At 33.1% G+C, this 113,299-nt stretch overlaps 5 protein-coding genes across 13 annotated transcripts; 1 reads left to right on the top strand and 4 right to left on the bottom strand.

Annotated features, from left to right (window-relative positions):
* Window positions 1-9,711: 9,711 nt before the first annotated feature.
* On the top strand, window positions 9,712-11,495 carry LOC109174643 (protein PYRICULARIA ORYZAE RESISTANCE 21-like). 2 transcript variants are annotated; one of them, XM_019323913.1, is made up of 4 exons: window positions 9,712-9,992; window positions 10,188-10,269; window positions 10,466-10,632; window positions 10,693-11,495. In XM_019323913.1, exons 1-4 carry the CDS (start codon window positions 9,972-9,974, stop codon window positions 11,182-11,184), a joined length of 762 nt encoding a protein of 253 aa, XP_019179458.1. In that variant the 5' UTR covers window positions 9,712-9,971; the 3' UTR covers window positions 11,185-11,495. The 2 variants fall into 2 exon arrangements, with proteins under 2 accessions (XP_019179458.1, XP_019179457.1); XM_019323912.1 differs by having other exon boundaries at window positions 10,466-11,495.
* Window positions 11,496-23,522: 12,027 nt separating this feature from the next.
* Window positions 23,523-25,345, bottom strand: LOC109174644 (zinc finger CCHC domain-containing protein 10). 3 transcript variants are annotated; one of them, XM_019323915.1, is made up of 2 exons: window positions 25,093-25,345; window positions 23,523-24,538 (listed from the first exon to the last, which is right to left on the bottom strand). In XM_019323915.1, exon 2 carries the CDS (start codon window positions 24,524-24,526, stop codon window positions 23,738-23,740), a length of 789 nt encoding a protein of 262 aa, XP_019179460.1. In that variant the 5' UTR covers window positions 24,527-24,538; window positions 25,093-25,345; the 3' UTR covers window positions 23,523-23,737. The 3 variants fall into 3 exon arrangements, with proteins under 3 accessions (XP_019179460.1, XP_019179459.1, XP_019179461.1); XM_019323914.1 differs by having other exon boundaries at window positions 23,523-24,530; XM_019323916.1 differs by having other exon boundaries at window positions 23,523-24,533; window positions 25,149-25,345.
* An 11,207-nt stretch (window positions 25,346-36,552) lies between these two features.
* LOC109174513 (probable pectinesterase 29) lies at window positions 36,553-42,217 on the bottom strand. 4 transcript variants are annotated; one of them, XM_019323744.1, is made up of 5 exons: window positions 41,905-42,217; window positions 41,274-41,433; window positions 40,970-41,155; window positions 39,442-39,692; window positions 36,553-36,881 (listed from the first exon to the last, which is right to left on the bottom strand). In XM_019323744.1, the coding sequence occupies exons 1-5, from the start codon at window positions 42,096-42,098 to the stop codon at window positions 36,722-36,724; spliced, it is 951 nt and encodes a 316-aa protein (XP_019179289.1). In that variant the 5' UTR covers window positions 42,099-42,217; the 3' UTR covers window positions 36,553-36,721. The 4 variants fall into 4 exon arrangements, with proteins under 4 accessions (XP_019179289.1, XP_019179288.1, XP_019179290.1 ...); XM_019323743.1 differs by having other exon boundaries at window positions 36,554-36,881; window positions 40,970-41,182; XM_019323745.1 differs by having other exon boundaries at window positions 36,809-36,874; window positions 40,970-41,182.
* A 10,459-nt stretch (window positions 42,218-52,676) lies between these two features.
* Window positions 52,677-53,546, bottom strand: LOC109174485. Its single transcript, XM_019323719.1, has one exon. It carries the CDS (start codon window positions 53,544-53,546, stop codon window positions 52,677-52,679), a length of 870 nt encoding a protein of 289 aa, XP_019179264.1.
* A 5,560-nt stretch (window positions 53,547-59,106) lies between these two features.
* LOC109174350 (two-pore potassium channel 1-like) lies at window positions 59,107-62,526 on the bottom strand. Of its 3 annotated transcripts, XM_019323593.1 has the most exons (4): window positions 62,439-62,526; window positions 62,227-62,344; window positions 59,456-60,376; window positions 59,107-59,358 (listed from the first exon to the last, which is right to left on the bottom strand). In XM_019323593.1, exons 3-4 carry the CDS (start codon window positions 60,352-60,354, stop codon window positions 59,223-59,225), a joined length of 1,035 nt encoding a protein of 344 aa, XP_019179138.1. In that variant the 5' UTR covers window positions 60,355-60,376; window positions 62,227-62,344; window positions 62,439-62,526; the 3' UTR covers window positions 59,107-59,222. The 3 variants fall into 3 exon arrangements, with proteins under 3 accessions (XP_019179138.1, XP_019179137.1, XP_019179136.1); XM_019323592.1 differs by lacking the exon at window positions 62,227-62,344 and having other exon boundaries at window positions 62,439-62,513; XM_019323591.1 differs by lacking the exons at window positions 62,227-62,344; window positions 62,439-62,526 and having other exon boundaries at window positions 59,456-60,489.
* Between the last annotated feature and the right edge of the window lie 50,773 nt (window positions 62,527-113,299).

Below are 113,299 nucleotides of genomic sequence, written 5' to 3'. Positions count from 1 at the left end.
TAAAAAAAAAAAAAAACAGCAAGCTACATTACCAGCAAGAATCCAACCTCATTGCAAAAAAAAAACCCATTACGAAATAAACACAAACTGAACCCCATTACGCACAAACCCATACTAATTAAAGCTACAACATGTTTACACTGTACTGCATTCATCGTCTAACCCCTACGCACATAGCATACTTGAAAAAACAACTTGAACTATTTTACCGGCAAAAATCTAACCTCAGCATAATAAAAAAATCCCAATACGAAACAAAACACACACAGACTAGTTACAACACCATTAGCATGACCACCAACCCCCTACCCCCCACAAAAAAATACACTAATCACAGACTATGTACGCACAAACCCATAGTAAATAAAGCTACAACAAAGGGTATACTATACTGCATTCACCTCTAACCCCCTACGCACATAGAGAAATTGGAAAAAAAACAATTTACACAGTAATACCAACAAATACCCAAACAATATTTCCAGTACATTACAAATACTATAATGCATTAACCTCCTACCCCTACGCACCTAGCATACTTGTAAAAAAAAACAAAAAACAAAAAAAACAAAAACAGCAAGCTACATTACCATGGTGGTTGTATTTTGCTTTCTGTATATCACTTTAAGCACATGATTATGAATGAAGAATTCAAAGCCATCTAGCCACTACATTATGGACACTACAACACATCTTTACATCAATGCCTCCATACACACACAGACCCCAAACCTCAAACGCACACACTAAAGCAGAAGACACAAAGGTGATCATCACTACAAATCTCACACCACACACAGTAAACAACACAAACCTAAATTCCCACCCCCACCCAACATCAGTACACATACCAGAAAAACCCAGACAACCCCACACCCATAACCCGAAAAATAAATAAGTAAATCATAACCCCTAACAAAACAAAATTGAAAAATCACCCCCCCCCCCCCCCCCCCCCCGCCCAGAAAAGCAGCTAACCCCCGTGCCAAAACCAAACAACACCCTCGCCGGAAAACCCTGCCACACCAAAAAGAATTTGATAAAAAAAATTACCTTGCACCCCATCAGAGGACGAAAGCTCTCATCGGAGGAGTGAGAGACATAGACGCGATCGGAGAACAGGGATTCAAGAATAAAAAATCAGAGGCCAAAGGCTCTCATCAGAGGAGTGAGAGATGTGGACGCAACCAGAGAATAGGGATTTGAGAATCAAAAAAACTTTGCACCTTCCAATTAAAAGTAGGACATAAATAAGGTAACATAATAAATATAATGTCAAAAGTCTAGAACACCCTTGTCTATTTACAAACGCAGCTCACACGCATTAAAAATCCAAAGCAATTTGAAGCGTTGAAATTTAAAAATAAACGAACCAGATCTGATCTCACGAGCTCATCTGCCAAGAGGGTGTGCACCGGATCCAAAATCTATATATATATATATATATATATATATATATATATATATATATATATATATATATATATATATATATATATATATATATATATATATATATACACACACACACACAAATTAGTTCTTAATATTCAACTTGGTATTATTATATTGATTTTTCCATTTTATATTTGATCATCATATAATTCTTTCTTCTTTTTTTTTTTTTTTTTAACTCATATTGAATCACTCAATTCACAAGTAACCGTTGAATTTCTTTCTTAAAAAAAAAAAATCTTTGTTTTAGACTGCCAGATTAATAGTACGTTTAGTTTATAGAATATGGTAGAAATATAATGTGTGTTTAGTTCGCACATGGAAATTGGAATAAGAATGGGTATCAAATACTTGGTAATGGTAATGAGTTTTGGACTTTGGCGAAAGTATTTTGAATGTTTAGTAATAAGGTGGAATGAGAATGATTAGGCTAAGGATGAAACCCTTATTTGGGAATGAGTTTTTTCATTAATTGGGTATTCTAAATCAATAGTAGTGTTTTAAAAACCAGCCAACCAAATAATAACAATCACTTTCATACTCATACCTGAGTGCTAAACCTGCCAACCAAACACACCCATAACATTTTTTAAAATAAATTTAATTTATTCTTTGCTTTGACTTTCATGAATATCACTTTAAGAATGAGTTATTTCTTTTTATTGGGAATAACTATTACAAGGTTTGGTTGAAAGTAATTTAAATTTCCTTCCCACTTAATTCTCATTTGTTTTTAAATGCCACAAAATTCTCTTGTCTGGTTAAAAGGAATTGTAATTCCATGAAATTGCAATTCCCCCATTTTCATGGAATTAAAATCCCATGTCCCCCCCTCCCCTCCCCCCCCCCCCCCCCCCCCCCCCCCCGAGATTTTAATTCCTGGGATTTTAGAAAGAAAAAAAGATAATGATGAGTCAAAATTACCCCTTCATTTTTTAACCTAAAATTAATGCCTCACAATAATAATGGACATTTTGGACTTTATACTACTTATTCCCTTTCAATTCCCATGTATACCAAATATTGGAATTGAAATTCCCAGTAATTCTATTCTTGTAAACCAAACACTAGAATTTGAATTCCCACATTATTCCGAGTAATTCATCTGACATGGAATTGCAATTCCTTTCCCACATAATTCATTCTCTCCAACCAAACACCCTGTTATGGTAGACATTATAATATTAGCTATTCTTGAGTTATTCTATGTGTTAAGAATAACTTCTTCTTCTTTTAATATATATATGTATATATAAAACATTTATAGGCATGTATGCTTTTATACACACACACACAAATGATAATGCGAGAATAGTTGCTCATGTGAAATTATATAAGAATGAATTAAATCTTGTCTGTAAATCTAAAATATGTAGTGATGGAGAATTAGCTAGGCTTAGGAAAAAAAAAAAAAAGGCAGTGACATTTATATAAATAAGTAGATATTTAAATGAATAAACTAGGTGTATTTACCAAAAACAATGCGTGTTAGCTAGGTTTCTTGATTAAAAAATAATAATAGAAATTAGAAAAAGAGCATATTTAGTCTTCTCGATAATCCATGCATATTTATGCCAAAATGGTGTTGGTTTGGATTGAAACAACGTGAGATTTCAATTTTCACAAAATAATGAAGATTTATCTCAAACTGATACATGAAAAATTGATGCATATTTACAGAAATGCTATTTTTTGAAACAATGTTGTTTTCATCAAAAGTAAATGTTTTTCTCCCAAATAATATAATGATGTATAAGTTTTGTGATTGATGAACCTGAATAAGTCGTGCTTTTCATAGGGAACTTCTTTTCACATTTTCTCTACCCCGCATGCACACCTTAATATAAATATAGAGTTAATGCACCAGAGGTAACTTGTCTTTCATGATAATTCTAAATTTAATCACAGTCTATCGTTTTTGTCATTTAACATTCTAAATTATTATTTTTTGGACACTTTTAGTCCTTCTCATGACTTTTCATATTTTTAGTAAGGCCATTTTTGTCTCTTCATATTTTTCTTTTATTATTTTTCTAATTTTGACCGGTTTAATTGGTTTATGACTTTACTAAAAACCGGTTGAAAAATATGATTACTAAAAATCAAAGGTTACCTAGTTTTAAACCAATGAAACCGGTTGAAACCGAAGAAATTACAAAAAAATATGAAAAGACAAAAATATCCTTTCTAAAAATAGAAACAATAATGAGAAAAAGTAAAAATGTCCAAAAAATTAATAATGTGGGAAGTTAAATGGTGAAAATAATAATATGAGACTAAATTTAAAATTATCACAAAAAACAAAGGATCTATGTTGAAATTAACTTTATAAATATGTACAAAGAAACACTGGTGTATAATTTCTAAAAGATATTCTTCAATTTAACCAAATAAGGAAATAAATTCGGAGCAAAAATTGATGATGTATTTCATTTCTTGTGGAATGGGATTCGTATTGCCTTAAATTTTAACTCCATTAACCAAACATGTTGTAAAGATTAATTAATATTATATTTTGATTTTTGTAAAGAAACATAATATTAAATTGCTAAATTCAATAAATTCGTAGCTATCAAAACTATCTTTTGAATGCAAAATTAAAAATAATAAAATATACTCTAATTATTTATTGTGTAGAAAATTAAAAAGAAATAAATTATTTAATTAATACATTAGAATATTTATGTGTCTCGTAAAAGAAAAAAAGATAAAAAATTTCTTGAACAAAGAGAAGGGAAAAAGATTCACTATGCCTAATATCTTGTTCCAATTAACTTTAACATAACAACAACTACTTCCAAAACATTAACTGTTGTTTTGGTTTGATGTCTTTGATTTCATTATATATTTTGGGTACGTACCCAAGTTTCTAGAACATAGTTAGCTTAAATTGAACCTAACATTGGTTGATGTGTCTAGAAGTCTAACAAGGTCAAAAATGGATGACGAATAAATGTATATATAAGATGGATAATGTTCTATTTATTGTGCATGCCAACTAATAAACCAAAAAAAATAATAATAATAAAAAGAGAAGAAAAAACCTTAATTAGTGGTACAAATAGAAAACAACATTTAACTGTCACACGTAACTCAATTAGTTTTTGAGTGGTATATTATGAATAAGGATACAAGATAGAGTCTTGACAATTGCAATATGAAGGATCACTTTTTTATAGGGGTGACTCTTTATAGGCACTAGACACGATAATTCACTCCTTTATAATTATTATGTTGGGTCGAGATGTGACAACCTTTGGAATTAAGAATTTTATTTTATCTTTTTTTTTTTGGACAAGAAAACAACTTTTAGAGGTTACTAAGCTTTCCACCGACAGAATTCGATTAGTGCTAATGTCACATTCACATCCTTTTCCACTTGTCTTTATAAAGACTAATATCAAAGAGCAAGGATGTTGATATCACTACGAATATACACAAGGACATGGAAAATTAATTATGAATCCTCCATAATCTTGTGAAATTATATATTTTAATTTGATACAATTTGCATTTGCTCTCACACACAAGCATATACTTGCGTGTGTATATATATATATATATATATATATATATATATATATATATATATATATACACGCAACCAAATGACTGATGTCTTCCTTATAAATAATTGTTTATACTGTTATATTTTGAAATAATATATTTTTACCTATTGAATGAAATGGTCTCACAATGATATTAAGATGAAAAATAGATTTACCGCGATATATAAATGCTATACATTGGTATTGAATGACAAGAGATGTCACATCATTATAAAAATATCAACATTGGATAACTTTTTTTCTTTTTGCAAAATATAACACTTTTTATATTATTATATTGTTTTTATTAAGAAACTCTTTATTTTTAATTAACAGAATCTATCAAATTTTCAAAACCAATTTATACATATATAATAATACTATATACTTTCATATATATATATATATATATATATATATATATATATATATATATATATATATATATAATAATAATAATAATAATAATAATAATAAAGCAATAGAGTTTGACCAATGATACGGGTGCAATTGCCTTCAGAAAATTAACTTCCAAATATAAAATATAAAAATTAAGTATTAAAACTTAATATAGGATTTGACCAATGAAATTGTTATAAGATTTGAATCAATTATAGAGTGAATAAAAATACATATATTGTACATTTAATTTAGTGCTTATAGATATATAGAACAAATATTATGAATATAGTTTATGATAATGTTATTAAATATTATGTACTAATTGACACTTAATATAAAACCACGTCATTTTGGACTAGGGTCCACCATGCAAGGTGGACTCTAGTCCACGATATAATTTTCCATGAAAACATGGTAGGATACCTGCATGGGTAGCTCAACTGGTCATAGAGGTGAAAAGATGAAAGAATAACCAGGGATCGAGTCTCACCCGTGGCAGTGTGGGAGCTACCTCTCAAAGTGACGGGGGCTCTTTGTGCGCAGTAAACAAAGGTCTAGCCTCTATGGTTCATGTTTAGTTGAGTTACCATGATTTACATCCAAACATGATAGGATGAAAGAAAAACAAAATTTACCATTTTACTAGATCCTAATATAGTCTGCAATTTATATTGTGCACCTGGGCGCGCATTGCATTGTGCGCCCTGATGCAAAACGACGTCGTTTTACATAATTGTATAAATAAATACACATAATTGTATAAACCAACACATATAACTGTATAAAAAATACACATAATTGTATAAACAAATACACATAATGACATAAACAAATACACATAATCGATCACGCCAACTACCTTCTGCGACTCCTAAAATGACGTTGTTTTGGGAGGCGCGAGGCGCACAGTGCTGCACGCGCCGTGGTGCAGGGTATAATGACGGAATATAGTCTACCACTTTAGGTTCATAGCGACTATATAACACGATAAAATCCATATATAAAAAAAATAGTTGGCGATAAAATGCTGTGTAATCCGTGGTCTAAATTCTAAAGGCATCAAATGACAGTACATACGATGACGAAGAAACAAAGTCCCAAACCAACGGCGGACAACCTCTCTCCAAAGCGGTTTTTTTTATAATTGAGATATTGATTGCATCACACGTATCTCCAATCACGTATACGCCCTTAACATCTAGTCTAAATTAACTAAACAAAATCCAAGTACATTGTCGCTTACCCCTTTTAATACGTGACTCATTAATACTTTGTGTAAAAGTTACATTATGTAGTATTTGTTATTTTTTAATGTTACTGACTCTGTTACAATATAGTATCTGTTCATAAATTATTTTTTCAATCTAATGAAGCACAAGAGTCAGTATTGCCCCCATTACGGTTCAAACCCACGATCTTCCATATGAAAGTCCAATCTTAGTGTCATTAGACCACAAGGTCTTGGCTACATTAGGTAACTCAACTTAAACTAAACTAATTATAAACCTCCAAAGCCCATACCTAAGAGTCGTTGGGGAAGAGAAATCACAAGTCACCTTGTATATTCTCAGATTTCAATCCTTGCATGTACACTCTATGCACCAAAGAAATCAACAAACCTTTCAAACTGGATGAAATTAAGAGGGCTATGTTCGATATGGCCTTGTATAAAGCTCCAGGTTCGGAATGGTTTCATGTCGGTTTTTACCAAAGATTGTGGAACTAAGTGTGTAAGACGGTGATCCCTTGATTATTTCAGAACAGGGACCATGCATGTTGGAAGGGCTCAATGACATGTTCGTTACTCTCATTCCAAAAGTCGACAAGCTAGATAAGATATTGTTTTTCAAGCCTATCAACTTATGCAACATCGGGTATAATAAGGTGATTACGAAGGCCATGACCAATAGGATCAAGCCACTGATTGGTAAAAAGGTGACGGGATTGACAGGGCGACTCACAATTTACATTCTCCACTAGCTCTTGGGCAGGGGTTTTTGGGTAATAGGATTAGTATGGCGCAAATTGGAAAACCTAATGTATCATTAAAAAAAAAAAAAAAAAAGGAGAAAAGTAACACATTCACGTAATAGTTGAAGATGCTAGATACATGTCTTAGTGCCCCTAAGAACCAGTTCTTAAAGACAATCTTGGACCCACAAAATGATTAGGACCTGACCCTGCCATAGGCCAAGTGATTATTATGGGTGGCATTGTCACCCGTCACGCAGACTAGGATGCCTACACGCCCACTTCGAATGCAAAGGTCGGATCTCGATACCATGCTCCAAGTAAGGTCAGACGCCTTGCTGAGAGGGTTCCTTAGGCCAACCACTACACTCCGAGTGGTGCTTCCCTTATGTCTCTAGTGTGATTTGATTTTTTTGAAACAACAAAGATCGGATGCAGGTACTTCATCTCTCCTAGTAGTTTCATACCAAGAACCAATTTCGCAAACCCCTTTATGTGCGAATGTAGGAGACGAATTCGCCAAACTAGACGATTATGTGTTGGATTTATTCTTTACACTAAATCGAACTGCCCACCAATATGGTGAGGAGGTTTTATATTCACTCTTGAAGGAGAAGATCTTGAAGATATGTCTCTTATTATGGTCTTCATTGAAAATGAAAGAAAACTTAGAAAGTTTTCCTTTCTCCACAGATTTGACCATTGTGGTGTTTTGGGCATACCTCTCTCTACATAGATTCGATTGAGTTGATTAAGATGTCATTGGAGAGCTAACTTACGTGGCTACATCTTTCTAGAAGAAACCATTCTCAGATTCGTCACCTCGTATATTCCCAGATTCCCATCCTTGCATGTACACCCTGAGCACAAGGGTCTTCATTTCCTTTAATATGCTAAGGTCTCCCAATGACCATTTAGATTTCTAGTAGGACTCAAAACTCCACATTATCATTGGAGCAAGACTTTAAGGTAATCGATTCAATAAAGCAAGCTAATCCCCTAGGACACTATTCTATTTTAATTTTTACTTTATACTAACCTAACATTTTGATTCATAAGAAAATAATAGTTTTTATCCATTTCTTTTAAAAAAAAAAATCAAGACACATTTTGAAAGTTTTACTTCTTGAGAGTATAACCTATCAGACACCTCTCGTCTCCTAAGTACCATTTGGGTAGCGACCATTCTACGTTTTAATTCATTAGTTCCGGAATTAATTTTGAATTAATTCTAATTTTGAATATTAATTCTCGGGTTAATGGTCAGCTGTTACATGGGTTACAATGACTGGTTTATTATCAGTTTAATGCCATGAATTGAATGCTATTTAATCCTTCAACATAAGTTGTTCAGCAGCAGATTTTACGCACAACAAAAATTAGATTTTTCTCTCTCGAAACTCTGCTCCTCCTCCTTTCTTAACTTCCTGTGTTCTTCCCACGCTCTAGTTCGCCGGGTTCTAAGTTTGAGTGCTCAAAACTTAGAATTGTAGTACGTTTTATCATGGGAAACCTATGCCGCAATGCTCCTATCACCTTTAGGAGGCAGCAAATAAGGTTTTAAGGAAATAGTGCAACTTAACTCGTACTAAAAACCTACCCAAAAAATTCATCCGTCCCTGTGGTTGTTTTATCCCAAAAATTCTCAGTTTTTTCAGGAAAAATAATAATCCTTTTTTTTTGTAGGATTATTATTATATTTTCACATATTTCCGTTAACAAATACTTCGTACTAAACTTAATATTATGAAAAAATTGAATTAAAAATAACTGCAGTCAAGTCTCGTCTACCAAATCAAGCAAACAAAATGAGACGGAGGGAGTAGCTAGTACATACTTTAATTTGGTGCACATATGTTGCATACTTGCATTAGCGTACTAAGTTGATGAGGTATAGCTTTCAAATAATATACTTGAATTTAAATGCAAAAAAAAAAAAAAAAGAAAAAAAATAGAATAAGTATACTTATATTCGCCAAGCACATTGTGCTCAATTGGCACCTCTGTGGCTCTCATTGAGGGAAGGTCATGTGATTGACCCCAACTGTGAATCTCGGTGATAAGGTTTTGACTCTTTAAGCTACTTTTCTAGAAAGTATATTGAACAGATACTACACTGTAATAGAGTCGATAATACTAAAAAAAAAAGAAAGTATACTTATATTGATGAAAAAGAAAGTATACTTATATTGATGAAAAAGAAAGTATATGTATATATCTATGATTTGGTTGAAAAATTGGGATTTATGGAAAAAAAACGGATGGTGAGGTGTAAACATCAAGCCAGCACATGAAATGGAGAGTATAGAGTGAGCAATATTGACCCCTTTGCCTTTTCCTCTTCGTCTTGGATCACTCCCAAAACATTGATGATCTCATGAATTTCAACACCCATTCCTCGACGTGTCGCCATATCATTGGCTACATTTAGACTATATTTCTTCTCTCTAACTCAACTTCCATCTCTCATTTCATATTAAATCCAACCTCTTAGCTTCTTCCCTTCAATTCCCTCCTCCCTTGTGATGATCTCTCTTCACAATCACTCAATCTTTAGTGGCCAGTGGCTGTGATTACTTCCGATCACCATCAGCCATGGGAGAGGAAGCTCAGAAGGTACATATATCATCCTCTTCCTTGTTTTTTTAATCTAATTTAATTTATTTGCTTGAATTGGAGAAGAGATTATGATGATCATAAACCTTGATCGATTTTCCAGATTGTTCTTCGTGAGCATAAAATTCAATTCGTGCCTCTAATGTATAGTAGTAACTAAATCAGTTTGAATTGTTTAATTTGCAATGGCAACAGACGACGCTTATGATCCTAAACGTTGATCTTCAATGCTCCAGCTGCTACAAGAAGGTGAAGAAAGTAATTTGCAAGTTTCCGCGTGAGTAATTGTATTTCCATCTTCCAATCAATCCTTTTCTCTCTTAATTTGCTTTATTTCTACGCATTCTGCCTCTTTTTTTTTTTTTTTTTAATTCTGAAAATTATTGAGATTATAAATTCTGAAAATTATTTTCTTTTATATAATAAAACGTTTTTAACTTATTATTATTATTATTAATATGGAGAAAATACAGAAATTAAAGACCGGAAATTTGATGAGAAGGCAAATAAGGTGTTCATTACTGTGGTGTGTTGTAGCCCTGAGAAAATTCGTGACAAATTGTGCTGTAAGGGATGCGGGGTAATCAAGAGTATTGAGATTGTTGAGCCTCCAACGCCCAGAGCTCCAGAAAAGCCCAAGCCACCTCCTGAAAAGCCCAAAGAGCCTGAGAAGCCCAAGCCGCCACCCGAAAAGCCCAAAGAGCCTGAAAAACCCAAGCCGCCTCCTGAAAAGCCTAAGGAACCCGAAAAGCCCAAGCCGCCTCCAGAAAAGCCCAAGGAACCCGAGAAGCCCAAAGAGAAACCCGCTCCACCTCCTGAAAAGCCCAAACCGCCAGCTCCGGCTCCGGCTCCGGCACCGGCACCGGCTCCTAAACCCATAGTACCAGCACCGCTACCACAACCGCCAAAGATCCCGGAACCCGAACCCGTGTTTGTGGTGCCATGTAACCCATGTTACCCAGCGCAGCCACCCTTTGGGTTTTGTTGCGGGTCATGTGCCCAAGGGATACCCGGTGGACCATGTTATGGTTGGTACGGAAGACCGCCGCCACCGCCACCTCCGCCGCCGCGGCCATGTTATGAGCCCTTTTTCGGGTGTCGATGTGGGCAGTCCAGAGGCTATTATGGATGCAGATGTGAGTGTAATAACTACTACTGTGAATTAGACAATAGTTCTTGCTCAATCATGTAATCGCACCGCTCCACCCGGCCCGTCATTATCACATAATATCGTGGTTTACGAAGCATGATCGTGGCTTTTGATGGGACATCTTGCCTAATTGCACAATTATCTAAAGCTAAGCTAGCTTTGGAATTATATGGGTGTTCTTTTCCCAAAACTTGAAAATAATTAATACTCCGTAGTATATATACTATACAGTACCTCTGTTATTGAATCTGTTAAATAGAATAAGGTTAGCGGCCGGAATTATGGTTGCTAGACTATTTGTTGTACCAAATATACAGTTGACAGAATACTGATTTTCACTTGCTTCTTTTTTATTTTATTTTATGTCAGTTTGTTGTATTTCATTTCAGTTTTGAATGAATCAGGTTATTCTGCTTGGTTATTTAAAAATAAAATTATATCTCTTTTTAAATTTTTTATAATAAATAATTTTTTTTTAAAATAAATACATTATAGACATCAAATTTTAAATTAATTAAATATATATGTATTATTTTTTGTTATAACTACCAATTTATTTATAATTTAATAATAAGAGTAATAAAGTGAGGTATATATTTTTCATCCACAACACTGAAGTCATTAATTCTTTTAATAGATTTGTATGTAGATATAGATTTGTAAATTATAATAGGTTTAAACTTACGTTAAAAATAATGTATTTTTAGTAACATAATCACCTAATCATGTAGCTTTTCTACGTTATCATCATCACATCCCGTTCTCCATCAGTCCATCTCATCATACATTGTACCACATAATAAAAACTATTCTTCATAACTGTTTGGTACATGTAATAATTTGATTTAAAATTTTTTAATTAACAACTAATATTCTAGGTGGAAAGAATTTGGTTTTGATAAAACTTGTATATTTTACAAAGTATATATATTCCTTTCTAAGTTGAATACAAAGTATATATATTCCTTTCTAAGTTGAATCTTTTAAAAATTTAAGTGCATATGACTTTACAAATATTCACTTGATATTTTGTTAAAAATGATTCTTCGAAAGTATTTAGTATTTATAAGAAATTACTTTACGGAATTTATATATATAACCCACACAAAATTTAACTCCTTGTTTTAAGATTTTATATATATATATATATATATATATATATATATATATATATATATATAAGATTTTCCCTAATAATATATATTATATATTAGGGCCTTAATTAAGTGGTGCAAGTTGACTAGGCTTATTAAGTGGTTTGGTTGGACTTAATAACTAGTAGTTGTTAGTCAACCAAACCCTGTGCCTAATATAACCTGGATTGATGGGATACAGGATTATGGATTAGATAGCACATTCAGTTACGGTACTCAGACCGCTCAGTAGATACCGATACACCATCTAGGGTTCTGAGTCAGGTCTGAGACAAAACATAGCTGACGGTCTACCGTTAAGAGGCAACACAACAGAAACATCAATTATGGCTGGAGATCAACACGGCTACGCTTCCGCTATCATACGAGGTTAGGTTTCTCGTATACTATGGTACATATAGTTAGACTATTGTATATCTAACATTTGGTATCAGAGCCTTTATAATCTCTGCCTGGTTAATTGTTTTGCCTAAAACAACATTAATTTGTTTTATATACATTGAGTTCTTGGTATATATTTTGTGTATTAATTCTTCGAAATATGCATATATCTATTTGGTTTTATAATTTGTGTATATTCGAAAGAATTAACATGGACTGCTGAAATTGAATTTTCATCCTTAAGCAAAATTTTGATTTGTTTTTCAAAATTAATGGATCTAAATTACCTACTGCCTATAAGCTATTGCCGGTTTATTTTTTCCGGCAACTCAACTGCGACGGCGGAGGCGCGATTCGGGCTTCAGGCGGCGTCACGACGGAGGACGACGGCGAACGTTGGCTCTGCGAAAGGAGAAACGGCGAAGGTGGGCTGGGTTCCCGGCCTGCTGCCGTAATCTCCCCTTCAGGCGACGCTCGATCCGGCCGTCGCTGCCCCTCGTCGCTTCAGACCTTCAGTGGCGTTGGTTATGGCTGATGACAGTAGACCGACGGTGACGAACGCACGGCGCGAAGGAACGTCGAGCGCTGCAGATCGTCGCCTGGCCGGTTGCGTCGCGGCAGTCGGATGGAGGAGGCGTTGGCGTTGTGACGAGACTTGGTGGCGGAGGCGGAGCTGGAATTGCCCGGTGACGTCACTGCTGCCTTCATCTCTTTCAGGCGACGCCGGCGACTATTTTTGCTGCTGTTCGTCGGAGCTACGGTCTCCTCGGCTGCTAGGGTTCATGGCTGGTTAACATGAAGATGAAGAAGATGATGGATTATAGAATATGGGCCGGGTCTGGCCCATTTGGCCAGACCTGGATTATATTTTTTAAAAAATATAATGGAGCCTATTTTAGTATTTCGGGCTTCTTCAGCTTTCACCATCATATTTAGACTTCTTCTAGTTAATTTTTCAGTTTAATTCTTCCTTAATTAATTATTAAATTATGATTCAATTTGGAGCAAATATTAAGTTTTAATTTGCTATTTGAATTTTAATTTAAAGTTAAGATGCAAATTAAATTGCCTCGAGTGTTGCAATTTATTTAAGATATATGAGTTAATAATATATTAATATGCAAATCCAAGCATGTTACGTATATATATAAATTATCATTATAATTATACATTCGTAAAAGCATGCATTAAGGTTGGATTTAGCATATTGTTAACTCATAAATTCATTTTTAAATATCATTCAATTTTGGATCCGTAGGTCAATTTTAGGCATTATGACCTACTAAAGCAGCTTGTTTGGTTTCCTCTTAATTTTGAGAACATTTTAATTTTATGTGTCTCTGGGACTTTAGAACCTATTTTGAACAAGCTATTTGGGACCTATCTTGGGTCATATTAAAGTATGTACCCCACCATTTTGATTGATATTTTAATAATAATTATAGCCCCTTATAACATGTTTATTAAGTTTTATTTATTACTAACTACCATTTTTGGTATTCATCGTTTGTAATAATATTAAGTTTTGGGTCTACTTCAGTGTTAGACCATTTTTCATCCATGTTATAATTCACTTGGGCCATTGAGGTTTATGAGCCTAATTTAAGTGATTAAATGCTATAATTATTGTCTTAGCCTGTTTAGAGACATTAAGGATTTAATTGTTATTTTGGCATTAAGAACTGTAAATATTGTTTAAGTTGATTAAATTTTTTAATCTCTTAATAGTTTTTCAGGGCCTTAATAATAATATTAAGTCTTTAATTTTATGGCAAAAACAATATAGTTGGTATATTGTTTGCACAATGGTAATTTTGTTATTACCTTAACTTCAGTCTCCCTTAGTATCATAATAGTCATGATTAATTATTATGTGGTAAATTGAGATTAGTATTTGGCATCCCTTAATTACAGTTTTGCCTTTATTGTAATTATTATTAATTAGCATTATTAATTACTGTTATTAAGTTTAGGGGCTAATCTCATTTTATTACTTTTCATAATAATTATCATTTAATGGTAATCTGCTATATTTGGTGCATTGGTATGATTACCACTTCATTTTACATGACTATTAATGTTGGTAATTAAGTCCTACCAATAAATTTTTTAACGTACCATTGGACGCTGCGTCGACACCGATAGTGAAGATTGGGAGAATTCTGGAGTTTTTTCTTCTCTTGTGGATCGTCGTCGTTGTTAGCGCAATGGGCATATGCGGTTTGCATCATTAAGGTTAGCCATTAATTATCTTTTACGGTTATTTTTGATAATTAGTGCTACGGTTATAGTTAAACCGCTAATTTGGACTAGTCACATATTTTATCTTTAGAAAAAGAAAAACATTTAAAGGTGCATTACCATACTTTACTTTGTAGTTATTTTTAATGTTAATAGTGATTATAATGTTACTTATTGCTATTAATAATTAGTTAATTAATGATGACATTAATATTGTTATGGTATTCAGTAATGCACCTTGAACTGTTTCCAAATAAATTTATGTGACAATACTCCAGTTCAGAAAATAATTTTCTGGACATTAATATTTTCTGGACTTCAAATTTTATTAAGTTTTCAAAATTTTATCCGAAAATATTTATAAGTGTTAGCGGTTTTGACCATTATTTTTCCATATTTAGTCTCCTACTTAATGTGATAATATTATTATGGCTATTTATTGCTATTTTGGTTATTTGCAATTTTGCCATTAATAATAATAATATTATCAACTGGGTTATGGAGAGTGATTTTGAATCAATTTAGTAATCTTGGAAAAACATATTTTCTAGGCAATTGACTTTTGCCATTAATTCCATAATTCATTTAGTTCTTGGAATTATGATTTTAGTTCTGATTGCCCATGTTTGGTTAAGTATGAATATTTGGTATAAATTCATATTCTTTAGTTGGTTCATACTTTTTAGATTGTGTTATGCATTCGATCACTTTAAGTGCATAATATTAAGTTTAATTATGCAATTAGGGTTTGTGAGATTTTAATTTACAAATGCTACCATATCCTTTTGGTTTGATATTGTTTGAATTTGTAAATTCAGTTATTTTTCATAAATTTGATCTTTATGCATTAAAACATTTTCCTATGGGCTTACAGTTTAAAAAAAAAATAAAAATTTAAAGTATATATTCAGTACATTATTATTCAAAATGTTGGGTCTCTTTTGGTTTGGACTCATCGGTGTTTGAATATTAAGTTTATACTTTAAAATCTCATATTGTAAATTGCTTTAAGTTATGCAATTTATTTGGAATATATGAGTTTAATGTTTAATTTTATGCATATTCGTCCTAAGCATATTATTATGTTTTAAATTATGCAATTTTATTATGCCTTTAGCAATGCATACTTTGAGATGGAATTATATTAGTTCCTATTTAAGTTGGACTTGTGCATAAACTTTAGTTGCGGTAGTGCCTGAATTTAAGCACGTTTAGTCCGCTATTTTTAGTTCACCATTTAAGCTTTAATCATAGGTGAACCCTACAGTTTTTTGGTGTATACCCTACAGTTTTTTGGTGTATACCCTACAGTTTTTTGGTGTATACCCTACAGTTTTAGGTTCATACCCCCAAACAGTTATACATTAAGTATATATGAATCGGTGAGACATACTAGTTTTAATGGCCATGACTTAAGAACATCTTGTGCCACTAGTCTCTTTAAATTGATACTCTATTTAAGGAATTGGTTTTCAGTGAGACTTAGTCTCTAACCACCTTTCCTTGGAGTATATTTAGATTTTCCCATCACAATCTGGTATAATCTGTTTGTCAAAATTTTAAGTATTCCTTGCCAATGTGATTTGATTTCGGTTCATTAAAGAATAGTCAAAGCATCTTTAATTTACTGAAGTCTCTTAAGTTTTCAATCTTGGTTAATTAAGGAATAGCTACAGCATATTCAGCTACCTAAGATTATTAAGTTTTAATCACATAAAGTTTAGGCAAGGAATTGATAATTGTCTAGTGATCTTATAATTTTAATTTGGTTTTGGAGTAGCCACAGCATCCTTAATCTGTTAAAATTATATATTAAGAGGTTTATTTTGATCACATAAAGTTTTGGATATATCTTTTGTGATTAATTGTATGTAATATGATGAAATTTAGCCCACAGGCAATTTCGTTATATTTGTATGATTAATCAGGATTAAATACTGGACTACGGTCGTAATTTAGCCCACAGGCAATTATGTATCGGAATGTAGTTTAGTAGTTTTATCAGTGATGATAGAAATAAATTTATTTATTTGCTTTATGGTTATTTGTAAATAATTTCCAATTCTATCATGAAGTTTAATTTTATGATGTAAACTTTAGATCATATTTCTTAATTTGCCCACAGGGATTAAGAAAATGAGCATGATCTCTTAAGTTTTTTATCATAATGATAGCAATGAATCTTATTGACTAAAACTTTAGCCTACAGGCAAGTTTTATGTCATTTGATTCTTCAACTCATTTGATAATGGTTTCATCATAAATAAATTTTTCAGTTGGATCTAATTGAGTAAAACTTTAGCGCACAGGCAAGTTTTATGTCACTAGATTCTTCTGGCTCTTTAGTAATTGTGAAAAATATTATCATAAGGGCTTCTTAATTGGGTTTAATAGAATTAAAAATTTAGCCCACAGGCAAAATTTATGTCAATAAATCCCTTAACCCATTAGATAATAATTTTATCACAATTCTTAGAATTTATAAATTTAGTTCAATTATAATTCTAAGTTTCATGATTTGCATTGACAAAACATGTTTTTTCAGTCACTTCCCAAAATTTAGTCACTTCTATTAATTAATCCACGAATCTTTCTCGGTTCTTCGGACTAACTGTAGTAAGTTATGTGATTTGACATACCTCTTGGATTCCAATAATGTTAAAATGTATCTTTTGAGCCAATTCTAACTTGGTTTTGAAAGATGTATGTTGTTTTCTTTTAGTATGTCCAACTATGGTGGGGAATTATATCTTCATTATTTAGTTGGACTTTAATTGGAACCAAAAATTGATTATTTAGTATGCCCAACTAATGGTGGGGAATTGTGTCTTCATTTGTTAGTTGGTCAATAAATCAATTATGAGTTTGTATGTTATTAAGTTCATTTTATTAATTTCGCTGAAGAATGTTTTAATCAGTGGGAGTGATCATTTAGCAAAAGATCATTAAGATACTCCACTAAAGTTTTTGGATTTAACTATTGTATTCATACATTCCAAATTGGATTGTATGTTAAACAATAAGTCCAAAATATTACACAAGTATTAATCTTGTATTCGTTCATATAAATTCATAAGTTCAAATTATTGAACATTTGGTCGTGCAACATATTTATGAAAATGTTGTAACCAAGGAATTTATTAGAACAAAAACATTTAATTTGTGGTGCACTGTCATTTAATAAATTCTTCAGTGATTAATAGAGTCTTTAGTTTCTTCAAAATTGATCCTGGGTCATTTCGGTTGTAAGGCTCAAAACAATTTTGTGGGACATAAAAGTAAGACTCATTATGTTCAGTTCATTTAAAATGGACATTGAAGTTATTTGGGAAGTTATGGTGTATGATTAAGATTCCAAATTTATGGACTTAGACCTTTGGTTTATTGTCTAAGTTATTGGAATGCTTCTGTGACTTGACTATCTTTTGGCTATTTTTGATGAGTGGGAGTGACAGACGTGTCAACTCCAAGCTCTTAGCTGTTAGAGATAGTACTTAAAGTTAACTTATAAAGAAGTCATGGAATACAGTTAGCATTATGCTAACATTAAGAGATCTTTACTTAAGACATGCTTATAAAGTTTTAGAGATCATACAGTGTACTCTTTTGTACAATTTGGATGCGTTTTCTCCTTCAGTTGTGCACATAATGTATTTTGAGAAACATCCCTTAAGGTACCGAGAATAAACATAGGGTTTGTTCATTAAGGACCTAAGTTGGAGAATTAAAATGCATGTGACCATAATGGATACTACTATGATTAAATAGATGACATATCACTATGATTCGTGTGTTTTGTTCTTTGATGAAGGTTGTGCTAGTACTTGCACCAAGTGGGAGAATGTAAGATTTTCCCTAATAATATATATTATATATTATATATTAGGGCCTTAATTAAGTGGTGCAAGTTGACTAGGCTTATTAAGTGGTCTGGTTGGACTTAATAACTAGTAGTTGTTAGTCAACCAAACTCTGTGCCTAATATAACCTGGATTGATGGGATACAGGATTATGGATTAGATAGCACATTCAGTTACGGTACTCAGACCGCTCAGTAGATAGACCGCTCAGTAGATACCGATACACCATCTAGGGTTCTGAGTCAGGTCTGAGACAAAACATGGCTGACGGTCTATCGTTAAGAGGCAACACAACAGAAACATCAACTATGGCTGGAGATCAACACGGCTACGCTTCCGCTATCATACGAGGTTAGGTTTCTCGTATACTATGGTACATATAGTTAGACTATTGTATATCTAACAATATATACACAAACTTATAAATTAGTTAATGGGAAATAAGGGAAAATTCTTTTTTCCTTCCTACTCTAATGGTTAAATTTTGAATATGATCCATTACTCATCACGAGTGAATTTTTTATATCAAAACTTGATCTGCACGAACTAATTATAGGAGTGAATGCGTACGAGAGTGACATGATTTGGTATTCTACTAGTAAAAAAATTTTTAAAAAAAAAATCTGTTAAAAATAATTTCAATTCTATTCTTTATGAGAATGGTATGTCCATGTCATATGAATCGTGATTTACGAGTTAAAATTAATTTCAATTCCATTTGTTATGAGATTAATATGTACATGTATGAATCGTGATTAATAAGAATTCTCACTCCATGTTTTACCCTTTTTTGGTGTGTTTTTAAAAAAACCTACATTAAACATATCATGAATAATAGTGAGTGGTTCAAGAACTAAGAAGTATATATAATTTTAAAGTAATCCTAATCATTACCTCTAAAAGAATTTCCTCTTGAATTGATATGACATTGTTTGATTGATTACTTTATTATTATTATTATTTTTTTTAATTAAAGTTAGTGAGAACAATCAATTCACGACACTCAGTAATTATAAGGCATGTCATGAAGTGGTGATGAATGCTACTAAGCTTACCTAAGAATCCAGGATTTTACATAAGGAAGCGACTAATCTTGACCATTGCGGATTTAGATGGGTAGGGTGGTCTCCATCGGAAGAAGGTTGGCTTAAATTGAACACGGACGGAGCTAAGAAAACTGGTACCGGTTGGACTAGTGCAGGTGCTGTGATTCAGGATCATCGAGGTGAGTGGACAATTGGTTTCACTGTTAACATTGGGATCACTACTAGCATCAGCTCGTTGAGATGTGGGGTTTGAGAGAAGGCCTGAAATTGGTTACTGGGAGAGGTTGGGATAAGGTGGTGATTAAAATGGACAACGAGGTAGTGGTTAACATGATGAAAAATGAGGCTCAGGCTAATCAAGACCTGAACCCCATGGGAGCTTAGCGTAGAACGAAGATTGGTGTAGAATTTGAGAACGGTTAAAATCAGGCATGTTTGGAGGGAGGGCAATAAGTGCGCTGCCAGACTCGCCAACCTTGGTCCTCGGGCAAGATAGTGTGTGGGGTACGATTGTTTTAGAAGAACTTCCAGATTGTTTAGAAGATCTCCTCCATGTTGATATCAGGGGAAACTGTACCCGGAGAATCACTTAACGGGGCTTCAGGTCCCTTCTTTTGCAAAAAAATTTTTTTAAAAAAAATAGAGGGGATTTAGGAGGGAAAAATTAAGAGGGGTAAGAAAAGTTTTCATAATTTTATGTGCGCAACTTACTAAATGGTGCTGGATGGTATGGTTTAATGGTAGCAATTAATCATTACCCCTGGAATTTAATATCCACAATTTGTGGGACGGTGCCAAACTGAGAATGTTAGAGTTGTTAATTTAAGTGGGATGGTGCCAAACTGGATGCTTTAACAGTAATTATGCCGGTTAATCATTACACACTTATTATTTCTTCAATGAAAACATTACCATCATTTCTGTCCCTTGTTACCGGGACTCAATTCGATCAGTTCTTCGTTTTTGTACTTGGCAACACTAGCAGGGTTAATATTACATCATAAATCTAGATTTATTAATGTAACATTGTAACTAGAGTTTTTTCAAGCGTGTTGCGCAATTGTCAACTTTTTTTACTTGTAATTGGAATCTTAATTTCATTATTATGTACTCGTGATTTTTCAAGCGCTTGGTAATATTTTAAAATATTACTAGTTTTTTGTTCTACAAGATTCATATGTAATAAGATGATTGAACATGAATGCCCATGTGAAAGTATTGATACAAATAATAATTATTATTAAAAAAAGATCACAAGTGTTTGATTACAAGATTAAATTTTGAGTTGACATCCAATTTAGTCTTCAATTATAATAATTTTTCTCAATTTAGTCCTATACGCCTTTTTGTATTTAATTAGGTCTTGGACTTTGATGGTTAATTTTACCAAATTGAGTCATCTGTTAACATAGCATAGTAATTTCTCCTATATTAATGCCAATTTAGTCATCGACTATAGTGGTTTTACCAAATTTAGTCATCGACTATAATGATTTTACTCAATTTAGTCATTGACTAGAATAGTTTTTCTCGATTTAGTCCTCAATTCTAATAGCTAAGAACTCAATTTGGTAAAACTATCAAAGTCCAGGACTAAATTAAGCCCAAAAAAATGTTTAGGACTAAATCGAGAAAAAAAATCATTATAATTGAGAATGAAATTAAATATTAACTTATTAAATTTTTGTAGAAGGTTCATGCGTAATACATGTTCCTTTACCATAACTTGTTCACTACATAATGACAATAACTTTTCTATACATTGTCCAAATATTGATGCCACAACATTTATAGTTTCGTTAATAATTTTCCACATATATTTTGCATCTACATCATTATCAAGTTCATATTTATAAAATTAGTATGAATCATTAGGGTACATGAATTGTATTTTTTTTTAATTCAAGGAGAAACTGGTTTATTGATTACTTACATTTTCATCTTCAAGCACGAGGAGTATAAACATTTCCCTTAGTGTTCCAACAGATTCCTTTGGTTCATTCTATAGAATCCTCAGTAAATGGTGTGTTACAGAATAACTTTTGTATGTTACTCTATAATATCAGTGTCATAATATATATACTGATGTTTATTATGGAATAATGGTGTAGTTTGAATTCTATAAAGACTTGATATTAGAATTATAATACATTGGCCAATATGTGAGGTGATAAAATAAGTGCTTGGAGTTACGTTTGTCGTTACTGTACTAGAGTTGGGATATTCACTGAAAATACATAATATAATTGTTAGGGACAATGATTTATAGATTTTGATGATGCTAACTAATTGTAATATTAGATATAATAAACCCCTCAAACTTTCACCATTGTAAAATTGTAATTCTATATGATCTTGGGAAGATCTCACTCGAATGAAGGCGTAGTTTGAAGAAGATGATCCGGAAGGAGTGGCACTTGGAAGGATTCAAATCAGAAGAAAGCATATTAGGAAGAAGTAGTCAAAGAAGTATAAGTGGCACAACTTAAGTGGGTGTTTAATAGTCTATCTGATCTGCACACACAACTTGTCAAAATACCAATGAATAATCTCTCAATGCGATTAAAAAAAAAAAAAAAAAAAAAAAAAAAAAAAAAAAAAACTCTCAATGCAAAAAGAATGTATCAATCTCAAGAGGAAGGATAAAAAGAGTTGTTAGACATCTTCTAAAGTTGTCTAACACGTAGGTTTATAGTAGAGATAAAATTGTGATAAACAACAATGAAATTTTTTGGATCAAAGTGTGCTTATTACATAAATAGGGAAGTAGTCTTTACCCTATGGATCATGACAGTACAAATTTGGAAATTATGGCAGTTTTTGGATGGCTACCACTTAACAGCAAATTTGAATTTCAAAACTAGCCCTCAACTATTTATGTCTATAAAAGGAGAACCATGCTTTGATCATGATGATGACGGAAAGAATTCTTGAAATCACAAGCTAAGGCAGAAAAAACTTTCGAGCTATAACAAGCATTCTAAGCAAAAAGAATCATCCAAATTCTTAAATCCAAACCCAAACCCAAACTCAATCATCATTTTCTCTGAAAGGCATTGGAAGACCAGATCATCTAGCAAGGTGACTTTGGAGTTGACCCTTGGCGTGGATTGATCAAACAGTGAGGACTAAGTTGAGAAGGTACTGTTACTTAATCAAATGATTATCATTAGAATGAAGCAAGTAGCTAGTGTATCACTTGTATGCATGTGCTCGCGAGTGGCTTGACTCATTTGCACCTATAATAGCAATCAAGTCTTATTGATGTTTGCAGCATAAATTCTCTTCTACAAGTAGTAGTTTAATTATGCAAATAACAACTTGTTTGCAATATAAAATTATGTTGTAAACAGATTGTTTGTATCAAAATAAATAAAAGAAATTTATAATCAAATTAGATCAAATACCTCATATTCGTGGTTAGATTATAAAATTACAGTATAATCATAAACCAATTACAAATTATTAATGTTCATAGTGTGATTCATGTATTTGTGTTAAAGTTAAATTTATTTCTTAAATTATTACAAAATAATGTAATTTAAAAAAAAAAAAAACATTAATTATAAGAAGCAAGAGAATCAAATTGACAGTCATCACCCTGTTTCAAATCCTAAACGAACAGACACAATAGTTTCTTACATTCATATAAACAAGCATGCAAGGACATTATCTAATTATATTTGCAAATTCTTATAGAGTAACCAAACACACAATTATAATATAACTGATCTATCCAAACTAAATGCAAGATAAAATAGAAACAAACGTCTTTGAAATCCTGGAATTCTTGCAAACAAGCATACTACCTAAGGTTAAAATGTAGGATAAAGACCTGGGAAAATCGTTTGCTGCCACATTCATTTCAAGGCATTATCTGACATATGCTGAATCTTCTCTCTGCTTCACTGGCTCAGCGCCTTCTACTCTGCCTCCTGCTGCTCTTCTTTCTGCTAGAGCGATCCTCGGAATCTGATTCTGAATCTGAGGATGAATCAGAGGACTCGGATGTTGAGCTGGACCTCCGGTGTCTTCTTTTCCTCTGCTGCAGCTTCTTCTTCTTCTTCCTCCTCCGCCTCCTCCTCTCTTCCTCTGAGTCAGTTGAAGAATAATAACTTGTCTCACTCCCCGCGGAAGAAGAATTGGTCCCTGCACCACTGTCAGATTCAAAAACAGAAGCCTCGCTGTCACTACCAGACTTGCTATCTGATTTGTGCTTTCTTTTACTCTTCTTCACTTTATCTTCATTCTTCCCATCTTTCTCAATGTCTGGGTTCTCTAAATCATAAGAAACCGATCCCTTCATTCTCAGTTTTGGGTTTTTCAGTTGCTGGGTACGAGATGGCCGTGAGATGTAAACTCTCTCATTCTTGCACTCGTATGTCCAGTGACCAGTCTGGAAACACTTTTGACATTGAGAAGCTGAACCAATTGAGGTCATCGAAGTCTTAAGGTCTTTCCGCTCACCCAATCTCACCTGCTTCTCGGTACTCATCAAGTACATCTGCCTCTTTGCTTCTTTTCTTTCTTGCCATCGGCTCGGCCCTTCCTCCTTTTGCCCATACGCATTCACATTCCGAGCTGCAGCAGTAGCCGCACGTTCAGCTTGAGCACGACTAAGACCCTTTGCAGCTGATAATGCTGCTGCCTTAATTCTTTCTGCCGCATCTTGAGCACCAACATCTTCATTCTTAGAAGACATGTTTCTGCATCCAAAACCAATACTTAATCGCCCGTTTTATAATATAATTCAAAACAATATCCAAATCACAAGCGAATTTAGTACACAAGATTTCTCAATACAAGGGTACAACTAACAAAATTAAAAAGTGACTCCATAGAATCATAATATTTAACAAAACAATTTAACCAACATGAAACTAAGTAGATATCCACACATGTGAGAGTCTAAAAACAAAGCCTAATAAGTACAAGTGCATATGGTGATCTTAATATGTTTCAGGGTTTAGGGGCACAAATTTAAGAATATTAATACTAATGATAGTAAATAAAACAACTATATTTCAAAATACTCAAAATTATGCCAAAAATACAATTAGATTTCACTCATCCCTGTAAATCCCCTTGAAATCATGAACATCAGCACTCAAATACTAAAAGAGGACTAGGGCTAATTGTTAATATATTGTTTTTAGACTTTAGTTTACATGTGAGATTCATTGTCTTACGTGAGACTAGGGCTGCAAACGAGTTCGAAGGTTGGAAGCCATCACACGATGTAGAATCAAATCAATCAAGAACACCTACCAGATTCGCAGGGGAGGGTGGGAGGCGGAGGCGCGAAGTCTTCGTCGTCGACTACTACTCGCAGATTCGCGGGGGAGGGCGGGAGGCGTCGTCGTCGGCTGCTGCTTGCAGATTCGCAGGGGTGGGCGGGGACCCTTGGCGTCGTCGTCAGCAGCTGCTGCTCGTCGTCGGATACCCGGATTCGCGGATTCGTCGTCAGCCTCGGCGAAGCGGAGTCGAAGTTTAGATTTTAGATTTTAGTAATTTGGGAATTTGAAATTTGAATTTTACGTAGTAATTGGTAAAGTTTACCTCAATATTAAATTGAGTAAATACCAGTGGACATCTTCTGACTTTTGTTTCTAATCATTTATAGTCCTTCCATTACAATTGACCATCTAATGTCATTTTCTCAAGGGCAATTCGATCCTTTCATAATTAATGTATTAAGTATTTTTTTGGAAGAAATTACGAGCCATGCATTCATTAAAATGCCTAATTTTTAGCTAATTTTAATTTCAAGAATGGACTGAATTGCCCTTGAGAAAACGGCATTAAATGACCAAGTGTAACGGAAGGACCATAGATGGTTAGAAACAAAAAGTAGGAGGACTGGAAGTTGTTGATTTAAAAGGTGAGGACTAAAAGTGACAGTGCCACCAAAGTCGGAGGATGTCCACTGGTATTTACTCCTATTAAGTTAGGGTGTGTTTGGTTGGTGGGTTTTGCACATAGGGATGGGTATGAAAGTGATTGTTGTTGTTTGGTTGATAGGTTTTTAGAACACTACTATGGGTTTCGAATACTCCATCAATTGAAAAATTCATACCCAAATAAAATAAGGGTTTCATTCTCAAACACTACTATTAGTAACCATTCCCATTCCACCCTACTACCAAACATGTTAAATACTTTCACCAAAATCCATTACCATTACCATGTATTTGATACCCATTCCGATTTCAATTCCTATGTGCGAACCAAACACACCCTTAGCATTACAGAATTTAGGGTGTGTTTGGTTGAGGGGTTTAGCACTTGGGTATGGGTATGAAAGTGATTATATGTGTTTGGTTGGCTGGTTTTTAAAACATTACTATGGGTTTGAAATACCCCATTAATCAAAAAATCCATACCCTTATAAAATAAGAATTTCCCTTATGGGTTTCATTTCCGAATTTTAGAAATTTGACCAGGCTTAAGATTGACAAGCTGTTTAATTCTATTATTTGTTGTTTGAAACAGAAAATGAGTCATCTTCCAATTGTTTTGAGAAGGCGAAGGCGAAGGCGAAGGCGATTTCGCATGACCACAATTATGTGTGCCATCGTTATGGCTATGTTGGAATTAATTACATTATGGTATTACTTTATTACTCTTTATAAGACATTGAAGAGGCGTAGTCTAAGAGATGCAACTGGAAAATCAATGTCTAGAATTAAATATATATTCTCACTTATTGGGTAAAGTGATAGATATTGTAGAAGTGAACTTCGAATGAATAGACACTCATTTGATATATTATGTGAGATGGTTACTGACATCGGTGGTTTAAGAGGTACTAGGAACATGCCAATACAAGAGATTGTTGCTATGTTTCTTTACATATTGGCTCATCATAAGAAAAATAGAACAATATCACGCGACTTTTTAAGGAGTGGAGAAACTGTAAGTCGTCAATTTAATCGATGTTTATTAGCTCTGTTGAAGTTGCATGGAGTGTTGCTTAAAACTCCCGAGCCAATTACGGATAATTGCACAGATGATAGGTGGACGTGCTTTAAGGTAAACTATTAGGTTTTTTTTTTTTTTTTTTTTTTTTTTTTTTTTTTTTTTTTAATACTAGTTTTATTTCTTTTCTTAAAATGTGTAAACTAATTAGCTTTTTTCTTGACTTTATTTTTTAGAATTGTCTAGGTGCTTTAGATGGAACTCTAATTAGAGTTACACCTCCATTTGGTGACAAATCAAGGTATTGGACTAGGAAAGCTAGTTTGACAACAAATATGTTAGGGGTTTGTACATCTAGTATGAAATTTACATATGTTCTACCTGGTTGGGAAGGTTCAACACATGATGGACGTGTACTTCGAGATGCTATATCTAGAACTAATGGCCTTAGAGTCCCTCAAGGTATACATCAATACTTTGTCATTTTATTTGCCCAAAAATCTTTCGTAGATACTAATTTTGGACACGTGTGTTTGAAGGTTGTTATTATTTGGTTGATGCTGGTTATTGCAATGCTAAGGAATTCCTAGCTCTATATCGAGGGCAACGCTATCACTTGAATGAGTTTCATGGTAGACAACCACAATCTAAGTATTTTAATATGAAACATTCTAGAGCTAGAAATGTCATAGAGAAATGTTTTGGATTCCTTAAAGGAAAATGGAAGATTCTTGCATCTCCTTCATTTTTTCCGATCAAGACTCAAGTGATCAACATCATTATATATGGCTTGTTGTCTCCTACATAACTTAATTAGAAAGAACACAATTATAGAAGAAAGAGAGGAAGATGTGATAGAGGATCTAGAAGCTTCAGATATTGAAACTGACGATATGATGAGGAGGATGAAGTGGAATATATGACTAGTATTCAACCAAATGACGAATGGGCTAATTTTAGACCTAACCACACAGGCACAGTAAAAAATTAAGAGAATAATTAAAAGAGGAAAGGGTTATTGGTAGTTGTAAAGCACATCATAGGGTGGAATGAGAATGATTAATCTAAGGATGAGTAATGGGATTAAACTCTTATAAAGTAAGGAAATGAGTTTTTTTATTAATGAGTATTCCAAACTCATAGTAGTGTTTTAAAAACCAGTCAACCAAACAATAACAATCATTTTCATACTTATATCTGAGTGCTAAACTTGCCAACCAAACACACCCTAAGATTGTGGGACATATATATGCAGCTAGCCAACCTATAGCATTCCAGCTGATTATTATATTAAAGTTAACGTAACCACAAATTTAGCATTGTATGTTTGGGAAATCGAATTGATAGATGTTTCAACTAATTGCCTCAGTACAAGATCCGAGGAAACAAACATTAATTGCAAATGGTAAGAATGATGATCTTGAAACAACAATTATTACAAGTCCAAGTCGGAGTTACAATGTTTCATACAAATATTACCAACCTATTATGTCAAACATTACACAAAATGTTGAATATTATAACTAGCCAAGCAATTTGTTGCTTAAGGGATCTTCTTCATTCTGACGACAGAAGAGCTTTCATCCTTAGAATCACTTAATGGGGACTCTCCGCTCTCGCCCCTTTTACTGCACACACACACACACACAAAATTATTCAATTTGTGTAGAATTACAAGTTGATTTTGTTACGAGAAAAATTTATCGAATTAGAAGTTTTATTTTACACCAATACAATAACTTTGTCGTATATATTTTGAATATATGATATACAATATTTTTATGCAAAAATTATATTTTATACATATTTGAAATGAAGATAATAATAAATTTAAATCAACTTAACTAAATTAGACATTATCGATACAATAATTTAAATAATCATATATATAAAAGAAATTAGCATATCAGACTTCCAAAATTTTGGAAGACCCACTAATATAATCAATTTCCCCTACATAAATTTTTTTTTTTTGAATGCTACTAGCTCTATTACATTGTAGTATCTGTTCATATATTTTCTCAAAGTACTGAAACACAAAGAGCTAATAACGCCTCCACTGAGGCTCGAATTCACAACCTTCCAAATGGAAGTCCAACCCGGATACCATTGGACCACATAGTCCTGGTCCCCTACATAAATTTATTTATTCTATAAATAATTAAATATACATAAACTTCTTAAACTTTATTTACATATTTTTTTTAAAGATATTGATAAGTAGTACCCACTTACCTATTTTGATTCCAATCAAATTTCTTTGAAAAATCGGAATTGTTAGGAAATTCTCCTTTAGCAAAGTAGAAACCATCGGACTTTACTTGCCAATTGCAATATCTTTCATCATCACAATCATGATTTTTCGCATCAAATACGTCAAAGCTTTGGGTACGACTTCCCCACGTAAAATCACACCAATATAGAGTGGTACCCCAAAAGTTAACGCGGAAATGAATGTTAAACTCTTGATTTTCGACTAAGCGCACAAGTCCAAGATCGTTCATTTTAGACTTACAATGTAAAAACAACTGAGCTGGAGGTTGGATAGGGTTGTTTATTGGGGTAACATCATAGACTCGAACGACCTTTTTTGGGCCAGCTTGCACTTGTATTGCAACAAAACATAAGGTTGTGAGTAAATAAAAAGCTATTTTTGTGCAGGGAAAACTCATGTTGATTGGAATGGGGGTGAAGTGGATGGTTTGGTGTAAGTGAAGAACAATATATAATTTTCTCATGAAATAAGATAGACTTGATTGGAAATAAATTAGATTAATCTTATATATATATTTAAAAATGCAGAAATCAATACAGTATATAAAAAAAATATTATGATTGAAATAATAAGAATAATTTTCTGATCTTAACTGTGAAATTAAGGAAATTATTTTACATATATAAGGAAATGCATCAATGATTAGCTAAACAATTGTATTTGTATTTCATAATTACAAATAAAAGTTCTTAAAAGCAGGGAGACTTGCGACATTCTAATCTGTCAAATAATTTTAAAATAATTTATTACATCATTTCAAATCTTTTAATGGGTTACTTTTAAATTAATATATATAATTAAATTATTCTACCCAATTATATATATATATATATATATATATACATATATATATATATATATATATATATATATATATATATATATATATATATCATTCCTAAATATGATCCTAATAACTATATATGATGTACGATATATATGTATATAATAATACATAAATATAGTATTATCCTATTATATCTATATGTAATTATGGAATTGACAGTTACATACGTTCATATGGAAATAATTATTATATAAATAAATATCCTACCTTTTAATAGACTATTTTTATATATGGTAATTAATTTCATAATTACAAATAAAAATTTCTAATTGAAGGGATACTTTTGTGACATTCCAATCTACCAAATAATTTTAAAATAATTTATTATATCATTCCAAACCTTTTAATAAGTTATTTTTAAATTAATATATATATATATATATATATATATATATATATATATATATATATTTATTTATTTATTTATTTATTTATATATATATATATAATTAAATTATTCTACTCAATTATATATATCATTCCTAAATCTGATCTTAATAACTATATATGATATACGATATATATGTATATTTTTTGAAATAATATATATGTATATAATAACTAGTTTTAATACGCACTTTGCGCAAATTAATTAATGCCCAACGTGTGAAACTAAAGTGAGGATAATCACTCTAAGTTAAAAAATAAATGTTGCTTAATATGATTCTTAACTTGTCCAAAAATAGTTTTATTGCCTATTGTAATAAATAAAGGAGTTAATACCCAAAATAGTCTCTCGACTATGTCGTAATTACCAATTTGGTCCTCGACTATCATTCTTACCCAATTAAGTCCTCAACTATACAATTTTTACCCAATTTAGTCCCTTGTCAATTTGACTGTTTGTTGACTGTCAAAAGTAGAAATAAAGTTGTAATTTTACAAGTTTTCTCCTTCCTCCTCATTAGCAGCGCCAAACCATGTAGCAATAAGCTCCTGTTGGGTTCTAAACCTGTCAGTATCGAAGTAGTGGTTATGCATCGGATAGCCCATGAATTTGATTTTCAACAATTTTTTGACGATCGAAATCTGATCGGAGTGTATTGCTGCATGGTTTGGCGCTGCTAAATGGAGAGGAAGGAGAAATCTTGTAAAATTATAATTTTATCCCGACTTTTGACAGTCAACAAACAATCAAATTAATACAGAAGACTAAATTGGGTAAGAATTGTATAGTTGAGGACTAAATTGGGTAAGAATTGTATAGTTGAGGACTTAATTGAGTAAAAGTTACATAGTTGAGGACTTAATTGAGTAAGAATGGTAGTTGAGGACCAAATTGGTAATTATGGCATAGTCGAGGGACCATTTGGGTATTAACTCTAAATAAAGATAAGGAAATTGAGAATATGTTTGGATGGGTCATGAAGGCATCAACAAATTATTTTATGGACCGTGGACCAAAATGACGTCGTTGAATATTATGAGTAAGAATAATATACTTTATGAGTAGAATAATTTATTTTATGCGTAGAATAATGAAATTACTGGAATAAGATAATATATTTTATGAGTTAGAATAATGTACATTATAAGTTATAAAAATATATTTTGCAACGAATCACGTAAAAAAATTATGCAAAAAAAAATATTGTTTTTAGATCGTGATCCACATAGCTCTGTGGACTGTGGTCCACACAATAAATTCCGGAAGGCATCCTATTTGTCTTAAATAATGGGAATATGCTTGGATGTAGCAATTAGATATATAATATGTTTGGATGGGTTAGAAAGACAAATTAGGTGAATATATTTAGTCCCTTAATTTTTTTTAGCCAAAGCAAAATAGCTCAAATGCCATGCATGTAGAATCCGTTCAGCAGCAATGTTCAAGAATTCTAATTTAAATCCAATGCAATTTCCAAGACTTAGCAAACAACTACCAGTCATCATCCAAGTCGTCGGAATATCAATCAGTCAGTCTCTTTCGGTGATTAATAATGGCTTAACCTAGGTGCAGAAACCGACAACTCTCAGTAATAACGGAGCAAAACAGCTCCAAAAAACCGCATAAATATTAAATAAATCTTGAAAAACTTAGAACTCCTAAACTGATCGAAAGATGGGAGATCCATGGAGTTTCAACGCCGCTAGCCAACACCAAATTACAGATTTACACCTCGCCAGACCTAGAAGAAAGAAAGGCGAAGCCACCAGAAAATAAACAACAATAAAATTCAAAGGGGGAGATTGAAAAAATAATCACAAAATAAGAATGGCAGACACTCTTTTGCTTTGTAATGAAAACGGGTTATTTCTTTGGAGGAGAACAGCAGGTGCAGACTGCCATCAAACTTCAGCAAAACTACAAAATTGCCACCGCCCCTTCAACTAACGGTCTCCGTTTAATTTGACACTAAATATTGGGTAAAATTCAGAAGGAGGAGGATAAATCAGGAAATTACTTGGCCTTTGTACAATAAAAAGAACACAAAATACAATCTTTTAGAACACACGGTTATACCAACACATTTTGTATTCCCGTTATACCCTTACCTTCATTTACTCTTATTAAAGTTATTATTACTAGTTTTTCTACGCGCTTTGCGCGAATGGGATAATGCCCAATGATTCTTTTTAAATAAGTATTTCAAAGTATATCAATGCAATATTATATAGAAGATGTTCGTGCATAGGTAAATAAATGTTGAATTTGTTTATTTAAATCAGTAATTTAAAGTATATAAATGCAAGATAATATATGAGAGATTGATTATATATAACTGTCACAAAAATAAATGGAATAAGGTTCAAATTGGCCACTAAATGTAACCTGAAAATGCAATTAGGTCATTGAACGAAAAAAAAAAAAAGTGTAAGTAGGCCACTGAACACTCCAAATATATGTAATTTCACCTGATAGCAGGTTACCTGCTTACGTGGCAGCTGAGTTGGCATTTTTAATAATTTTTAAATAAATTTTAATAATAAATTTTTAAAAAATAAAAAATATTTAATATATATATATATATATATATATATATATATATATATATATATATATATATATATATATAAACGACAGGGTGGCCGTCGGCTACCCCGTCTGTTTTATTTTTATTTTTATTTTTTATTTTTTATTTAAATTTTTTCAATTTTTTAAAATTATTATTAAAATTTATTAAAAATTATTTAAAATGTCAACTCAACTACCACGTAAGTAGGTAACCTTCTAAAATTGATGGTAAGCTGCTATCCGGTGAAATTGTATACATTTGGAGTATTCAGTGGCTTAATTGCACGTTTTTGGAGTGTTCGGTGGCCTAATTGCATTTTCATGTTACGTTCAATGACCAATTTGAACCTTAATCCAAAATAAATGTTTGTAACTTTGTAATAACGCTAGTCTAAATACTTAGTCTAAAAGCGATAGTCTAAATAAATATAACTTTTGTTTAAATTTCTCTAATTATCGTTTGGGTAGCATTGTCATTGTCTTCATCTTCAGTACATGTCTCTTTTTTTTTTATTGGTAGTATGTCATGTGCAATTAGGTTATTGTTGGTAGTATAGAGGGGTTCATCATGTAATGAGATTATGGTGTAGGAAGGTTTAGATTTGCCTTGTTGTGTATATGACTGGAATTTTAGTTATGCTATGAACTCTTTATCTTACAAGCACATGTTGATATTTGATACTGGTAGTTTAATTTCCCCTACATGTTTCATGTGTTGTGAGATGTGTGTCATAGGTTATCATGTTAGTATTGAACAAAATACTTGATAAATAAATAAATAAATATATATATATATATATATATATATATATATATATATATATATATATATATATATATAACATATTTTGTATTATAGCTTTGATATTTAATTACAAGATAATGTAAAAAGAAGACAATAGATAATGTAGTGAATATAATAAATTAATAAATTTAAAGGTAATGAATCTTTGAATTGTATAAAATAAAGATAATATAACTAATGAAATTATATCTCTGTTTAATTTTTTTTTATAATGAATAATTCATTTTAAATAGAGGCATTATAAACATCTAATTCTAAATTAATTAAATGCATATGTATTATTTTTTGTTGTAGCTACTAATTTATTTTTTAATTTAATAAGAACAATAAAGTAGCATACATACTTTTCATCCACAATAATGAAATCATTGATTTTTTAATTTCCATTTGTTGTTGAGACAAATTATTTTGAGAGTTTGTCAACGACAATTACTATCAATAGAGGATGATAATAAATAATTCGTAATATAAGGTTACAATATATATATATATATATATATATATATATATATATATATATATATATATATATATATATATATATATATATATATATTGTTATAATAATATAGTAAAAATTAACTTATAAATTTCAATTCTTTAGAAGTTTTCATGCATTGATAAAAGCATAATTGAAATATTAAGTTTTGTTCTTAATAATCAAAATAAGATTAATTAAACGAAAAAAAAAAAACTTAACTTAAATTTATTTATTTTTTAAAATGAAAGAAAATCAAATGATTTTCAAAGTTCTTGGTTTAACATATTCGTAGTATATGTTTAACAATTATGTCAACTCTAATTGGGATGTGGTTTGACCCTAAGACCTTTCTTATAGAAACTAATGAGTAAGTTAAGAATAATAAATAGTTAACGGAATATTCCGTTAAGAAAGTTTATACTAACGGAATTTAAGATTATTTATGAAAGAAAATAATATAATAAAGGGTAAATAAGGAAAATCATTAAGAAATACTAAAATCAAAATAATATGAACCATTCATTTTAAGAAACAATTAGGACTGACATTTTTTTTATTCCAGTTAAGGGCCTAACATTATTGGCTCTTATTAAAATTGTAGATATATATACTAGTTTTTTTACGCGCTTTGCGCGAATGGGATAATGCCCAATAATTATTTTTAAATAAGTATATCAATGCAATATTATATAGGAGATGTTCATGCATAGGTAAATAAATGTTGAATTTGTTTATTTAAATTGGTAATTTAAAGTATATAAATGCAAGATAATATATGAGAGATTGATTATAATTGTCACTAAAATAAATGTTTGCAACTTTGTAATAACGTTAGTCTAAATACTTAGTCTTAAAGCGATAGTCTAAATAAATACTATTTTTGGTTTAAATTTCTCTAATTCTTCTTAATTCTCTTTTGGGTAGCATTGTTATTGTTTTCATCTTTAGTATATGTCCTCATTTTTTTTATTGGGAGTGTGTCATGTGCAATTAGGTTACTGGTAGCAGCATGGAGGGATTCATCATGCAATGAGATTATGGTGTAGGAAGTTTTAGATTTGTCTTGCTGTGTATATGACTGAGATTTTAGTTGTAATATGAACTCTTTAGCGTACAAACACCTATTGATATTTAGTAGTGGTAGTTTTTTCTCTACATGTTTCATGTGTGATGTGTGTCGTAGGTTATCATGTGAAAGTATTGAACAAAATATTAATATTTATTATATTTGTATAAAATACTTGGTAAATATATATATATATATATATATATATATATATATATATATATATATATATATATATATATAACAGGTTTTGTATTATAACTTTGATATTTAATTACAAGATAATGTAAAAAAGAAGACAACGAGCAATGTAGTGAATATAATAAATTAATAAATTTGAAGATAGGAATCTTTGAATTATTGAAAATAAAGATCATATAACTAATGACATTATATTTTTTAAAAAATTTTTTATAATGAATAATTGTTTTTAAATAAAGCATATAGACATCTAATTCTAAATTAATTAAATGCATATGTATTATTTTTTGTTATAGCTACTAATTTATTTAATTAATAAGAGTGATAAAGTACTAAATAATCAGAAGAAGATTAATTAAACAAAAAAAAAAAAAACTTAACCTAAATTTATTTATTTTTTTAATAAAAAATTCAAGAAAGTTAAATGATTTTAAAGTAGTTCCTGATTTATAATCTTTGATGCTCAACTTTGAATGCTATGTATTTCTTCCTTACAGTACACATTTTTACCTTTCAGTACATATTGTTATGAGCACATTGTTGTGCCTTCAGGCGCACATTGTTGTAGATCATAGATGACGAATTTTTTTTAGAAGAAGAGTTGATCTAAAGTTGAGATTCAACTGCATTTTCACCAACTAACGGCCTTCATCGCACCAAAACACACACACACACACACACACACACACACACACACACACACACACACACACACACACATATATATATATATATATATATATATATATATTATTTGTATTACATTTGAGTAATTATATATAATATAATTTTTTTTGAGAAGATATATAATAATATATTATAATATAATTTTATATCCTCCCATTTTAACAATTTCCTCATTTGTCATTTTTATATTTTCCTTTATTATTTTAACTTATCTATAATTCTCATTGTTCGATTATTCGTTTACGCATTATTCCACTTTATTCCTAACTATTTGTATGTCATTTTGATACTAATTTTTTAACACATAACCCCATAAACCAGAAATCTAGTTAAGTTTATGCCTTCCAACATTAAAAAAATAAAAAAATAAAAAATTAAATGAAACCAAAAGGGTTCTGCAGGACGAGTGTCAATATTACACCACCAACATATTAGGATTGTTAATCAGCAATGTAAGCAACAATAATTTTTTTTTGTGTTTAATTTTCTCAAATACAACATTACAATCTAAAAATTGACAACAATTGAGATATGCGGGCCATATTGAATCAAAATTCGTAGTAGGACCTATTAGGTAATTTGATCTAAAAGAATATATATATATATATAAACAAAAAGTGACGAGAAAGTGTATTTGGCTTACTCAATTAAACCATTCTAATTAATGAGGTTGATTGCTAATCCACTTATCAGCGTCAATGAAGTTGGAGTTGGCAAAGTAGTCCGCCATTTCTTGGCTCAATTGTGTCTCCCATGCAACTCTATTTGAGGTGTTCGACCCTGGCCCATAACACTTCACCTCAGCAAATGTTAACTGATTCCTAAAATCCAAAGTAATAATTAATCAGTCATTTTAGTATTGGGTATTAACATTATTAATATATCAGTCTAATCACCCTTTTGTTAGCAATAGATGCTATATTTCTCATTCTAATTCCATAGTACAAGCTCGATCATTTGGTTAACAAAAAAACATCATTTTGGTTTTAATTAGATGGAAATTAAACAAAAATTGAAATTATTAATAACTAACAACTGAATTCATTATACTAGTAATTGAAGGACCACCAAAAGTACAATGCGCATTGAGGTTGTCCGCACAATTGCCGCTAGTGTGGGGGAATTCAAATGTTATATGGAGTAAATAATTGTTGGTCTCAGGTAAGTAAAAGTTTAGAAGGAGGTTGAATAGATTTTTAAAACTTAAAAAATTTATGGGAAAATAAAATTTTCACGCAATGAAAGTCTTGAACTTGTAAAGTTTTTAGTTTGTAGCTTTGTGTAAGTTGTGAGTGTTTGTGATTTTTGCATTGGTATAGTATGGATGGTCAGTTAATAAAGTAAACGGAGAGAGATTTTATAGTGGTTCAGAAGAAATCCATACTCCACTTTTCTTCTTATACCTCAAGGAGGGATCGATTTCACTATGTATTGGTACAAATTCAAGTGATTGAAGCCTTTCGTTCACACAACTATTTTCTTCCTCCAATGACCCTCCTTGAATTAAGTCACAAGCTCCTCGTCAACTTAGTCTTCACTTAATGGTCAATCTACAACAACAGTTAGTTAGCCACCAAGTCGCCTTGCTAGATGATCTTCCAATGCCATTCAACGAAAGTGATGGTCGAGTTTGGGGTTGGACTTTAGTATTTGTATTATTATTTTGACTTAGAACTCTTATTAGTATATATATCGCTTGAAATCCTTTTCTCTCTTGCAATCTAAAGAATTCATAGAATCAACATATTGTTCTAAGCACGGGGTCCTCCTGTACGTTATAGGCGATGAAGGTTGGTTGAATGTCAATTCGAAATTAAGGGTGTATTTGGAAATCTGGAAAATGATTTCTGGCCCAGGTTTCCTGTGTTTGGATGTGCCTGGAAAATCAAGTCTCCGGAAATCATTTTCGTTGACTTTGTAAAATATGCTTCTTTAGGAGGAAAATGACTTCCCCTTTTTTGGGGAAGTCATTTTCCAATTTTTACACCAACATCACACCACCACCACTACCACCACCAACCCCATCAACACCATATCACCACCACCTCACTACCACCATCACCACCGCCGCCACCATACCATCGCAATCATCGCCACCACACCACCACCACTACCACCACCAACACTATCAACCACATACCACCAACACCTCACTACCACCATCACCACCACTAGTACAAGACCACACTACCAACACCACTGCCGCCACCACTACTACCACCACCGCAACCACCGTTACTACACCACCACCGCCATACCACCACCATTTATTATTATTATTATTATTATTATTATTATTATTATTATTATTATTATTATTATTATTATTATTATTATTATTATATAACAAATACCACCACCACCACTTATTATTATTATTATTATTATTATTATTATTATTATTATTGTTGTTGTTGTTGTTGTTGTTGTTGTTGTTGTTTTGAATTACAAAGACTTTGGTGAGTTATTTTGATATCTTATTAGTTATTTTTTTATTATATTTAAAATTGTTATTATATTATTATATATTATTATACATGTTGTAATATTCTAAATAAAATGTCTAATTATACAATTCTACTCACTTTTCAGAAAATGAACCAAACACACCAAAGACAGATTTCCAGAATGCAATCAAACACTGGAAAGGAAAATATTTTCTGAAAAATGATTCATTTTCCAGAAAACATTTTTCAGAAATCATTTTCCTACTTTACAAACGAACCCTAAAATCTACACGTTGTCACTCATAAAGTGGTAGTCATTAAAAAGCTGCTATAATCTCCAAAATAATAATATATACACATTATGTAATGGATTTGTATATATATGTTAGTTATTTCCTAAACAAAAATATCAAATTTATAAAAATATTTTACATTATTATTATTATTATTATTTACAATAATTTAAATATCTAAAATCTAAATAATTTTAAAATTTTAATATAAAGTACTAATATTGGGCACCTATTTTTTGCGCATCGCACAAAAACAAAAATACTAGTTATAAATATAAATGATGGGTGGTATTTTTGTTATTCACCCATACAATATAATTATCATTACATTTTAGTCACTAATGCATGAATGACAATTTTAAATTTGTATGGCTAAGTTGTCCTTTTTATTTAAAACCTCTATCTAATGTGGTAAATAATGATGGGTAGGAGTCGGTTTTGGGAGTAACTTTTGTAGGAGTATGTAGCATTTTTTTTTTAAATTTTATTTACAAATTAAAATAAAAATATATCACTACCAAATTTTAGTTATAATAATTAGCAATCTTGCTATTTGCATTGTAAAATTTCTTAAAATAATTATCTAAATGATAAAAAATGAAGATTTGTGTAATGAGCTGAGTAAAGAGGAGATGTCTTACACAGAACCGGTGTAAAACCAAGAATCCCAACCTTGAGGAAGAATGACATCGGAGAGGGAGGAGTTAAAAAATATGACCCTAGCATAACCTCTCCATGGCCTTCCCAAGATTGCCTTGCCATTTCCAGTCACATTGCAGTTCTTGAAAACAAATGCATTGCTATCATTTGCACCTGCCCTTCCTTGTGCTGTTATGCACCCTATATTGCCTGCTCCCATTGATGATCCAACATTCACCACTATTCTACACTCCTAAAGAAACAAGCAACATTATTGATGCACAAATGTTTCGATCGAAAAAAACCATGTCACTCAGATCAGATCAACCTTTAAAGATTACTTTTCGAATTTGTGAAAAAGAAAATGCAGAATGCATGGTGCCACTGGCCACTCTTGAATAAACTCTTTTTAAAACTCAAACAACTAATTAACTCTTAAACTTTATTTCAAATTATTTCCTTGAATTTGAAAATGAAGGAAATTAGTTGTGCCAATAAATTAATTATCACTTTGCAGGGGCGGATCGGATCCAGTGTGGGGGCAGTGGGAGAAGTTTCCCCCACCCCACCCCACCCCTTCACTTATGTAAAGGGGCTCTTGTGTATATATATATATATATATATATATATATATATATATATATATATATATATATATATATATATAGAGTAAATGTTTAAATATAAGTAAAATAGACAAAATTATTAAAAGATGAGTTAGCTTAGTTGGTTAAGTATTTATATGGTGTACTAAAGGTTGAACCTACCTTGCACAATTATATTTTCATTTGTTTTAATTTTTCGTCCTCACTGAAAAAAATTCTGGTCCCGCCCTGACGCTTTATAGTGATTAATTGACTAATTTCACCCCTTTTTGTACATATCATCGATCACAAATTTGAAAGTATAAAGTCATGTTAAATAATAGACATTTTTATATAAAAAACAATTTCATATGAATAACATTTAGCACAAGAAAGATCATATTATTAATAATACATGTAACATAGTTAGCTTATTAGTCAATTTTGATTTATTTGACTAATATTAGTTGTTTGACTTAGTTAAATAGCTAATATGAGTGTTTGATTAATTAATTATTTTGTAACAGTTTATTGCTCCAAAAAGCTAAAATTTAAAAAGCTGTTCAAAACAGTTTTTTCGACCAACTTTCTGAAAAAATCATTTTGCATGTAATTAGCTCTTAGTTAACAGTTAATTTACCAAACAACCCCGTGCTTAATTTCTTTTTAATTACTTCCCGCATGCACCTTGATGTGTTACTAATCATTACAATTACTTTTTTTTTTTTCCTTCGTCTCTTCTGCCCACTCAATATAATGTAGACCGTATTGTGAAAATATATACCATCAAATTACAAATTTTATATTCTAAAAGAAATAAAAAAAAAAAAATCTGTATACACTAACTAGAAATTTGGTAAAATATTATTTAAATAAAAAAATCAAAATAAAAAACCAAACAAAAAGACAATGAAACAAACAAAGGGCTAGAAAACAAGTGTGGTACCTCAAAAATAGACTGACCAGCACCAAAGATGAAGTCTATGGCCCCTTCAATGATGCAATGCTTAAAATAGTGTCTGCCCATGGCATCCAACAATGTGTCTTGCACGCCGGAGAAATTGCAATGGTAAAACGCCGTTCTGTCGCCGGTGACCATGGCCGCCACCGCCTGTTTCACACGGGCACGGGACTTCATTGGAGGGTAATTATAAGAATTCTGTTAATGTTTATACATAACTATAATTATGAATCCATAATAGCAACTAAACTAGATTAAGAAACATAATTTAGTGTGTGTAGGTACGTACCACAAAATTAAGGTTTTCAACTTTGATATTGTCAGCATGGGATGTAAAAGTTGGGCTTGAGTTGATGGAACCACTGTTCCCCCAAACAATGCTGGCTCTTTTATTACCATCTCCCTTGAGATAAATATATTGCTTGTCAACCGGAATAGTTATTTTTTCCCTGAATATAAAAATCACCAAAATGACTCAGATGCAACTTTATTTCGTTATATACTGCTTCAGAAGCAAGTGCTGAACTTGACCCTTCACCAAGACCGGCCCTACCAAAAGGGCAACATGCAAGATTTGAACCTCACATTTTCAACATGAAATACAATAAACACATGTTATTTTTACCATTCCTCCATGGAGTCTTTTAAAATTAATTGTAACTTTTTTTAATTTCTAATTAATTAGGTAAAAATTAAATATTGGACTCTCTCAAATTTGAGGCCATGTGTGCTGTTGCACAGCTTGCACAATCCAAAATTTGGTTCTGCCGTTCACCAGCCTCAGCCAACAATCCCCTACTTATCAAATTACTGGACTTGGCCCTTCACTAGCCTCCGCCCAACAATATTAATAAAAATCATGTAAATAAAAGTGAAATTAATAGAATGTATTATCCTAAATGGGAGATATATATACATACATGTAGATGGCATGCTTGATGGAAATGCAAACCCAGTGGGAGTTGTTGGAGGGGACTGAATCTATGGCGGATTGGACGGTTTTGAAGCTGGAGGCTGAGGCTGAGGGGTCAACATGGATGGTGGAATGTGGTCGTTTTCCATTGACGATGACCAATCCGAAAAGCAAGAAAAAGAAGAGGAGATTCTTCAGCATTATATTATGTTATATTTTTACTCACCTTAATTAGCTATGAAGAATGGCAGATAGATTATTTTGGGCAAGTTTCAGAGCGATAAGCACAGCTGAGTTGATACTACGATGTATGAAAGTGCAGATCGAGTAGGAATCGGGGTTATATATATTCGCAGTGTATAGTACTCATTTATGTATTATGTACTGTCCAGAATGTATAGTCTTTGTCGGTTTTCACCCAATTGGCTCCGCTCCGCTGGTTGTTTTCGTTTGTTTTGCTGGCGCTGCCCCTTTTTGGGTGAGTTTTAACTTTTAGGGCGGTTTGGTTCAAGACTGTTGAGATATTTGATGATATTAATCATCTATATTAATAGGCATGTGTCTTTTAAGTTTTCGATATGTTTCTTGGGTTTCCTATGTGTCTCTTGGGTTTTCCATATGTCTCTTTATTTTTTTCATTTGTATTTATTTTTCATACAAGTGCTTGTATTGAAGTTGACACAAGACACAATATATTAGTTTTTCCTCGTCTTTTTGTTTATTTGTATTCTACATGGTATCAGTCGCTAAGGTTTATACCTACGCATAAACTCATCAATGGCTGACGACGAGCAGCCGCAGGCATTAACAGGGCTGATTAGTGGTACACTGATTTTTGATGATCAATTGAATGGTAAATTTGATCCACGGTTGTGGATAATTGACACAGGGGCTTCTCGTCACGTTACTGGTGATTCCACTCGAATGACTGATGCAAAAGATATATTTCATTGCCCTGTTGGTTTACCCAACGGAAAAACAGTGGTTGCAACTCGAGAAGGCTCGGTTCGATTAACGGACAAAATTGTTCTTAATCATGTCCTTTATGTTCCGTCTTTAAGTTGCAATCTTATTTCTGTTTCTCAGTTAAATGATGATATGCATAGCAATGTCCACTTTAACTCTTATATGTGTGCTATACAGGACCAATCGGGGGAACTGATTGGAACGGGTGTTAGACGGGATGGACTTTACTACTTCAAGGGAATCGATTCAGTGCAACATCCTACAGTAAATGGTGTGACAAGTTCAGTCAATCTTTGGCATCAACGAATGGGTCATCCATCTGAAAAAGTGGTAAAACTACTTCCGTCTGTTGGCACTGCTGTGGGAAATTTTAATAAAGCTTGTGAGGTTTGTTTTCGTGCTAAGCAACCTAGAGATAAGTTTCCTTTGAGTAATAACAGAGCATCTCGAATATTTGAGAAAATACACTGTGATTTGTGGGGTCCTTACAAACATCAATCCTCTTGTGGTGCACGTTATTTCTTGACTATAATAGATGATTATTTGCGAGCAGTTTGGATTTATTTGATGATGGATAAAACTGAGGTTTTTAAAATGTTCTTGTGTTTTGTGGCTATGATTGATAGACAATTCTCTCAATCAATCAAAGTCGTTCAGAGTGACAACGGTACTGAATTCAATTGCTTGCATGATTTTTTTTTCTGATACTGGAATTCTATTTCAAACTTCCTGTGTGGGAACTCCTCAACAAAATGGTAGGGTTGAGCGGAAACATAAACATATTCTCAATGTAGCGAGAGCTTTGAGATTCCAAGCCAATTTGCCAATTTATTTTTGGGGAGAATGTGTTCTTGCGGCCACACATCTTATAAATTGGACACAAACACCGTTGCTTGGTAACAAAACTCCCTATGAAATTCTTTTTGGTAGTCCTCCATCTTACAACACAATTCGTGGTTTTGGGTGTCCCTGCTTTGCCCACAATCAAAAAGCAAAAAGAGATAAATTTGCTAGCAAGAGTCGAAAGTGCATCTTTGTGGGATATCCATTTGGGAAAAAGGGTTGGAAGCTGTTTGATCTTGACACCAAAGAATTTTTTGTTTCCCGCGATGTGAAATTTTTTGAGGATGTTTTTCCATTTCCCCTCACAGATACGACTACCAATCCTCATGAAGAATTTGTTCACGAAGACTTTTCTGTAATTGTTGAAGAAGCCGAGCCCAACTCCACAAACGAGCCAAACCCTCAACTTGAGCCAAGCTCCACACCCGAGCCAACCTCTCAACCAGAGTCAAACTCCATACTCGAATTCAGCTCACAACCTGAACAACACACTAGCACTCTTGCTCCAAATAACCAGGATCCGAATGTTGAGATGGGTCAGGGTATGAGAAATAAAGTTCCTTCAGTGTGGTTGCGCGACTATGTTATTAATTCTACTGTTGCTAAAAGTCCATCCTCCACCACACCATCTCCGCAGTCACCCTTAGGTACTCCCTATCCTTTAGCACACTATATAAATTGTGAAAATTTTTCTTTGCCATACAGAACTTTTCTCGCAGCAATTCTTTCTGAAAAAGAACCAAAATCTTTTAAGGAGGCGATGACACATACCGGCTAGAAAGAATCTATGACAAATGAAATTCGGGCCCTCGAAGACAATCAAACTTGGACTCTTGAACATCTCCCACCTGGGAAAAAAGGCTCTTGGGAGTCATTGGGTGTATCAAATCAAATATAACTCAAATGAGTCGATTGAAAGACTCAAATCAAGATTAGTGGCTCTTGGTAATCATCAGGAAGAATGCATCGATTACACTGAAACTTTTGCTCCTATTGCTAAAATGACTACTGTTCGTGCACTTCTTGCCATTGCAGCATCTAAAAATTGGGAACTACATCAGATGGATGTGCACAATGCTTTTCTGCACGGTAATCTCGATGAAGAGGTGTATATGAAGCTTCCTCCGGGCTTTGAGGCATCCGATCCTAAATTAGTGTGTCGATTACGCAAGTCCTTGTATAGATTAAAGCAGGCACCGAGGTGCTGGTTTGCAAAACTTGTTACGGCCTTGAAAGGGTATGGTTTCTTACAATCCTATTCTGACTACTCCTTATTCACCTTTACTCGGGGTGGAATTCAGATAAATGTACTTGTTTATGTCGATGATCTCATCATTTCTAGGAATGATTCTGCTGCTTTAAAGACATTTAAGGCTTATCTCAGCGATTGTTTTCATATGAAAGATCTCGGCACTCTAAAGTGCTTTCTTGGTATTGAGGTTGCTCGTAGCGCTTCTGGACTATTTTTGTGTCAAAGGAAATATACTCTTGATATTATTTCTGAAGCAGGATTGTTGGGAGCCAAACCGGTTAGTGTTCCTATTGAGCAAAACCACAAACTCGGCCTAGCTAGTGGCCCAATTTTATCTAATCATGCAGCTTATCGGAGTCTAGTTGGAAGACTTATCTACTTGGCCGTAACTCGACCGGATCTCGCATACTCTGTTTATGTGTTGTCTCAATTCATGCAAGAACCACATGATGAGCACTGGGAGGCAGCTTTGAGAGTTGTCCGTTATTTGAAAGGTACACCAGGTCAAGGGATTCTCCTATGAGCAGACACTGATCTAACGCTACAGGGATGGTGTGATTCGGATTGGGCCGCATGTCCTATTACTCGGCGATCGCTTACAGGTTGGTTGGTTTTTCTTGGCCATTCTCCAATCTCGTGGAAAACAAAGAAACAAACTACTGTTTCTCGTTCTTCTGCAGAAGCAGAATACAGATCTATGGTAGCCGTTACTTGTGAACTCAAATGGTTAAAGGGCTTGTTGTTAAGTCTGGGGGTTCATCATCCCAAAACCATAAAGTTATTTTGTGACAGTCAGTCAGGCCTTCATATTGCAAAGAATCCAGTCTTTCATGAACGCTCAAAACACATTGAAGTGGATTGTCATTTTGTTCGCGATGCAATTAAAAATGGTTTGATCTTCCCTTCCTACATTCCTACCAATTCGCAATTAGCTGATATCTTCACAAAGGCTCTTGGGCAAAGGCAATTTGAATTTCTTCTTCGCAAGTTGGGCATTTTAGATTCGCATGCTCCAATTGAGAGGGGGGGGGGGGGGGGGGGTGTTGAGATATTTGATGATATTAATCATCTATATTAATAGTCATGTGTCTCTTGAGTTTTCCATATGTCTCTTGGGTTTCCCATGTGTCTCTTGGGTTTTCCATGTGTCTCTTTTTTTCTCATTTGTATTTATTTTTCATCATCTTGTTAGCACTATATATACAAGTGCTTGTATTGAAGTTGACACAAGACACAATATATTAGTTTTTTCTCTTCTTCTTGTTTATTTGTATTCTACAAAGACAAATATTTGAGAGGAAATAGAATTGAAATTTCATAAAAAAAAATATTATCGGGAAGATTAAGGCTGTGTTTGGTTCACATATAGGAATCGGAATTGGAATGTGTATCAAATACTTGGTAATGGTAAATGGTAATGGGTTTTGGTGAAAGTATTTAACATGTTTGATAGTAGGATGAAATGAGAATGGTTACTAATAATAGTGTTTGAGAATGAATAAGGGAATAAAACCCTTATTTAATTTGGGTATGGGTTTTTCAATTGATGGGGTATTCGATACCCATAGTAGTGTTCTAAAAACCAATCGACCAAAGAACAATCACTTTCATACACATTCCTATGGGCAAAACCCACCAACCAAACACACCCTAATTACATTGGTTGGTTGGTAAAAACTAAACTAATGAGAATATTAATTTCATTATTTGGTTGGATTTAAAATTGTAAAGAATAATGAGTATAAAGACAATTATACCACTACAAAATAATAACAACAATAATAATAATGGTAATTTAAGAAAAGTTGGTGAATGCATAATTGTACTACTTTGTTTTCCATGGAAAACAAAATACCAAGGACAGCCATGGAAAATGTTTTCCTCATTTTTGGATAAAATGTTTTCCATGAACTAAACAAAATTCAAGGAAAACATTTTCTTTGAAAAACATTCTCTAGCGAACCAAACATGTCCTTAAGGCAAGTACACAATCACCTATGAGTGAGTCTCTTATAAGGTTGTCTTCTAAACTTTAATTTGCGAGAGAAGTGCGGTTTAGATGAGAATGTAATAAGAGCATCTATACCAATGAACTTTAGGAGGTTTTTGACTTTTTGGTACAATAAAAATCATGTCTTATTTTTGAATAAATAGGGAGGGTGATTTTTTGGGGTATTTTTTTCCAGCAAGGAGAGGTTCTTTGTGGGGCCTAACTAAAAAGAGAAAAGTAAGAAAACCAGTTGTGATCTGCGCGTGGCGCGTGCAATATTCACGCCTGCAGGGGAGTGCATATCACGTGCGGTGGGTGCGTGAATATGGCTCTGTTTGGCAAATCTAGCTGAAAAGCTATAAGCTAGGAGCTGAAAGCTGAAAAAGAGCTAAAAGTTGAAAAGCTATAAACTCAGAGCTGAAAACTAAAGAGTTGTTAAGCTAGCTGTTATGATTGAAAGTGTTTGGTAAAATTAGCTTTTTGATAAGCTGATAAATGTAAAAAAGACTAAAAAGGACATCTTCATAAAATTTAAATTAGTTTGTTTACATATTAAAATTTAACATTTTGAAATAAAACTAGAGTAAATACCCAAAATGGTCCCTCGACTATAACTAAATTCACAAATTGGTCATCGACTTTCAATTTCAACCAATTAAGTCCTTAACTTTGCAATTTTGACACGATTTGGTCCTCCATCTATTTGACCGTTTGTTGACCGCGATCTTTGAGGATATATATGTAGTTTCACGTGCAAAACTCAAGAGTACGCTCTTGGAGGTGACATCGTTGTTTCGGATGGGGAAGTGCTTCTCCGCTTGCTGCTTGGGGATCACGAGCCGGTTCAGCTTAGAGAATGCTCTTGGAGGTGACAGCGCCGTTTCGGAGGGGGAAGTGCTTCTCCGCTTGTTGTTTGGGGATCCCGAGCCGGTTCAGCTTGCCTACATCGCTTGGAGTCACAGCTTTCTCGAAGAGCCACTCTAGGGACTTCGGCGATCTATCTATCAAAAGCTATAATCTCTCGGACATGGGGTGCAGCGCCGACAGTGGATTCAAATGAAACAGTGCAGTCTAGAAATGCAATCGAAACCTTAAAAAACCGACGATGGACCATGAAATTACATATATATCCTAAAAAGGTGCAGTCAACAGACGGTCAAATAGACAAAGGACCAAATTGTGTTAAAATTACAAAGTTAAGGACTTAATTGGTTGAAATTAAAAGTCGATGACCAATTTGTGAAATTAGCTATAGTCGAGGGACCATTTTGGGTATTTACTCATAAAACTATTAGAACAATTATGATCTAGCATCTCATAATAAAGTAGCAATATTGTTGCAAATCTCATAATAATAATAATAATAATAATAATAATAATAATAATAATAATAATAATAATAATAATAATAATAATAATAATAATAATAATAATAATAATAATAATAATCTCTTCAATAATAATAATAATAATAATAATAATAATATTTGCGGTGAAATTTGCGGATAAAGGAGAAGAGAAAAGGGTTTTAATTGGGAAGGGTAAGTTATATCATTTCTTTAAAATAATAAGGATAAAGATGGAAAAAAAGTTAGGAAGCTAGGAGCTTATTTTGAAACGCTACCTAAGGTAGCGTTTCAAAATAAGTTCTTATTTTAAGCTAGAAGTTTATTTTGGAAACATTACCAAACAGAGCTTATAGCTTATTAGTAGCTTAAAATAAGCTATAAGCTCCTAAATAAGCTTTGCCAAACAGAGCCTATATGTTTTTTTTTTTTTTTTTTTAATTTCTTGTTAGATTTTCCCTTTTTTTTCTTTTTCTTTTCTTCCTTTTTTTTCTCCCTCATCTCTCTCCTAGTGGCATCTCAAAAGTCACAAAAAATTCAATGCTATTGAAGATGCTGGAAGGGAAAGTATAATATTTATGAAGAAAAAATGTAATATTTTAAAAAAAAATATAATAATTTTAAATTAAAATGTAATATTTAATTGTTGAATAATTACTAATATTTATAAGAAAAAATTGTAATACTCATGAGTAACTCAACTTGTCTATGGATAAATGGAAGATCACTGAGCTCTCATAAAATTTTTAATAAGATATAACCATATTTAATTAATTTGTGATGTGGTCGGTTAATTGATTTATGGTTAGTCAATAAATATAAAGAATTATTACACTTATTTGTTATTATAAAATATCCTTTGTGTCCCATTTTATGTGTAGATTTGACTGAAGTTATTATTTTATTCTATTTTTCATAATATTAAGTTTAGTATTAAAATACAAAATTAATATATCTAAAAATTACATTAAAAGTTCTAATAAACATAAGAATTCAAATTTAAAAAAAAAAAAAGAGAAGAAAATAAACAAAGAAGAAAGAGTTGGGTAGACCAATAAATAAATAGTAAACAGAATATGTAAAATGAGGTAGATGGAGTAGTATATTAGAATAGTAAAAATTGACAAAATTTCATGGAAGTAGTTTAAAAAAAAAAATAACAATAATGAATTGAAATGTAAATGTTTTTTTTTTCATATAATAAAAAAAGTTTAGTCTGAACTTTTAAAATTGACATGTAATTAAGGTCAAGATAAATTATATTTTCTATGGGATAACAAAATGGGCTGAAAATTGTATCAAAGTTTCACATCTTCTCTTACTATAGTAACAGAAGGTTTTAAAATGCATTTGGGGGCATGAAATTTTCATATTTAAAAGATAGATCAAAATTTTCAAATTCAGATTGAAATTTGCAGAAAAAAAGTTTTGGTCAAAATATGGTGACAAGTCATAAGGATTTGAAATTTTAGTAGTTAAGTATATTTTATTCGAAAGTTCAAATTGATAGCAGTTTATTATTATTATTATTATTATTATTATTATTATTATTATTATTATTATTATTATTATTATTATTATTATTATTATATTATTATTATTATTATTATTATTATTATTATTATTATTATTATTATTATTATTATTATTATTATTATTATTATTATTATTATTATTATTATTATTATTATTATTATTTTTTTTTTTTTTTTTTTTTATTATTATTATTATTATTATTATTATTATTATTATTATTATTATTATTATTATTATTATTATTATTATTATTATTATTATATTATTATTATTATTATTATTATTATTATTATTATTATTATTATTATTATTATTATTATTATTATTATTATTATTATTATTATTATTATTATTATTATTATTATTATTATTATTATTATTATTATATTATTATTATTATTATTATTATTATTATTATTATTATTATTATTATTATTATTATTATTATTATTATTATTATTTATTATTATTATTATTATTATTATTATTATTATTATTATTATTATTATTATTATTATTATTATTATTATTATTATTATTATTATTATTATTATTATTATTATTATTATTATTATTATTATTATTATTATTATTATTATTATTATTATTATTATTATTATTTTATTATTATTATTATTATTATTATTATTATTATTATTATTATTATTATTATTATTATTATTATTATTATTATTATTATTATTATTATTATTATTATTATTATTATTATTATTATTATTATTATTATTATTATTATTGTTGTTGTTGTTGTTGTTGTTGTTGTTGTTGTTATTATTATTATTATTATTATTATTATTATTGTTGTTGTTGCTATTATTGTTGTTGTTATTATTATTATTATTATTATTATTATTATTATTATTATTATTATTATTATTATTATTATTATTATTATTATTATTATTATTATTGTTGTTGTTATTATTATTGTTGTTGTTATTATTATTATTATTATTATTATTATTGTTGTTGTTGTTGCTATTATTGTTGTTGTTATTATTATTATTATTATTATTATTATTATTATTATTATTATTATTATTATTATTATTATTATTATTATTATTATTTATTTTTTTGGGAAGGGGTAGCAGTTATTAATATTTGTGTACAAGATTAATCCTGAAAACATATAGGGGGGTCAGTGTAATAATTGAATAAAAAATGCCAAGCACCATATAATTGTCACTCACAAAATAACAATTTTATGATGTGACAAAATGTTAGACAATATTTCTCTTTTTCATTTTGTTTAATCTTTAGCCACAAAATAACAATTTTATGATGTGACAAAATGTTAGACAATATTTCTCTTTTTCATTTTGTTTAATCTTTAGTCTTATGTGCTAGATGTAGTTGTTTGTGAATGGTAAAAGTAATTTATAAGAGTGTGTAGCATGATTCTAATTTAATTAGGATTTTTATTTATATAACTTGAGGGGTGTGGTTGACAGGTTGAGTGGATTAAATTGTTAGAATACAAAATGCATTTTAAATCACTTATCATCTCTATCATTAACTTTTTTTTTTGGAGCAATTTTAAATTATTTTAGATTAATCTAAAAACAATGATGCATAAAGACTATCTTGGCTAGATAAATCATCAAAAATATATTTTATTTTAAAATATTATTCAAATAAAAAATTTAAATATTTGTTTACCGCATATAACATATTATAAATCTTACGATGCAAATTAACACACATCTACTATACTAATAAGAGCCCAAGAGAGTTAGGCTTATAATTAGTAGAAAAAATGGCGGTCACAGATTTTAATAAAATGAATGGCTCAGATTGATTAAAAGATTGATGACATTTAAATTTTACACTAAATTTCTTAAAATACCCACACACCGTTACTAATTCCGTTAAAATTTTAAGAATTGCCGTTAGTTTATCGTTAACTTACTCATTGATTTCAATAAAAAAAAAAGGTCTTAGGTCCTCATCCCAATCAAAGTTGGCATAATTAGTACTCTATTTTACTCTTATTAAATTATATAAATAATAATTTAGTAGTTACAACAAAAAATAATACATATACATTTCTTTAATTTAGAATTATGTGTCCACAATGCCTTTATTCAAAAAAAAAAAATTATTCATTATCAATAAATTAAATAAGAGGAATAATTTGCATTCAAAAAAATAAGAGGAATAATTTTATTAGTTATATTGTCTTTAATTTTCTTCAGTATAAAAATTATTTATATTCAAATTTATTAATTGATTATATTCGCTACATTGTCCTTACAATGTCTTTATTCAGTGAAAAAAAATTATTAATTATCAATAAATTAATTAAAAGAAATATTTTCATTAGTTAAATTGTCTTTATTTTTCTCAAATGTAAAAATTGTTACATTCAAATTCATCAATTGATTATATTCACTACATTATCTATTATGTGTTTTGTGCACTATTTTTATAATTAAATATCAAAGTTATAATACAAAATAATGTTATATATTTATTTACCAAGTATTTTATTAATACCATGAAAAAATTAAAAAAAAATATAATTAATAAAGCCAACCATATTAACTACTTTGAGAGATTTTGTGACAAAGAGAGTATTCAAATCACACAACAAATTGAAGTGAGAACTACCTCGCAATGTCCTTGTTTGACAATCAGCAGTTAGCGGATTATACTAGCGGATTTGACCAGCGAATTTATTTAATTATTAACATTGGGTAGAAAAAAATGACCGCCAAATTATTAAATCAAATGAATGGTTCATATTGTTCAGGTTATAATTTTTTTCTTTTAAGATTTTCTAATTTATTCTTTTTTTTTTTTGAAAAGAGCCTGGGCGGCATTCATTGGAAATATGCTGAAATAGAGTGTGGCGGACCACTGTCCGAGTACATAGGTGCTGAATAATTAAAGGCCGAAGTGGCTAAAATATGTGCTAAACAATTATCTGATCTAGGAACATAATTAACTGAAACATAATCAAAGGAAACCATCCGGTTTCTGCAGGTGTCAATGGCATAGCCGAGGTACGAACGTGGTGTTTCCTTCGGTTGCGATAAATACTGTTGTAGTGACAAACAGTCCGTTAGTATGTCTATCGATCTCTCTCCACGATCCCATAGCCAGGATAATACTTCTTTACATGCAATTGCTTCTGCCATAAGCGGGGAAAAACAGTCTATCAATGGCGCCTGTAGAGCTGTGATATACGATCCCTGTTCGTCTAGGAAAATTGCCCCAACAGCGGCCTTACTTGTGGCCTGGAAAAAGGCCACGTCAAAGTAACATCTCTTCCGTACGGAGGCAGCCGCAAGGAGTGTGGGCAGAACGGTAGCAGGCTGCAATGCCGCACTTTGGTGCTGCTCGGGGATTGCCGTGGCCAGTCCATGCGGAGCACGTTGCTGCATCGGGCGGTCCGGGTGTGCTATTTGCCATGCCCGGATCGCTGCGGTTACAGTTGCAATTATCTTTTGTGGTCTGGGCAAGTATGCATCCCACACAGCTCCATTCCTCGCTCGCCATATATAGTATAGTAGGCCTACTGCATAAATAATTCCATCATCATCTAGAATATTTAATATGTCATTAAACCAAACATGGAAAATATCTGTGATAGTACTGGGGATTGGAAGGCGAGATTGTGCCCAAATGTTCCTTGTATAATCACATTCAACCAAAGAGTGCATAACATTCTCATGCATAATCCCACACATAGCACATGCTGGGCTAATCTCCACTCTCTTTATAATGAGGTTCGTTGTTGTGGGCAATATATTATTCAAGGCTCTGCATAAAAATGTTTTCCATCTCGGGGGTACTCTGAGCTTCCATAATTTGGGCCATTTATCAAACATCCCTGTCGTCTGTACATAATTTCCCACTATTTGCCTGTAACCGCTTTTAACTTATCCTTAATTATATGATTATCCATTTAACTTTTTCGTTAATTCACCATTAGTCTAATTCTAATATTAAAGTCTAATATAGAATTATAACTACACCATTAATCTAATTCTAATATTAAAGTATTAATAGAACTTAACCACAAATCCTAATGTCGGAATCTCCTCAAACAATATTAGTATATATTTAATATTTTATGCCCTAATTTTTATGTGTTCTCCCTTATGTCCCGTATTTGGTTTCAACTATACCTATACAATTATTTTATTGACAATTATAATCAATCTTGATTATATTATCTTGCATTTGTAAACTGAGAATTACCTATTTAACCCGCACGGGCTTAGCTCAATGGTTTAGTGGGTAGTATTTGGGAGAAGAGACCAACGTCTGAACCTCGGCGGCGACAGTGCGAGAATTAATATGTCCAAAGTGGGCGGATTCCTTGTGCGTATCAGCATTTGGCCCTGTCTACTGAACCATTGAGTCACCGTGATTATGTCGGGCCGGAGTGTGGGGGGGCCCTTGGGGTTGAGGACTCAACCTTTGGGAGAAGAATTACATATTTAAATACGCAAATTCAACCTTCAATTATCTATGCATGAACAATTTCAATATAATCCTGCCTTAATATACTTTAAAGTACTTTAAAAAAAAAAAAAAAGCATTGGGCATTATCCCAATCGCTCAATGTCGCGTAAAAAACTAGTTATAAATATAAGTGCTAAATTGCTCAACTATGAATAAATTTTAAATTTTAATACTGATAGTGTAAATTAGTTTGATGTATCTTGTGCGTATAGAATTGTATGAAAAGTATATGAGAAGGGGAAGATCCTCCATTAATGAATGAAATAGCAATTCATAAATCGTAGAGAGAAGATGTAGAGAAATTGGCCTAAAGGCCTTTCTTATTCAATGTTCAGAGAGAGTAATCTTCAGAGAAGAGAAAGGGATCCCCCTCCACTAAAGTGTTAGGTGTTCTTATACCCGAATACCGAACAGATGCTTGAACATATAGGGAAGTATACCCGAAGAATAATCCTTATCAAATATGAATCACAAAATTGTCTATATTATAAATTTTACAATTGATATCAAAGAAATTAGAAAGAAAATTTGCAAAGCCACAAATCATAAATACAACTAGAATTAGGAATTGGGGCAACCCCAACAAAATTGGTCAATTTGTTGACTTAGTAACTGCAATCTTACAAGTTTATAACTCCTAGTAGACCGGCCTATTGGCCTTAACTTCTTGGTTTGAGTAGATCAACTATAGGTAGCCTATATTGATTTACCTCATTGTGATTTTTTACCGGCTAGGGTCATAATGTGAAATTTACTTAGTAACACTCTCAAGTAGTGGCTGCAGTTTTCATCATCACTGAAAAAAAATTTAGAATGATGAATGTATTTTACAAATCTCAATTTTAATACTAATAAAAAATTAGAATTAAGTTGTATTTAAATATATAAATAATAAAAAAATATGTATATACACACCCTGATAATATATATTAGTAAAAAAAAAAAAAAGTCGTAAAAAGGTCCAAGATTGTAAAAGGTATGGAATGAATTGCGCGATTCACAATTTATCTTTATAGTGACTCTAGAGGTGAGATCTTGTAAGTTTAAGATTAGTCCAACAAAATTGAGATCACCTAAATATTAAACAAAATAAAAAATGGTAGTTGGACTTGGGTCACTGCCCTGTTGCCCCAACCTAGAGCCGTCAAAACGGACTTAATCCGTCGGGTTAGCCCGTAGGCGGGGCAGGCTTTGATTGTACGGCCCGTATTTTTGGGCCTTTTAGACTGCCCCGCCAAAGTGGCGTGCTTCGGCAGGCCAGCGGCACACAAAGACACATCATTTTATATGATTATATATATATATATATATATATATATATATATATATATATATATATATATATATATATATATATATATATATATATATATGTTTATTTATTTATATTGAAGAAATGTATTAGTAAGTAGGACATTGTATAAATTATTTGTTATTACCTTATAGATTAACACATTATGTATTTAATTATTTATTAGGACTTATTACCTTATTAGTTATTATTGTATTTAACAAATTACAAATGCATTAATATGTGTTTAAACTGCCAAACACCTTGTGCTCAGATGACATGTAACGACTCTCCCATATAGGAGGTCATGAGATTGAGCCTTAGTGGAGACAGTGTTGACTCTTTGTGATTCAACAATAGGTTGAGAGAGTATAAATGAATAGATATTACAATGTAAAAAGAGTTAGTATATCTAAAAAAAAAACTATGTGTTTAAACTATTCAATTTATTTTAATATACACTTATTTTAGTGGGTTTTTTAGTCAGCCCCTGCCATATGGCAGTCTTTGGCAGGTCCGCCCTGCAAGTTTGTTTCGACAGCTGTACCTCCACCGTTCCTCAACAAACAAATTATATCATGAATCATAGTCCACCTTGCGCCATGGACCATTGTTCATTATTATAATACTATAAGCTCATTAAAATTATCATTGGTCATGTTTCATTATTATAATATGATAAGTTCATTATAATATACTGTAAGTTCATTAAAATGACATCAATTTACATATTATCATTTAAAATTTTGACCTAACGGTGGGAGACACTCCACCTTTGAAATTTAGAATATTTGAGACTAGTTAGAATAGTTGCAATCATTATTCTAGGACTTCGGTCCACACAGTTAAAAAATACATTGTGTACATAAAGTATATTTTTTAGTACTAAAATTACATTATTTGGTGTACTATTAAATAATATACATTTAAAATAAAAATAATGTACTTTTGGTATATTAAAAATATACCTTGTATTCATAGAAAATACATTATTTGAATACTAAAATTATATTATTTTATCTTTTCAAAAAAAAAAAAATATTATTTTATATAATATACATTCAGTACACAAATAATATACTTTTACTCTTTTAGTATAATATTAAAAATGTACTTTTTTATGATACACATAAAAATTTGTCATTTTTTTGTTTGTTTGTGTAAACCACAATGTGGTCCGAGTCTTTCTATGTTCATTTAACGGTTCAGGTCGTCACTTGTGGAAATCGAATCCAGATTATCCTGAAATTCTCATCCACAAAGAGAGCTCATTTGTCACTTGAACTACCCTCTTGGGTCAATCCGAAAAGATTTTAATTATAATGCAGTACTCATCAAATTGATTCCTTAGAAAAAAACAAAAATGAAACCATAATTTGAAGACATTGGAGATGACTAATATAATGTTATAAACCAAAAGTCAACCACAGAGGGTGCCGAGTGCATAGGCAACTTCTTGATTAATGATTATTATAACCTTTTGACTACAAATCATTCAAATATTATACAACTTAACATTCTTCAACTGCTTGACCTAACAGAGTCCAAAACTTTAAACAATTCAGCATTCCTTTAAGATGGCCTGCACGTTTTAGTACCTGCAGCTCTATATATGATGTTGACCATCTCTCTAACCATGCATATCCTCACCACAATCATGGGCAATTGCATTGCATACTCTCATCTGTGCCACAACGAAAGAAGACCTCTAAATGTTGATGATGGTGAAGATCTTTTGGAACACCAGAAGCCTGGTAGATGTGGTAGACGACTCCTTGCTAAGAAGTGTAACCTGCCATGGATGCCAACATGTCAAAAAGTGTCCAAATATGACAGTAGAACTCAAAATGGGCAAAGAGTGAAGGTTGTGTTGACTAGGAAGCAACTACAGATGCTGATTAATGGTGCAAATAAGCTTAATTACAGAATGGTTCGAGTTCACTCTATTAGAGATGGCTGCCTGAAATGGAGGCCATCACTGGCTACCATCCCAGAGCTGTAGAATTCTTTCAGCAGGCAAATGAGGGTCTGTAATTTTTCATTTCCAGGTTAAAAGGGGATTGGATCAAGTTTTTCAGTTGATCCTATACCACCTTATAGTATGTATTCAGTATGAACAAATAGGGGTCCAATATTTTTCGACAAAATCCCTAGTCCCTATGTAATATGATTTCTGTTGGACTAATAACATAAAAGGTATAGTAATTTGCGGAAATTAAAACCTGTTAGCTCACTCTTTCCTCTTTAAGTTTCCATGATTATTCTCTTTCTTGCTTTACTTGTGACAAAAGGTGGAATCACCCACATACCTCGGCCAGACAGTTTGTGGAGGCCGGAGAGGTAAATTATGATGACTCAACTGACCAACCGAGACTAGACTTTTGAGAGGTTGTTCCTACACTGTCATTGGTAAAACTTGATCCTTAGTCTTTTATGACAAATTTCACCTCTGTGACCAGTTGAGCTGTCCATGCGGGCTCTTTCTTGCTTTACTGCTAGTAACCACCCTTGACCTAAAATTTCTAACTTCCTACAATGAGGAGGAAATCCTTGGAGTTGGGATAAGGTAACCTACTAGCCAACTAAAGGGGTAAACCACAATTGCAAGAATTCTTTCCCTTAACCCAAAATTTGTAACTTCTATATTAAGGAAACCCTTGGAGTTGGGATAAAGCAACCTACTTGCAATGGGGATAAACCAAAATTGCAAGCATACTTTTGCTTTCCTCTCTTCTGAGGAATGTATACAATTTTTCCCTTTCTGTTGCACTTAAACCGCACCGCTGCCTCTATATAATTTGGAACAGAATGGGAGGGAATTCGAGTTATCGAACAAGAAACTGAACAGGGAGTTGGTTTAATTTGGAAGAAAAGCAGAGTAAAAGAAGCTAAACATTTGAAGAAAGAATCTTCGAGAACACAACAAAAGCACTCCTCAACCGGCTCTTGATTGCAAAAAAGGCACGAAAAGAGAAACATACCTGAAATATCTGCAGTTTCCAACTAGAAGATTGAAACTCAGAAGGCTATGGATATCTCTACCAAGCTTCTAGAGCACAAGAACTCCATTGCTGTACTAATTGTAGCATCACTGTTCCTTGGTTTTGTCATTAACACGGCCCCCCGACTTATTACCATGCTCGCTTATTTCTGGCCTCTTTTCCTCTCCACAACTCTGTTCATGGGGGCAATAATCGCCTTCACCCAGGTACCACCATTTGCAGTCGACTTCAGAGGTGAAAAGGACGGCGAGGGCCTGCTAGGTTACCTTGTATTCCAACAAGAACAACAACTCGAAGACTTCTGAAGTTTGAATGCTGTGAATGCCACTTATTAATAATGCTTTAATTTGTACCTGAAGAACCTGCTATATATCAACACCGGCAAATGTAACTATAGGTTTCAGTAGGCAAGTCACCTTAAACCCAACACTCCTACTGTATATCAATGTTGAAACTTTTAAGCTGCTCTGAATAGTGAATCATATATTGGAAGGATGTGCTCAACATTTGATTCCGTTTATAAAAATATAATTCATTTACAAGGTGCTTGTATTAATATGTACAATTACCAGATAATTCAAAACTAGAAAGAGTTTCAAAATTCAAACTATATCAGATTCGGTCAATGTTCCAGACAGATCAACATCGAGCATTTTGAACCCTTTCATCACGGTAGTCACATCTTCATCAGTAATCTTGCCCATCTCTTTCAGTTTGTAAACGATAAATTCTGCAGGACTGGATAGAAAGAAATATCGACAGTTTAAATGAGCATCATTATACGAGATCTTACTACGTTATTGTTTTCAAAGTGAAATAGTGGAGAAAAAGTTACCTCACTTCATCATTGTTGTCGAGGTCTGCTGCCCTGAGATCTGACACCGTCAATTTCCTTGTAAGAGCGCACTCGATCATTGATCTTTGCCTTTGTTCTGTACAAACTTCAGCGAAGTAGTAAAATAACCGTGCCAAGCAAATGGTGCTGATAACTATCCAAAACGAAGCAAAAATACGACCCGACTTTGTTGAGAAGCTCTTGTCTCCATAACCAAGTGTGGTGATAGTGGCACAAACGCAATAAAATGCATCAAAAACTGCCAGCCCCTCGACAAAAACCACGAAGAGAGTTCCGGCTATCATTAACCCAACAAGGAGCACTAAGGTAGTTAGGAATTTGTATTTCACTTTATTCGGTCCAACTACATCGGCTAATTCTGTTGAATTGTAATCTTTGCCTAGATGTATAGCTTTGGAAAAAAGGATTTCCTGCTTCTCTAGAAACCTGTCAGCCGCTTTACTCAGAACAAATCCAACAAGGGCCATTCCAGCAAACACAAAAACACAAGCAAGGAATTTCGCTAAAGTGGTACTAGGCACAAGGTCCCCATACCCAACTGTGGTCATTGTGACAACACAAAAGTATATGGCGTCTAGAACCTCATTCGTCTTCTTGCCGTCAATCTGATCTCTTACGAGGAAAAAACAGACAGCCCCTATACCTAAATACACAGCCAAGAACAAGAAAACATGCCTGAATTTAAGGCTGTTTGGTGCAAAAGAATCAGGAGGATGAGATGTTTTCACATCGTTATGTTCTGGATGAAGGACCTCATCACCGGGAGCACTACCACAACCATGATTCTTTCTTCTCTCCAACACCTTCTTCAAACGAGACTGAAGTGAAACATCAACGGTTCCCGGTAGCAATGGATCTTTAACATCAGTATTAGACATCGCAGCTCATGCAGAAATGCAACTACAGAACAAATGCATATTACTATTAACTGAATTTAGTGAGCATATATAATGTAACAAAGGTGGTGTTTGGTTGGAGACTTTTGCACCTTACTATGGATTTTGATATCCATTACCATGTTTGTTTGCCTATTTTTATTATCCTACTATTGGAAATCAAATTCTTTAGTAATTACAAAACTCATTATCCTTTTAGTCCTCTACTTTTAAACAATGGAATAAAAAATAAGGGAGAAAAAATGAAAAACAAAATTAAAAATGTCATTGTCTATGCATTAAATATGGAATTTTAGGGTGTGTTTGGTTCACACATAGGAATTGGAATCGGAATGGGTATCAAATACTTGGTAATGGTAATGGGTTTTGGTAAAAGTATTTAACATGTTTGGTAGTAGGGTGGAATGAGAATGGTTACTAATAGTACTGTTTGAGAATGAATAAGGGAATGAAACTCTTATTTTAGTTGGGTATGTGTTTTTCAATTGATGGGGTATTCGAAATCCATAGTAGTGTTCTAAAAACCTATCAACCAAATAACAACAATCACTTTCATACCCATTCCTATGGGCAAACCCCACCAACCAAACACACCCTTAATATATATACACATACTAGTCTTTTCTATGCGCGATGCGCAAAACATATGCCCGACATTTATATTTTAAAAAATAACTAACAAATTTTACTAATTAAAATCTAAATGAAATAAAATTTATTTATTATATTAATCCAATATATAATGTCTACAAATATTATTATCATTAAAGAATATAATAAAAAATATGATGGATGCATGATGTGCATGGTAAAAGTACTGGAAAAGATAACGAAAGTTATAACGGTAAGTGTATTTTTGTCCAAAAAATTGTATAATACAACTCTAAAAGCACAATATACAAAATGGTTAACACTAAAAACATGGACATAAATTAGGGATATAACTTTGATTGAGACTTATTATGTTTTTAGATTTAGATATGTATGTGTATATATATGTATTATATATTTTATATATCTATTTATTTTTATTAATTATTTATTTATTTTGATTCTAATTCCTATTTACTACCAAACAAACAAAGTGGCTCCTTCTACTTAATCACATTACAATTATAAGTAGGAATAAGGTTCAAATTGGCCATTGAACGTAACCTGAAAATGCAATTAGGCCACTGAACGAAAAAAAAGTGCAATTAGGCCACTGAACACTCCAAATGTATGCAATTTCACCTGATAGCAGGTTATCATCAATTTTAGCAGGTTACCTGCTTACGTGGCAGCTGAGTTGGCATTTTTAATAATTTTTAAATAATTTTTAATAAATGTTAAAAATAATTTTTAAAAAAAAATTAAAAAAAACGATGGTAAGCAGGTAAAATTTAAAATTTATTTTTTAAATTTATTAAAAAAATTAAAATTTATTATTAAATTTATTATAAAATTTATTTAAAATTATTTAAAAATTATTAAAAATGCCAACTCAGCTGCCACGTAAGCAGGTAACCTTCTAAAATTGATGGTAACCTGCTATCCGGTAAAATTGCATACATTTGAATTGTTCAGTGGCCTAATTGCACGTTTTTAAGTGTTCAGTGGCCTAATTGCACTTTTTTTTCGTTCAGTGGCCTAATTGCATTTTCATGTTACGTTCAGTGGCCAATTTGAACCTTATTCCTTATAAGTATTTGATTTTTATTACTATTCCGATTCTAATGTTTGAACCAAACACACCCGAAATATCCCCTAAAAAGACAGTGGCTGGTTTCTACATATTACAAATTAAGGAACATACTGTTGCAAGCAGATGGAACAACATTTCCTAAAAATCACTATTTGATGGAAGGAACATACCAAAATGTTGAAAAGGAATTAGATATTTGAATTTCATTCTGTTCCAACGTGATTCCTAAGTACCAAACAATTGAATTTGTGTCTCTCATGTGTGGTGTAAAACATCGTTTCCTTCTTTCTGGATTTAGAACAAAAGTGCAGATAAACAATGGGTAATCGAATAATTATCGCAAAAAATATATATTAAAAAGGGAGAGATTAATGAAATTTACCAGCCAATGGAGTGATGAGAAGCTTGGAGATGATGATTGTAGAAAGAAGCGAGAATGGAAGAAGAATAGAAAGAAGCGAGAAGAGAAGCACCTCTATAATGGCGCATATTGTGCCGTTGTGCACGGTTCAATCCGTCTACTATGGCGGGTGATCCACGCGCATGTGCACTTAGGAGTTAGGACTATAGGTTAAAACGGGCCAGCGAGGTGGAGCGGCCCTCACTAAATAATACCCAAACATAATTTTGCAACACAAAATTATATTAATTGGTTTGATTCATACTTTCTCTTGGTGCGATTTCCGTTATAAATAAATTATTGATTTAATCTAGTTTCCTTGTACTGTGCGAGAGAAAATTCACCGGCAACATTTACATTACGAGATCAGGGCCGTTCCACTAAAAATTAGGATCCTTTGCAATATCTTAATTTGAGCCCCTTTTATCAAGTAATTTCTATATATAAATAATAGTTGTTTAAAAAGTTGTGTCAAAATTTCAAAATATAAATATTGTATAAAAAAATACATCTAAAATTTCATTCAAAATGTGACAAATATCTTGTGTAAAATGCATATGAAAATCTTCTAAAGAATTTATCTTTAGGATTTTTATTTATTGATGATAAATCTCTTTTAGGACAATCTTTCACAAAAATATCTATTAATTTAGAATCAAGACATCCCAATTTCTTGGATCATATATGTCAAATAAAAGCGAATCATTTGGTTTATCACTATGACTAACATCATATAAACAACTATCAACATTCTTATTATTTTCATTGTCATAGTGATACATATCATCGTTGTGCACAATATCATTTAAATTCTTTCCAATCTCACAATCATCACAATATCATTTAAATTCTTTCCAATCTCACAATCATCTTGATCTTCTAAATGAAGATTAGCATCTAACAACTTTTCTTTGGCATCATCTTTTTGCTATCTACTAGTATTTGCACCCGTGCGATGCACGGAATGAATTTGTTGTAATATATTAATAATATATGAATCAATATATAATTATTTAAATTAGAATATCAAATATAATATAGTACATCTAAATAAAAATATGATTTGGATCGTTTATATATTTTGATGTTATCATTGCTTGAATTTGTGTAAATAATTGCTCAAATTAATAGCTATATTTAGATGTACGCATGCGGTGCTATATTTTGAAGATTTTATTTATCATTGTTTAGTATTTTCATAAAAAAAAACAAAAAAAAAAAGACTTTGGACTTCTCAATACTTGTCGACATTGATGGGCAAGCAATTATGTTTGTAAGAGGAGCTGGAGATCAAAATGACCGCACATCATTTACAAAGGGAGCCACGGGCTCCCTTTTGTCTTCTTTTTTTTTTTTTTTTTTTAATTTCATTCTATATATCGTTTTTGTTTGGATTATTATTATTATTATTATTATTATTATTATTATTTGATTATTAATAATTTCGTCAAAATTTTAACAATTTATCTTTAATCAAAACACCAAAATATTATTTAATAACTCAGTAATTTGCTCGCTCCAAACTGCTAAAAACTAAAACAACACATACATTTTGGGTTAATCTTTCCCAAACCCCACTAATAATAAATAAATAATAAATAAATAAATAATGAACAACTAAAAAAAAAAAAAAAACAAAGCTAAGGTTTCTTAAATAAGAACATTTTGACTTCTCAATACTTGCCACATTGATGGACAAACAATTATGTTTGTACCTCTTATATAGAAGAGCTCAAGAGCTCCTCTTTTCAAACATTTTCAATGTGGGATCAAAATGATCTCACATCATTTACAAAGGGAGCTCGTGGCTCCCCTTTGTCTTCTTCTTCTTTTTTTTTTTTTTTGTTTAATTTTAATTTTATTTTGTATTTAGTTTTGTTTGGATTATTATTATTATTAGTATTTTCACCCATGCAATGCAGGGAATGAATTTGTTGTAATATATTAAGAATATTTCGATTGATATATAATTATTTAAATTATAACATCAAATATTATATAGTGCAATTGAAGGTATGGTTTGGATCCTTTGTGTTTTTATGTTATCATTGCTTGAATTTGAGCAAATAAGTGCTCAAATTAATAACTAATGTGTAGACGTACGCATGCGGTGTTGTAGCTTTGGAGGTTTTATTTATCATTGTTCAGTATTTTTATAAAGTAGGCAAATATGCTCGTTCTTTAGCAACTCAGTTATAAGAATGAATTGATATCCTAATTCATTTGTATGAAAAATATATTGTTTGTCTAGATATATAGCAATTTTGCCATTAAAAAAAAAAACAGAATATCACAGATTGTATTTACACATTATTGAAACATCTTTATAGACAATATTGATAATAGCAACACAATCTTATCCATCTTCGTCTAGAGCTAACACCTTCAGTCCATCAAGATGAGTGACTCAGGTGAAAATATATAATGGTAGAATATCAGTCAATTAGTGATCCTTTTATATTTTCAGCCAATTAGTAATATCAGATTCATTTTCAGCCAATTATTCTTTTTTATTTTCAGTCAATTAGACTATCAGATGCAGTGATATTTTTAAATAATTTCCGTTCCATTTTTAAATGATGTATAATATTTTTATTGAAATATTTTCGTTATATTTTTAATTTACCTTTATATTATTTAAACTTTAAAATATGCATTTCCTATTGATGATGTAGAATATTATTGAAACATTTCCGTCTAATTTTTAATTTTTGTTCTTTTTTTTTTATTTAAAATGCAATGATCATGACAATTTCTTTTTTCATTGTAGTTAATTAGTCAATTACTCAATTAGAAATATTATTGTTACCAAATAAGCTTTATTAATTTTTTACTATTTAATTAATATTCATATTAATTTGGGCGAGAATGTTGAAAATGAGCATTTTACTTTTATTAATAGTATATTTGAATTTTTTATTTTTCATTAATTATTCGCATGGTAAACATAAATGATATTGCAATAATTAATTTATGATATTTATCAAATTGTATCTTTTTTTAAATATAAAATTTTCACATGTTTATGGGTTGAAAAATTTTTAAATTATTTTTATTTTAAAAATATTTTTCAGCAACTCAAACACTCCATTAATCTCCCATCAAAAACTGATAAAGAAAAATCATTTTATTAAATAAATTAAAACTAATTAAATTAAATCTAATCATGCTATATTTATTTGTAATGTATATTAATTTTATTTTGAAATCATTGATTCACATATTTAAATTATTATTTTTTAATTATTCTCATTGTAAACATAAATGCTATTGCAATAATTAATTTATGATATTTATCAAATTGTATATTTTTTTAAAATAAAAAATTTTCTCATGTTTAGGGGTTAAATAATATTTTAAAATTATTTTGAATACATATTATACATTAAATATACATACATATATATACACACACACACACACACATACACATTTTTAATTCTATATTGATAAGCATAGTCTGTGTATATGCTTTAAGAAAATATTCATGATTGAAAATGAGATATAATTTAAAAAGTAAATTATTAATTAGATTACCTAATATAATTGTCCTACTAATTGATTCAATGCTACTATGTATAATTCATATATTTGAAGACTTGTTAAAGCTAAATACCTATTAATTACCTTAATAATAATTAAGATAATTTTTAGTCAATCAATATTCAATAGTACTAAAAGTATTAATTTGAATTTTTATAAATAAGATATAATATTATTAAACCGAAATAATTAAAAATATGTGTCCATAGTACAAAAGATTTTATAATAGTAATTTTTATTGCCTAATAGAATTTGTCAATTATTAAACATTATTTGTGGAAGATTTTACTTTTATTAATAGTATAGATATAGAGTGGTGTAAATAATAATTAATAAATTATTATTTACTTATAAAATTACACCAAAATTATAGTATAGATATAGATTGATGTAAATTATTATTTCCTTATAATATCATTGGCTTGAATTACACATTATTGAAAATATCTTTGTAGACGACATTGGTAGTAGTAACAGAATTTTATCCATCCCCGTGTAGAGTTAAAACCTTCAGGCCACCAGGATGAGTGACTCGGGAAAAAGTCACGTACAATTGATCGTGATTGAAGACTGGTTTTTTATGTAATAACCCAATGTGAGTTAGTGTTTGGCCCTGACTTTTGTTGACAGTCATGGTATATGCGAGCATCAATAGGAATTGTTTATGCTAGAACTTGAAGGACAATCTCGTATCAAAAGGGGTAAGAGATATTTTAATGGAAGATTTTACTTTTATTAATAGTATAGATATAGATTGGTGTAAATTATTATTTACTATTATTAAATTAATAGTATAGATGGATTAATTTCATTTTGAAATCATTGCTTCACATATTTGAATTATTTATTTTTTCTTTAATTATTATAAACAGAAATGATATTGTACTAATTAATTTATGATATTTATCAATTTGTATTTTTTAAAAAAAAATATAAGATTTACACATGTTATTAGGGGTTAAAAAATATTTTAAAATTATTTATTATTAGTAAGTATTTCTATTTTTAAAATATTTTCCGGCAACACAAACACTCCCTTAGTCTCCCATCAAAAACTGATAAATAAAAGTCATTTCATTAAAAAAAATTAAAACTAATTAAAGTAAATCTAATCATGCTATATTTATTTGTAATTGTATATTAATTTCATTTTGAAATCATTGGTTCGCATATTTGAATTATTTTTTTTCTTTAATTATTATAAACATAAATGATTTTGTACCAATTTATGACATTTATCCAATTGTATTTTTTTAAAAATATAGTGTTTTACACATTAAATTTTTTTATTATTATGAATTTAAAATTAAATAGAAAAAATAAAAAGATGTTAAAATGTACAATATAATAATATAGTTGGATTTTTATATATTTGGTCAAGTATCTATTTTCATAACATACAAAATTAAAATTAAAATTTTGTATGGTTAATATAATCTCTAATCATATACATATTTAGATAAATTTATAGCAAAAATTCATATAATTAAGCTGATTTATTCCACATTGTATTTCATATATATTATAATGCTAAAAATAAAAATAACTAAGAGAATCGTACTTAGAAATCAATAAAAATATAAATTATATATTTTGTATGAATAAATATAAACTCTAATCGGACGCATATCCTTATATGATTGTATAATACATTGTATATACAAATATTGTGGCAATTTTTGTTATTAAGAATTTAAAATTGAAAATAGACAAAAATGAAAAGATGTTAAACTGTACAATATAATAATATAGTTGGACTTTTACATATTTGGTCAAGTATCTATTTTCATAACATACAAAATTTAAATTTTGTATGGTTAATAGAATCTCTAATCATTACATATTTAGATAAATTTATAGAAAAAGTTCACATAATTAAATTGATTTATTCCTAATTATATTTCATAAATATTATAATTCTAAAAATATGAATAATAACTAACAAAATTATATATACTTAGAAATCAATAAAAAAAATTTAAATTTTAAATTTTGGATGAGTAAACTTAAACTCTAATCGGACGTATTTCCTTATATGATTGTATAATACATTGTATATACACATAATATTTATTAATATGTATATAGGAAAATTATATAATATAATTTTATTAATTATAATTTATATTGATAGATTTTATTGAGCGGTTAGCATTATTATGATTGTTAGAATAATTCTATGTTAGTTTCCTATCATTTAGCTATTCTTTGTGTATATAAAGCATGTAACCTTATTCTCTAAAATACACTGAAATAAACACTATTATATGCACTCATCGATTTATAATTAAAAATTACATTTAATTTTTTTTTTTAAAAAAGTAACATTTAAATTTTGTATTATTATTAGTATAGTGCATAAGTATATGTATGTATTTATCTAAAAAAAGTGTATGTATGTATATTTTTTAAAAATTATAAATATTCATGTTTTGTTAATTTTATAATTTCATTTTCTTAATTATATTTCATATTTTATTAATTATAATTTAATAAAATTTCCATAAATATTTTCACGGAAGAAATTTTATATTCATTATTGAAAAGAGGATATAATTTAAAAAGTAAATTATTAATTAGATTACCTAATATAATTGTCGTACTAATTGATTCTATGGTTGTATAATTTATATATTTAAAGATTTTTTAAAGCTAAATACCTATTAATTGCCATAATAATAATTAAGATTATTTTTAGTCAATCAATATTCAATAGTAGTAAAAGTATTACTTTTATTTTTTATAAATAAGATATAATATTATTAAACCAAAATAATTAAAAATAATGTATCCATAGTACAAAATATTTTATCATGCTAATTTTTATTGCCTAATAGAATTTGTCAATTATTAAACATTATTTATGGTAATTATGCTAAATTTACAAAATCAAATAATATCTCAAAATCAACTTAGTACTTAAAACTGAAATTACTATACAACAATATTTTCCTCAAAATAACAAATAATTAAACTTTATTCATTCTCAACTTGTTCATCCCGAATTCCTATCCATGTTCACCTGTATAAATAATTTTACACAAAAACAGAATGTAGACAAAAATTAGCATAAGCTAAGTAAGTTTCACTTCACCCCATAAAATAATGATTTGAATTTTTTATATTTTCAAAACTCATATAATTTTATACTTTTTCAAAATACATGTGGAGTTATACATTTTCTTGTATGGAGAATAAATAGTTATTTATGGAGAAGTAACCAAACTTTTTGAAATCCACTTTGAAACTGGACTAAAACCTATGTGCACACCCTAGAAGATTCCAAGCCACTGGATAATATATGATCCAAGTAGTTAGGTTTTCCTACCTACTACCACTCAAACAATTTGGAAACTGAATCATAACTTGTGTGATACACTCTCATGTGATTCCAAGCCCAATGAGTAGTAAATAGTCCAAGTAAACAGTACTCACTCTTACTTGGACACCACACAATATATTATTTTCTCAAAATTTCATTATTTCTCCACAAATAAATACTTTCTCCAACTGGTCCCTCTGTGTGGTTTTCTTCTGTTCCTACTTGTCTCGAACACTTAATTTAATAAAGTTCTAGTTTTCCTTTCAAAAAAAAAAATACTTTCTCCACAAAAATACAATTTTCTCCAGAATATATAATTTTCTCCAAATACATTTTTCAAAAAAAAAAAAAAAAGAAATACAATTTTCTCCACATGATTTGTCCAAAATATAATTATAGTTCATAATCCAGTATTAATACAATTTCACAATACTACTATGTATACAACACCAAAAATTTCAAGCCAAGTATTTACATAACGCACGAGTTCTACAAATCGAAACTCATTCTCAATATTTCGAGAATCACCACTCACAATATTACCATTTATCGATAAATATACTTGTGTTCACATTAATAACATATATCATATAATATCACATATAATATCAATACATACAGTACTCGGGAAAAATAATAATTTTGGTGAATATAAAATCTTACCCTCGAAGACAAACTTTCTATCAACCTTAATAGCATCCTATCCACCTTGATAAGAAACCTGCCTGTGAATCAAATAAATCCAATAATAATAATAAGCGAAGCATATTATTCATTGATCATCATCATCAATCTCAACAAATTTAGATTTAAACAAAAGAATTTGGAGAGTAGTAACAATTACCTGAAGTAGAGATTAAGTGAATGAGTTTTGCTAGGATTGAAGAAAACGTAGGAATATATTGAAAATCATGAAGAACCAGTAGTGTGAAGGAAGATGAATGAATGTTAAAGTCTAAAAATTTGTATTTATAGGTGAAAATAGTAATTCGAAAGGAAAGTATAATAATTTATTTAAAAAATATAGAAAGTAAAATAAGGTAATAAAATTATTATTATTATTATTATTAGTATATATAGATTAAATTAAATATTAATTGTATATAATGTCTATATATATATCACACAGAATATTTACTATATTTAATTATTTACTTATTCTTTTACTACCTAATATATATATATATATATATATATATATATATATATATATATATATATATATCACACAGAATATTTACTATATTTAATTATTTACTTATTCTTTTACTACCTAATTTATATATTATTACTATCAATATATACATCTAATATATATAATATCACACGTATATATAAATGACTATATATATAAATTTTTATATCTATAATTATTATTTCCATAAACAAAATATATATGAATTTACATAAATGGCCCTAAGTTTTGGGGGGAAAATTGGTTTGGAGGATTTTACTTTTATATATATATAGATATAGATATAGATATAGATATATATTTGAGTTTTTTTTGTAATGAATTTTCAAGAGCTCCCTTTTGAAATTGAGTTAGTTGCTCAATTTTTTTTTTCTTTTTACGCTTCTCAAACAGACATAAATATTTTCAAGAAGACATAAAATCCTAAGAAAAAAATAAAAAATTATTTAGAAACTCTATCAAACAATACGTAATTTAATTCATGTAAATAAAACATAAACAAGAATTATGAAACAATACGTAATTTTAATTACCTGTCAAGAAAATTAAAGAACTTGAAAATTTGTATGATAAAAAAAGAATTGAAGAATTAGTAGCACACTAGTTGAGTCTGTCGTCTTTGCGTCAATTCACTAAATTACATTGTCTAGAAGACGTCAAAAATAAAAAATACAAATAAACAACCAAATTAAATATTTTAATAATTAAATTACTACTAAAATTAAAGAATTAGTAGCCTCAATAGTCAATAACTCAAATTTAATATTAAAATTTCTTCAATTTCCTAGGAAAATTGTCTATCTCTATGTGTCTATGCCTGTTCTCAGTTGCTAGATTAGGATTTAGGGATTTAGGGTAGGGTTTGAGTTTGTCGCAGCTACTTGCTTCGTTGAGTTGTTCGAACGCTGCAACTACAATATATATATATATATATATATATATATATATATATATATATATATATATATATATATATATATATATATATATATATATATATATATATATATATATATATATATATATATATATATATATATATATATATATATTTTGAATCCGGTGCACACCCCCTAGTCAGCCGAGTCCGTGAGCACACTCCCTGATCATTGATTTTAATTTTTTGACGATTCAGATTGGTTACCACTTGGATAACATGTTATACTGATTTTAGATGAAGCATGAGTCTTTTTGTCCTTAAGCACTATATTTATTACTTTCCATTTCATTTATTTCCATGTTTATAAAGATTTGTAGCGTTATTTCAGCTCTCCTTAATCAATATTTCTCTCTCTCTTACTAATTTTCTTTGGAATTTTACAGCGGTGTGTGCGTGGATGTGGAATGGTGTGTGCGTTTTACTGTAACAGGGCTCGTATACCATGGCATGCTGGTTTTTTTTTTTTCATAAAATTATGCGTTTTGGTATGTGCGTTTCGTGATACAGGCATGTACATTTTGGTTTGTGTTTTACTAGTTTCGGGCGTGTGTGAAACGTAGATATAGTATTGGGCTTGTTGTGTGTGTGTGTGTGTGTGTTTTTTTTTTTTTTTTTTTTTTTTTTTTTTTAAATTGTGGGGAATTTTACGATGGTGTGTGCGCGAGTGTGAAATGGCGTGTGTGGTTTTCTGTAACAGGAGGTGTACACCATGACAAACTATAAAACGCACACACCATTCCACACCCACGCACACAGCGCCGTAAAAATTTTCATAATTTAAAATTTCAGATGTACAAAATATAATTAATTATTACCATTGATAGGGTCCCTAATAATTTAAAATATCAATTTCCATTCATAATCTCCCTAATATAATGCTTAAGATTTCAATTGAATTATATCCATAATTAAACATATATCTACAATTACTATTTAATCCTTTTGATTTAAATATATTATTAATTAATTACTTTCACAATCTCTTATAATCTCAATCATTTATGGAAAATGAATCAATGGATATCATGAGATCTCATGATCTCATCTAGTATATGGTTGTACCAGATTCGAAGTCTATATATACTAGTATTTGCGCCCGTGCGATGCACGGAATGGATTTGTTGTAATATATTAAGAATATTTGGATCGATATATAATAATTTAAATTAGAACATCAAATATTATATAATGCAATTGTAGAAATTGTTTGGATCATTTATGTGTTTTTATGTTATCATTGCTTGAATTTGAGCAAATAACTGCTCAAATTAGTAGTTAATGTGTAGATGTACGCATGTGTTGTTGTAACTTAGGAGATTTTGTTTATCATTGTTCAGTATTTTTATAAATTAGGCAAGTGTGCTCGCTCTATAGCAACTCAGTTATAAGAATGAATTGATATCCTAATTCATTTGCATGGAAAATATATTTTTTGTCTACAATTTTGCCATTTAAAAAATATAATATCACCGATTATCTTTACACATTATTGAAACCTCTTTGTAGACAATATTGGTGGTTGCAACACAATATTGTCCATTTTCGCCTAGAGATAACACCTTGATCAGCCCATCAGGATGGGTGACTCGGGTGAAAATATATAATGGTAGAATATCAGTAATTAGTGATCCTTTCATATTTTCAGTCAATTAGTAATATCATATTCATTTTCAGCCAATTATTCTTCTTTTTTTTTTTTTCCAATCAAGTAGTCAATTACAATATTAGATTCAGTGATATTTTTACCTAATTTTCATCCATTTTTAATTGATGATGTAGAATATTTTTATTGAAATATTTCCGTTCTATTTTTTATTTACCTTTACTATTGTTTAAAATATGCATTTACTATTGATGATGTAGAATATTATTATTGAAATATTTTCGTCGAATTTTTAATTAAAATGTAATGATCTGAGATTTTTTTTTTCATTTTAGTCAATTATGGATCATTTTTTATTTGCAGTCAATTACTAATATTCATTTCCTTTTATATTTTTAGTCAATTAGTAATATTAAATTCATTTTCAGGCAATTACTTCTTTTATTTTCAGCCAATTACTATTTTTTTTTATTTTCAATCAATTAGTCAATTATAATATGAGATGTAGTGATACTTTTACCTAATTTTTGAACCATTTTTAATTGATGATGTAGAATATTTTTATTGAAATATTTCCGTTCCATTTTAATTTTTATTCCATTTTTAGTTTACCTTTACTATTGTTTAAAATATGTCTTTTCTAATTTTTTTTATTTTTAATTTTCAGTCAATTAATAATATTCATTTATTTTTCCAATTTACATCATTTTTGTTTCATTTTAAATTGATCATGATGTAGAGTATTATTGTGAAATATTTATGTTCTTTTTTTTTTTTAATTTACATTTACTATTGTTTGGACGGGAAAGCAAGTAAATAGAATTTTGTTTTTAATTATAGTATAGATATATAGATGTACATTTATTAAATTATTTTATTAAATTATCTTATTATAAGTAGCGGAAAATCAGTTACATAAATTAGTGAATTAGTTATAAGTTATATAAATTAAAATTGACAAAATCAAAACTATATTCATGTGCTGCCTCTATAAGAGATACTGAATTAGTTATAAGTTATATAAATTAAAATTGACAAAATCAGAACTATATTCATGTGCTGCCTCTATTAAGAGATGTTAATTATGTTCTCAGGGCCTCAATGACTCCAAACTCAGCTGATCATTCATCTCTACCAACATAATAATCTTCGTATTAATATTAATAATGTCTATTTTTTTCCATTTAGAAGGAAAATTTCTAGAAGTTACTCAGGGTATGTTTTCTATGCTATAGCAAATATTTATCATGGCCCTGTTTGGTAAAAAATTGGATTATAGGCCAATTTTGGCTTATATAACCACTATTAATTGTTTATTTAGTTAAAATATCAATATAAATGTTTGGTTAATTAGTTTTTTTTTGCAACTTCAAAATGCTAAAATTCAAAAAGCTACCCCAAACAACTTTTTCAATTATCTTTTTTCATAAAAGAAATTATACCAAACAACTAATAATTAACAGCTAATTTACCAAACACTTTTCTACAATCAGCTAATATTATCAACTTTTATACCCTCCAATTAACACAATCAGCTAACAGCTAACAACCATTTACCAAACAGGGTCCATATCTTTTTTTTTTTAGGTTGTGTTCATTTTCCTTTTTTTTTTTAATTATATTTGAACAATAATATTACCAATTATATTATTATTATTATTATTATTATTATTATTATTATTATTATTATTATTACTAATCCCATAATTACGAAAAAAAAAGAAATACACTTTCGGCCTATACAATGAGGAATTATTTTATGGTCTTCATAAATGTCAAAACCGGAGCATGAGAAGAAAACAACTTAACAAATCAAAACTCATAAGTCAAATTAATTCAATAATCAACGCAAAGAACTAAGAAGAAATATAATAATAGTCAATTGGTGTATTAAAGGTGGTTTCGACAATATCTTGTCATTTATATCAGAATTAATTCCAGCAATGGTCCTCCGACTATATTAATTTTCCAAAATTAGTCCCCAACTTTTAATTTGGACACTTTACGTCCCTTGACTTTCAATTTATTTCCAATTGAGGTCCTTTCGTCAGATTACGGTAAAGTGGACTTTAAATAAAAGGGTAAAAGTGGACTAATTTTGGAAAATCAACATAGTTGGAGGACCATTGCTGGAATTAACTCTTTATATCACGACAAAAACTTAACCACTCCCCATTCTCCAATCACCCGTGAGTCACACATTATATTGTGTGGCATTTTAAATTCTTGACCAATGACAGTATAGCAAAAAAATGAAGAGAGAGATTAGAGGAGTCAACATCCCTTTAAACGGGCATAAGTAGGCACCACTAAAAGCGAGATTCACATGAGGCTGCCTTTCATCAATGATAATGAAACTTCAATAGAAGCAAAAAATGAGTATATAAAATTGGACTTGGAGTAACCGTAGAAATATTCAGAATAAATTGTAATCTAGTCATATGAAATGAATAACTTTTTGTTGAAAAAAATATTAAGTTTGGACAATACAACGCAGAAAAACGTATTGTATCTAATCCAATGAAACTACTTGTATCCTCCATCACTGAAGTAGTGAAAGCCGCGAACTCCTCCATATCGATGAATCTGTCGCCGTCTGTATCAACCTCCAACATTATGCGCTCAACATTTATAGATGATTTAGATTTGTAACTTTATTTGATTGAGAATAGGCTGATTTTATGAAAATATGTATATTGATAATTTTTAATTATTACTATATTTAATTATTTAATTATTTTTTGACTACCACACTAAGGAAATAATGTAATTGAATGTACTAATACACAGAATTATTTTTTTACTACCACACATGGAGCAAATTGTGGAGCAAATCACACAGAATATTTTTTAATGACTACGTCACACGGAGCAGTATTATTCTTTCCATGATTAAAGTAATTCTATTAATGCTATATTTATTTGTAACTATATATTAATTATATTTAAATACATTATCATAAAATTATCATAATAATTACACAAAAAAAGAAAAGAGAAATTATGAGAATAATTACCTTTAATAAAAATTAGAAAATTATATTAAAAAATAATCTATATATTAAGGTAAGTATAATTTATTTTGTGCCAATAATATTATACATCAAGTATAAAAATATATATGTATATAAATTATAATAATAATTACACCGAAAAATGTGACAATACATAATTATTAGGAAATAATATTAATAATTAATAATTAATTATTAAGGCAATCATTATTGATTTTGTACTAATAATATTTTACATTAAGTATATATATATACCACACAATGAGTAGTAATTAGCTGAAGTGAACATACTCACTTTATTGAACACCACACAATATATTGTTTTCTCAAAATTTCATTATTTCTCCACAAATAAATACTCTCCCCACAAAAATATAATTTTCTCCAGAATATATAATTTTCTTCAAATACATTTTTCTCAAAAATACAATTTCCTTCAAAATACAATTTTCTCCACATGATTTGTCCAAAATATAATTATAATCCATAATCCAGTAGTAATACAAATTTCACCATACATCACACCAAAAATTTACCAAGCCAGGTTTTCACACACACAGGGCTCGACACGTCAAAGCCCATTCTCGATAGCTCGAGAATCACTACTCACAACATTCTCATTTATCGATAAATGTACTTGTATTCACATGAATAGCATATATCACATATAATATCAATACATATAATATCCATACATACAATACTCCGGGAAAAATATAATGATAGTTTTAATGAACATGAAATCTTGCCATCAAAGTCAAAACTTTATCAACACTTGATAGCATCTTAGTCACGATAAAAGAGATCATGTTAATCAAACAATTCTAATATAATTACTAACACTAATATTATTATAATTATTCAATAATTTGGAATCATTATCATCTACTAATCACCTCCTGACCATCCAAGAATTACCTCTGCCTCAACATAATCATAATATATATCATCATCGCTTCAACAACACCATTTCGCCATTTCCATCATCAACTCATTATTGTTATAAAATCATCATCATCATCATCAGTAAGCCATTATGATCATGTTAACCAACATATTATATTATTAACCATTAACCATTATCCTAAGCTTACCATAATCATCTTCAATTTTCAGTCAGCAACCCCATCTCTACGCCATTTCTTTCTTCATTCTTACGCCAAAACCAACAACACCGCCGGCCACCAATCAGTACCGGAAAAGCTCGGCCGCGAGAGAGAAGTTCTGTAAATTATATATATATATATATATATATATATATATATGTACGTATAACAATAGAGAGAGGTGAAAATTGGTGGTGGTGGCTGACTGGGTTTCGTCTGGTATTTATAGCTATAAAGAGAGACGTGAGAGGTGGAGAGACACAAGAGATATAATAGCTAATGATGAGAGTATTATAGAATTAGGTAATTAGGAATATGGAAATAAATATGAGTGTATGGTATGATTAGAAAAATGTAACAAAACATTAACGGATACCTAAAATAAAAAAATAAAAACGTGTAGAGATATTAGGATTATTGTTACGCGTGTACATACATATATTTGATTTGGAATTGTGTGTATCAAGGCTCAATATAATAAAATGGGTTAGGAAGATATTGTCAAACTTGTAGCTTAAAGAATATAATATAAATTAGGTAAAATAATTTATTTATTTAAGGTAGAAAATATTAATTTGTATTTATAGATAGAAAATACTAATTCAAAAGGAAAGAATAATAATTTATTTATTTAAGGTAATAACATTATTATTATTATTATTATTATTATTATTATTATTATTATTATTATTATTATTATTATTATTATTATTATTATTATTATTATTATTACATAAATACCCCTAAGTTTTGGGGGGAAAACTTGGCTAGGAGGATTTTATTTTTATATATATATATAGATATATATATATATATATATATATATATATATATATATATATATACTCTAATTATTTATTTTCTTTTAAATATAGGGCCCCCAAAATTTGGGGGCCCTGTGCGCCAGCCCTCGGTAGACTTGCCCAGGGACGGCCCTATACGGGATGGACATATATTGTATCGTTTTTTAAAATTGAGGGGCAACATTTACATCATTAATTATTTAGGGATGACATTGATAATTGACATATTATGAAGGGACATAAATTACATTTTTTCCTTATTATAAAATAAAGTAATTATTTCTTCTACTTTTCCTCCTCTACTATATCTTATTACACAAGCTCTTTTGTGTAACATACAAATTTACCTATTGCAGTGACTTTATGTCCAATACTACTTATGATGCTTACTCAGCTTAAGCGTCTTCTTAATGCGAAAGAGAAAGTAATTAGCGCTGAAATGCAATTGAACCAAGAACTGATCTCCAGTTAAGTGATCTGGAGGATGATATTGATAGATGGCAGATTGAAGTACACAACTTGTCTAACAATGTAGCTCAAAAGAAGGCTAAGGAAGTAGAATTTACTTCTCAATTGGATGAGGAGATGCAGAACACTAATTGGCTATCTTCTCTTGAAACTTGAGCATAAATTTGATTTTTTTTTGTTTGTTTTTGTTTTAGACTCTACTCTATCATGCTGTTGTATTTATTATTATTCATTTATGGATACAATTTTATCGGGCAACATAAATGCTTTATTGGATTAAAAAATTTTGGTCACCTTAAATATTTTATTGCATCGAAAATTATTTATACTGTTATAAATAAATTTATGGTGGACATTAATAATAGTTTTGTAACGTTTGTAACGGATGTAACGGATGTAATTATCATTCATTATTGTATGTCTTTATGGTATCTTGTATATATATCATTGTACTATGATGAATGAGACGATAGAGATATCCTCCTTTCTCCCTAGTGTATATTCTTTTAACACGTTATCAGTACTTGCTCTACATCAATTCTCTTATTACAGGCCGGCGAATGTGATTCGCCGTTGTCCAGAATCTTCTCCAACATCAATCCGCATCATAGCCAAAATCAATTGGCCGATCGACAACCTGCTGCGATTCCTTCGATCGCGATTCGCGAATCAGCCCTCGGGTATGGAGGCAGTTCCGACGATTCTCGGATCGCATGCCCTCGGCGGATCTTCGCAAAAATTCCAAATTCCCGCCGCAGGTTTGAGACGTCGGCTTTGGGGGGTTACCGATCATGGTGCGGCTGGTGGGGATGCGCCCGGATCATCCTCGCGGCCTTCTGACGAGGTCCAGCTCGGTCATCAGCCTCCGTCCCCTAGACTCTTCAGCAACGATCTTCACGGTGTTTCGACCATTGATCCATGAAGAACCTCAAATAATATTCTACCCAATGTCCAAGATGTCGTATATTTGACGACATGGCCATTGGCAGCATCTCTAGGTCTTGAACCAGGTTTTTGTAATGTTTTTCTTCAATGAATGGCAGCTTCTCAAGAAGGCGGACAAGGACCCCAGGACCAAGATAATGATCATCGTCCTGTTTTCTCTCCGTTGGATACCTTCCTCGAAGATCTCCCGTCCCGATCCAATCCGGTCAACGTCTGGTTGAAACGCAGGCTCCGAGAAGCTAGCTAGTTCTCGATTGAGAACGTCATCATGCATGCGTTCTTGGACCTTCGTCGATAACCGTAAGCTACTGGTTTCAAAGGGGAGAAAAGAAACAAAACAGAACTGAAAGAGATCTACCGTCGATTGCATCCTGCATGACGTGTTGTAATGTTTGTGCCCGTTGGCCTTTAGCTCTTAACCGGTGATTGCAGGATTGGATTACAATGTAAAGATAAAAGTGAAGTGAATGTAGAACAATAGACAAGGAGAGCCAAGACAAGGAATTCTTATTCAACCATCTCTATCTTCCATACAACCATAACACATCTATATATAATATACAAATGTAACGGAAGACATAATGCAGCCATTAATCACTTAACCGTTACATAATCAATACTAATAATGGCCCCAATAAAAATATATTTATAACACTCCCCCTTGGACATTATTTGGCCACGATCTTGCCTCATTAAAAACTTGCTAGGAAAACCCTGTGGGAAAAACCTAGACAATAAGAGAGTACAATAGAAAATATATTCATGCCTCATTAAAAACTTCACTAGGAAAACCACGTGGGAAAAAACCTAGTTGAAGAAAAGAGTACATGATATATGTAAAAACATATATTGTATTGGTCGCCTCATTAAAAACATTAACTTAAGAAAACCCTGTAGGAAAAACTTAGTTAAGGGAAAAAGAGTACACCATAAGCGCAGCCTTCAGGGCATAATCTGCATAATCTTCAGGATTTTGGAGTTTGTTCATTTATTAACCAATTATTTTGCAACTTTTCCCCATTGTCATTACTATATCATACTCATGCCTCATTAAAAACCACACTAGAAAACCCATTGGGAAAAACCTAGTGAGAAAAAGAGTACATGGTATGTATATGCTGCAAAAAGTATAACTATTAGTCTTTTTAAGACCCAACTTACAGGATTGACTCAATTGAATATATACGTTGCAAAAAGTGCAACTATTAGTTTTTTTTTTTAAGACCCAATCTACGGGATTGACTCGAGTGTATGTACTTCATGTCTCCCCCTGAAGATAACAATTTTCAAATTCTACATTGCCTGTAAAATCATTGTTTCTAAAGGGTGTAGAGAAGGGATATGGTACAATTTTCAGGATTGTCATTAGAATTTATCATATTTTCTTATGATCATCTGGACCAGTAAAATTATTTATAGTTTATATTTTGTTGCTCCCCCTAAATATAATAATTTTTCTTTATCTACCCATATCAATCTTATGGATATTTTGTAGGTATATATTTGCTCACTTGTCACTGGAGCAAACCTTCTGAACAAATATTTTATCACTCTTCTGGAGTTCATGTGGATCAAGGTATTTTATATCATGAAAAACTATATACGTTTTTATCTGTAACAAGTATGATGACTTCATGCCAGAAAGCATCAATACAAGTATTTGTACCTTGATTTACTATTCGTTATCTTATCTCATAACTTAACATCATCAAGCTCTTTACATATTTCATTAATGATTACACCATAAATATTGACTGAGATAATAAATAAGTTCATTATCAACTCTTTATTGAGCACATAATGGTACATATTATTCCTTCTATATAAGGATAATAACCCCATTCGCAACTCTTTAAAGAGTAAATAATGACACTTAAATAAATCCTCATTTCGGGAATTATAAATCCATTAGGGATTTTTCAAGATAAACTAGAGGATATGTTTATGATATTTTCAAGAGGAAACAATATTTAAGTTTCCTAATCACATATAAAATTACTAGGCATGTTTATGATAATATGTTTTCATACTTTGTTATGGGGGAGAAAATACCTTTAGTCAATTTATTGACTATAAGAAAAATCATAGTTAGTAACTTACTAACTTTTATACTTCTTATTTTGTGATTTTCATTCATCACATTTTGAGAAAATCCATCAAGGATTTTAAATATAAGTAACAAGTTACCCATATAAATATGTGATAACTATAACTATTAGCTACATATCTAATTTATTTACTGCTAGTTTTATTGAATAACGGAATATAAAGCCATGACTAATATTGGGTCTCTGCGAAAACCCTCAACTCGCCTTTTATTAGCGAGTTTTGATTTGTATGCCTTAATTGCTCTTTTCTATCAAAACAGTTAGCACGCTGCAGACGTTATGCTACTGTTTTTATTTCTGGATCCAGATTTAAGTATTTATGAGCAATAGAGGCAAAAAATGTTGTCGGCAACTATAAAAGCTTTGTAAATATCTTTTATACACATGGCAATTTTGTATCAACCAAATATATGGCATTTCCCAAGATTATTTGAATTTGGTTGTTCCGCTTCCCCAGTATTTTAGTTGTTTGGTGCACCTACAATTTTACTGGGGGTTTTCGCCTTCTAGACGAATATCTTCAGGATAAAATTTCTATATTTCTGGAGTGATGAAATTTCTATACTAGATCTAGTTTTGTAAATTCTTAAACCAATATATGCTTCTGGCATAATGATAGAGATGTTTAGTCCTAATTGGGGATTTCAACTCTTAAGATATTTTCTATGGACTTAGTCACTCCTTAGGATTTCTAGCATATAATTTGTTCAATATCTAAACTTCTGGTTCTATAAGGCTAGTACATACGATTTTTATCAATTTCTCGGCATTTAATTAATTAGAAAATTTCAAATCTCCCCCTAATGCCGAGAAAAGATCTTATAATGCAACCAACATCACTGTTGATTTCTCATGATGGGATATAGCTAGAAGGGTTGCATACTAAAAACAATTGAACGCAGATAGGGAAATGCATCATGTACTAGCGTATGTGATATGTAGTGGATCAGGATATTCAATTTTTGAAGGTCCCCAAAAAGAATATTTCCTCCAAAAATGCTTAATTTGCTTTTCGAAAAAAATGCCGTAAATAATATGAGCAATAATATGTCCTGCATGCATGGAGCTAACACCTCATAGTATGTTGATGAAATTAGACACCAAACAAAAAACTTGTCGAATTTTCACTTCTAGTGAAATAGTAGCCCCAACTCTCATAATATAATCCCGCTCCATATCATTTAAAATTTGCTTGGCAGTAATATAATTATTCCTTACAGCATTGGCAGAAATATTAAAAGCAATTTAAAGTATGACCATTAGCATTTAGCCATAGCATACAGATCGCGAAGCAATAATTTGTGTGGCAATTGGTTTATATATGCACCATCGGGAAGATATATATGGATAAGCAATATATATTGATTTTGATGGCAATTTATAAGGACAATGAAACATAATTATTGGGTGAGTTACACCAATTCCCATGAATGCACAACCAATTAACCATAAATAATAATAAAACTTGGTTAGTAAGCAAGAAATGCTATAGGGCTAGCTTAGAAGAGACCGTATCGTCTCCTTTCAATCAAGGTAGTGGCCCAATACTAATGACTAGCGATGAATCGCAACTGTTTGATGATGTTGCAAATTATCAAGATCATCCGGGGGCATGCTTATTAGATAACATATATGATATACCTATTTGGCCCAATATGCTTATTGCATAAACAGAATAAGAAAAAAAATGTATGATATAATATAATATTATCATTATTTGATTTCGAAAACATGCAATTAATCTTTATATGCAAAGTATGGCTATTTGTGCCAAAAATAAATGCATACATTCATGTTTCATAATTGATTAAAAATGAATCAATTAGAATCATCATGAACCACTTAGATGCGTACAGTAGCAGCAGTAGAAGTAAAAAAAATCACAGAACTGAAATTGGATGCTTAGTAGCAATCCCCTACTATACCAAAGATGAGTGTCTATAAATCAATCAGTAGCATAGAAAAATAAACTAGAGGTACTGGAATAGCTATAGACACTCATTATTTCAGTTTTCACCATTCCCCGTAGCACCATAGAGCATAGCAACTTTAACAGATTGGTTCCACCCAAAACAAACAAGAAAATTTCATCATTCATGCTCAGAAAACAAACAAAAATGATCATAGATAAACAGAGAGAGAAAAGGTTTGCCTGAGATCTGTTCGTTGAGGCCTCTGTTTGCAAGATTCACATTCTACTTCATTGGAATTGTTGCTATTTATGGACAGCATGGATATTGATCTACCGCCGAAGTCGATCGGACATTTTTAGTTCAATCGCCGATCACTCAAAGACAAATTCAGGTTTGAAGGAGCAAGAATCCATCAATTGTTAATGGCCCCGCCCGCTCCTTCGCTACAGGGATACACCGCCTACTGTAACCGCCGGGCGCCGACATCTTCCCTTCTCCGATGCAAACACAGGAACCACACTGCTTTAGATCTGAACTCTTAAAAAAATGCTCAGTAATGGCTAGATTGTAAGTGGGTTGATGAAATATTGAGTAATTATTGCATCTATGCTTAGAATTAGACACAGTAGATGAGATTTATCGACACAAAAAAATCTAAAGACAAATTAAAACACCAAACAGTATCCCTGAGCAGATTCTCATCGTATTCAAGCACAGATCCGCCATCGAGCAGGGCTGATCGTTGACTCCAAGCCGCGTCTCAATCGCCAAAGCAGATATTAGTGATATCACCGTTACTTTATTTGTGGTACGGCTAAGCTTTGTATGTGCTTAATAATGATATTAATGTATCTCATCATGTTCTGTGCGTATCATATTCATGCTACTCCATATTATAATGTATGTGTACTGTGCATGACTATAAACACAAACCAAGTCTCATGTTGATTAGAATATGGTACAATTATTTGCTATAGGCCATATTTGATGATGAGATTTTTCTTAAATCTTAATCGAAATTTGCATAAATGCATGTAAATTTTGCCTAGAACTGAAGCACTTACTATATGATCGTCCCTGAAGGATCGTCTTGATCAACAAGTGATTATAATCGAAATTCTAAACATAGCATACCCAGAAGGCAAATTCATAGCACTAGTTATATATTAATAGCACTAGGACAATCTATATGACTACTGTCAAACGACTTAACTTTGATTTGGAAGTCAATGATTATTTGTCCAAATTCATGCATATTGATGGTGCTAGTTTTTTTTATCATAAAATTATATGGCATGAGTCTTGAATCTTGAATATCTCAAATCTGAGTATCAAAACAAAATGATAGTGCCTATTTTTTAATATAGTTTTGCCCAGGAGGTAAACACTAAGAGCACTAATTTTTTATTTGTCACCTTTTGGTCTAAACCCTCCGTTATGAACTCGTGAATGAAGTCTGCAATTTCTATTTCTAATGCTATGCTACTCTCTAAAAGTCAAAAATTGACTCACATCATGCTGGTTTGCCTGAAGCAAACAAATTATGAATATTTTTTTTTACACATAGTAATCACTGCCTGAAAATTCTGACCGGGGCAGTTTGAAAACTAAATTCATGAAAAATACTTGTTGAACTCTTTTTGGCATGATTTTTTTTGGAGAACCTAAACTTGTTGTATTTGATACCTATCAAAGTTTTTGTTAAAAACATGTTTTGGTTGTTCCAGAAAAATTCTGTAAAGTTTTGACAATGTGCTGCCAATTATTTTTTTTGCCTGGAGCAATATTGGGAAAAATTTTGGGAAAAATACTTCCACGCCTTGGATTGACATGAAATTTTTTTATGTACTTTCAAGACTTGCTGAATTTCATATCTGCAAAATTTGGTGTAAAAATGTGTTAAGGTTTTTTTTCCTAAACATTTTTGCAATCTGAATGCATATGTATACTTTAATTGTGAAGTATGCATTTTGTGGATTCACAATTGCAATCCGAATGCATGCGTATAATTTATTTGTGAAGTATGCATATTGTTGATTCACAAGAAAACATGTTTAGTATCACCCATGCCATGCATCCAAATTGATGCTTAATTGTTTTTTAGAAAGCATGATAAATAGACGAAAATTATGATATGTTATCTTGATGAGTTCACTCCATTGTATGTTGAGTACTCTACTTGTTTCTCTAATTGTCATGAAACACTTATTTAAGATACACAATATCATATTTTTTTAAAGCTCTAAATCTTAATAGAGCTTTGTTTTGAAAGCAAATTATGCAATTTTGGAGGAAATATGTTTTTTGGGGACCTTCAAAAATTGAATAACCAATATCCTGGTCCACTACATATCACATACGCTAGTACATTATGCATTTCCCTATCTGCGTTCAATTTTTTTAGTATGTAATAATGATGTTAGTTGCATTATAAGATCATTTCTCGGCATTAGGGGGAGATTTGAAATTCCTAATTAATTAAATGCCGAGAAATTGATAAAAATCTTTAAACCCATGTACTAGCCTTATAGAACCAGAAGTTCAGACATTGAATAAATAATCTGCTAGAAATCCCAAAGAGTGACTAAGTCCATAGAAAATATCTTAAGAGTTGAAATCCCCAACTAGGACTAAACAATCTCTACCATTATGCCAGAAGCATATATTGGTTTAAGAATTTACAAAACTAGATCTAGTATAGAAATTTCGTTACTCCAGAAATATAGAAATTTTATCCTGAAGATATTCATCTAGAAGGCGAAAACCCCCAGTAAAATTGTAGGTGCACCAAATAACTAAAATACTGGGGAAGCGGAACAACCAAATCCAAATACTTTTGGGAAATGCCATATATTTGGTTGATACAAAATTGTCATGTGTATAAAAGATATCTACAAAGCTGTTACAGTTGTCGACAACATATTTTGCCTCTATTGCTCATAAATACTTAAGTCTGGATCCAGAAATGAAAATAGTAGTATAACGCCTGCAGCGTGCTAATTGTTTTCATAGAAAATAGCAATTAAGGCATACAAATCAGAATTCGCTAATAAAATGCGAGTGGAGGGTTTTCGCAGAGACCCAATATTAGTCATGGCTTTATATTCCGCTATTCAATAAAACTAGCAGTAAATAAATTAGATATGTAGCTAATAGTTATAGTTATCACATATTTATATGGGTAACTTGTTACTTATATTTAAAACCTTTGATGGATTTTTTCAAAATGTGATGAATGAAAATCACGAAATAAGAAGTATAAAAGTTAGTAAGTTACTAACTATGATTTTTCTTATAGTCAATAAATTGATTAAAAGTATTTTCTTCCCCATAACAAAGTATGAAAATATATTATCATAAACATGCCTAGTGATGTTATATGTGATTGGGAAATTCAAATATCGTTTCCTCTTGAAAATATCCTAAATATATCCTCTAGTTTATCCTGAAAATCCCTAATGGATTTATAATTCCCGAAATGATGATTTATTTAAGTGTCATTATTTACTTTTTAGAGAGTTGCGAATGGGGTTATTATCCTCATATAGAAGGAATAATATGTACCATTATGTGCTCAATAAAGAGTTGATAATGGACTTATTTATTATCTCAGTCAATATTTATGGTGTAAACATCAATGAAATATATAAAGAGTTTAATGATGTTATCTTATGAGATAAGATAACGAATAGCAAATCAAGGTACAAATACTCGTATTGATGCCTTTTGGCATGAAGCCATCATACTTGTTACAGATAAAAACGTATATAGTTTTTCATGATATAAAATACCTTGATCCACATGAACTCCAGAAGAGTGATAAAATATTTGTTCAGAAGGTTTGCTCTAGTGACAAGTTAGCAAATGTATACCTACAAATATTCATAAGATTGATATGTGTAGGTAAAAAAAAATATTATATTTAGGGGGAGCAACAAAATATAAACTATAAATAATTTTATTGGTCCAGATGATCATGAGAAAATATGATAAATTCTAATGACAATCCTGAAAATTGTACCATATCCCTTCTCTACACCCTTTAGAAACAATGATTTACAGGAAATATAGAATTTGAAGATTGTTATCTTCAGGGGGAGACATGAAGTACATTCACTCGAGTCAATCCTGTAGATTGGTCAATCAAGTAGATTGGGTCTTAAAAGGACTAATAGTTATACTTTTTGTAGCATATACATACCATGTACTCTTTTCCTCACTAGGTTTTTCCCAATGGATTTTCTAGTGTGGTTTTTAACGAGGCATGAGTATGATATAGTAATGACAATGGGGAAAATTGCAAAATAATTGGTTAATAAATGAACAAACTCCATAATCCTGAAGATTATGCAGATTATGCCCTGAAGGCTGCGCTTATGGTGTACTCTTTTTCCCTTAACTAAGTTTTTCCTACAGGGTTTTCTTAAGTTAAGGTTTTTAATGAGGCGACCAATACAATATATGTTTTTACATATATCATGTACTCTTTTCTTCAACTAGGTTTTTTCCCACGTGGTTTTCCTAGTGAAGTTTTTAATGAGGCATGAATATAATTTCTATTGTACTCTCTTATTGTCTAGGTTTTTCCCACAGGGTTTTCCTAGCAAATTTTAACGAGGCAAGGTCGTGGACGAATAATGTCCAAGGGAGAGTGTTATAAATAAATTTATGGTGGACATTAATAATAGTTTTGTAACGTTTGTAACGGATGTAATTATCATTCATTATTGTATGTCTTTATGGTATCTTGTATATATATCATTGTACTATGATGAATGAGACGATAAAGATATCCTCCTTTCTCCCTAGTGTATATTCTTTTTAACATATACTAACCATTGTATTATATATAGTCAAATTTGCTCTGCTTTAATACTAATTTATTTACCATTTTTTGAAATTATTAGCTCTGATACCAATTTATTTACTATTTAGGGGTGTGATTGGCCATATTGGTAAGAGTATATAATTTCTGAAAATAGTTAATTATTAAATAAATAAATATGTTAAAATTCTATATCTTAAGTTTTTTAACTTTGTAATTTCTATTTCAATATTTTTTATTTCTTAGCCATTTTTTTTTTGAAAAAGGGCCAATTTATTTATTTGTTGAGTTATTTCTTTATGAAGTTTTCTTTGAAAATTAGTGTGTAGTTCTTTAATAATTTCATAAGACCTTTAATTTCTATCTACTAAACTTCTTTGTGTAATTTAATGAGACCGTTTAATTTCTACTAAGGCTTCATTGTGTAATTTTATTGACTAACAATGTAGCTCAGAAGAAGGCTAAGGAAGTAGAACTTACTTCTTAATTGGATGAGGAGATAAAGAAGACAGATCTCCTTAAGATATCTGTGAAGGAGATATGGACAATATGGGAGCCACAATCCAAAATGCTTTTAAGTAGATAGGTGCTTTGTATGCATCTTTACATACGAGACTATGAAATTTAAATTCTATAGAAAGATAAGATTTAGCTTATTGGAATGCTTCTGTGATTTGACTATCTTTTGGCTATTTTTGATGAGTGGGAGTGACAGACGTGTCAACTCCAAGCTCTTAGCTGTTAGAGATAGGTTCATACCCCTAAACAGTTATACATTAAGTATATATGAATCGGGGAGGCATACTAGTTTTAATGGTCATAACTTAAGGACATCTTGAGCCACTAGTCTCCTTAAATTGATACTCTATTTAAGAAATTGGTTTTCAGTGAGACTTAGTCTCTAACCACCTTTCCTTGGAGTATATTTAGATTTTCCCATCACAATCTGGTATAATCTTCTTGTTAAAATTTTAAGTATTCCTTGCCAATGTGATTTGTTTTCGGTTCATTAAAGAATAGCCAAACCATCTTTAATTTACTGAAGTCTCTTAAGATGTTTTTTAAATTATATTATTTTTATTTTAATAAAAACTATAGGTATATGTATGGTTTTAGACTATACAAGAAATATTGTATTAAGATGGCATCAATTCGTATTCTTATTGTTGCTTTTTTTTTTATTGGATTAATAAATTATTAGTCAAGATAAATATTTTATTGGATTAAAAATTATTTATACTACCCATCGTATTAATATATATATATATATATATATATATATATATATATATATATATATATATATATATATATATATATCACTACTGGAAATTCTGAAATTTCCGACCACCTGAAAGTGATCTTAAATCAAGTTGAAAGTCTTGTTCCGACCACTTTTGGTATCCGGAAAAACCTTTGTTGCTATTTCCGACCACTTTTTGAACTTTTTGGTATCAACTTAATTTAAGATCATTTTCAGGTGGTCGGAAATTTCAGAATTTCCAGTAGTGTATATATATATATATATATATATATATATATTGTTGAGAATTCCGTTGGTGAAAACAAATAATAATCCAATAAAATTAGATTATTATTTTTCTAGAAAAGGGGAAGGAAAGATGGATAATTTGGCTAGTGTTTGGTGTAGGGTTTTTAGCAAGAGTCAAGCGATCACTCTTTCCTTAAAATCTTATTTACCACCTCCCTAAAAGTTCTATGTTTGTTCTCTCTAGTGTAAAAAATCTGCCGCACAGGCCACCACCTAGGGATTGAATTCTGAATTCAGAATTTCGACCACAATGGCCGAACATTCCAGTGGCATAACTTTGCTCGCACGATCTCGTTTCTAGTTGGAATTTGATTTGCACCCCCCCCTCTGGCCAAAGAACCTCTATGCTATACAATTCTACAAGCTCCAAAAGAGCTCTTGTATAAAAAGGGGGGCAAATCCTCTTTCCAAACCAATGTGGGACAAATCTCACTTTTTCCCTTCATTTTTCCAACTTAAATGGGTCTACTTTGAGAATCAACATCTCATTCACCCATGATCCGTTTTGAGCGTACAATATGTCGATCTCTTCGTCTCACTACGAAGAACCCGAATCCACTTTGACCCGACTCATTTTGAAAGTGGACCCTACTAATAATTGTACCACAAAATAGCCACTTAACATGTCATTTTATGTCATTTTGAGCTATTTTTTTCCAACAATCCCCCATATGAATGAAAAATTGATTTTCGGGGTATTTTGAAATCGGAAACAACTGTGTTCAAACTGTTGATCCCTGCATAAGATAGGTAGGGGGTCACTATACCCTTTGAACCGTCCATTGTGAAGACATGTTTACTCTACTGGCTGTACGGTAGAACGCGATGTCTTTGAACCGACTGGCGTTTGTGTAGACGATGACATATCTCACACAGGAACCTCCCAATCATGCTCTGCTCTCACGAGTGTGCCCGTTTTGGTCGTGGGTCACCGTTCTTGGTTCTGCGAGAGTTTCTAAAGAATTGTTGCCCGTCAATTCTCCTTTGAAGCGACCCTCACTTCTCTCTAACATAGGTGATTCTTTCTCGAGTATCTCGCATACTCAAGAATCATTAAAGCATCGACATGCTAGCCTTGTGCGGGAGTCACTGTTTTAACGAGGAGTGGTAGGGAGTCCAAGACCCCCACAGTGACACGCTTCGTTCCATAATTTAGTTGTCCCATTGAACCTAGGTGCCAGCTAGGTTGGGTATCCACTATAGAACTTTTTATTCCAAGGGCATTAGACCCATTCCTCGTGTCAACTTCTCCACAACTTTTTTGCCTAACCCTTTGGTCAGCGGATCCGCTATATTGTCTTTTGACTTTACGTAGTCAACGAGACAACACCAGTTGTGAGAAGTTGTCTAATGGTGTTATGTCTACGACGCACATGTCTATAATTACCATTATACATATGACTCTGTACTCTCCCAGTTGTGGCTTGACTATCGCAGTGCACACATATTGGAGGTATCGGTCTTTCCCAATTAGGAATATCCTCTATAAAATGGCGTAGCCATTCAGCCTCTTCACAGCCTTTGTCCAAGGCTATCAGCTCATATTTCATCGTGGATCTAGCTATCACAGTTTGCTTAGAGGATTTCCATGCAACGGCTGCACCGGCTAGTGTAAACACGTAGCCACTCGTGGACTTAGAGTCCTTCATATCATATATTCAGTTCGCGTCGCTATACCCTTCAAGTATAGCGGGAAATCTCCCGTAGTGCTTTCAATAAAACTCTAAAGTAAATTTGCTTGCTCCTGGTATGGGATGCATTAATTAAATTTACTTTGGGTTTGCTATTTCTTTTGCACAGACCAAATGTTTAGTCCTACAACAACTACTCACCGTGTATATGATGTGGCAGCTCAACATGTTATGAATGGGGCTATGGGAGGAATGAATGGTAATTCAATCTCAATTGATACCGAATTTTACTGCTTGTCAAATTCTTTAGAAAAAATATACCTCAATAGACCTGTAGTACAATAGTTGGACTTAGTGGAATGGGACCGTCCATTTCCTTTCAACTAAAGGAAAACCTTTCTTGGTGTTATTTTAAAATGCAAGGAAAACCAGACAGGGTTGTAATTACATTTTGAAGCTTTGGTTACTTTTTATACTAATCTTTAAACTGCACAAACACATGATAAAAACATTAATGTTTTGTAAAGAATAAGGTTGATTTTATCTGAAGTTGTGCCTTTCCTCTTTCTTATTCTTCTAGTTAAATAATCAAGTAGATGCTTTTTCATGTTTTTGTTTGTATTCAATTTTCACCTATGTGAAGCATGGTGTTGTCTGTGCTTTTAGACTCCTTTGCTAGAACCTTACTGCTACTACTGTAAAGTTCTAAATGGGAAAGTATTGATTACTATTTGATGTACACATTGTAGAGTTTCTGAAGTTTATGAAGTTATTAACAAAATCTGTGTTTTAATAAATATGTCTTGCTTTAGTTATGTCCTACATTCTTTGGTTCTTGATGTTTAATTAATTCGGTTAATCTTTAATAAATGAATTTTGGTAAAAAAAATGTGGATTTTACAAAGTGGTATCAGAGCTTAGGTTGTGAAATCTTGGCCATAATAAATTAAATTAAATAGGCTCTGATACAAAGTGGTATCAGAGCGGTACGAACCTTTGGAATATAAGAAACAAAGTTACTAGGAACTTTGGTTATAGGAATTAAAATTTGCTAAAAATTTAAACTTTTGAAATTCGCTTAGCTCAACAAATCGCTTCACATTCGGCGACAACTCCACTTATTTCTTTTCGTACACAACCATGCCCACCCTTTCCCAAAACTCCCGAGACTTGGAGATGAACTCTTCAATTTTCTTTTTAATCTTCTATGTTTTCTCATTCATTTGCGCCGACCATTCCAAATAATCTTGAATCTTCTGCTCACCCATTTCGTATCGAAGATTCTGATCACAACATCGTTGACGTATGACTCATCTGCCATAATCAACACTACAAAAATCAATAAAATAAGCGAAATAAGAGTTAGGAATAGACATACATATACTATTCATTATTTGTGTTTAATGAATATTTCCATCCGTGCAAACAAGCAACCAAATCAATAAAAGAAACAACTGCAGAATGCATAATTGAACTGCCAGTGAATAATTTTGTTAATGTCAAAATAACCCAATTTGATACCAAAACATAGGGTTCCAGTTGGTTACAACAAAAGTTATCATAAGAATCACATTAAGATTCAGGAACATTAGCATTCAATGTACACAATGGCAAGTGATTACTCTATTAGAAAAGAAAGGTCTCTTTTAAGAATCACAATAAGATTCAGGAACATTAGCATTCAATGTACACAATGGCAAGTGATTACTCTATTAGAAAAGAAAGGTCTCTTTTATTCATTAATTCAAGTATAAACACTGAGATTTATTCCTAAATCTCAAACAAGACAACAAGGGCCTTCATTCCCGTGTTTGACATTGACACCATCAATCACACAAGAAAAAACCTTATTACATAGGTGGCATATGTGAACCTAAACACTACCAGGAAAACACAATCTGAAATATCTAATATGACACTTGTATTTTCAACAACAAGAAATTTAATAGTCCAAGAATCAAGAAATAAATTGGATTCAAAAGAATAAAAATCAAATTCAACCATAAAATCATTGAATAAAAAAATAGAGTTGCATACGAGTATTTGGATTAAAAGAATGAGAGCGGGAGAAGGAGTACCTCAAAGGATGAAGGATTGACAGTAATTTCAAGGGCAAATCTTACAAAATAAATAAATAAATAAAATAGCAGACCTATCACACTCATTTAGAGGATATTGATTGAAGTTTATAAGAAAGGAATTTAATTATATATTCTTTAAAAAATTGATTATCCAAAAAAAATATACATGTATAATTTATAAACTAGTATTTTACCCGTATGATACACGAAAAAGATATGTTATTATGAATTTTTAAAAAATAGAGAAAATGGAAATGTTAAAATGTCAATATAATAATATAATTGCAATTCTATATGTTTGGTGAAGGAATTCAGTTCCCGTGCGGATGGGTATCTCCCATGTGGTTGTGTGGTTAAATATGCGCCATTCATATTACCTAAATCAAAGTTCAGGATTAACAATGATGTTAAAAAAAATACGGAGACAATTTGATCTTTTTGCATCTAGGGTCAAATTTAAGGTGCGTGATTTTCCTGCGGTACGTACCGGTCTTAATACATTATATTGCGGTAAACATCTACCGTTTTCGGAACGGTACATGCCTGTATAATTCATCTGACCGTTTGAGAGATTAATTCAGCTGGAGGCTCTCTCGCGCGCAGGGGGGGTGCAAATGAAATCCCAAAATGAGATCGAAAAGGCTTGATTCAAGCCTAAGCTCGTGTGCGCCAGCACCTGTGACCACGAATGTCGTCTGGAAATTGGCAGGCCTTGAGGGCTATGTTATGACAACTTTCTGAAAAAAATTTCCAACACCTATAGCTACTGAATAGACCGGACCGGACGAAGTCGTTCGCGGTGAACGTTCAAGCAGTACGTACCGGTCTCGTCGTCTGCAGTGAACGTTCAAGCGGTACGTACCGGTCTCGTTGTTCGCGGTAAATGTTCAAGCGGTACGTACTGGTCTCGGTACATTATACTCCGGTAAACATCTACCGTTTTTGAAACAGTACATGCATGTACAGTTCATCTGACCGTTTGAGAGATTAATTCTGTTGTTACGGATTTAATTTCATATTAATTCCAATTTTAAATTACAGAATGAATTCTTAGGTTAATGGTGTTGTTACTTGGGTGTTTTAATGTCATTTTTGAATGCTATTGAATTCCTTCAACCCTATATAAGAGAGGGTAGAGCAGTAGAATTTCATAACATAGAAAATCATATTTTCCAGCCTCAAAACTCTATGTTTCTACTCTCTTCTTAGCCTAATTGTGTTCATCCCGTTGCTCTAGTTCACCGGATTCTTTGTTTGGGTGCTCAAACACTGAATCGTAGCTTTACATTGGAAAGCCTAGGCTACAACGCTCCTAGCACTTCAGGAGGTAGCAAATAAGGTTTTAAGAAAAGAGTGATCGCTCGACTCATGCTAAAAACCCTATACCAAACACGAGCCTATCTCTTCATCTTTCTTTCCTTTTTTTCTACATAAAATAATACTCCTTATTTTGTAGGATCATTATTGGGTTTTACGAATGAGATATCCAACAGTTTTAAAACCTTATCCTTTGTTTTCCCGTTGGTTGTTTTTCTCCAAATTTCCTTGAAGAAAAATGGAGAACCCCGCACTGCCAATCTATGGGGAGGAAAATGTTGTTGAGAACAACAGTTGTGGGAACGAAAACAATGTTGCTAATTCCCAAGCACCACCAGTGAACGTAGCTTCACAAGATGGTGGGAGCACCGAGGGATATATTCCCATGACTCGGGTACCTTTGGTACCGAGTGGATCGGCTGAAAAGCCGCAGAAGTTCACCGGTGTCGGATCGAACTTCAAGAGGTGGCAGCAAAAGATGCTGTTTTACCTAGCAACTCTTGGCTTGGCAAGGTTCTTGACCGAGAAAGTTCCCGAGATGAAGGAACAAGATGCTTAATCCGTGATGGCGGTTGACATTTGGAAGGATTCAGACTTCCTATGTCGAAACTACATCCTGAATGGATTGAGTGATGCGCTATATGATGTATATCGAAAGATAAAAACATCAAAGGCGCTGTGGGAAGCCTTGGATCATAAATACCGTCATGGAATACCATAAACGATTCCTCAAACTGGCACGCTTCGCGCCAGAACTAGTCCCCACAGAGATAACCAAAATAGAGAGATTTATATCAGGCCTCAACTTCGAAGCCCGAAAAGCCCTAATAGTAAGCGGACCCCGGACCCTCAACGAGGCCTACTCTAGTGCCGTCAATCTCTATCGAATCCAACTACTACAGCGTGGGGTCCAGGAACAGGTTCGAAAAAGGAACACAGGAGGTGGGGCGCCACCCATGAAAAGAACAAGAAACGACGCTAACGCAATGCCAAACAATCCAGCGGGACATGGGCCGCCCCCAAGAAACAGCGAAACTAATACAGGGGGCTTTCCCTGCCCAAAATGCCACCAAAGCCATAGGGGCAAGGACTGCATGGGGAACCCCTTACGATGCTTCAATTGCGGGAAAGAAGGGCACAAGGCATTCCTCTGCCCTCAACCCTCAAACTCACGCCCTATGGCCATGGGCCGACAAGGGGACACGAACAACCAAGGAAACTATGGTGCCCCCGGAAAAGTATTTGTCATGAGCCGCACGCAAGCTGAACTCGGGGACGAGGGAAACCCCGACGAAGGAAATATGACCCCAGAAAACGAAGATCACGCAAACCCGCCAGAAGGAAACCAGGAAGATGAATTTTGTTTAGGATAATATAACAAACCCCCTTTTTGTAACCACCCCCGTATTAGAATCACGTGTTTAGACTAGTCACTTTGGAATTATTATGAATAAAAGATTGTTCGAAATGATATTAGCTTAACAAAAAAAAAAAAAAAAACCAAGACTACCCACAAAACAACAAAGACCAACATCTTCGAGACAAAAGAAGGGAAGGACAAAGAAATATTCCACAAGGAATAAGACTAATGTCACCAATGGGACTTGAACCCTAAACCTCCCCTTTTAAAAATCCAAGCCCCTAACCACTTAGCCATAGGTGTTTTTTGGAACCTCAAGGGAATACTCCCTTTTTAAACCCCTACAAATCCCTAAAAACCCCAAAACCCCCAAATCAAAAACCCTTCTTCTTCCTCACCATCTTCTTCTCCCACAATCTCTCTCTCTCTCTCTCTCCCTCACCCCACTCATCCCGCCGCCACCCGACAACCACCCCAACGAGCCACCCCGTCAACTGCCACCGCCAGCCAAAGCCGCCGGTGCCCGTCCCCGACGCTCGCCGCCGCCACACCGGGAGCAACCCGCGACACCACCGTCGACCGCCCGGATCCCCCCCTGCTGCCACACGCCACCACGCTCACATCGCACGCCAAGCTCCATCGTGAACCACCGCGACCTCGCCGAACATCCCCGCCGCCGCGCCGAGAGCTGACGTCGCCGACGAAGCCGTACCGCCGGAATCCCATCGGAATCTCGCCGGAGTCCACCGGAAAACGCTATCTAGAAGAAAATTCTAAAAATGCTGAAAAAGCCTCTCGGAGTTTGCACCCCGGAATGGAGCAACGCCGACTACACCGTGATCGAGGTAAAGACCTCGAACCCGATCAATTTTCTCCGGAATTGGTCGACATGCTCAATCACCAAGGGCTTTTGGATACGTTCCTCACAATAAAAGTGGATACGTACCCCGAATTGGTGAAGGAGTTCTATCGACATTTGGTGGCCGTCAAACGCGGTGATAAACTAGAAATCACCACTAAGGTCCGAGGCAAGGAAATCATACTTTCTGAAGGCCGCTTGGCCAAGCTCTTAAAATTGACTACCACAGGTGTGTCAGACTACGACCGAAAAGGGTGGATTGGTACTCAAAACACTGGGTTCAAAGACTACCTCGGATACCTACTCGGAAAGGAGGAAGGTTTCACTTCGGCCACATGGCCAAACAGGAAATGGCTAACCGCGGAGCAAAAGATATTGGTTATGATTGTGACTGACAGCCTATTGCCCACAAATAATAAAAGCAAGGATGTGGGAAGTCTAGAGTGTACTTTTGCCTATCTTTTAAAACACAAAATTAAGTTCAATCTGCCGGCCCTCATGTTGAAACACATGGAATTTTGTAAAACTAGCAACCGACTTAGCCTACCCTACGGGATGATCCCGAGTTGGATCATGGAGAAAAAGGGGGTAGACCTAAGCCACACAGAAGTCAAGACCGCAAGTGGCATGGCTTTCAATGCTCAGAATCTCCGTCGCAATGATATCTACTACACCGAAGGGGGACAATACATCACCCCCGAAGAGATTTGCCTTAAGCCCGAAGAGGAACGAAGGGAATTGGTCGATCAACTAAATATCTCAAACAAGAAACTCAAGCGGGCAATGCAAGACTGCGGGGAACCAGGGGAAAATGAGGAGCAAGAAGAAGGTAGCGAGCCTAATCCACCGGCACCCAGGCGAGCAAGGGGAAACCCAAGGGGTCTAAATGAAGACTCAGTCAACGAACGCATCCACGCACATCTCACCCGACAGAACCAAATCATGGACGAGGGATTCTCATCCCTAATTCGCGCAACACGCGCTTTGGACCAAAGGGTGGCAACCATCGAGGCCATGTTGGGCACTCGCGGTGCATCCAGCTCGGGAGCAGGAAACCAAGGTAGACCCGAACTTTTCAATCACCACTTCACCAGAAATCCAGTCCACCCCAGCAAAGACAACGCACAGGGCCACACTTCCTGATCGGGAGGCCAAATTACGCGACGTCCGGGGGTGAAAGAGTGGATCCACACATTGGCTTCGGGGACGAAGCCTCTTGTAAGGGGGGAGCGTGTAACACCCCGTGTTACGACCCCTAAACCCAAATTAATTAATTAATTACTCAGCCCAAAAAGGGAGTTAAAATCTACTAATTAGCTAAAAGGGGGTCCACCATGGTCCGTGGGCCTTTATCCCTAAAGCCAACCCTTAGTCCTATAAGAAATAGAATTAGTAAACCCATGCCACCTAGACCCTAATTAGGACTCTTAATTATATAAATAGAGGCATAGGAGGCACCTAGAATTCACACCACAAATAATCTCTCACCACACAAGAAGTTCCAAGAATTCCCTTAGGAGAAATCAAGAAAGGAGAAATCTTAAAGAAAGACCCTTCATAGCCAAGGAAATTAATTAAGGCTAAGAGGTAACCCATGTCTCAACAAAACCTATTTTCTTCGCTATAATCTCCTTCCTTGGCCTCCCTCTATATTCTTGTATCTCGATTGAATTCTTCTATGATAATTATGTTAAGTTCTTGATGATTGGTAAGATGATTTATATGCTTTCTTGATAACCTTGATGATCTTGATGTTAAAAGGAAGTTCTTGATTATGATGTGATGATTCTTGACGAATCTTGATGTTAAAGATAAAATATGTTCTTGATGATTTGGATGGGATTAGAGCCCTAGGTCAGATTGGAAATTTGTATTGTGACGTTCTTGATTTATATTTGGGTGGGATTTCGCATGTTCGGGTGTTGTTTACATTAGAAATCGTAATAGGATAAGTCCTACATGATTCTTACTTTTGATCGTTAACTGCTTACGTGGTGTCGTTATTTGCATTTAAAAGTGTCTAAGCATGGTTTCGGGTTCCACGAAGATCCCCGAGATGAAATTATGGTAAAGGATTCAGTGGGGGGTAGGTGGGGGTAGGGGAACCCGCCACCTACCCACTGCCCAGAAAACACCGCCGGGCAGCGGGTAGCCGCCTGCCCGCCGGCAACTCGCTGCCGAAATAGTGAATTCCGGCTGGTGACCCCCACCCACCGGCTACCCGCTATACCATACCCCCACCCCGGGTCCCCGGCTTCCCCATTTGATGTTCCCCATTCCCTATGGTGTCCCAACGGATCGAACCCCGTTTGTCGTGCTTGAGTCTAGTTTGGAATTTTGGGTACCATTCGTAAGTTAAACGAGTCTTAGGAATTGCATGCTAGTTGAATTGGTAACCCGTGGACCTAGGTGAAAGTCGTATTAACCCCTTAGGAACTATTCTTAGTATGTGAATGATCACATGTAAGCTTAATTATATGTCTCCCCCTTCCCTATGTGAATTATTATGTGCTATTGTGTGTTACCTGATGCCTGACCCCAACTTGGTTAAGATCAATTGGGCTATACGGGCAGTTGAATGGGCTGAGAACCATCCCAACTGTTAACCAGACCGGTTAAGACCGGTCGGGTATATAAATATTATATAGGACTGAGGTCCACTATACGGGCAGTTGAATGGGCTGAGAACCATCCCAACTGTTAACCAGGCTGGTAGAGACCGGCCAGGTATATAAAGATTATGTATAGGACTGAAGGTCCACATGGGCTTCGGTGATATGACCCACCGACCTGGACGCGCCAGGCGGTGTGTAGGGCCAACAAGCCGAGGAAGGCTGTAGTCCACCGACCTGAGTAAACAGGCGGTGTGTAGGGCTACAGCTGGCTGCGATCCACCGAGTGGTGGGACATCGGTATGTAGGACAGTAGTCTCTGAGGATCTTTGCCAATCGACTGAGTTTAGCTCATCGGTGTGTCGAGCTTGATCCGCTACGGTCCACCGATTATGCGCATCAACGGTATGTAGGGTCGTAAGTCCCCCCTTGTAAAGGGGATCGCGGTCCACCGACTGGGCGCGTCAGCGGTGTGCCGGATCGTGGTCCGACGCTGAGTTCGTCAGCGGTTCTCAAAGGGTTGGTTGCGATCAACTCCCCTCGTACCGCGGTACTGAGGTAGGGTGCTGCGGGGCCGTGTTAATGCTATAAGCATTAACCCTCATGTTCGGGGCATGCGATTGGTCCCGTGGCGCCATCAATGATTATGTGATATGAATGATGATTGGATGATGATGTGGATTGGAATTGAGAAGTGGCTTGTGACCGTAAATGCGTATTCCTTATGATGTTATTTCTACTTAACTGCTTGTTGTTGTCTGATGTGCTCATCCCGATTTACTGAGTCTATTCCTGGTTTTAAAACTAGTGTCTCTTAAGTATATATCTTCCTGCTTCGAAATGATTTTTGTATATCTATATATATATATATATATATATATATATATATATATATATATATATATATATATATATATATATATATATACTATATTTCAACGCGTTGGAGTGGGTTACCAGCATCTCTCGCTGAACAGATATATTTGGCTTTCAGGCACAGAGGAGTAGACACTGGAGCGCGCTAGAGATTTGGAGCGTAGAGTAGATAGTTTCCCTTTCGGCCTGCGTGCCATGCTTATGTATTTACATTATTGAGGATATTAGTTAGTTAGCCTGTGCACCCGAGTTCTCTAGCTCAGGTGTGGCATAGCACCCCGTACTCTATTATATTATGTTTTGGGATTTAATGATAATTTACCTTTATTATATAAGTCTTAAAAGTTGAAAAATTTCGGGGTGTTACAGGGGTGTCTTGCCCAAGTTTTGGTGCCAACACCTAAGAAAGTAAAGATAGGTCCTAAGACGGTGGACTGTATCTTTATTGGCTATGCACATAACAGTAGTGCTTATCGGTTCTTAGTACACGAGTCCCATAATCTGAGGAATCTGAGAAAGAACCCGAGCTCGAGCCGGGACGCAGTAAGCGGGCAAGAGTTGAGAAATCATTTGGTCCTGATTTTCTAACTTACTTGTTAGAGTATGATTCGGCTACTCTAACTTGCTTATTAGAAAATGAACCTGATTTTCTATCTTGTTTGATAGAGAATGAGCCTCAAACATATGTAGAAGCCGTGACTTCTACAGAAGGACCAATGTGGAAAGAGGCTATAAAGAGTGAAGTGGATTATATTCTACAGAATCACACTTGAGAACTTGTTGATCTTCCTCCGGGTAGTAAACCCTTAGGATCCAAGTGGGTCTTTAAAAGGAAGATGAAACCTGATGGTTCCATCGAGAAGTATATAGCTAGGCTTGTAATCAAGGGTTACAGGCAACGCGAGGGGGACCTTGACTACTTCGACATGTATTCTCCCGTGACGAGAATAAACTCCATTAGGATGATACTTGCCATAGCCGCGTTTCAGAATTTGGAAGTTCACCAAATGGATGTTGTAACACCCCCGATTTTACCAACATTTTTAAAACTTAAATTCAAAGGTAAGCAAACTAAACATTCATTAAACCATAAGCGGAAGCAAGTCTAAAACGGGGATATTATGCCACACCTAAACAACATAGGTGCACAAGCTACACAAAGTCTAATTCAGAGTTTAACAACTAAGGCTCACAGGCCAAAACATAAGCTAGGAAAAAGGGGAACTACACTAGCTACCAACTTCGACTAGCGCGCTCCACAACTAAGCAAAACCTGTAAAAGATAAGGGGATAACACCCGGTCAGCGAATAAGGCTGGTAACCCATCAATACATGTTAAATAGCATATTATATAGATAGATATAATTAAAAGCGTTTGAGACTAAGAAATACAATATATTGTCATTTTAAAACCAGCAGAAGATCAACATCAAAGACTGATCACACTCTCAACAAAGACCGAGGATCATCATCCTCAGCAAGACAACAAAACCACAAACAGCAAAGGATAATACAAATCTAGATGCAACCTACCATACACAAGGTAGAGTTCATCACAACCATGCTCAAAGGCAAGAAGTACAACAATCACATAATGACAATTCACATAATAGGTCTAAGTTCCAACCTTATGCCCTGTTCCAACCTTATGGCTACCCTCGACCTTATAACTAGTTCCAACCGTTACCTCCTAGTGCCACCCTGTACTTCTGAGTCCAACCTTATTCCGCCTGGGACCGTCGTCCCCCACCAATCTTTACCACCAATCAGAACCGTATTACCACCGATCTCATAGTACACGAGGGTACCGTAAAGTAAAAATATTACCACTAATCTCGTGAGCAAAGCTCAATAATATACCACCAATCTCAATCATAATCACACATAATCATCATCATCAAGAAGATTAAGGCTCATCAATAGCCCAATCAAGTATCAACAAAGGGTACAACGATTTGTACAAGATCACAACATGAGAATCAATCAAGAGATTCCAACAAAGACATGAAGCAATACTCAACAACAAAGGAATACAATCCAATCATCCAAATGATTGACAATGCGAGTTGCCTACCCCAACAAGAAGGAACAAACCATAAATACTAGCATAACAACATCAAACTAGCATGCTCATCAAAACGGGTAAACCAAAATGGTTCCAACGAACCTTCAAGACTCATATTAGTCCAATGAATCACAAGGTTGGACCCTTAGCACGATTTAAGACACCAAATCCTAACATGGATTCCTAACTCATCGTTCTAGACATACGAAACATCAAGAAGACTCATAAAAGCTCAATAATCCAACAACGGGAAGTCAAAACATCAAATACCAAGAAGAAAAGATCACGGGGAACAAATCCTCGAAATCCCCTTTCACGTTCCCCGCGGGTGGGGCCACGGGTAGGCCCCCACCTATGGGCCTACCCGCGGGGTACACCCTCAGAGCCACCACGTTCCCCGCGGGTGGGGCGGCGGGTAGGCCACTGCCCGCCGTTCCGCTCGTGGGGTACACTCGTACTCCACAAATTTCCCTTTGAGGAAAATCATCAACAAAGCCAAGTTCAAGTCCAAAACACCCAAAATCTCACACACAAAAAAGACATGACTTGAACCCAAGAATAAGCCAAGCAATGGCATTCAAGAAACCTAAATACAAGCTCTAAACATGCATCATCACAAGATCATGCATCAAATCTCACAAATCACATCAAGAACATCAAATAGAAGCCAATAATCATCATTTAGGTAAGAAAATAGGTTTTGTATAGCATGGGTTACCTTTGTAGGCTACAACTTCTTCCTTTACACTCTCCTAAGCCTCCTCTTGGATTCCTTCTTCTCCACCAACTTCTTACACAAGCCAAAACACAAGAAAGATTCTAACTTAGATAAAGACACCCAAAAGGTGGCTAAAAACACTAAATAGCTATGAATCTTACCCTTTCCTATGCTTGGGAAGAAGAAAGTATGAATCTTGAGGTGGGGTCTTTCAAAGCTAGAAGATCCTCATTTTGGCTTGAAGAATAAGCAAGGTTTCCTTTTAGAGAGAGGATAGAGTGTTTGGAACTTTGGCTAGCATGAGAAATGGATGGAATGACTTGTTAGGGATAGCTTGAACAACAAAACATGTGTGAAATGTCAACTTTACCCTTACTAAGGTTGGGAAGGCAAAAAGGATTGAAGTACAACAAATAAGGCAAAAGGTACACTTGGTTGACTAAAGAGACTAGTCAAATTCTAGTCATTCGACTATTAAATTTTAGGATTTTTAGGAAGAAATTACCAAGGAAGACTAGGATTAATTCCTTAATTAATGCCAATTAGCATTTAGATTTACGGGGTGTCACAGATGTGAAAACTGCCTTCCTAAATGGCGAATTAGATGAGGAAATCTATATGGAACAACACGAAGGGTTCGTGGTTTCGGGCCAAGAAAGGAAAGCGTGTAAGTTGGTTAAATCGCTTTATGGTTTAAAACAAGAGCCTAAGCAGTGGCACGAGAAGTTTGACCATGCGATGTTAACTAATGGGTTTAAAATAAACGAAAGTGACAAATGTGTCTACGTTAAGGAAACGATAGACGGCTATGTCATTCTCTATTTATACGTAGATGATATGCTCATCGTTGGTAGTAACTATCAGATGATCAAGTCTACCAAAAACATGTTAAATGCGAGATTTGACATGAAGGATATGGGTTTGGCTGATTTAATCCTTGGGATTAGAATCATTAGAAGACCTGGTGGTCTTGTGTTGAGCCAGACACATTATATTGACAAAATCCTTGGGAAATTTAATAAGGATGATGGTCAATTGACTAGAACACCATTTGATACAAAAGTTCATCTAACCAAGAACCACGAAGAAGGTAATTCACAAGTGGAATATGCTCGGGTTATTGGTTGTTTGATGTATCTTATGAGCTGTACTAGGTCGGATATTGCCTTTGGGGTTAGTAAACTCAGTAGATATACGAGTAACCCCGGTGTTGTGCACTGGAAGGCAATAGTAAAAGTTATGAGATACTTGAGGTATACTCGTGACCTTGAACTACACTACGGGAGATATCCTGCTGTACTTGAAGGTATAGCGACGCGAACTGGATATCTGATATTAAAGACTCTAAGTCCACGAGTGGCTACGTGTTTACACTAGCAGGTGCAGCCGTTGCATGGAAATCCTCTAAGCAAACTGTGATAGCTAGATCCACGATGGAATCTGAGCTAATAACTTTGGACAAAGGTTGTGAAGATGTTGAATGGCTACGCCATTTTCTAGAGGATATTCCTAATTGGGAAAGACATGTACCTCCAATATGTGTGCATTGCGATAGTCAACCCACAATCGGGAGAGTACAGAGTCATATGTATAATGGTAAGTCTAGACATGTGCGTCGTAGACATAATACCATTAGACAACTTCTCACAACTGGTGTTGTCTCGATTGACTACGTAAAGTCAAAAGACAATATAGCGGATCCGCTGACCAAAGGGTTAGGCAAAGAAGTTGTGGAAAAGTTGACACGAGGATTGGGTCTAAATCCCTTGGACTAAAAAGTTCTATAGTGGATACCCAATCTAGCTGGCACTTACGTTCAATGGGACAACTAAATTATGGAACGGAGCATGTCACTGTGGGGGTCTCGGACTCCCTACCACTCCTCGTTGAAACAGTGACTCCCGCATGAGGCTAGCACGTTGATGCTTTAATGATTCGAATGTCGGTTGATATGTGTGAGTATGCGGGATACTCGAGAAAGAATCACCTATGTAAGAGAAAAGTGATGGTCGCTTCAAAGGAGAATTGATGGACACAGTTCTTTAGAAACTCTCGCAGAACCAGGAACGGTGACCCACGACCAAAATGGGCACACTCATGAGAACAGAGCACGGTTGGGAGGTTCCTATGTTAGATATGTCATCGTCTACACAAACGGCAGTCGGTTCAAAGATATCGCATTCTACCGTCTAGCCAGTAGAGTAAACATATCTTCACAAGGGAAGGTTCAAAGGGTACGGTACCCCCTACCTATCCTATGCAGGGATCTACCGTTGAACACAGTTGTTTCCGATTTCAAAATACCCTGAAAATCAATTTTTCATTTGTGTGGGGGATTGTTGGAAAAAATAGGTTAAAATGGCATGTTAAGTGGCTATTTTGTAGTACAATTATCAGTGGGGTCCACTTCCGAATTGAGTCGGGTCAAAGTGGATTCGGGTTCTTCGTAGTGAGACGAAGAGATTGATATATTGTATGCTCAAAACGAATAATGGGTGAATGAGATATTGATTCTCAAAGTAGGCCCATTAAGTTTAAAAAATGAAGGGAAAAAGTGAAGTTTTTGTTCCACGTTGGTTTGGGAAAAGGATTTGCCCCACTATTTATACAAGAGCTCTTTTAAGGCTTATTAAATTGTATAGCATAGAGGCTCTTTCTCGCGCGCAGGGGGGTGTAAATCAAATCCCAAAATGAGATCGCAAAGGCTTGATTCAAGCCTAAGCTCGTGTGCGCCGGTGCGGGCTATGTTCGGGAAATTTTTTTCCAATACCTATACGCGGTACGTACCGGTCCCGGTACATTATATCTGATCGTTTGAGATGGTGCTGTTACTTGGGTGTTTTAATATCATTTTTGAATGCTATTGAATTCCTTCAACCCTATATAAGAGAGGGTAAAGCAGCAGAATTTCATAACATAGAAAATCATATTTTCCAGCCTCAAAACTCTCTGCTTCTACTCTCTTCTTAGCCTAATTGTGTTCATCTCGTTTCTCTAGTTCGCCGGATTCTTTGTTTGGGTGCTCAAACACTGAATCATAGCAAGTTTATCTTGGGAAGCCTAGGCTACAATGCTCCTAGTACTTCAAGAGGTAGCAAATAAGGTTTTAAGGAAAGAGTGATCGCTCGACTCATGCTAAAAAAACCCTACACCAAACACGAGCCTATCTCTTCATATTTCCTTCCCTTTTTTCCATAGAAAATAATAATCCTTATTTTGTCGAATTATTATTGGGTTTTACCAACTAGATATCTAACACAGAACACAACCTCACGCATGTTAAGCACAAGCATCACGCATGTTAAGTACAAGTATCACGCATGTTAAGCACAAGCCTCACACATGTTAAGCAAAAAAACACACGCACCTTAAGTTTTAAAAACAACTCACATTAAGTACACATTCACGCACATTAAGTACAAAACTCACGCACATTAAGCACACGACTTATGCACATTAAGCACAAAACTCACGCATATTAAGCATAAAACTCATGCACTTTAAAGTTTCAACAACAACTCACATTAAGTACACACTCACGCACATTAAGCACAAAACTCACGCACATTACACACAAGACTCACGCACATTAAGTACAAAACTCACGCACATTAAACATTACACACTCACGCACATTAAGCACAAATTTCACGCACATTAAGCACAAAACTCACGCACATTAAGTACAAAACTCGTACACATTAATCACCCGCACAGGAAACAGTTAAATGCACCTGAACTTGAACTTTTATATACATATATATATATATATATATATATATATAAATTTGCTCTGCTCTGATACTAATTTATTTAACATTTTCATAAATTATTCGCTTTGATACCATTTTTTTTTGCTACTCATTGTGCCCAACTCAATCCGGCATCACCTAATATTAGCATCCAACTCGTGTAGCCTGATAAACAATTCACGATTCCATTTTCTTTTAGCTTCAAGTATTTCTTTCATCTCTTTGAGATAACGCCTAAGCTCAACAGGATCACGAGTAGTAATTGCCATGAAGTAACAACTGCATGTTAGTCGTTGGAGAGTGTAGATTGGAATCCTGGAGCAATGGATATGGGTAGAAGGCAAGCAGGCAACCCTCGAAATCCGTGGAAAATGTGATGGAGGAGGATCGGCAGGACTAACGACTGACGAAGCTGCGGAGGAGGAGGCGGCTGAATGATCGGCGTTGGAAGAGGACTGACGACTGACGAAGCTGCAGTAGAGGAAGAGGCGGCCTGAGGACCGGCGATAGAAGCCCAGTCGTCCGACAATTGAGCAGTAGAGGCTGTGGAGCCTGGGCGTTGACGAGAGAGTCACAGAGATGAATATACCTAAGCCTAAGGGAAAGTCCGCTCTAATATCAATTTATTTACCATTTAGGCGTGCGTGTGGTAAGCCATATTGGTTGGAGTATATAATTTCTAAAAATAGTGAATTATTAATTAAATAAATATGTTAAAATTCTATATCTTAAGTTTTCTAAATTTGTAATTTCTATTTCAGTATTTTTTATTTTTTGGAAAAATTCATTTATTTGTTGAGTTATTTCTTTATGATATTTTCCTTGAAAATTAGTGTGTACTTCTTTAATAATTTCATTAGAAGCTTTAATTTCTACTAGGCTTTTATTGCTTTATCAAGTGTTTTAATAACTTTTCCAGCTCTAAATTTATCCGCACTAGTCATTTTAATCCGGATATTCTAGTCGGGTCGGGGTCAAGCGGTTCGGTCCCTGTCTACGGGTCAAGGTCAAAGGAGACGGGTCAAACCCGCCACCTCCTTGCCCCTATAAAAGGGCTTCTAGCCCTCGAACTTAAGGGTTCTTTCCCCTCTTCCTCCCTAGAGACACACTCTCTCTCTAAATGCTCTCCCTTCTCTCTACAAATATGAACATCAATGAATAAAAGACACATTTGAGTTATTTCCTCTTCTTTACTACATGCACTTGTTCGTACATACATTCTACACATATTAACAGTATCATGACGATTCTCGCACCTAAGGGAGTGGGGGGCTACACGGGTGGAGTAGCTCGTTCGCTAAAGCATTTCCCAAGTAGATCGGTCGAGTAGCATGCAAACCCTCTATCATACTAGTGGTCCGATCTATTGATCGGTAAATCCAAACTTCATAAATCCTCCAAGTCCTACAAGCTAGGCAAACCGACCGTCGATACCCTAAGTATAGTTTGATGCATCGGCATCATGAGATCAGTCGGGTCATTTCCCGATCGCAATCTAAGTTGCAAAGCAAATTGGGAAGTTATCGTATCTACTCCCTTAGGTTGACGATTCTCGCAACTAAGGGAGTGGGGGGCTACACTAGTAAGGATGTAGAGCACGCTCCCTTAGCCTGTAGACCTCGAGCACTGAGGTGTTTCCCGTGTAGATCGACCTTCCCGGTCTCGTTGATCTCTTCACGAGTAGATCGACCTTCCCGGTCTCGTATATCGCTTCATGCGTAGATCAACCTTCCCAATCTCGTAGATCACTTCCCGTGTAGATCGACCTTCCCGGTCTCGTAGATCGCTTCACGCGCAAATCGACCTTCCCGGTCTCGTAGATCGCTTCACGCGTAGATTGACCTTCCTGGTCTCGTAGATCGCTTCACGCGTAGATCGACCTTCTCGGTCTCGTAGATCGCTTCACGCGTAGATCGACCTTCCCGATCTTGTAGATCGCTTCACGCATAGATCAACCTTCCTGGTCTCATAGATCGCTTCACGCGTAGATTGACCTTCTCGGTCTCGTAGATCGCTTCCCGCGTAGATCGACCTTCTCGGTCTCGTAGATTGCTTCACGCGTAGATCGACCTTCCCTGTCTCGTAGATCGCTTCACGCGTAGATCGACCTTCCCTGTCTCGTAGATCGCTTCACGCGTAGATCGACCTTCCCGGTCTCATAGATCGAGTCCCGATCAAAATGACCTTTCTGGTCTCGTCTTCGTTAGACCTTCGAGTCTTCCAGCGCCTAGCGCTTCCCGATCAAAGTAATAACCTTCTCCATCTCTATATCGTTAGACCATCGGGTCTCCAAGTGTCCCTCCGCCTGGGACTTTCAATTCGTAAACCGAGCACATCTCGCTATTGTTAGACCACCGAGTCTCCTAGTGTTAAGTCATAGAAGGTTCGATCCCCAAATCACAAAATAAATCCGACCTCCTGGTCGTACCCAGCAACCCGGTCGGTAGACCGGTAAAGTTGACCTCTAGATTGCAGCTAACCCGATCTCACGATCTTAGCTAGCTTCCCAGCCGCTCGATCGGTAAAGATTCGACCTCGTGAATCATGTTGCAAAATCGACCCCTAAGCCGGGCAACCCCTTTCTTTCGTTCAAAAGACTGTGCTTATGGTTTTACTATTTTTCCCTTAGCTAGAATTTTTTCCCACTGGGTTTTTCCTAGTCTAAAGTTTTTTAATGAGGCAATCGGCGCATATCAAGGACCGTGTAGTCAGTTTTCCAGCCCGAACCCTTCCTTGCTAACTCATCGTCAGGGCACGGACTGGGGGGGGGGGCTTCTTGATGGGGAATATACCCCGGTTCAGGCTCCCCGTACGCTCCGTGCTCCTACTTGGGTCGGGTCAAACGGTTCAGGTCAGGGTCAACGGGTCAAGGTCAACCTGCCAGCCCTTTACCCTATAAGTAGGGCCTTAGCCCACCAAGTTAGGGGTTCTTGCTCCACTATCCACCATTACACACTCTCTCTATGCCTATAATGCTCTCCCCTCTCTCTACAACACACAAAGACATTATGAATAAAAGAGGATCCTTTGAACTATTTCTTCTTGTTTATTCTACATTATTCATACATACATATAGTTTATACATATGGCATACTCTCTACGTACATACATTCTATAGACCGGAATTACCCGTATCAAAATCTATAGTATAGAAATTATGAATTCAAAATGGTACACACGATTGCACAGCATAATTTGTCAGGTCAAATGTTAGTGCACAGATATATAAACTTATAAGAACTAAATCAATTGGTTGTTGGACCGCTGGTGCCATTTTCGATCTGTGAAGAATAATATTAAAATGTTGGGGTGAAAAATCGAACCCAATATACAAGTTTACGCAAATTATACCGTGGAAACATGTTCACCATGCTTGGTGAATACGGTCCCAAATGACATCATTTTTATCGAAAAAAAATAAAAATTAGTTAATGTGCTGTTAACGATGTTTTGCATTCTATGTTCAGATTATGAATATACATTTATTAAATTATGAATTTTCTGTTATGAGATTATGAATTTACAGTTATGTAATTATGAATTTTCTGTACATTCATAATCTCATAACAGAAAATTCATAATTTCATAACAGAAAATTCATAATTTCATAACAGAAAATTCATAATCTTATAAAAGAAAAACATTTATTAAATTATGAATTTTCTGTTATGAGATTATGAATTTACAATTATGTAATTATGAATTTTCTGTACATTCATAATCTTATAACAGAAAATTTATAATCTCATAAAAGAAAATTTATAATTTTATAGGATAAAAGTGGGCCACTCATGATGAGCATGTGGAATTTGTACCAATTTAGATTAGCCCATAGGCCATGGCAAATTATTGTGTGGACCATGGTTCACATAGCTGTGTGGATTATACTATCAAATAATATACACTTAGTATATAAATAATGTATTTTAAGTATATTAAAAATGTACATTATATTCAGAAAAAATAGTCAAAATATATCATTTGAATACTTAAAGTACATTATTTTGTATAATGTATATTCTATACACGAATAATATATTTTTAATATATTAAAAATATACTTTTTTGTTATGGTCCACACACTGTGTGGACCAATAATTTGTCATAGACTTGTGCTCTACTCTCCAATAGGCCTGTGCACAATTCGGGTTCGGACGGTTCGGTTTCCGGACTAGTCCACCCGATCGGATTTCGGTTTTCTAAATCAAAGTCCTATCTGACTATTTTTGTACTATACTCCATACGGGTTTTTTTGTTCGAATTTCGGACAGTTCGGATATTGGTTCGGGTAACTTCGGATTTCATATTCAACAATTTTTATTTTTTTTAAAAAAAGAAACTAACTAAAATTCCATATCATTTATGTCAAAGTACTTAGTTACAACTACTTACAAATGACAAAAATGCAAAATGCTTTACAAAGTCATTGAATCATACATTCTGACATTCATACTCATACATGAATTGTTAGTAAACTGATAAATGATAATGACAAAAAATTCAAATATCAGCATTCAGCAAATTGCACCAATTAACATCTTCCTGTGAAAACCATGCACGCTTACGTGGTTATGGAAAACGCTCTCGAGAAACTCACGAACCAACGCTCGTCGGAAGATCAAGATCTTCTCGAACGGAGCACAAAGAAATCGAAACGCGACATGGGAGGTCAGGCGGATCACAACGCGAGAGCCTGTGAGGTGGTGCCGGAGACACCGATGGATAGGATGGGGGAATGCATGGTTCCGCAGGAACGGTCAGGCCGAGATCGGCCACTGTTGTCGTTCCGTGATGCGGTAGCCGGAGGTATGATGGCGGACATTGATCTGGACCTGGGAGATCCGGAGGGAGATGACTGCTATTCAGATGATGAGAATCAGGATGAACCAGAAGACCCTCTATGCCCGACCATCAGGCTTACCAGAAAGGAGAAGGAGATCATCAGAGCTCCATGGAGGCAGGCGCTTATCGTTAAGGTATGGGGAAAACAGGTGGGCTACTCCTTCCTAATGCGTAAATTGTGTGCGTTATGGAGACCGAAGGGGAGCTTCGAGATGGTGGCGATTGACAACGGATACTTCCTCGTGAAATTTGGATCGAAAGAAGATCTTGACTTTGCTAAATATGAGGGGCCGTGGATGATCCTCGATCACTACTTGATCGTCAAAGCATGGGAGCCCAACTTCGATCCAATGGCGGACAAAACGCGAAAAGTGCTAGTGTGGGTGCGTTTCCCATGCCTCCCCATTGAGTATTACAGCGGCGTGTTTCTTCGGAAGATCGGTGACAAGATCGGAAGATCGGTGACAAGATCGGAAGACCAGTGCGGGTTGATCATGCAACGAGCCATGCATCTCGCGGTCGCTTCGCCCGGATTTGCGTGGAGGTGGACATCACCAAACCTTTGCTGTCAAAGTTCACGTTGGAAGGGCGGAGAAGGTTCATCGCGTACGAGGGCCTCCATCTGGTGTGCTTCTAATGCGGGATGTACGGCCACAATGCGAATGCTTGCCCAACTGTGAAGAATCCTGGAGTGCCCAATGAACCTGAGCACAGCTGCACACCTGGGGAAGAAGAAGTGAATACCAAGCCTGTTGAGGTTGCGGATGCTGCGTTGGAAACATATGGCGCATGGATGGTGGTCAAAAAGCCAGAGAGACGACGCCAACCACGACTGGATCAAGGAAAGCAACGTATGGATGGACTTCCGGGTAGTCACAGCCACTCTCGCTACAAGGCTCTGGGGAGTTTGCGAGATGATGACAATGTCGAGGGGGAGGCAACAGAGGAGTCCACGGAGGTTGATGAGGGACTACCGCTAGATGCTGCCGGCGATCGGACGGGAGGCAATAAAAAGGTTGCTGCCAAACCCCAACGTAGAGCAAATGTGGTGGTTAACGAAAGGCAGATAGTGAACCAAAAAGAGAGCCGACATACCAGGGAAGCCAAAGGAAAGGAAAAAGTAACAGAAGTGCAAGTTGGCCAGAAGGAAAGACCTCGTCGGGCGGCGGAGGAGGACGAACACGTCGTGGTTCGGGGATCCCAAGGGGGCAAGCATATCCAAACAGAACGTGTGGCCTTAATCCAGAGAGAAACTCCAAGTTTTGAGGGCGACATAGAAGATGATGGAGAGCACCACAGTGATGATCCGGACACTATGGATGAAGATGGAGATGCCGTCATGGAGGCTGAAGGTGATCCAGGAGGAGAAGCCGGGGAATTGGCCGGTGATGTA

Source organism: Ipomoea nil, unplaced genomic scaffold, assembly GCF_001879475.1.
Source record: "Ipomoea nil cultivar Tokyo-kokei standard unplaced genomic scaffold, Asagao_1.1 scaffold0642, whole genome shotgun sequence".
NCBI classification, from domain to species: domain Eukaryota; kingdom Viridiplantae; phylum Streptophyta; class Magnoliopsida; order Solanales; family Convolvulaceae; genus Ipomoea; species Ipomoea nil.
This window is presented reverse-complemented; position numbering and strand designations above follow the sequence as displayed.

Excerpts from the sequence above, each read along its gene's own strand:
- LOC109174513 (XM_019323743.1), bottom strand. The coding sequence starts at position 42,098 with ATGCTGAAGAATCTCCTCTTCTTTTTCTTGCTTTTCGGATTGGTCATC. Across the intron at positions 41,434-41,904 it reads ATCAAGCATGCCATCTACAT|GGAAAAAATAACTATTCCGG; the intron begins GTATGTATATAT and ends TTTTATATTCAG. Across the intron at positions 41,183-41,273 it reads TTGAAAACCTTAATTTTGTG|AATTCTTATAATTACCCTCC; the intron begins GTACGTACCTAC and ends AAACATTAACAG.
- LOC109174485 (XM_019323719.1), bottom strand. The coding sequence starts at position 53,546 with ATGTGTGGGATTATGCATGAGAATGTTATGCACTCTTTGGTTGAATGT.
- LOC109174644 (XM_019323915.1), bottom strand. The coding sequence starts at position 24,526 with ATGTCTTCTAAGAATGAAGATGTTGGTGCTCAAGATGCGGCAGAAAGA.
- LOC109174643 (XM_019323912.1), top strand. The coding sequence starts at position 9,972 with ATGGGAGAGGAAGCTCAGAAG. Across the intron at positions 9,993-10,187 it reads TGGGAGAGGAAGCTCAGAAG|ACGACGCTTATGATCCTAAA; the intron begins GTACATATATCA and ends CAATGGCAACAG. Across the intron at positions 10,270-10,465 it reads AGTAATTTGCAAGTTTCCGC|AAATTAAAGACCGGAAATTT; the intron begins GTGAGTAATTGT and ends GAGAAAATACAG.
- LOC109174350 (XM_019323593.1), bottom strand. The coding sequence starts at position 60,354 with ATGTCTAATACTGATGTTAAAGATCCATTGCTACCGGGAACCGTTGAT. Across the intron at positions 59,359-59,455 it reads GACAACAATGATGAAGTGAG|TCCTGCAGAATTTATCGTTT; the intron begins GTAACTTTTTCT and ends CTTTCTATCCAG.